Source organism: Macaca fascicularis, chromosome 1 (assembly GCF_037993035.2).
Source record: "Macaca fascicularis isolate 582-1 chromosome 1, T2T-MFA8v1.1".
In the NCBI taxonomy this organism is placed as follows: domain Eukaryota; kingdom Metazoa; phylum Chordata; class Mammalia; order Primates; family Cercopithecidae; genus Macaca; species Macaca fascicularis.
Genome location: NC_088375.1, coordinates 233,774,343 through 233,909,529, shown reverse-complemented (window position 1 = coordinate 233,909,529; position 135,187 = coordinate 233,774,343). Strand labels below are relative to the sequence as shown.

General features: G+C 57.8%; 6 protein-coding genes, 2 long non-coding RNA genes and 1 pseudogene across 54 annotated transcripts; 3 read left to right on the top strand and 6 right to left on the bottom strand.

Moving 5' to 3' along the window:
* Window positions 1–35,605: 35,605 nt before the first annotated feature.
* LOC141409120 (uncharacterized) lies at window positions 35,606–38,942 on the bottom strand. The gene is made up of 3 exons (XR_012427888.1): window positions 38,185–38,942; window positions 36,810–37,079; window positions 35,606–36,156 (listed from the first exon to the last, which is right to left on the bottom strand). It is a non-coding gene; the product is annotated as an uncharacterized lncRNA (long non-coding RNA).
* A 7,455-nt stretch (window positions 38,943–46,397) lies between these two features.
* On the bottom strand, window positions 46,398–48,427 carry LOC102124392 (uncharacterized). Of its 4 annotated transcripts, none has more exons than XR_012427882.1 (4): window positions 47,913–48,427; window positions 47,781–47,812; window positions 47,558–47,651; window positions 46,398–47,231 (listed from the first exon to the last, which is right to left on the bottom strand). It is a non-coding gene; the product is annotated as an uncharacterized lncRNA (long non-coding RNA). The 4 variants fall into 4 exon arrangements; XR_012427886.1 differs by having other exon boundaries at window positions 47,084–47,231; window positions 47,558–47,646; window positions 47,913–48,046; XR_012427887.1 differs by lacking the exon at window positions 47,781–47,812 and having other exon boundaries at window positions 48,130–48,350.
* A 4,877-nt stretch (window positions 48,428–53,304) lies between these two features.
* Window positions 53,305–72,850, top strand: SAMD11 (sterile alpha motif domain containing 11). 24 transcript variants are annotated; one of them, XM_045382482.2, is made up of 14 exons: window positions 53,305–54,341; window positions 55,396–55,487; window positions 59,570–59,751; window positions 60,427–60,477; window positions 64,218–64,342; window positions 67,413–67,502; window positions 67,639–67,776; window positions 69,454–69,616; window positions 70,422–70,537; window positions 70,682–70,760; window positions 70,831–71,342; window positions 71,551–71,675; window positions 71,973–72,083; window positions 72,187–72,850. In XM_045382482.2, the coding sequence occupies exons 1-14, from the start codon at window positions 53,825–53,827 to the stop codon at window positions 72,430–72,432; spliced, it is 2,547 nt and encodes an 848-aa protein (XP_045238417.1). In that variant the 5' UTR covers window positions 53,305–53,824; the 3' UTR covers window positions 72,433–72,850. The 24 variants fall into 24 exon arrangements, 19 of the variants coding, with proteins under 19 accessions (XP_045238417.1, XP_045238411.1, XP_073880207.1 ...); XM_045382476.2 differs by having other exon boundaries at window positions 67,636–67,776; XM_074024130.1 differs by lacking the exon at window positions 53,305–54,341 and adding an exon at window positions 54,808–54,951.
* NOC2L (NOC2 like nucleolar associated transcriptional repressor) lies at window positions 72,483–87,820 on the bottom strand. Of its 8 annotated transcripts, none has more exons than XM_074024201.1 (19): window positions 87,770–87,820; window positions 87,485–87,637; window positions 85,703–85,877; window positions 85,495–85,626; window positions 84,766–84,886; window positions 84,531–84,621; window positions 82,693–82,921; window positions 82,469–82,579; window positions 81,903–82,016; window positions 81,148–81,336; window positions 80,737–80,876; window positions 79,850–79,961; window positions 76,772–76,885; window positions 76,416–76,517; window positions 74,709–74,852; window positions 74,484–74,597; window positions 73,803–73,941; window positions 73,321–73,440; window positions 72,483–73,064 (listed from the first exon to the last, which is right to left on the bottom strand). In XM_074024201.1, exons 1-19 carry the CDS (start codon window positions 87,793–87,795, stop codon window positions 72,958–72,960), a joined length of 2,433 nt encoding a protein of 810 aa, XP_073880302.1. In that variant the 5' UTR covers window positions 87,796–87,820; the 3' UTR covers window positions 72,483–72,957. The 8 variants fall into 8 exon arrangements, with proteins under 8 accessions (XP_073880302.1, XP_073880304.1, XP_005545208.3 ...); XM_074024203.1 differs by having other exon boundaries at window positions 73,336–73,440; XM_005545151.4 differs by having other exon boundaries at window positions 82,693–82,771.
* A 1,266-nt stretch (window positions 87,821–89,086) lies between these two features.
* KLHL17 (kelch like family member 17) lies at window positions 89,087–94,001 on the top strand. Of its 6 annotated transcripts, none has more exons than XR_012427873.1 (12): window positions 89,087–89,313; window positions 89,803–90,062; window positions 90,139–90,260; window positions 90,359–90,580; window positions 90,878–90,994; window positions 91,225–91,438; window positions 91,553–91,774; window positions 91,930–92,097; window positions 92,515–92,603; window positions 92,702–92,775; window positions 92,944–93,125; window positions 93,263–94,001. XR_012427873.1 is itself a non-coding variant. In XM_045382549.3 (12 exons), exons 1-12 carry the CDS (start codon window positions 89,204–89,206, stop codon window positions 93,489–93,491), a joined length of 1,932 nt encoding a protein of 643 aa, XP_045238484.2. In that variant the 5' UTR covers window positions 89,087–89,203; the 3' UTR covers window positions 93,492–94,001. The 6 variants fall into 6 exon arrangements, 2 of the variants coding, with proteins under 2 accessions (XP_045238484.2, XP_045238480.2); XR_012427867.1 differs by having other exon boundaries at window positions 90,809–90,994; window positions 91,630–91,774; window positions 92,702–92,762; XR_012427870.1 differs by having other exon boundaries at window positions 90,809–90,994; window positions 92,702–92,762.
* A 749-nt stretch (window positions 94,002–94,750) lies between these two features.
* On the top strand, window positions 94,751–104,032 carry PLEKHN1 (pleckstrin homology domain containing N1). Of its 2 annotated transcripts, none has more exons than XR_012427877.1 (16): window positions 94,751–94,875; window positions 94,960–95,059; window positions 98,426–98,572; window positions 98,675–98,755; window positions 98,838–98,910; window positions 99,032–99,159; window positions 99,230–99,361; window positions 99,484–99,564; window positions 100,221–100,296; window positions 100,436–100,572; window positions 101,316–101,513; window positions 101,641–101,778; window positions 102,053–102,193; window positions 102,386–102,604; window positions 102,891–102,939; window positions 103,017–104,032. XR_012427877.1 is itself a non-coding variant. In XM_045382567.3 (16 exons), exons 1-16 carry the CDS (start codon window positions 94,793–94,795, stop codon window positions 103,148–103,150), a joined length of 1,869 nt encoding a protein of 622 aa, XP_045238502.2. In that variant the 5' UTR covers window positions 94,751–94,792; the 3' UTR covers window positions 103,151–104,032. The 2 variants fall into 2 exon arrangements, 1 of the variants encoding a protein (XP_045238502.2); XM_045382567.3 differs by having other exon boundaries at window positions 101,316–101,465.
* Window positions 103,719–110,445, bottom strand: PERM1 (PPARGC1 and ESRR induced regulator, muscle 1). 7 transcript variants are annotated; one of them, XR_012427863.1, is made up of 4 exons: window positions 110,287–110,445; window positions 107,368–109,487; window positions 105,013–105,138; window positions 103,719–104,784 (listed from the first exon to the last, which is right to left on the bottom strand). XR_012427863.1 is itself a non-coding variant. In XM_074024262.1 (4 exons), exons 2-4 carry the CDS (start codon window positions 109,342–109,344, stop codon window positions 104,699–104,701), a joined length of 2,163 nt encoding a protein of 720 aa, XP_073880363.1. In that variant the 5' UTR covers window positions 109,345–109,487; window positions 109,728–110,445; the 3' UTR covers window positions 103,719–104,698. The 7 variants fall into 7 exon arrangements, 4 of the variants coding, with proteins under 4 accessions (XP_073880363.1, XP_065387400.1, XP_005545203.3 ...); XR_012427862.1 differs by having other exon boundaries at window positions 110,372–110,445; XR_001487929.4 differs by having other exon boundaries at window positions 110,382–110,445.
* Window positions 110,446–118,667: 8,222 nt separating this feature from the next.
* Window positions 118,668–119,421, bottom strand: LOC135967662 (midkine pseudogene; annotated as a pseudogene).
* Window positions 119,422–129,406: 9,985 nt separating this feature from the next.
* HES4 (hes family bHLH transcription factor 4) lies at window positions 129,407–132,773 on the bottom strand. 2 transcript variants are annotated; one of them, XM_005545141.4, is made up of 4 exons: window positions 132,554–132,773; window positions 132,372–132,467; window positions 132,205–132,292; window positions 129,407–132,111 (listed from the first exon to the last, which is right to left on the bottom strand). In XM_005545141.4, exons 1-4 carry the CDS (start codon window positions 132,659–132,661, stop codon window positions 131,738–131,740), a joined length of 666 nt encoding a protein of 221 aa, XP_005545198.3. In that variant the 5' UTR covers window positions 132,662–132,773; the 3' UTR covers window positions 129,407–131,737. The 2 variants fall into 2 exon arrangements, with proteins under 2 accessions (XP_005545198.3, XP_045238364.2); XM_045382429.2 differs by lacking the exon at window positions 132,372–132,467.
* Window positions 132,774–135,187: the final 2,414 nt, after the last annotated feature.

Sequence of the window (135,187 nt, the reverse complement as noted above, 5' to 3'; positions counted from 1 at the left end):
AGAGAAAAAATAGAAAAATGTGCATTTATACTGCCTTTTATTCTTTTCATAATATAAAATATATTAGTTTTAGACTTTCATGTTTACCTTTACTGGTAGGGGTGTGTGTGTGTGTGTGTGTGTGTAAATTTGGATTATTGTGTGGGTAATCATTTTCAGCCTGAATAACTTCTTTTAATATGTCTTGTGAGATAGGTCTGGTAGCAATGAATTATCTCAGTTTTGTTAATCTAGGTATGTCTTCGTTTCACCCTCATTTTTGAACCATAGCCATGCTGAATACAGGATTTTTTCTTCAGACATTGTATATGTTACTCTCCTTCTTCCTGGCCTCTACTATTTCTGGTGAGAAATCAGCTGTTAGTCTCCTTGGGATTCCTCCTATTTATAACCGTTTTAGAGGATCCCTTTTAAGCTCAATGGCTCCTCTTTCTTTATCTCACTTTCTGCTTTCAGCATTTCCTGTGTGTCTTCAGCTTTCAGCGTCATTACTATGATGTGTCTGTGGATCTCTTTATATTTGTCTCATTTGAAGTTCCATGAGTTCCTGCATGTGAGTAAAAGTTTATTTGCTGTATGCTCTTGGGACCATTTGCAGAGACTGTGGATGGTTATTTTTGTTTTGTGTAGTTTTTGAAATTTTGACTAATTTTCAGAAGAGAACTTATTTCTCACTCACCTTCCTATGCAGGTCAGTGAGGGGTATGTGGACTCCACAGAGTGCCTCAGGGACCTAGGCTGTTGCTAGCTCTGACATCTTACAGCTGCTCTCTCTGGAGCACATTGCAGGCTGCACAGCTGTAAGTGGACCACATAAGAGTAAGTTTCTCCTGCGACTTGACCAGGAGCTAGGCAGACTCAGGGATAGGCCGATCAACTGAGCTCGGTTCACGTGCCATGAGGTGACCCCTCTTCCAGCTCCCAGGGTATCTCCTAGATCCCCAGAGAATTTGCTTTGTTCTGCCTCCTTGCTGGTTTGGACATTGTTATTTAACCTGGCTCAGTCCTGCCTTCCAAATAGTTTTCCTTGAAAGTTCCCATAATATTTCCCACAGTCAGAGGTCAAAGCAGTCAATAACTGAAATTACTACCAAACTTGAAATAGATGAAGATGAGTTAGTTTCCAGTGGAATTCTTGGGGCCTCAAACTTGGTGGTAGCGGGGTGCCAGTTGTGTGGAATTTGAAGCTAATCTGTAAGTTGGGAAAAATTTTGGATTTGGGAGCCAGTCAGTCTTCACCAGGATTTAGACAGGTAGAGGCCACCCTTCAGCCAGCTGGTGGGTGAGAACATTTGTGTCCAACAGAAACGCTTGCTGGAACATGACACGCTTTCGGTCATCACTTTGCCCACGCTGGGGGCTTATGTGTGGTGTGAACAAGACCGAATGTTCCACGTATCTTTCCCCTGATTTTACTACTATGGAGAACTGAATTTAAAAGGTGGCCGGTAACACTGTTTCTCCAAACACTGCCACTGAATACATTAAGGGAATTTCTCAGGGGAAGGAAACACATGATCTGCTTCTGGGAGCAGCATGTGGCTGATTTGTAGGCCCCTAATGATGGGTGGCCAGCTTGACTATTCCAGGGTTTTCTAATTTCTATGTTTCATCTAGTCCCGGTTACTGTGACTTGTGTTACCCCACTGATATGCTTTGGATGTTTTTTCCCCTCCAAATCTCCCGTTGAAACGTGACCTCCCACGTTGGAGGCGGGCCCATGGAAATCTCGCTTTGAAACGTGACCTCCCACGTTGGAGGCTGCCCACTGAAATCTGGGTTGAAACGTGACCTCCCACATTGGAGGCGGGCCCATGGAAATCTCGCTTTGAAACATGACCTCCCACGTTGAAGGCCGGCCCACGGAAATCTCGCGTTGAAATGTGACCTCCAGCATTGGAGGCGGGCCCACGGAAATCTCCCATTGAAATGTGGCCTCCGGTGTTGGAGGCGGGCCCATGGAAATCTCGCGTTGAAATGTGGCCTCCGGTGTTGGAGGCTGCCCACGGAAATCTCGCTTTGAAACGTGACCTCCCACGTTGGAGGCTGCCCACTGAAATCTGGGTTGAAACGTGACCTCCCACGTTGGAGGCTGCCCACGGAAATCTCGCTTTGAAACGTGACCTCCCACGTTGGAGGCTGCCCACGGAAATCTCGGTTGAAACGTGACCTCCCACGTTGGAGGCTGCCCACTGAAATCTCGGTTGAAACGTGACCTCCCACGTTGGAGGCGGGCCCACTGGGATGTATTTGGGTCGTGGGGACAGATGCCTCATGAATGCTGCCCTCCTCATGGTCAGGAGCAGGTTCTTACTCTGAGTTCACATGAGATCTGGTTATTTAAAGAGGCTGGCGTCTCCCTAGTCTCTCTCTTGCTCACTCTCACCAGGTGATGGCCAGCCCCATCTTAGCCTTCTGCCATGATTGTAAGTTTCCCAAGGCTTCCTTAGAAGCAGATGCTGGTACCTTGCTGCTTATATAACCTGCAGAACTGTGAGCCGAATAAACCTCTTTTCTTTCTAAATTACCCAGCCTCAAGTATTTATTTATAACAATACAAATGGAGTAAAACACAGACCAACTGAAAGCATGAGTACCTCTTTGAATCAGGCCACTTCACTGTGAACTACGGCTCTGTGTTGTTTTTGTTTTTGTTTTTGTTTTTGTTTTGAGATGGAGTCTCACTCTGTCACCCAGGCTGGAGTGCAGTGGTGTGATCTCGGCTCACTGCGAGCTCCACTGCCTCCCGGGTTCATGCCATTCTCCTGCCTCAGCCTCCCAAGAAGCTGGGACTACAGGCGCCCGTCACCACGCCCGGCTAATTTTTTTTGTATTTTTAGTAGAGACGGGGTTTCACCGTGTAGCCAGGATGGTCTCTATCTCCTGACCTCATGATCCGCCTGCCTCAGCCTCCCAAAGTGCAGGGATTACAGGCATGAGCCACCGCACCCGGCCTAAGGCTTTTATTTTAACACTCCAATCCCTAACCCAGAACCAGACCCTAACCCTAACTTGAATCAGGCCACTTTACCGTGAACTATGGCTCTTTATCATCATCATGCCCCAACAAAGACTATGACCAACAGGACCTGAATACTGTAGTATGGAGTGGCCATGGGAGGACGGAGCATCTAGGAGAGAGAGCTGAGTGTGGTTGGATACTCCCCAGGCTCTGTGAGGGAGCTGTGGATGGAAGGGAACCACCAAGGGTCTCAGTGAGGTTGGAGGGGCAGCACTGAGCTGAGGGCTTGAGGAGACCGAGGAGGAGCAACCCTGAGGACTTGGAAATGACTGGGAGGACCAGAGGCAGCGGTGGTGGAACACAGGCTGGCAGCCAGCAGGACAGGCCAGGGTCTCCTGGCAGCAGCAGGGCCCCGGGTGCTGCCACAGGAGGCACCCCGTGTGCAGCTCCACGAGTTCCCAGTACCATTGCCTCTCACCAAGCATGTTAAAAATTCCATGGAGTGTTGGACTGGTGCCATGGTTCACACCTGTAATCCCAGCACTTTGGGATGCCAAGGAGGGCAGATCACGAGGTCAAGAGATGGAGACCATCCTGGCCAACATGATGAAACCTCATCTCTACTGAAAATACAAAAATTAGCCGGGCGTGGTGGTGGGCGACTGTAGTCCCAGCTACTCAGGAGGCTGAGGCAGGAAAATCACTTGAACCTGGGAGACAGGTTTCAGTGAACCGAGATCGTGCCATTGCACTCTAGCCTGTTGACAGAGTGAGACTCCATCTCAAAAAAAAAAAAAAAAATTCCATGGGGTGTTTTAAGGACTCCCAGGTCAGACCCACCCAGGACCCTAAGTCAGGCCTCAGATGTGGGCCCAGGCAAGAGGTGCATGGCCTGGGGTCCCTGCAAGCATTGGCACCCGGGTCCCCAACAGGCCTAGGAGCACAGCTTTGGCCAGAAGAGATTGGCAGTTTCAGGCCTGGGACATTTCAGGTGGCATCTGCAACTGTGGCCACCCCAATGACACTGAACCAGGCTCGCTGTGCCCTTCACACAGACACCCAGTTACTGAGATAAGGGGCTTTGTGGTAAAGATTTATTCACGAAGATAAAATCCACTGTTTGCGTCCAATTATTTTTGTTATTGTTTTGCAAACCCAAGAGTCTGTATCAATATCTCATGGCTAGTTCTGAAGGAAAATCTACAGGATCTTTGTTTTGTATGAGTGTGTATGTGTGTATGTGTATGTACATGTATTTTGTTACATGTTTATGATCACAAGGCAGCAAATTTGGCTTAAAATAATTAGCCCAAATGTTTTTCAAGTTCACATGACTTATTGATCAAGCAATTTCATACTTATCTCTGCAACATACTATAAGGTGTCAGAATTTGGCATAAAAGTTATATAATTGGCTGGGCGCGGTGGCTCACACCTGTAATTCCAACACTTTGGGAGGCCGAGGTGGGTGGATCACGAAGTCAGGAGTTCGAGACCAGCCTGGACAATATGGTGAAACCCATCTCTACTAAAAATACAAAAATTAGCCGGGTGTGGTGGCTGGTACCTGTAGTCCCAGCTGCTCAGGAGGCTGAGGCAGGAGACTAACATGAACCCAGGAGGTGGAGGTTGCAGTGAGCCGAGTGGCGCCACCACACTCCAGCCTGGGTGGCTGAGCGAGACTCCATCTCAAAAAAAAAAAAGTTATAAAACTAAACCCAGCCACCAAACAGAATTATCTCTGCTTGTGTAATTTTTAAACCAGCAAGATGTTAATATTGTGGGTATAATGAAAACAGGTAAATCTTGAATTATTGGTAAAATAACCATATACTCTTAAGGTTCTTAAGTAATCACCTGAAATTCACAGGCTATAAAAATAGGATGGATGTGAGGTAGGCAGCTATGCCACCCTGGCAACACTACAGGACAAAATAAAAATTGGGTGGCTGCTGACTTGACCCGAAGGGGTAGAGTGTTAACCAAAAGTGGAATTCTAAGGCCCCCCCAACAACCATCTGAATGGACCCCTCCTCTTGGCCAAGGGCCTTCCAGAGGTAACCTGAAGCTCTAGTTCAGGGCATGATGAAAGAGGGGGTTGGAGATGCCTCATTATACCCCTCCAGCATTAACATCAACACAGACCTCAAGTGTAACAAGAAACATTTACAATCTGTTTTCTCTGAGGCCTGAGACCCAGTGGCTTCATCTGCATGATAAAACCTTGGTCTTCTGGATCCAGTGGCTTCACTGATTAATTTTACCAAACATCTAAGGAAGAATTACTATCAATCCTACTCAAACTATTCCAGAAAACAGAGAAGGCTGTTGTGTTTCCAAACTCATTCTGTGAGGCTACTATTACCCTGAAACTAAAACCAAAGAAACTACAGGTCAATATCACTGATAAACATTGATCCAGAAATCCCCAATACTAGCAAAAACCAAATTCAACAACACGCTAAAAAGACCATTCATCATGTCTAAGTGGGATTTATCCCAAGGATGGCAGCAAATGGTTCAACACATGTCAATCAATCAGTGTGACACATCACATCAACAGAATGAAGGACAAAAACCGTATGATAATTTCAATTGATGCTGAAAGCTTTTAATAAAATCCAACATCCCTATGATAAAAAGAAACCCTTAAAAAAACTAGACATAGAAGGAACATACCACAGCACAATAAAAACCATATGCAGCAGACCCACAGCCAGTATCATCCCGAACAGGGAAAAACTGAAAGCCTTCCTTCTGGAAGAGGAAGATCTGGAACAAGACAAGAATGTCCACTTCCAACACTGTTACTCAACATAGTACTGGAAGTCCTAGCTACAGCAATTCAGACAAGAGAAGAACAATAAAAAGAAAGAAGTAAAATTGGAAATTGGAATCCAAATTTGAAAGAAGTAAAATGATTATTTTTTTCTTGTTTGCAAATGATTTGATCTTATATTTGGAAAAACCTAAGGACTCCACCAAAAAACTATTAGAACTGATCAACAAATTCAGAGTCACAGGAGATCAAACTACAAAAATCAGTAGCATTTCTTAATGCCAAAAATGAACAATCTAAAAAAAAAAATCAAGGAAGTAATCCCATTTACAATAGCTACAAATGAAATAAAATATCTAGGAATAAACGTAACAAAAGAAGTGAAAGATCTCTACAATGAAAACTATAAAACACTGATGCAAAAAAATTGAAGAGGACACCAAAAAAATGGAAAGATAGTCCGTATTCCTTGATTGGAAGAGTAAATATTGTTAAAATACCCAGACTTCACAAAGCAATCTACAGATTCAATGCAATCCCTATTGAAATACTAATAACACTCTTCACAGAAATAGAAAAAAAAAATCCTAAAATTTATATGAAACCATAAAAGACCCAGAATACCAAAGCTGTCCTGAGCAAAAAGAACAAAACTGCAAGGATCACATTACCTGACTTTAAATTATACTACAGAGCAATTGTAAACAAAATAGCATGGTACTGCCATAAAACAGACACATAGACCAATGGAACAGAATAAGAACCCAGAAATAAATCCATACGTTTACAACTAACTCATTTTCAATGAAGGTGCCAAGAATATACATGGGGGAGAGGACAATCTCTTCAATAAATTGTGCTGGGAAAACTGGATATTCATTGGCAGAATAATTTTTTTTTTTTTTTTTTTTTTGAGACAGAGTCTCACTCTGTTGCCCAGGCTGGAGTGCAGTGGCGCCATCTGGGCTCACTGCAAGCTCCACCTCTCGGGTTCAAGCCATTCTCCTCCTCAGCCTCCCAAGTAGCTGGGACTACAGGCGCCCGCCAGCACACCCAGCTAATTTTGTGTGTGTGTGTGTGTGTGTTTTTTTAGTAAAGACAGAGTTTCACCATGTTAGCCAGGATGGTCTCCATCCCCTGCCCTCATGATCCGCCCACCTCGGCCTCCCAAAGTCATCGGCAGAATAATTAAACTAGAACCCTCTCTCGCCCTGTATACAAAAATCAAATCCAAATGGATTAAAGAAAGACTTAAATCAAAGACATGAGTCTACTGAAAGAAAACATTAGGAAACTCTCCAGGAAATTGGTCTGGGCATGGATTTCTTGAGTCATACTCCAAAACCTCAGGCAACCAAAGCAATAATGAACAAGTGGTATCACATCAAGTTCAAAAGCTTCTGCATAGTAAAGAAAACAAAACGTGAAAAGAAAATTCACAGAATGGAAGAAAATATTTGCAAACTATATCTGATAAGGGATTAGTAACCAGAATATATAAGGAGCTCAAACAACTCTATAAGAAAAAAACTAATAATCCAATTATTTAAATGGGCAAAAGATCTGAATAGACATTTCTCAAAAGAAGGCATACAGGTCAGGCGCAGTGGCTCACACCTGTAATTCCAGCACTTTGAGGAGCCAAGGCAGGTGGACCCCTTGAGCCCAGGAGTTCAAGACCAACCTGAACAACATAGCAAAGAATTTTAAAAACTCCCTGGGCATGGTGATGTATGCCTGCAGTCCCAGCTACTCAGGAGGCTGAGGTGGGAGGATTGCTTGAGCCCTGGCAGTCAAAACTACAGTAAGCCATGATCATGCCACTGCACTCCAACCTGGGTGACAGAGTGAGACCCTGTCTCAGAAAACAAGCAAAAACAAAAAAGAAGATATATAAATGTCAAACAGGTATATGAAAAGATGCTCAATATCATTGATCATCAGAGAAATTCAAACCAAAACTACAATGAGATACCATCTCACCCCATTAAAATGGCTTTTATCCGAAAGACAGGCAACAGCAAATGCTTGCAGAATGGGAGAAAAGGGAGCCCTCTTACTCTGTTGGTGGGAACATAAGTCGGTACATTCACTGTGGAGAACAATATGGAGGTCCCTCAAAAAATTAAAAATAGGGCTATCATATGATCCAGCAATCCCACTGCTGGGTATATACCCAAGGGAGGGAAAATTAGTATATCAAAGAGATATGTGCATTCCTATATTTATTTCAGCACTATTCATAATAGCCAAGATTTGGAAGCAACCTAAGTGTGCCCCAACAGATGAAGGGATAAAGAAAATGCGGGACATATACACAATGGAGTACTCTCCAGCCATGAAAAAGAATAAGACCCCGTCATTTGCAACAACATGGATGGAACTAGAGGACAGTATGTTAAGTACAATGAGCCAGGCACAGAAAGACAGACTTTGCATGTTCTCACTCATTTGTAGGAGCCGAAAATTAAAACAATTGAACTCATCAAGACAGAGAGTAGAAAGAGAGTTTCCAGAGGCTGGGAAGAGTAGTGGTGTTATGGGATCTTTGGGGTGTCATTTTTCTGGACAAAAACCTCTATGGCTGGTGGCACCTTGGCCTGGGTTTTGCTTGGGCCTACTGGGCTCATTCTGCCCACTCAGCCTGGCAGGCTGTGCTCAGCTCATGCTACCAGGTCGGATCCCATGCCTGCCAAGGGAGACTACGTGGAGTGGCAAGGGGGTTGTGAGCACGCATGGGGTGTGGCCACTGTGCAGTCAGACCTGCTGGCTGCTGCAGTGGGGCAGGTAGCTCCAGGTGGCAACACGAGCGCCAGCTCTCCACAAGGCTGTGGCTGGACCAGGGGCACTGCAAACAGCTTCTGCAGCTGGCATGCTGGGAACACAGTAGCACCCAGACGCTTGGAGATACCAGGAACCACAGGGCCCCAAAGAGGGAATCACAGCCCTGGCTGGGGGAGCTCCCAGGTCTGGGCTCCCCAAAGGACCGCAGCTCTTCTTGCCTTCTCTTTGCCCACAATGTGGCGAGCAAGGGGCATGTCTCAGCCCTGTTTGTGTTACAGCTCTTTCAGCCTCTTCCCCAGGATTTGTCGTAATTAATTCACGTGTCGCCTTACATGTGTTTCAGTTTCAGAAGATGTATGGGTCTAAACACAACATGATATGTTAGCTAGCTGCCATATGAATTTCTCCCGGTTCCACCACTCTGTAGCCTAAAGTTATTCTGTCATCCATGACTATCCTGGCTCAAGAGTCTAAACATATTTGTTTGGTAGCTATGGCTTCAGCAACTTCATTTGCTAAGTTACCTAGAGTGGTTGACAGATTTCTAATTATACGTTCATGAGAGGTTACTCCCCACCATTGCAAGAGACTTCTCCCAAACATAGGCCAAAATCCATCTCCTTGGTTTGCAGGTACAGTTTGTCTAATCCTGGAAAGTAATTTTGATGAACTAGTTCAGTTTCCAATAACAATGGAGTTAGAAAGAGGGAGAGCCACATAACCTACTAGACAATCACCTCTCATATGCCAGCTGTCAGCACATTCATAAGCCCATGGGTGGTTGATCCAGGGACCACACAGGGTCCCTGACAGATTCTGAAAGTTAAGGCTTTGGTTTACTGGTAACAGAGACAGGTTAAAGTACATGTCTTCAGTCTTGAGTAGAGTGTAATCAGTCTGATTTCTTTTTTAATGAGACAAACATCTGGTGAAGACCTTGACAAGAAGGAAGAGAAAACCCGAAATTCTATAATCATAATAATAGAATTGTAATTGCTAGTTTAAGCAGTCCTTCAAAAATACATCTCATTCCTGACAGGCTAAAACAAGTTTTTAAAATATATTATATCCAGGTTCACTAAGGGACACTTGAAGCCAGGAAATAATTCAGGATTCAGCCAGGATTCAGGCAAATAATAAAAACTGAAAAACAATGATCAGGGTTGGAATCTAATAGTATATGTCATCGTTTTCTTTTGGAACTAAATTTTCTCTCTCTAGTCCCTCATTTTTATCAAAGACAAATCATAGTAGGACCAATGTGTGTGCAAAATAAGTTTTAGTCTTATCATACCTGGCCTGATTATTTGCATAAAGTGCAGCAAGAATATTTATTGGCCATATAGGCTTCTTAAAATTGGCTTTGTTGGAACTTTTTAATAAGGAATCTTAGGCTTTTAAAAGCCTCGAGGCTAGCCACATCAAAGATTTGCCATCAGACTGTGTCTGTAATACTTTTTGTAAAAACCTACCTTTTTTTTATTATACTTTAAGTTCTGGGGTACATGTGCAGAACGTACAGGTTTGTTACATAGGTATACATGTGCCGTGGTGGTTTGCTGCACCCACCCATCAACCCGTCACCTATATTAGGTATTTCTCCTAACGCTATCCCTCCCCCCACCCCCACCTCCCAATAGGCCCTGGTGTGTGATGTTTCCCTCCCTGTGTCCATGTGTTCTCATTGTTCGACTCCCACTTATGAGTGAGAACATGCGGTCTTTGCTTTTCTGTTATTGCGTTAGTTTGCTGAGAATGATGGTTTCCAGCTTCATCCATGTCCCTGCAAAGGACATGAACTCATCTGTTTTTATGGCTGCATAGTATTTCATGGTGTCTATGTGCCACATTTTGTTTATCCAGTCTATCATTGATGGGCATGTGGGTTGGTTCCAAGTCTTTGCTGTTGTGAACAGTCCTGCAATAAACATACATGTGCATGTGTCTTTATAGTAGAATGATTTATAATCCTTTGGGTATATACCCAGTAATGGGATTGCTGGGCCAAGTGGTATTTCTAGTTCTAGATCCTTGAGGAATCTCCACACTGTCTTCCACAATGGTTGAACTAATTTACACTCCCACCAACAGTGTAAAAGCATTCCTGTTTCTCCACACCCTCTCCAGTATCTGTTGTTTCCTGACTTTTTAATGATCGCCATTCTAACTGGCATGAGATGGTATCTCATTGTGGTTTTGATTTGCATTTCTCTAATGACTAGTGATGATGAGCATTTTTTCATATGTTTGTTGGCTGCATAATTGTCTTCTTTTGAGAAGTGTCTGTTCACATCCTTTGCCCACTTTTTGATGGGGTTGTTGTTTTTTCTTGTAAATTTGTTTAAGTTCTTTGTAGATTCTGGATATTAGCCCTTTGTCAAATGGATAGATTGCAAAAATCTTCTCCCATTTTGTAGGTTGCCCGTTCACTCTGATAGTTTTTTTGCTGTCCAGAAGCTCTTTAGTTTAATTAGGTCCGATTTGTCAATTTTGGCTTTTGTTGCCAATGTTTTTGGTGTTTTAGTCATGAAGTCTTTGCCCCTGCCTATGTCCTAAATGGTATTGCCTCGGTTTTCCTCTAGGGTTTTTATGGCTTTAGGTCTTACGTTTAAGTCTTTAGTCCATCTTGAGTTAATTTTTGTATAACGTGTAAGGAAGGGATCCAGTTTCAGCTTTCTGCCTATGGCTAGCCAGTTTTCCCAACACCATTTATCAAATAGGGAATCCTTTCCCCATTGCTTGTTTTTGTCAGGTTTGTCAAAGATCAGATGGTTGTAGATGTGTGGTGTTATTTCTGAGGCTTCTGTTCTGTTCCTTTGATCTATATATCTGTTTTTGGTACCAGTACCATCCTGTTTTGGTTACTATAGCCTTGTAGTATAATTTGAAGTCAGGTAGCACGATGCTTCCAGCTTTGTTGTTCTTTTTGCTTAGGATTGTCTTGGCTATTCAGGCTCTTTTTTGATTCCATATGAAATTTAAAGTATTTTTTTTCCAATTCTGTGAAGAAAGTCAATGGTAGTTTGATGGGGATAGCAGTGAATCTATAAATTACTTTGGGCAGTATGGCCATTTTCGTAATATTGATTCTTCCTATCTACGAGCATGGAATGTTTTTCTGTTTGTTTGTGTCCTCTCTTATTTCCTTGAGCAGTAGTTTGTAGTTCTCCTTGAAGAGGTCCTTCACATCCTTTTAAGTTGTATTCCTAGGTATTTCATTCTTTTTGTAGCAATTGTGAATGGGAGTTCACTCATAGTTTGGCTCTCTGTTTGTCTGTTATTGGTGTATAGGAATGCTTGTGATTTTTGCACATTGATTTTGTATCCTGAAACTTCGCTGAAGTTGCTTATCAGCTTAAGGAGATTTTGGACTGAGACGATGGGGTTTTCTAAATATACAATCATGTCATCTGCAAACAGAGACAATTTGACTTCCTCTTTTCCTAATTGAATACCCTTTATTTCTTTCTCTTGCCTGATTGCCCTGGCCAGAACTTCCAATACTATGTTGAATAGGAATAGTGAGAGAGGGCATCCTTGTCTTGTGCTGATTTTCAAAGGGAATGCTTCCAGTTTTTGTGCATTCAGTATGTTATTGGCTGTGGGTTTTTCATAAATAGCACCTATTATTTTGAGATACGTTCCATCAATACCTAGTTCATTGAGGTTTTTAGCATGAAGGGCTGTTGAATTTTGTCGAAGGCCTTTTCTGCATCTATTGGGATAATCATGTAGTTTTTGTCATTGGTTCCGTTTATGTGATGGATTACATTTGTTGATTTGCATATGTTGAACCCACCTTGATCGTGGTGGAGAAGCTTTTTGATGTGCTGCTGGATTCAGTTTGCCAGTATTTTACTGAGGATATCTGCATCAATGTTTATCAGGGATATTGGCCCAAAATTCTCTTTTTTTGTTGTGTCCCTGCCAGGTTTTGGTATCAGGATGATGCTGGCCTCATAAAATGAATTAAGGAGGATTCCCTCTTTTTCTGTTGTTTGGAATAGTTTCAGAAGGAATGGTGCCAGCTCCTCTTTGTACCCCTGGTAGAATTCGGCTGTGAATCTGTCTGGTCCTGGACTTTTTTTGGTTGATAGGCTATTAATTACAGCCTCAATTTCAGAACTTGCTATTGGTCTATTCAGGAATTTGACTTCTTCCTGGTTTAGTCTTGGGAGGGTGTATGTGTCCAGGAATTTATCCATTTCTTCTAGATTTTCTAGTTTATTTGCATAGAGGTGTTTATAGTATTCTCTGATGGTAATTTGTATTTCTGTGGGATTGGTGGTGATATCCCCTTTATCATTTTTTTATTGCATCTATTTGATTTTTCTCTCTTTTCTTCTTTATTAGTCTGGCTAGCAGTCTATTTTGTCGATCTTTTCAAAAAGCCAGCTCCTGGATTCATTGATTTTTTTGAAGGGTTTTTTGTGTCTCTGTCTCCTTCAGTTCTGCTCTGATCTTATTTATGTCTTGTCTTCTGCTAGCTTTTGAATTTGTTTGCTCTTACTTCTCTAGTTATTTTAATCGTGATGTTAAGGTGTCAATTTTAGATCTTTCCTGCTTTCTCTTATGGGCATTTAGTGTTAGAAATTTCCATCTACACACTGCTTTAAATGTGTCCCAGAGATTCTGGTACGTTGTGTCTTTGTTCTCATTGGTTTCAAAGAACATCTTTATTTCTGCCTTCATTTCATTATTTACCCAGTAGTCGTTCAGGAGCAGGTTGCTCAGTTTCCATGTAGTTGTGTGATTTTGAGTGAGTTTCTTAATCCTGAGTCTTAATTTGATTGCATTGTGGTCTGAGAGACTGTTTGTTATGACTTCCATTCTTTTGCATTTGCTGAGGAGTGTTTTACTTCCAATTATGTGGTCAGTTTTAGAATAAGTGTAATGTGGTGCTGAGAAGAAGGTATATTCTGTTGATTTGGGGTGGAGAGTTCTGTAGATGTCTATTAGGTCTGCTTGGTGCAGAGCTGAGTTCAATTCCTGGATATCCTTGTTAACCTTCTGTCTCATTGATCTGTCTAATGTTGACAGTGGGGTGCTAAAGTCTCCCATTATTATTGTGTGGGAGTCTAAGTCTCTTTGTAGGTCTTTAAGAACTTGCTTTATGAATCTGGGTGCTCCTGTATTGGGTGCATATATATCTAGGATAGTTAGTTCTTCTTGTTGCATTGATCCCTTTACCATTATGTAATGTCCTTCATTGTCTCTTTTGATCTTTGTTGGCTTAAAGTCTGTTTTATCAGAGACTAGGATTGCAACCCTTGCTTTTTTTCTGCTTTCCACTTGCTTGGTAAATCTTCCTCCATCCCTTTATTTTGAGCCTATGCATGTCTTTGCACATGAGATGGGTCTCCTGAATACAGCACATCAATGGGTCTTTACTCTATCCAATTTGCCAGTCTGTGTCTTTTAAATGGGGGCATTTAGCCCATTTACATTTAAGGTTAATATTGTTATGTGTGAATTTGATCCTGTCATTATGATATTAGCTGGTTATTTTGCCCATTAGTTGATGCAGTTTCTTCATAGATAGTGTCTATGGCTTTTACAATTTGGTATGTTTTTGCAGTGGCTGGTACCAGTTGTTCCTTTCCATGTTTAGTGCTTCCTTCAGGAGCTCTTGTAAGGCAGGCCTGGTGGTGACAAAAATCTCTCGGCATTTGCTTGTCTATAAAGGATTTTATTTCTCCTTTGCTTATGAAGCTTAGTTTGGCTGGATATGAAATTCTGGGTTGAAAATTATTTTCTTTAGGAAAGTTGAATATTGGCCCCCACTCTCTTCCAGCTTGTAGGGTTTCTGCAGAGAGATCCGCCGTTAGTCTGATGGGCTTCCCTTTGTGGGTAACCCAACCTTTCTGTCCAGCTGCCCTTAACATTCTTTCCTTCATTTCAACCTTGGTGAATCTGACAATTATGTGTCTTGGGTTTGCTCTTCTCAAGGAATACCTTTGTGGTGTTCTCTGTATTTCCTGAATTTGCAAGTTGGCCCATCTTGCTAGGTCAGGGAAGTTCTCCTGGATAATATCCTGAAGAGTGTTTTCCAACTTGGTTCCATTCTCCCTGTCACTTTCAGGTAAACCAATCAAACATAGATTCAGTCTTTTCATAGTCCTCTATTTCTTGGAGGCTTTGTTCATTTCTTTTCACTCTTTTTTCTCTAATGTCGTCTTCTTGCTTTATTTCATTGAGTTGGTCTTCAATCTCTGATATCCTTTCTTCTGCTTGGTTGATTTGGCTATTGATACTTGTGTACGCTTCACGAAGTTCTCATGCTGTGTTTTTCAGCTCCACCAGGTCATTCATGCTCTTCTCTAAACTGGTTATTCTAGTTAGCAATTCATCTAACCTTTTTCCAGGTTCTTAGCTTGCTTGCATTGGGTTAGAACATGCTCCTTTAGCTCGGAGGAGTTTGTTATTACCCACCTTCTGAAGCCTACTTCTGTCAATTTGTCAAACTCATTCTCTGTCCAGTTTTGTTTCCTTGCTGGCAAGGAGTTGTGGTCCTTTGAAGGAGAAGAGGCATTCTGGCTTTTGGAGTTTTCAGCCTTTTTGCACTGGTTTCTCCCCATCTCTGTGGATTTATCTACCTTTGGTCTTTGAAGTTAGTGATGTTAATCATATTCCTTTCTGTTTGTTAGTTTTCTTTCTAACAGTCAGGCCCTTCTGCTGCAGGTCTGCTAGAGTTTGCTGGAGGTCCACTCCAGACCCTGTTTGCCTGGGTATCACCAGCAGAGGCTCAGTTGGAAATGCAGGAATCACCCGCCTTCTGCGTTGATCTCACTGGGAGCTGCAGGCCAGAGCTGTTCCTGTTCGGACATCGTACCAGCCTAGACCTCTCTTCTCAAGGTCCCCAGATATCTTGAGGTTCCTGAGCCTGTCAGAAAGTGACATTCTGTACTTCTTACCACAAGGACAGCAACTTTGTAAAAGACCCTTGTAGACAAGACACCAGGCCAGTCATTCTAAGGGGCTTTGTATTGGTGCTATAAAGTCAACCTCAGTTCCTTAAAGTTGAGGAAAGTATGGTTGTATCTGAAAATATGCCATTCGAGTTAAAGCCTTGGTAAAATAAACAGTGTCTCCAATTGAATCCTGTTACCAAAAACAAATTCGTATTGAACTTATGCAAATAATTATATAGCCATAATTTAAGAACGCTCACGAATGGCTTCTGAATTCTGGAGAAATCAGTTAGAGAGACAGATAAATGGCTCAAATTTTTGTTCACAAGATAGTTTATCTAATGTATTGTAAGTTAAAAATAGCTGAAAAGAAAAAATTTTCTTCGGAAAACAAAACATAAAGAGAATCAACAATGTTTCCAATGAAAGGGACATGAATAAAATCTTTTTCATCTTTTATAAGTTCATTCCCACGTAACTAAATCTTGTTCTGCTTGATTTCAAATAGCAATTCTCATTCAGCTTTTTGCATTCTGCTTGATCTCAATTAGAAATTCTCATTCAGCTTTTTAGAGTCCTGGAAGATTTTCTTAGTCCAGTGATCTCCAAAGTGATCAGAAACCATATTTAAGACTCGTCAGAGTCCTTTCCATTCAAAGTAACTTAGATGATAGCTGGCTGTAAAGGCTTTTTTTTTTCTTTTTTACCCAGACATGGTCTGACTCTGTCACTCAAGATGGAGTGCAGTGGCATAATCTTGGCTCACAGCAATCTCTCCCTCCCCAACTCAAGCCATCCTCCTACCCCAGCCTCCCAAGTAGCTGGGACCATAGGCATGCACCACCATGCCTGGCTAATTTTTGTATTTTTGTAGAGATAGGGTTTCACCATGTTGCCCAGACTGCTCTCAAACTTCTGAGTTCAAGCAATTCACCCACCTCGGCCTTGCAAAGTGCTAGGATTTTTACACGCATGAGGCACCGCGCCCAGCACCATGCCCGCCACCGCGCCCGCCACCGCACCCGGCCTGTAAAGGGTTTTAGAGAAGAAATTTAAACAATCACTGTGGATGACAAAAACTTAGAATAGCCTTTGTTAAAATCCAGTGAAAGTTCTCAACTGGCAAGAAAATTTAGTTATTTCTGTTTTATGCAGCATTTTAAGATAACAGCCAGAATCATGACTGACAGCAACACATCAGATCCATCAGACTTCCACAAATGTTATATAATCTTTAGAATATTTATATTAATATATCTATACACATACAACTTTAGAAAGGATTTAACATCATCAAAATTATGACTGATACCATATTAGATTTTTATAAATTTATATAATGTTTATAACATTTATATTAATAACATACAAATAAATGTAACCAAAAGAAGATTGAGGCCGGGCACGGTGGCTCAGGCCTGTCATCCCAGCACTTTGGGAGGCCAAGTTGGACAGATCACCTGAGGTCAGGAGTTCAACACCAGCCTGGCCAATGTGGCGAAACCTTGTCTCTACTAAAAATACAAAATTAGCCAGGTGTGGTGGCACATGTCTGCAGTCCCGGCTACTTGGGAGGCAGAGGCAGGAGAATCGCTTGAACCTTGGAGCAGAGGTTTCAGTGAACTGAGGTCACGCCACTGCACTCCAGCCTGGGTGACAGGGTAAGATTCCGTCTCAGGAAAAAAAAACAAGAGAGAGATTTAGTGTTACTTACTTTTTGGCAATGCTTCCCACACAATGTTATCAACTAAGTTTTAGCAAAGGTGTCAGAAAATTAAAAAAATTTGACCAAAACAGAATGACAGTTGGTTTTTTTTTTTTAATTTTATTATTTTTTTGAGACAGTCTCACCCTGTTACCCAGGCTGGAGTGCAGTGGTGCAATCATGGCTCACTGCAGCCTCAACCTCCCAGGCTCAGGTGATCCTCCACCTTAGCCTCCCAAGTAGCCAGGACTACGGGCATGTGCCACCACACCTAGCTAGTTTTTGTATTTTTAGTAGAGACGGGGTTTTGCCATTTTGCCCAGACTGGACTTGAACTCCTGGGCTCAAGTGATCCACCCACCTTGGCCTCCCAAAGTGCTGGGATTACAGGCGTGAGCCGCTGCACACAGCCCCACATCATTTTTAAATAACCGTCGTTCATTTAAATAGCATGACAACCAAAAGACATCCAAAGCAACATAGAAGGTTACATGGATGTGAAAACTGAAAACCCTCTTTTCCCAAGTAATAAAAAATAAATAAATAAATAAATAAAGGCAACACATGGATTATCTTGATAAAACCTAAAATCTTCATTACAGGCCAGTCATTTAAAGGGCAAAACCTTTTCTATTATTTAATTTAATATAACTAAAATTTCAAAAATAGGCTCGGCATGGTGGCTCACACCTGTAATCCCAACACTTTAGGAGTCCAAGGCAGGAGTATCATGAGACCAGCCTGAGCAAAGTGGTGAGATGCTGAATCTACAAAAAAATAAATAAAAATTAGCTGAGGATGGTGGAGCATGCCTGTAATTACAACTACTTGGGAGGCTGAGGTGGGAGGATCCCTTGAGCCCAGGAGGTCAAGGTTGCAGTGAGCTGTGACACGCCACTGCACTTCAGCCTGGGTGACAGACAGAGACACTGTCTCAAAACAATTTCAAAAATACATTACAATGTCTTGTATAGACCTTTATCCATTTACATTTACTTATTTTTAACAGTTTAGAGTATTCGTGAGAACTGAGATATTAGACAAAGCTAGCCATCATTTTTAGGTTATTTTCTTGTTAACCATTTTATAGCCTGTGAATATCAGATGTTCACGTGTGAGGACTTCAAAGTTAAATACACGGGTATTTTGCCAATAACTCAGAAAATTCCCTGATTTTTGTTCAACAAACTGTATTAAATTGGTCTCACGTATTTAAAAAATCACATAAACAAATATTCTTTTTTTCCTGTGTTTATAGCTTTATAACCTTCACGCCAAACCCTAACACCTTAAAATATCTAGCAAATGTAAATATAAAACACAGTCAAAAATGTGTGCTGACAATTCTGAATACATTTCTATTTTTATTTTATCAATACTTTTTAAATTATTTTTATTTATAAAAGCACTCTTTCATCGGGTACAGTGGCTCATGCCTGTAATCCCAGCACTCTGAGAGACTGAAGCAAGAGGATCACTTGAGCCGGGCGCAGTGGCTCAATCTTGTAATCCCAGCACTTTGGGAGGCCGAGACAGGCGGATCACGAGGTCAGGAGATCGAGACCACCCCGGCTAACACGGTGAAACCCCGTCTCTATTAAAAATACAAGAAAATTAGCCGGGCGAGGTGGCGGCGCCTGTAGTCCCAGCTACTCGGGAGGCTGAGGCAGGAGAATGGCGTAAACCCGGGAGGTGGAGCTTGCAGTGAGCCGAGATCACGCCACTGCACTCCAGCCTGGGGCACAGAGCAAGACTCCATCTCAAAAAAAAAAAAAAAAAAAAGAGGATCACTTGAGCTCAGGAGTTTGAGATCAGCCTGAGCAACATAGTGAGATGCCATCTCCACTAGGAATAAGATAAAAAATTACCAGGCATGTGGTGCATGCCTATTGTCCCAGCTACTGGAGAGGATGAGGCAGGAGGATTGCTTGAGCCTGGGAGGTTGAGGTAACAGTGAGCTCTGATCCCACTACTGCACTCCAGCCTGGGGAACAGAGTGAGACCTGAGGGTGAAACCTTGTCTCAAAAAGATTTAAAAAAATAAATAAAGAATTGTTTCATTTTTTTGTTTCTCTTCAGCCAAGTAACCTTGAATCGGTAACACCACAGACAGTAAGTTTCATCTCAACACCAGCAGACAAGTCAGCAGACTCAAAGTAGGCAGGGAAAAAGAATAGGCAAAAGAACTGAGACTTTTTCATTTTAGGGTTTTTAAAAATAGAAACTATTTGAGTTCTGAATTGTCTTTCACGTAATTTGGCCATCAGGTTTAAAGTGTGCACTAGAGGCCAGGTGTGGTGGCTCACGCCTGTAATCCCAACACTTTGGGAGGCTGAGGCAGGAGGATCACTTGAGGCCGGGAGTTCAAGACCGGCCTGGCCAACATGGAAAAACCCTGTCTCTACTAAAAACACAAAAATTAGCAGGGCGTGGTGGTGCACACCTGTAATCACAGCTACTCAGGAGACTGAGGCAAGAGAATCGCTCAAACGTGGGAGGCAGAGGTTGCAGCGAGCTGAGATTGTACCACTGCACTCCAGCCTGGGCAACAAAGCAAGACTCTGTCTCAAAAAAGTGTGTGTGTGTATGTGTGTGTGTGTGTGTGTGTGTGTGTGTGTCTAGAATGGTCCACAATATATAGCCAGCTCTAGTCCCAGAAAACCAGCAACCTTACGGTCAGAGCTTCTCATTTTGGCCTTTGCAACGTGAAATCTCCTTCCCTCCAGGGAGGTACTTGCTGGAGCGCTGCCTGGAATTGGTCTTCTGACGCCCTGTTGTTTCTATTCTGAATGGTTTATTTCTCATTATAAGGGTTCAGCAAAGCAGGCAGAGTGAAAAAGCAGAGACATGAAGACTTTTTAAAATCGTGGACTTCACTCCTACACTGAACCTCAGGTCCCCAGAAAGACAGGAGCACCATGGGACCGCAGCAAAGGCAGAAGGAGTGAGAGAGGGAGGTGGACAGAAGAGCAAACAGGAGTTGTTCTAAATTCTTCATGTGTGCCATTTTCTGTAGGTTTTTCTAGTTTATGGAGTCTCTTTGTTCCAACTGAGCACACAGATAAACTAGAGATCTCACAAGGCTTTCGTTGAGACCATCACAGCCTTTAACCTCTCTTGGGCCAAATATTTTAGACCAAAAATACAGATAGACACACAAAAGCCAGAACCAGACCAGATTGAGTATCTCCGTGACTGCAGCCTTTATTCACTTTATTCTTTAGGATTTGAACTCAAACCAGATGCAGGGTTCTAACCCAACCAGGATCCCCCTGGGGTGAGACTGAAACGCAGTCTAGACAAGGGTGGGGGTCTTTTTTTAATCTTTTCTTTTTTTTTTTTTTTTTTTGAGACGGAGTTTCGCTCTTGTTGCCCAGGCTGGAGAGCAATGGTGCAATATCGGTTCACTGCAGCCTCCGCCTCCCGAGTTCAAGCACGTATCCTGCCTCAGCCTCCCAAGTAGCTGGGATTACAGACATGCACCACCACGCCCGGCTAATTTTGTATTTTTAGTAGAGACGGGGTTTCTCCATGTTGGTCAGGCTGGTCTTGAGCTCCTGACCTCAGGTGATCCACCCGCCTCGGCCTCCCAAAGTGCTGGGATTACAGGCGTGAGCCAGTCTGTCTTTTAACTGGTACATTTAGACTGTTGATGTTCAAAGTGATTATTGATATAGTTGGATTAATCTGTACCACATTTGTTACTGTTTTCTATTTATTACCCTTGTTCTTTGTTTTTACTTTTGTCTTCCACACATTTTTTGCCTCTTGTAGTATTAACTGGGCATTTTATATTATTCTATTTTCTCTTCTTTCTTAGCGTATTTTTTTGCAGTTACACTTTTTTGTTCTTTTAGTGGTTGACCTCGAGTTTACAACTCATTCAAGTCCACTTTCCAGTAACACTATCCCATCTGATGGATAATGTGACTGCCCTATAACAAAACCATCCAAATTACTCCCTCTAACCCTCCCATGCCTTTTACCATAGTAGCTGTTCATTTCGCTTATATATAAGCAAATGCGTGTGTGCACACAAAAGAGAGTACAATGTTACTATTATTTTGTACGTAGTTCTGTTAGATCAATAAAGAATAAGAAAAATGGCAGCAGAGCAGTGGAGCCACCGCCAGGTACCTCTCATCCACACCACCCACTGCGCTGCACCATGGCAGCAGAGTGGAGACCACCCCCGGGAGGCGGGAGCCCCTTCCCCGAGCACGGGCAGACCTGTGTGGAGCACGGCCCCAGGATGCTTGAAGACGGAAAGAAAGTTGATTCCTCCCGGGACAGAAACAAGCCCTTTAAGTTCATGCTTGGCAAGCGGGAGGTGACCAGAGGCCGGGAGGAAGATGAGGGCGGGTCAGAGAGACCGGCTGACCCATCTCCAGGCTATGCCCAGCAGGCAGCCTCCTACCACTCCCATTCTCGCCGTCCATGAGGAGCTCCTACAGCCGGGGTGTCGGGAATGGCCTCCTCCCTCAGCTCCCAGTTCTTGGATCCACCCAGGAGAAACCTGGGGCCTCCAGACTGCGCAGGAATCCACAGGAGCCCTTCCTGGTCTCCACCGCACTGCGCAGACGTCTACCCCGCGGAACGTGTGCTGTCACTCAGCTCTGCTTCCAGCAGCCCCGCGTCCTCCTCCCGTTTCCCCTCATAGGAGCCTTGACCTAACCCTTACGCCGTAAACCCCAGGTCACTCCTGTTGTTTTGTTTTCATTTGGGGGTGAAGATTCAGCTTCTGTCTTTGGCTCTAGGTTTCCAATTAAGCATATGGTCAAGTATTAACAGCACAAGTGACGGGTTAACTTTACAACAGGCGGGTGGCTGCAAGAACTGCAAGAATCTTTATTTTATTTATTTATTTATTTATTTTTTTTTTTTTTTTTTTTTTTTTTTTGAAATGGAGTCTCGCTCTGTCCCCGGCTGCAGTGCAGTGGCGCGATCTCGGCTCACCGCAACCTCCACCTCCCGGGTTCAAGCGATTCTCCTGCCTCAGCCTCCCGAGTAGCTGGGACCACAGGCGCCGCCACCACGCCCGGCTGACTTTTGTATTTTTAGTAGAGACGCGGTTTCGCCGTGTTAGCCAGGATAAGAATTTTTTTAATGAAATTTTAATCTATTAGATATTAAACATTCTTGCTGCTGTGGTGCAAAGCCATAGCAGATTTGAGGTGCTGTTGAGGGCTGAATTATTCGTTAGGTTGAGCTATGTTCTTGGGTTAAATTAAAAGCCCAGCCCAAAACTGCAGTGAAGAGCCTTTGCCTCCGCCAGCCCCACGCTCCCCTTGGCCGTCTGCCTTTTGAAAGCAGGGCACTTTTGCTGTGATGGTGGACACTGCAGGGATCCGTCCTGACCAGCAAGGTCCTCTGAAGCTTTCATGGCCTAGATTTTTTTTTTTCCAATCCTGTGGTTTTTCTAATAAATTTTCAGGAATTTTGTAATCTCATAACTTTCCAAAGTTCACCACTTCCTAATCTAAACTGTAAAAACTTTCATTGAAAGTTTAAATGGAAGGTGCTGTTTGTGCGCTTACTCAATGAAAGCCCAGCCATCGTGACAAATGCTTGAATGACAACAAGCTCATTTAGGAAAATGAAGCTGCCCAGGCGCGGTGGCTCACGCCTGGAATCCCAGCGCTTTGGGAGGTGGAGGTGGGAGGATCCGAGTTCTAGACCAGCCTGGTCAACATGGCGAAACCTCTACAAACAACATTTTTTTTTTTTTTGAGACGGAGTCTCACTCTGTCGCCCGGGCTGGAGTGCAGTGACCGGATCTCGGCTCACTGCAAGCTCCACCTCCCGGGTTCCCGCCATTCTCCTGCCTCAGCCTCCCGAGTAGCTGGGACCACAGGCGCCGCCACCTCGCCCGGCTAGTACAAACAACATTTTAAAATTAGCCAGGCGTGTGTGCGCGGCTGTAGTCCCAGCTACTCAGGAGACTGAGGTGGGCCCGTCACTTCAGCCTGGGAGTGAGGCTGCAATGAGCGGAGATTGCGCCACTGCACTCCAGCCTGGGAGATAAAGCAAGACCCTGTCTCCAAAAAAAAAAAAAGAAAGAAAGAAAGAAAAATCAGACTTTGGCAACTTTAAAATTATATAAACTTGGCCGGGCGCGGTGGCTCACGCCTGTAATCCCAGCACTTTGGGAAGACGAGGCGGGCGGATCACGAGGTCAGGAGATCGAGACCATCCTGGCTAACACGGTGAAACCCCGTCTCCACCGAAAAATACAAAAAATTAGCCGGCTGTGGTGGCGGCGCCTGTAGTCCCAGCTACTGGGGAGGCTGAGGCAGGAGAATGGCGTGAACCCTGCAGGCAGAGCTTGCAGTGAGTCGAGATCGTGCCACTGCGCTCCAGCCTGGGCGAGAGAGGGAGACTCCGTCTCAAAAATAAAAAAATAAAAAAAATAAAAATGGTATGAACTCCAATCCAGCAACGGCACAGAGGGGTAGGAAGGATGGGTTCTTGTTTCCTCACATCACAAAGCTGAGGCCAACCTCGAAGCCCACGGTTAGAAACTCAAGGCCTTCAACCTCATGGTCCTGCTCCAACCTCCTCCCTGTGCTCCTAGAGGTGCCACAGAGCAGCCCCAGGCACTGGTGACCCTGAGGAGACGCGTTCTCAACTCTTCTCCGGCCCTGGGGTCTCATCCTCCAGGCGGGCCCCTTCCCCACTCTGCGGTGGTCTTCACCCCTATCCCCACTCTGTTCACCCACCTGGGGGTGGCCCTGCCCTCCACGGTGGGCCCTGCTGGGAGACCTGTAGGTGGGCTGGGAACCTCCGGCCCTCCACTTTCTCCCGTCACCTGACCTCCAGGGACCTGGCTTGTTCCCACAGAAACCTGGACCTGGACCCTCACCTGGGGGAGGTGTGGGGTGGGGGTGCAGCCCCCTGCCCAGACCTCAAATCATCTGCTCAGCACGGATTCCAGCCCTGAGGCCACAGAGAGCTGAATGCAGAGATGGACGCACAGGCAGGGGGGTGCCTAGCCCCTCTCCAGGGCCCAGGAGTGAGGCTGGGCACCCCTTGCCAATGCAACCATCTCCCCTGGAACCTCTCTTGCCAAACAGGGCCCCTCAGTCCTCCCGCTCAATGGATCCTGGCGGGGATGTGCAGGACCTGTGTGTACCACACAACCTCACACTCGCACCCCACCCCACACTCACAGTCCCACAAGCACAGCCCCCACCCTGCCGCCGCGCTGACACCCCCACATACACACCCTCTGCTGTCCTCACACCACCATGTGCACACCTCCCCCACCGAGCTCGCACCCCCACTGTGCTCACAGTCCCCACCATGCTCAGACCCCAAGGTACACCTCCCGCTTGGGCAAACCTGCCTCCCATTGCATTCGAAATCACCCCTCTGCTCACTGAGAGAGATGCACATCTGACAGCCTCCTCTGGGAGACGCTAATCAAAAACTCAAGGCGACCATTTGTCTCTTATCCACCTGTGACCGGGAAGCCCCTCCCTGCTTCAAGTCCTGCTGTTCTGGATGGAACCAACGTGCATCTTACATATATTGATTGATGTCTCATGTCTCCCTAAAATGTATAAAACCGAGCTGTGCCTGTAATCCCAGCACTTTCAGAGGCCATGGCAGGTGAATCACTTGAGGTCAGAAGTTCGAGACCAGCCTGGCCAACATGGTGAAACCCTGTCTCTACTGAAAATACAAAAATTGGCCAGACATGGTGGCGAGTGCCTGTGGTCCCGGCTACTTGGGAGGCTGAGACAGGAGAATCGCTTGAACCCGGGAGGTGGAGGTTGCAGTGAGCCGACATCGTGCCACTGCACTCCAGCCTGACAGTGAGACTCCATCTCAAAAAAACAGACAAACCAAAAACCGAGCCGTACCCTTACCACCTCGGGCACATGTTGTCAGCACCTCCTGAGCCGTGTCCTCATGGGTGTGCATCCTCAACGTTAGCAAAATCAGTTTTCTAAATTAACTGAGACCTGTCTCGGACATTCACGGCTCACAGCTGCATTCCCAGTGAAGAGAATAATGTAAACAAAGTGCCTTGAATCGGCTTTAGGTGAGCAGACTATAGGAGAGACAGCAAAGACTAGGCCCCTGCTTGGATAGCCGACGCCTGCTTGTCGCCCACCCCCTCAGCTGCCCTCACCCAAACCAAAAAAGCTTAGTCTAAAATAAAAGTTTACTAGTCTGCAAAATAGCTGGTTTTGTCTGTTCTTATCAGCCTGCCCAGCTACTTAGGTCATAAGTCAAGGACTTGAAGAGCCCCTGAGCTGACTGGGATTGCAATGCATTGAGGGCCGCAACAAAATGCAGCAAGACCACCCTCAAGAAAACCCCTAAAGCCCCTGCCCGACAACCAATAGGCGACGTCCGGGAGGACTGTGACCTCGTAGTACCAGCCTATGAGGAACCAGGGCATAGACCTGCACACTAGGGGATAAGTTGCTTGTTACAACGATGTTGGGTGTGCCTGTTCATCAAACATCCGATCCTGCAGGACCGTCACTAAAACACCCACTCGCTCTGTTCTCTGGCTCTCTGAGTCCATTGTTTGGGTTTGGAGGGGTGAGTTTGTTTCTCACACCACAAGGTCAGGCATTCTTAGTCACGGGATGAAATAGGAGGTTGGTTGGCACAAGATACAGGTCACAAAGACTCTGCTGATAAAATGGGATGAGGTAAAGAAGCCGGCCCAAACCCACCAAAACCAAGACAGCAGCCTCCTCGCTCAGCATGTGCTCATTGTAACACACTGGCATGAGAGAGACACGCCCACAGTGCCAGGGCAGTTTACGGTTGCATGGCAGCATCGGGAAGTTACCCTATAGGGTCTAAAAGAGGGAGGAGGCAGGGCGTGGTGGCTCACACCTGTAATCCCAGCACTTTGGGAAGCCAAAGCAGGCAGATCATTTGAGGTCAGGAGTTCGAGACCAGCCTGGCCAACATAGCGAAACCCCATCTCTACTAAAAATACAAAAAATTAGCCAGGCATGGTGGCGGCACCTGTAATCCCAACTACTCAGAAGGCTGAGGCAGGAGAATTGCTTGAACCCAGGAAGTGGAGGCTGCAGTGAGCCGAGATTGTGCCACTGCACTCTAGCCTGGGTGACAGAGTGAGACTTCGTCTCACAATAAATAAATAAATACATAAAATAATAAAATAAAAGTAAAAGGGGGAGGAACCCTCGGTTCCGGGAACTGCCTGCCCCTTTCCCCAAAAACTCATGGATAGTCCACCCCTTGTTAATATATGATCAAGAAAAAACCATAAGTGTGCTCGGTCAAGAAGCCCAGGCCACTGCTCTTGCCACTCACCCTATGGAGCAGCCGTGCTTTTATTCCTTTACTTTCCTGGTTAACTTGCTTTCACTTTATTCACTGGACTTGCCCCAAATTCTTTTTTTTTTTTCTTTTGGGACAGAGTCTCGCTCTGTCGCCCAGGCTGGAGTCAGTGGCACAATCTTGGCTCACTGCAAGCTCCGCCTCCTGGGTTCAAATGATTCTCCTCCCTCAGCCTCCCGAGCAGCTGGGACTACAAGTGCCCACCACCACGCCCGGCTAATTTTCATATTTTTAGTAGAAATGGGGTTTCACCATATTGGCCAGGCTGGTCTCAAACTCCTGACCTCAAGTGATCTGTCCATCTTGTAATCCCAAAGTGCTAGGATTACAGGTGTGAGCCACTGTGACTGGCCCCTCTCTCTGTTTATTATTGAGGTTGACAAATGTATTGTTAGTTCACAAATTTCCAATCCTTTCAGCAGTTCAACCCTGTCTGTGGTCAGTGACAAACTTGGACTAGGGAGTGAAAGTGAAAGACGCACTGGCCCAGTTGTAAGATGATCAAATCTAGTCTTTTCCTGTCTGGCAGTGGTTGCTTTTTTTTTTTTTATAGAAGCAGCGTCTTGTTCTGTCTCCCAGGCTGAGTGCAGTGACACAAAAAGAGCTCACTGCAGCCTCGAGTTCCCAGGCTCAAGAGATTCTCCTGCCTCAGCCTCCCAAGTAGCTGGGATGACAGACACGCACTACCAGGCCTGGCTAAGCTATTATTAGCTATTTATTGGAACCCCTAAATGCCAAAACATATATAGAAATTTAAATGTCAGAACACACATGTAAATTCTGCATTTAATTTTCTGAACATGGACATTTATTAAACAACGAAAAAGCCTTTTGGGGCTATTTGTGCAACATGTGGAAGTTGTCAGAATTGAAATTGTCATTCAATATGGACAATGATGAAAAGGCAGATTGAAACCAGCACATGCCACAGCTAAGCCTAAGACACGGATTGTTTTGTCAGCTGTGTCAAGAGAGTGGCAAAACCACAAATTTCCAGAACAGAAGTTAAAACATCCTTCCACGCTGTATGTCTTACCACTCGCACAGCTGCTAGAGCATGTGGATGGCAGACGTCCTTTCCGATTCTAAAACTGCAAGGAAGTGAAGTGTTTCGGTACCACGATGAAATCTGCTGTGATAAGAACGAGTGTAACGGCTCCATCTGCGATCATAGAGGCTGTGCTAGGTGTAAACATTTAGCATCATAGACGTTGTCCTAGGTCTAACTATTTCAGAATTTTACGGCACACTCATGGATGCAGGTCATCAAAATGCCAAAAACACTTCCTTTACTTGTGCCGTGTTCCTCTCAGGAAAAGACCTTTCCGAAGCAATTGTGAGTAGAGTCCCTTCTGGATGAGCACGTGATGACTCTTCCAGTGATGGCAAAGTAACCTCCCAAGACCAGCTCGGCCGGGGAGACCCTAACCCAGCAGCGCTAGAGGAATTAAAGACACACACACAGAAATATAGAGGTGTGAAGTGGGAAATCAGGGGTCTCCCAGCCTTCAGAGCTGAAAGCCCGGAACAGAGATTTACCCACATATTTATTAACAGCAAGCCAGTCATTGGCATTGTTTCTATAGATATTCGATCAACTAAAAGTACCCCTTATGGGAAACGAAGGGATGGGCTGAAATAAAGGGGTGGGTCTGGCTAGTTATCTGCAACAGGAACGTGCCCTTAAGGCGCAGATCACTCATGCTATTGTTTGTGGTTTTTCTGGTAAACCCACAACCTTCCAGCGTGGGCGTTATGGCCGCCATGAACATGTCACAGTGCTGCAGAGATTTTGTTTATGGCCAGTTTTGGAGCCACTTTATGGCCAGATTTTGGGGAGCCTGTTTCCGACAGTAACTGATGTTAAGTCATTCTTATTTCAACATTTAAACTCTTCCAACTGAATACATTAAAAAACAAAAGTCACACACCACGGTACCCCTTGTATGTACACAGCGGTCGGCAAGCACGTAGCAGGTGGAGGTCCTGAGGCACCGCTGGGGGCTGGTGAGCGGATGGGCGTCTTCCAGAACAAACCCTGCCGGCACTTGGCAACGTGAAGTGTTCATGACCCTGGGACACGGCCCACTCCAGGCCGCCTCTGGGACTGTGAGGGAACAGCTGCGGGGGCGCTCAGTTCCGCTTTGCTCGGGGGCGCTCGGTTCCGGTTTGCTCGGGGGCGCTCAGTTCCGCTTTGCTCCGGGGCGCTCAGTTCCGGTTTGCTCGGGGGCGCTCGGTTCCGGTTTGCTCGGGGGCGCCCGGTTCCGCTTTGCTCGGGGGCGCTCGGTTCCGGTTTGCTCGGGGGCGCTCGGTTCCGCTTTGCTCGGGGGCGCCCGGTTCCGCTTTGCTCGGGGGCGCTCGGTTCCGGTTTGCTCGGGGGCGCTCAGTTCCGCTTTGCTCGGGGGCGCTCGGTTCCGCTTTGCTCGGGGGCGCTCAGTTCCACTTTGCTTGAGATCCTGGGAGTTGGGGGCACCTTCTGGCCCACGATGAGGGAATAAGCAAACCAGAATGGGGGTGCCTGCACGGAATACTCCTAAATGCTCAGACACAACGTCCACAGATGGATCCAAATCAGTGCTGGGTGAGGGGCGCTCACCCCAGGTCTGCAGTCCAATAACGTGGGCCTGAGCAGTGGCACAGAGCCCCGTGGCAGATACGGGGACGAGCAGCCCACACATCAGTTCAGGTGTTCAACGGGTTTCGGGGACATCAGAGAGAGTGGGGGACGAAGGGGGAAATCGCTTGGAGATCCAGGACAAGCCTGGCATGGGGGATGAAGGAGGAAATCGCTTGGAGACCCAGGATGAGCCTGGCACACCAGGATGCTGATTCTGAAAGGGCAATTACGGAGATTCCATGTTTTAAAAATCTGGATTTCTGGCTTCTTCTGAAAAAAGTCAGAAGATGTTTAGCACAACAGTGTTGCATCGTCAGCTGCAGTCCTGCCCCGCTGTCCCCCAGGCCCCAGGCAGCCTGGCTCATCCCACGGCTCACAGAGGCCCACAACGTGGCCAGACAGGGCCACTGATGGCTCAGCACGTGCACCCCACCTGCAAGGGGACGGGTACCGGCCCAGGAAGTGGGACACTGGCTGAAACAGGGTGGGATGCAGGGATGGGGTGGGATGGCAGACCAAACAGGTGTGAGGAGTGAGGATAAAGGAGATGCTGGAGATAAAATCTAGGCAAGTGAGCAGGGGCTGGTCCCGCTGGCTGAGGCCAGGGATGCCGGCCCAAGGGCCCACTCAGACTCCTGCGCTGACCCTTCCACACCATCCCAGGCCCAAGGCCTCCCACACACAGCGTCGCACACACAAACAGCACCCTCCTCACAGCGACAGGTGACCCTGCCCCTCACAGGCCTCCCTGCCCCCACCTCACCCTGCATTTTAAAAAGAACTTGAGTCCATCCCAATATGTAAACGTGATTGGTTAAATATCCATCATGGGGGAGAACAGACAACTCTCCAGCGCGGAAGAGTTCTAAATAACCTATGTGGAGGCTCCACTGTCGAGGAGATCCAGCCTAACTCCCCACCTCTCTACCACTGCTCATGGCAGGGACTTCCTTCTCAGGAGTGCAGAGTGGAGATCAGTGGTGGATGAAGATGGACCAGGATCAACATCAGCAGTAATCCCTTGAACTCTGCACACTTGACTCTGGGTCTTTCTCCCCAAAAAACCCAGAACCTCAGTATGATCGTGAGGAAAATACACAAACCCTAATGGAGGAACATTCTCCAAAATACCTGACTAGCCCTCCTCAAAACTGCCAAGGCCATGGAAACAAGGAAAGTCTGAAAAACTCACAGTTTAGGAACCTAAAGAGACTTGACTACTAAATGGAATATATCTTGGGATCCTGGAAAAGAAAAGGATGTGACGTAAAAACTAAGAAAATCTGAATAAAACGTGGCCTTTAGTTAAGAATCCATCAATATTGGAGCATTCGTTGTAACAAGTAGTTGGAACAAGCGTCACGCTAATGTAAGACGTCCATACCAGCGTGACTGGGTGCCAGGCATTTGTAAACTCTGTTCCATCTTCTCAATTGTTTTATAAATCTAAAACCTCTCTTTTAAAAGAGTTTATTTAGTGGGTTGGGCACGGTGGCTCACACCTGCAATCCCAGCACTGATGAAGGCCAAGACTGGTGGATCACTTGAGCTCAGGAGTTGGAGACCAGCCTGGGTAACACGGTAAAGCACCATCTCTAACAAAAACACAAAAATTAGCCGGGTGTGGTGGCGCATGCCTGTAGTTGCAGCTACTTGGGAGGCTGAGGTGGGAGGATCTCTGGAGCTGGAAGGTCGAGGCAGTAGTGAGCCAAGATTGCACCACTGCACTCCAGCCTGGGCAATGAGAGTGAGACCCTGTGTTTACACACACACAGACACACAAAAGAGTTTGTGTAAAGTGAAAACAGAGAATACGAGAGAAGAGGGAAACCAGGGCTCAGTGGAGGTGGGCAGGGGTTGGTCCATGTACGCGCAGCCCACCTGGTTGGCAGCTGCCCGGGTGTCTCCTCAGGTGTCAGAACAGGAGTTTCTTCCTCAGCCTTCATTTCGCTCAGGTGGGCATGTGGCGATGGCAGACCCTTGGGCTGTGAGAAACTATGTTGCTGTTTTGTCCAAGTCTTCACAGACCAAAGACGGGGCTTCGCCCAGAGGAGGACTCGAGGAGCCAGGCTGGAGTTTGTGGAGAGAGTGTGTGTCACTCACAGAACAGATGACGCATTTGCAACATGCGTTCTCAACGTGGGAGCCACATTGAGAACTCCCTGACACTCAGGGTGACAACGGCCACCCCGCCTGCTCCTCCCTTTCCTAATGCCCACACAGCAGACACTTGAGGGCTGCTCTGGGGAGTGCTGACTACATGCTTACCTACCTCCACGAAGGCATGTGTGTTCATGCGTGTGTGCACAGACATGTATGCATGTGTGTACACAAGCATGTTCTGTTTTCACCTTTTCACAAAACTATGTCAAAAGCAAAACATTTTGGAATACATTTCCAGTTATGCAAAATGTTTAAAATATGAATTTCATTGGTTAATACAAACTAGGCATGAAATGCAGGCAACCCTGTTTACCAAGAAACGTCAGGGTGCAGTGTGCCTCTGGGGGAGGTGCCCATGAGCACCTCATCTTGAAGCCAGTCTTCATGCTAGACCCCGGGCCGAGGGAGTGAGGCGGCTGGAGGTGGGTGTGACACCAGGTGACTTAGCGGCCCCAGGACGGTGACTTCCCCTCCGGAGGTGCCATGGGACTGAATGGCTCAGGAGCATTCAGAGTGACCTCCAGGAGGGGCAACCCCTGGGTGTCTCCCAACACAGAGCCCAAAACCTGGAAGTGGACAGAGCACCCCCTGCTCATCTCCTGGGTCCTCATTTCAGGGGAAGGACGGCCACTCAGGCCGACACTGACCGATGCTCCAGCCCACACTGCCCTGCACTCCCTAGAAGGAGAACCTAGGTTGGGCTCCCAGACAGGAGAGGGAGTGGGTTTGTGGTGCTAATTAATAGTAATCATAGGCCGGGCGCGGTGGCTCACGCCTGTAATCCCAGCACTTTGGGAGGCTGAGGCAGGTGGATCACCTGAGGTCAGGAGTTCGAGACCAGCCTGACCAACATGGTGAAACCCCGTCTCTACTAAAAATACAAAAAATTAGCTGGGCGTGGTGGTGCCTGTAATCCGAGCTACTCAGGAGGCTGAGACAGAATCACATGAACCCGGGAGGCGCAGCCTGTGGTGAGCCCAGATGGCACCATTGCACTCCAACCTGGGCAACGAGAGTGAAACTCTGTCTCAAAAAATATATATATATAGAGAGAGAGAGAGAGAGAGAGAGAGTAATAATAATCCGCTCTCGGCCGGGCCCGGTGGCTCAAGCCTGTAATCCCAGCACTTTGGGAGGCCGAGACGGGCGGATCACGAGGTCAGGAGATCGAGACCATCCTGGCTAACACGGTGAAACCCCGTCTCTGCTAAAAAATACAAAAAACTAGCCGGGCGCGGTGGCGGGCGCCTGTAGTCCCAGCTACTCGGGAGGCTGAGGCAAGGGGAGGCTGAGGCAGAAGAATGGCGTGAACCCAGGAGGCGGAGCTTGCAGTGAGCTGAGATCCGGCCACTGCACTCCAGCCTGGGCGGCAGAGCCAGACTCTGTCTCAAAAAAAAAAAAAAATAATAATAATAATAATAATAATAATAATCCGCTCTCACCTGAGCTCTAGTAAGTCAGTCCAGGTTCAAGATCCCTCCTTTGGCCGGGCGCGGTGGCTCAAGCCTGTAATCCCAGCACTTTAGGAGGCCGAGGCGGGCGGATCACGAGGTCAGGAGATCGAGACCATCCTGGTTAACACGGTGAAACCCCATCTCTACTAAAAATACAAAAAATTAGCCGGGCGAGGTGGCGGGCGCCTGTAGTCCCAGCTACTCGGGAGGCTGAGGCAAGGGGAGGCTGAGGCAGAAGAATGGCGTGAACCCGGGAGGTGGAGCTTGCAGTGAGCCGAGATAATGCCACTGCACTCCAGCCTGGGCGACAGAGCGAGACTCCGTCTCAAAAAAATAAAATAAAATAAAATAAAAGATTCCTCCTTTGAAAGGTAAACTGGGTTTGGATAAAGAGCGTGTTCATGTGTGAGGGGGGAGGCCCGGGATGCAGGCCCAGCGTGTACCGGCGAGGGGTCCCCGGATGCAGGCTCAGCGTGATGGGGGAAGGGGGCCCGGGATGCAGGCCCGGGGTGAAGGGGGAAGGGGGCCCGGGATGCAGGCCTGGGGTGAGGGGGGAAGGGGGCCCTGGATGCAGGCCCGGCGTGAGGGGGGAGAGGAGTCCCAGGATGCAAGGCCGGGGTGACGGTGCGAGGGGCCCGGATACAGGCCCGGCGTGATGGGCTGCAGAGTTGCCCTCTGCTAGTCAGTGCCACCGCCATAACACAGCACCACCGGCTGCGCGGCGTCTGCAGCAAACGTTTATTTGCTAATTCTGGGGACTGGAGGTCCACGGTCACAGTGTCCACTGGCTGGCTTCTCCAGAGGCCTCTCCTTGGCTTGTGGACACCGTCTTCTCCCCAGATCCTCATCTCCTCTTATGAGGCTACCAGTCAGATTGTATCAGGGCCCGCCTCATGATCCCATTTAACCTTAATGGCCTCATTAAAGACCCCATCTCCAAACAGCCACATCCTGAGGTCCCCGGGGTTAGGGCTTCAGCACAGGAATTTGGGGCAGGGGGACACACACTTTGAGTCCGCACCACCTCCCCACTACTGCGTGGTGTGTGCTGCAGGTTAGCTTGTGTGACTGTGATCTTTTTCACCAACTGGTTCATTGAACGAGTGTTCAACAGGCCCTCTAAGGAAGTTATTAAGGTCAAATGAGGCCGTAGGAGTGGGGCCTGATCCGATAGAATTACTGTCCTTATGAAAGAGGCACCAAAGCACCCACTCTCTGTCTCGGTCGTGTGAGGACAGAGCGGGCAGCCGTCTGCAAGCCAGGTATGAGCCCTCGCCAGAAAAAGGCCAGCTCACACCTTGATCCCAGACTTCCAGCCTCTAGAACTGTGAGAATTTTAATTTCTCTTTAACCCACCCAGTTTGTGGTACCGTCATCTCTCAGTACCTCAGTACCTGTGGGGGACTGGTTCCAGGATCCCCACAGATACCAAAAGCCACGGAAGTTCAAGTCCCCCAGTGGGCCCTCTGCATCCATGGAGGCAGCCCCAGCCTTGGAGACCGACTGCGTTTCCTTAGGGCAGCCCTAGGCGCAGCAGTGCAAGGACAGCCACAGTTACCCCTGGCGCTGCACGGCCCTGAGGCTGGGCAAGGCTGTCCACCCCGCTGTCAGACCCCAGCAGCGAAGGGGTCTAGAAGGCAGTCCTGGGAACCCTACAGAGAGGCCCACCGGGACAAGGTCGGGGCAGTTCTGTTCCCATCAGGCCGAGCCCGGGTGTCTCTGGACCTCCAGGGTGGCTGCCGAGGGAGCTCCGGAAGGTCAGCGTAGGGGCCGTGGGCCCCTGTGGTTGTGCCCAGCCCAGCATCCCAGGGAGCTCCCTCCACGTGTTCATCCCACGAGGTTCCTGCTGCAGTCAGAGTGGAGGATGGGAGGCCTGGGGCGGAGGGTCGGGGGATTGAAGGGGCCAGTGCAGAGGACAACGCGAGCCCCAGGGGCCCGGGGTCCTGGTCGTCCTGGTCCTGCCGTTTTTTTTAGAAGTGAGTCCTGCACCCCAGCCGGTGTAGAGCCCAGGACGCAGCCGAGAGTGGAGGGTGGGAGGCGGCATCGAGGCAGATGGCAACCCCTTGGACGCAGGCTCAGGACGCCGGGGTCAGGGAGTGAGCGCCGGGGCCTCCTCAAAGCCGCGGGGTCCAAAGAGGCCACTGTCCCCGGCCCCGCCCCCCCTCCCCCCTCCGCAGTCCCGCGTGGCCGCCTCCTCCGCGCGTGGCCGCTTCCTCCGCGCGTGGCCGCTTCAGCAGCGCCCGGCGCAGGCCGCACTCCGCCACCAGGGGGCGCCATAGCCCCTCGCGCGCCGCCTCCCGCGACCCCGCGGCGGAAACGCGAACACAAAGACCGGCGCGGCCAGGACGGCGGCGCGGCCAGGACGGCCACGTGCCCGGAGCGCCGGGGTCTTTCCTGGACACCAAAGTCAAGAGCTCACGTTCCAGGAGGATCTGTCCGCGGAAATTTAGTTCCGAGCGTTGCCGGACTCCGCCGCGGGGAGGACGTGCAGGGGAGGCGGGTGAGGGGAGGGGCGGAGGGTCGGGGGTGCCGGGGGCTTCGGGAGGGCCGCGGGGGGGCTGTTGGGCGACGTTCGTGGCCGTGAGGGGCTGTTGGGGGGCGTTCGTGGGGGGGGCTGTTGGGGGGCGTTCGTGGGGGGGGCTGTTGGGGGGCGTTCGTGGGGGGGCTGTTGGGGGACGTTCGTGGGGGGGCTGTTGGGGGGCGTTCGTGGCGGGGGGGCTGTTGGGGGACGTTCGTTGGGGGGCTGTTGGGGGGCGTTCGTGGGGGGGGCTGTTGGGGGGCGTTCGTGGGGGGGGCTGTTGGGGGACGTTCGTGGGGGGCTGTTGGGGGACGTTCGTGGGGGGGCTGTTGGGGGGCGTTCGTGGCGGGGGGGCTGTTGGGGGACGTTCGTTGGGGGGCTGTTGGGGGGCGTTTGTTGGGGGAGGCTGTTGGGCCCCCTCCCCACCCCGCCGCGTCCCAGGGAACCCTGGGAGGGCACCCAGCGAGGGGGCCCCCCGGGCGTCCGCCGATTCCTCACTGCTGTCTCCGCCTGTCCCCGAAACCCCCGCACACGTTCACCGAGAAAACAGACATAAACCCAGCCAGGCACATCCACCAGAATGGCTGTGATTTCAGAAAAGCAGAAAGAAGTGCGCCGAGAAGGGGGAGGCCTTGGACCCCCTCGTGCATTGTCGGGCTGGGTGCAGCCGCGGTGCAAAAGCAGCTTCCTCAGAAAGGTGAGCACGGAATTCCCACAGGCCCAGAAATTCCCCTCCGGGGCGCAGTCCCCGGAGAGCCGAAGACGCCTCAGGCAAATGCGGGCGGCGAACGTTCCCAGCAAAGCGAGGCCCAGTGCGCAGCGCGAACATCATCCCCAGGCACTCGCTGCGACAGAGACGAGCCTGGGAAACGTGAAAAGGTCCAGAACAGGGAATCCACAGATACAGAAAAGACATCGTGGTTGCCAGAGCTGGAGAGAGAAGGCAACAGGGACCACTGCTTAATGTGTTTGGTTCCCTTTAGGGTGAGGATGTGTTCTGAGAGGAGGTGGAGGTCAGGGTTGCAGGACAGGGTGAAAGCACTAAATGCCACTAAATTGTTTGCTTTAACGTCATTAATTTTGTTATGTGAATTTCATCTCAAAAGAATAAATAAGTCAAGCTGGCTGCAGGGCCCACCCCACCCCGGTCTGGAGCAGGGTCTTCTGGGGTGTGGCCTATGGCTTCCCCTCCCTCCAGGCTCCTCCACCTCCGCCTTTCTCTCCACCTCTGCCCTCACCCAGGCTCCACCACGACCAGCTTCCTCCACCCCCCAGGAGACCATGAAGGCCCACGTCTGAAATCCTCACTGAGCCCATCTCCCATCTCCCTGAACCATGGGTAGGACCCCTCTGGCCCCCAGCCCTGCCCTTGACCCGGCCCACCAAGCCCCCACCCAGATCCACACCACCAGGCACTCTTGCCCTTGGCCTGCTGCCAGGCTGGCCCCACTCCTTCTGGGCCTCCTGGAGCTTCAACCCCTGCCTCCGCGGTAGACCTTGGCCTTTAGCATGCTCAGTCTCCTCAGGGGCAGCCCCGGGAGCAGCCCAGGGCCATCTTCTTGGGTCAAAGCCCCCCACCCTACCTGCCCTCTTGCCAGGACTAGCTGTGTCCTGCAGCAGCCCAGCATGTGCCGGTGAGCTGGCCTTTTCCCAGGCCCAGTGCCCAAGGAGGAGCTGATTTCACAGGCTCGGAGGCTCCGGGAAGAGTCTGGGGACTCAGGAATATCTGCCCAGGTGTCTCCACTGCGTCTGCCAGGGCCTCCAGCTTTCCTAACCAGGACCCTGGCCTCTGGCCTTGGTTGGGTATTTCACCTTCTTCCATGTTTAGTCCCTTGGGCTCTGCTGTTCTCCTGCTGGAGATGAGAACATCCTATGTGCAACCAGAGATGCCCTCTGGCTTTCACACCTGCCTGCTTCTCACCCTCAGCCCTTTCTCACTCAGCAAAACTGTGGGGGTCCCTAGTCAGCAGCTCCCTGGGCAGCTCTCTGAGCAAGGTGGTCTCTGGGGTCATGAAGGGGAGCTGGCTAGGACACGCCGGAAACTCAGCCACCTCTCCCCTTCAACTCAGCCGGCCCCCACCGGAAGTGCACAGAAGCCGGGAAGAGAGGCTGGAGCCCGACCTGAGGGCAGCACAGGAGGTGTCTCTGCAGCTGGTGTCCTGCCACCCCTGCAGGCTGCACACGTCCTGGGCACTCTCCTTAGCCACAGACAGAACAGCCAGTGCCAGAGTCTGCTTCACCTCCCCTGAAGCACACTCATTCACCCACACCCGATGCAGCCCGACGTGCAGGGAGCATGGGCTGGGTGCACCTCCACCGGTGAGAAGGCTGAGCCCCCGTGGTCCTGGGAGCCTGGCTCTGAGGCCTCTCATTTTCCCCTGCCTCCCTAAGACTTTTCTGTCTCTCCGGCCATTGAAAGGCTTCGTTCCTTAAAGTCCTGTTACACTCTCCTTTCCCAGAATGCAGCGAGCCAAGACTGTACCACTGCATGTCAGCCTGGGTGGCAGAGCAAGACCCTATCTTAAAAAAAAAATTGATTGGACGTGGTGGCTCACACCTGTAATCCCAGCACTTTGGGAGGCCAAGGTGGGTGGATCATTTGAGGTCAGGAGTTCAGGACCAGCCTGGCCAACATGGCAAAACCTCATCTCTCTACTAAAAATACAAAAATTAGCATGGCGTGCTAGTGCACGCCCATAATCCCAGCTACTGGAGAGGCTGAGGTAAGAGAATCGCTTGAACCCAAGAGATGGAGATTGCAGTGAGCCGAGATCACACCACTGCACTCCAGCCTGGGCAACAGAGGGAGACTCTGTCTCAAAAAGAAAGAAAAGAAAAGAAAATCTTCTTTCCATGATGCGAATGTCAGGCCCTGTGGCCTCTTGCACTGGCCAGAAGGGCTGGGGTCACTGGCCCACCCTCAAGGGACAAGGAGGAGAGGTGAGGCTGTGGGCGCACCTGATTTTACCTCCTGGAATCCATGTTCTCTGGGCTTAGGGAGCATCTGGAGTTGACTCTTCCTCCATGGGACCCTCCCTTTCTCAGGAAAACTTCCTCTCCAAGGGGATCCCGCAGGGCTAAGAAACACCCTCTTCACCTCCCTCCTGCCCGGTCCTTCTGACCAGGCAAGAGAGTGCAGACCCTCCCCGACCTGGGAGGAGGGCCCATCACCCGCTCCCTGCCCCCTGCTCGCCAATCCCCCCGGGACTTCCCAGGCCGCTCCTTCCACCTGAAGGATCTAGGCTCACAGGTCACCTGTCAGGATGGGGCCTTACCCAGCAGGCACTGACCCAGTGACAATCACCCTACCTTTCTTATGTATTCGTTAGTTGATTTGTTTGCAATCCGCCCCACGCCTATTAGAATGGAAGCTGCAGGCAGCAGGAACCAGTGTGGCCAAGCTGGAGGGCAGCACAACATGGACAGCAGGTTCATGGACAGAAGGCATGGAACAGGCCAGGCCCACAGGACAGCGGTCAGGAGGGCAGGCACCGAGAGGTGCAGACGGCCTGTCAGAACAGGGGTGCAGGCTGGTGGGGGCAGGAGCTGGAAGGGGAAGGTCACAGAGCCAGAAAGATAGGGTGTCCGCCACAGCCAATTCTTTGGAAGTTTTCCCGAAAATGGGAAGAGAGACAAGGTATGGTTCAAAGGAAAGCAGGGCCCGGGAGAGGCCTGTGTGCAGTGTGTCTGCAAAGGGAGGAGGCGGCAAAGATACTGGAGGGCAAGAGGGAGAGGAGGAAGGGACAGGCGAGGGGACAGAGGGAGGGGAGAGGAGACGGGGAAGGGGAGGAGGGACGGGGGAGGGAATGAGGGAAAGGGGGAGGGGAGGAGTGGGTGGAGGAGAGGAGAGAGGGGAGTAGGGGGAGGGGATGAAGGGGAGTGGGGAGGAGAGAGGGGAGTGGGGAGGAGAGAGGGGAGTAGGAGTTGGGGGGAATGAGGGAAAGGTGGGAGGGGAGAGGGGACAAGTGGGAGGGGAGGGGAAGGGAAGGGAATGAGGAGGCAGGTGGGAGGGGAGGAGAGGACAGGAGGGAGGGAATGAGGGGCCAGGGGAAGGGAGGGGATTTGGCCCTGCAGCAGGTGGGATTCTGTTCAGCCCATTTCCTGGGCCACAGGGATTCATGAAGGGCACTGAATCAGGTCCCCGGGTGCACTGATGCTCGTAAATGCGGCGGTCGTTTTTGGTGTCATCACTGCTATCTCCAAGGCCCGGAGGAAGGACCAAGGGTGGGCCTGGCACGGGTGGGGGTCGTGTGCGGGGGCGGCGTCCAGGGCAGCGGCGCGGCTGGGCTGGTCCTGGCGCTGGGACCCGCAGCTCCGCCTCTGCCTGGGCAGAGACCCGGAACCCCGCACCGCGCCAGCGCCGGGCCGCTGCGGAGAGGGAAGGGTTACGGCGGGGATGGGGGTGGGGGGTTGGTGGGGGGTTGGCGGGGGTGCGACTGGCTCGGGATTGGCTCGGCGCGCGCAGGACCCGGGGGCAGCTGCGGGCCCAGACTTCCCGGACGCCCTGGCGCCTCTGCTGCCCACGGCGGCCCCGGGGCCGCGCCCGCGGAGGGGGGGCCCCCATCTCCTGTCAGCCGCAGTGACTGCGGGTGCCTGACGGCGCCGCCAGCCCGGGTGGCCCCTCCCGGCCCCAGCGGGGTCTCCCGGGGCTGCTTCTGTGGTCCCGACCTGCCTGGTCCCTGGAGCTGGGGTGGGAGCCCTGCTTTGATCAATTGCTGGGGGTGGGGGGACTGGTCGACCTCACCCTGAGGGGCCTGGGACTCTTTGCGACACCTGGGGAGCTTGCCGTGGCATCTGGAGGGGTCCTGGTTGAGCAGCTAGGGGGGTGTCTGGTAACCAGCCAGGCCCCTCAGGCTCCCTCCCGGGCCGAGGAACCTGGCAGGCCCTGAACAGACAGCCAGGGATGGGCTCATCCGCTGGGCGCCCTGTGCCTGCCCTCAGCCTCCCCACTGAGGCCGGGGACTTTAGAGGTGGGCATGCCTGCCAGGCTGCCAGGCCCTCAGTCCTGTGGGCAGCTGGGCAGGCCACAGTGTGGTAGAGGCTCCAGAAAGCCCAGCCCTGCCACTGCACATGTGCCTGGTCAGCAGATAAAGTCTTCCTCCTTGTGGGCAGTGTAGCTGCACCTGCAGTGAGGCCAGCACTGTTGAAAAGATGTCAATTCACAGAGCTTGACTGTGACCCAAAGGTGAGGTTAGGACTCCGGGAAAGGATGGTGGCGGTGTTCAGCGGAAACTCTCCTTTTCTTCTATCTGGACACAGGAGCCGCACACCTGCTTGTCCCCATCCTCCTACAGCATAGGGCCCCTGGGACCTCAGCCCTGAGCAGGATTTGGGGGATGGCCACGTCTCCCTGCATGGGCTCTGCCTCATGGTCCTCACAAGGCCCGGGACATGGATGAGACCAGGCCTGTGACCTCTGCCTCCCTGCCCCACTCTGGCTGTGCCAGCCTCCCTGACAGGGGCTCCTCCCTCCACGTGCCCCTCCTGGGCCACCATCCTGTTAGAAACAGGCAGGAGTCTCCTTCCAGCCTCCCTCTGGGGTGGGCAGACAGCACGGCGATCACCTGCCCCCACTCGCTCATCTATCACCCTGAACTGTGTTCACGATGAAATTACTCATCCTAGGCCGGTGATAAATGGCACCAGTCTAGAGCCAGCACGCGGCATGGGGTGGGGCTCCCCGCTCAGGGTTCCCAGGCTTGGGCCAGAGAAACCTGGTGAGCTGTGCCTTTGTGCTCACGCACAGCCTGCTAAGGGCAAGTCAGTGGATTTGTATGTGTCTGATGTGTGCCCTCGGTAAAAGCACGCGTGTGCACGATTCTGTGTGCTTGTGCTCAGGGGGCCTGGGGGCTGAGGGAGACCATCTGGGACGTGGGGTCCGGATGTGGTGGCCCAGGTGGGCGCTAGGCAGGTGGCAGAGTGGAGGTGTGTCGCCAGGAGGAATGAGAAGAGCGGGGGAGCCACAGAGGGATGCAGGGAAGATGGGGTATCTGGGAGCTCAGCCTGGTGCAGAGGGAGGGAAGCAGGCAGCTCCTGGGGGCACATGTGGGGCAGACTCTCTAGATTAAATGCTGGATTTGTATAGTGTGTAGATTTTCAGTAATAAAAATCATCAAAAACAATCGTGTTTGCAATTTATTGGGCAACCACTATCTGCTGGTCAACATCTAGAATGTATCAATTGTACAAGCCAAGTATTTTATCCCCATTTTTCCAGAGGATGAAACCGAGAATAAGGAGCTTTACGTTGTCAGTGACCGAACACGTAGTACACCCATGGGCGTGCGTCCGCAGGACAAAGCAGCCTTTGGCAGCCCTGGACCTTAAGATGTCCAGAGATCAGCAGCTCTCAGCTCAGGCCCAGGCAGCTGGACAGCACCCAGCGCCTCCTCCAGGTGCTCCTGGATCCCTTGCTTGCTTTCACTTTCAGCCCGGGAATCTCTGTGAAGTCCTAGCTGATAACTAAGGGGTTAATGAATAGTCACAGTGATGAGCTCCGGAGGAGCCGTGGCCCAGAGCAGCTGTGGGCTCCTTTGATTAAACCACAGAGGTCCAGAGGATCAGGCCTCAAACCTCCTCCACCACCTGCCAGCTGGCACCTGTGCAGGAGGTGGAACCAGCACCCACCTCACAGTGGCTGCAGGGTCATCTGAGATGTTGACTGTAAAGTGCTGAGCCATTGGGACACTTTTTCCAAGACCTCCTGAGTGCCGGCTGGCCCCTGGAGCAGAGACGAGACCCCTGTGGGGCCTACAGTCCAGTTATGAAGACAGGGTTCCTGTGTCAGCCAGCACGCCCAGTTCTGGAAATGCCAGGATGTGGGTTCAAAAGCTCAAGGACAATGGACTCATTCTGACTGGAGGGATCCAGGGAGGCTTCATGGAGGAAGTGGCATTTGAAATTGGCACCAAGGATGAAAAGAATTAGACAGAGGGGACTGGTGTCTACGTGAAGGAAGGCCAAAGCGCAAAGGCTGCTCTGGGGTGAGGGCAGTCGCCCCTTCCTGAACGGCGCGGCTCGGGAGGCTTTGGCAGAAGGTGGGTCTGCACACCCCAGGCGCAAGCTTCCTTTTCTCCACTCCACACCAGGAAGAAGGGCTGTGTGAACTGCTCACCACTGTCTTCCTGGGTCTGCAGCTCTGCGCCTGGCACAGAGATAGGCTCAGTGACGGTTGAAGGAATCGGAGAAATAATGAAATGTGTGTTCATCCTGCAGACGGTGGAGACTCAGCTTAATGGTTAATGTCAGCAAATGACAGATCCAACACCCCTGCTTGGGGCAGTGTGGAGGCGACAGAGGAACTGCAGGAGCCTAAAGGAGATGGCGCAGGCCTGGCTCAGGAGAGCTGCCCTTTCAGACAGCGAAGGGTGCAGGAGGCGATGCCCCAGGCAGAGGCTTGCCGGTGTCTGGCACCAAACTTCCCAAAGCAGCTGCCTCTGTGGAATGTGCCTGGCAGGGAGGGGGCCACGCTGTGAGTGACTCTACACTCTGGCTCCCCGGGGTGGCCGGAGGCAGTGTCTCCCGCCCGTGTGGGCCTCCAACTTGGGGTCCCCAGAGCTCTGCCCTGCTGCTGGCTGCACTGAGAGAGGTGGCCTTTGGAACGGGCCCTGTCCCCGGGGAGCCTCTGGTAAAGAGATTCACCTGCCCCCTCAAAACACGCCCATTGGAGCCTCTGGGTGCAGGCTGCCCCTCAAACAGAGAAAACCACCCCTTGTTTAAGACCCAAACCCAAGGAGACGGCCCCTCACGCCCCCTTCTATCTCCTTCTGTCCAGGGCCCCCTGCCTGCTCTGGTCCACCCCGTCCTGATCTCCTCTGCCTGCTCATCTGTGGGCTGTGAGCCAAGGCCTGGGCCTGCCTGTGGGTCAGGGATCCTGGGGCCTGCTTGAGACCATGTACCATATGCTCCTTCAACCAGAAGGCGCTGGAGACCACCCCCCACCCTGAGCCCGCCCTGGAGACACCCCCACCCCGAGCCCGCCCTTAGACCACCCCCCACCCCGAGCCCGCCCTTAGACCACCCCCCACCCCGAGCCCGCCCCGGAGACACCCCCACCCCGAGCCCGCCCTTAGACCACCCCCCACCCTGACAGTGGCAGTGCCGGGCAGTGTCAGGCTGAGACCGGGCCACTTGCTCCAACGTCCACTCCAAGCAAGCCAAAGCCAGGTGCTGCCAGCCTGCCACACATTGCCAGACGGGTCTCCTGGTGTGGCACACGTGTTATGACCGCGGCTGCTGCCCCCAGCCCAGAGTGCACTTCCGGGTAACAAATCCAGCATCCTGAGGCTTCACTGCTCTCCTGAGGGTTTTCCAAGGTTAAATTTCCTTCACAATGACAGCCTCCTGTCACCTGGGCCGTGGTGACGAAGCCTTCGGAGAGGAAAGGACCCATCCAGGGCATTCACAGTGGGAGTGCCGTCCACCCTCCACCCCTGTCCTGGCCCCTGCAGTGGGGCCACCACCCTGGGTAACAGGGGATGCCTGAGGTCCTGGAGGAAGAAACAGGTGACCCACCTTCAGTGCACAGGGAGCAGCAGGCCCCTGATGGCAGCCCCCGCACTCCCCCCCGGCTGAAGTTCAGGCTGTCTCATCCCTTGCCAGGAGCTCAGGGCTGAGCTAGGTTGGCAGGGGATGGGTTGAGGGTCTGTTGTCCAGCAAGTTGCCCAGGCCCCACCCAGGCCCCTTAGAAAACACCTGTGAGAGCCCCGCAGGGCACTGTTGTGAGCACACCAGTGGGGACAGACGTCCAGGCAGGAGGGAGCAGCCAGACCCCCCCACCAGGGTCACCAGGTGAGCAAGGCTGGGGAACAATGGAGGCAGAGCCCTGCGAATGCCCTGCTCACCGCCCCGCTCACTGCCCCGAGTGTCCAGGCTGTGGTGCAGGCATGGCGACCCAGGTGTGTTCAGGCTTCTCCTTCAGGGGAGGAGACCAAGCTGGGAGTCTGGGGAGGCTGAGGTGTGAGGTGAGAGCAGGTGAGAGTGAGCCCCAGTGAGCATTTTCACATGAAAGGAAACTAGAGGGCCGGGTGCAGTGGCTCACGCCTGTAATCCCGGCACTGTGGGAGGCCGAGGCAGGAGAATCACCTGAGGTCGGGAGTTCAAGACCAGCCTGACCAACATGGAGAAACCCCATCTCTACTAAAAAAAATACAAAATTAGCCTGGCGTGGTGGTGCATGCCTGTAATTCCAGCTACTCGGGAGGCTGAGGCAGGAGAATCACTTGAACCCGGGAGGCAGAGGTTATGGTGAGCCAAGATCGCGCCATTGCACCACAGCCTGGGCAACAAGAGCAAAACTCTGCCTAAAAAAAAAAAAAGAAGAAGAACAAGAAAAAAAGAAACGACAAAAGGCGAAGAAAGAACCACCCGAGATCACCAGAAGGAACCATGGCTGGAGCCCACCAGGACCGTGGAAGGTCCACCAGCGGCGGGGGCACCTCAGCCCCTGGGCAGAGCAGCAAGCAGGGCCGTGCCCTGGTAAAGGAGGGCACAGTCAGCCCCAGACTAAATGCTGCCTTGGTCCTCCTAGCAGGGCTTAAAAGCAAGACCCCAAAGGACCAAACAGCTTCCAAGTAACTTCCTGGAGTCCTGAGCAAAGTGAGTATTTCCAAAAATAGTCAGCACCCAACAAAATTCACAATCCCTGTTCAAAAATCACCCATTCGGAAATCACCAGGTGTGCAAGGAAGCAGGAAAATGCAGCCGAGAATAGAAGGAGGACCAAACAATGGAGCCGACTCGGAAGTGACAGACGACCGGCAAGTCCGCAGGCCACTGAGGCACCTGCCACCGAGGCACCTGCCCCACTGCGCCCAGTGTTCCCGAAGCCGGAGGGCAGTTGGGACACAGGTGGGGACCTTCTGAGCAAAAACACATGCAGCCGAGCTGGGGTCACCCGTGGGAAGAGGGCAAAACACTTGCACGTGGGTAGAGCAGTCTCTGCAAGGGGCTTTGTGGGCTCCAGGACCAGATGCCGTGAGGACCTCACCAGCGGCGGGGCGGCTGTCTCTGCCCCACCTCACATGCTCAGTGCATGTTCATTTCATCTTGTTTCATTCTCATTGCCATTTTACAGGTTGAGGTTCAGAGAAGTCAGAAGGCTTCCCAAGGCTGCACAGCCAGAAATGGGCACAGCGTCCTGGGGTGAGGCCTCACGCCCTCTGCGTCACCTACCCTCCAGGTCCCACCATCCTCACGAATTCAAGGCAAGGTTCTGGGACCCCAGCCCTCCAGAAAGGGGAAGTTGAGCCCAGGAGGCACATCAGAGAGTTCGGGCCCATGAGTTTACCCTGCACTCACGCCCGGACTCGTCCTGCATCCTCTGTCGGGATGTCTGGATTCCAGAGTCCCCACCCCAATTTTCCAACCTTGCCTCAGCCTTGGCTTCTCCCTTTTGGGGTGGGACAGGGAACCCCCACAGCAGGCGTGTGAGGGCATGTGAGGGCGGGAGAGGGCGGGAGAGGGCGGGAGAGGGCGGGAGAGGGCGGGAGGTGCCCTACACCTGCCCGCCAGACCAGGGCCCCAGGGCTGGACACAGGGAGACAGCGCGAGCGCTGGTCCTGCCCCCACTCCCTCATCTGGGCAGGTGCTCCCAGGTACAGGTGCCAAGTCCCACCCAGAGGGGCCCTGCCACACCGGGAGGACTGACAAACCCAGACACAACTGACTCTTCCCCTCGTCAGGGTCTGGGCAAGGGGCCCTGTGGGCTGCTGCTGTGAGTGTCCGTGCGGTGGCCAGGTGTGTGAGGTTGCTTTCCAACCAGGAGTGATTTGGCTTTGGTTACCCGGAGGGTCTGAGGACAAGCACTAAAGCCCCACCTTTTTCCGGCTTCCAGCAAGTTGCTGCTTCCGCAGCAGCCTCCAGGCCTGACCAGGCTCGGGGGCTCCCACACCTGGGGGCCAGGGTGGGGGTGACAAAGGGCCCCAGGCGACGGCTGAGAGCCTGCCCTGGCGGGCAGCAGAACAGCCACCAGCTCCCACCAGGCCCTGGCAGCATGAGTGATGGCAGGCCCAGCGATAAGAAACTAATAATTTATGCTTCCAGCTCCCGGGGCCGGCGCCGAGGGAAGGCTGGGCCACAGCCTCCCCCGCACTGAGCGGCCACAGTCCTTTATTGCACAAATTATTAACGACCAGAGAATGAATGACTCTGTAATCAGATCAGGCTGCCAGCACTTTTCATTGCATTTATTTGTATAAATTCTGAAGTCAGGGTCTGCCCTAAGCTCAGCCTCGTGCTGGCTGGGCGCCCAGGCCCCCACCCAGACAGAGCACTGGTCCCTCGCCCTGCCCACGGGTTCCAGAGGACAGAGGGCTCAGGAAGGGGTGCAGTGAACTGCTCTGAGCCGGAAGCCGAGTTCATGGGCACCAAAGCAGCCCTGGGCCAGGGTCAGAGCTCTGTCCTTGAACCTGCCTCAGGGCAGGCTCCCAACTGTCCTCAGAATCAGGGGCGCCCAGGGTTTGGCAGCTGAAGGGAGGTGGGTCTGAGACCAGGAGAAGGCTCTCCAGCCCTGAGGGAACCCTCATCACCCCTCTGCTCTCCTCCATCCAGGAGCCATCCCAGGGTTGCCCCAGGCCAGCTGGCTCTCCTGCCTCCATCCCGTGGCCTTCCCTGGAGCCCCAGGCTGGTCTCCCACCTGCCCCCTCCTTTTCTGGTCTTGCCTGGGCCGGGCCCAGGGGCTCTGGCTGTGGGTTTTCTGTGCAGCGCCTCAAGTGAGCCTGGCGCTGGTCCTCTCCTGAGCCCCCGTTTAATCTCATTGACCTCTCGTTACGCTACAGCGCATAAATTCAGATTTGGAGATCTTATGTTCCATCATAAATTGGGCTGGCAGACTTCCGATCAACAAGATAAAGCTGTCTTCTGCGAGGTGGGTGTTTTATTAGTCCCAGTCCCAGTGCCGCAGGTGGGGGCTGGGGAGTGCACGAGGGAGGGGCCTCTGCTGGGGAGCCTTCCTGCCTGGGCGAGGGGCTGAGTCCCTCCTGCCGCCCAGGCTGGGCCCCAGGTACCTGGTGAAGAAAGGGACCCGGGCATTGCCGCCTTCCCCTGCACCTTGGGCTCAAGCCTGGCCGCTGCCCTTGGGCTCTTCATAAGATCTCAGCCAATCCCTGCCGCCCAGCCTCGCCCACCCGCTTCTGGGGCCACCCCCGGGGTCATGCAGGGCTGTGCAGCATGGGGGTCCTGTTCTCATTCAGCCACCTGCAGGGTCACCCCAGTGTGATCCCTCAGCAGCCACACAGAAGACAGATGGTCCATAGGAGACTCAGAAACAGAGAAGCCTCACGCCAGGTCCACAGAGGCACCCACGCCCGCCAAAAGGGTGCCACGCACTCACCCTGCCCTCTGGGGAACACACTGGGAGTCCAGGACATCACCTTGGATGGGGTGAGGCTCCATCTGTGACCTCAGAAAGTCAGTCTGGAGCTGGACTTGACATGGGAAACAGTAAAACACCTGAGCTTGCCGCCCTGAAAATCCCTGATGTGACACAGAAATCAGTGTGGACAGAGCGCCTGCTGCCCCCAGTGACCCTGCCAGTGGGCTCTCAACCCACCTACCCCTTCTGCAGCAGCCGGTCACAGCTGTGGTCCTGCTGGGGCACATGGGGATGAGATCCTAAAATACACAGCAACTGCACAGTGGAACCCTGCATATCCCATTTGGGTACAAGGAAACCCAGCGCAGCTCACGTGTGGGTATCCTCCGCTCTGTTAGCGTCCTGGCCCTCATACAGCACCCAGGCCTCGGGGCAAGGCCGTGTGCACACACCGTGGGATCTGAGTGTGCACTGGGGCCTGTGCCTGGGCTGCTGCTCCCCAGCCATTGGTGTCAGGATCTCCAGGACCCCCATGAGTGGTCAGTGGAGCAGAGATGGCACAGATGCCAGCGACCTGGGTCACTCTCTACCTGGGATGTGGGACCCCAGAGGCCACACCGTGGGTTTGCATCTGCCTCTTCACGCAGGAGCAGCTGCCACCCCTGCCTGCCCCATGAGGCTCTGTCCCAGGGGACCTCTGTGGCATCCCGTGCTGCAGGCAGGGCCTTCGGACGGATGCTACGCCACCGTCCGTGCCTCTGAGGCTGGCCTCCCTTTGCACTGGGCAACGTCTGCTGAAGATAAGGACGTTCTTCACTGGGCCAGGCCTGGAGTTCTCCCAGGTTGTGAGCTCTTCTCCCTCTGATGAAGAGGATACCTGTGGTCCAACTCCTACAAAGCACCGGGGACAAGAAGGCAGGCAGAGTCCCACCTGGGCAGGTGGTAGGAGTGGAGGGAGCAGGCAGGCAGCAGGGCTGCCCAGGGCTAGGAGGCTGAGCTGCCCTGGGCGAGCCCCAGAGCCCACCCAGGGCTATACCCACTCTGGCTGCGAGCAGGACCCACCCTCCCCTGGACACAGTGGAGGACCCCGTGTATGTGGTCTTCACAGCCTGAGCACCTGTCTCATGCCAGGCGTGTGAGATTGTTGGTGAATTAACAAAAGCCCTGCTCTCAGGGGGCTCCCATCCCAGCACATACACAGTCACATCTGGGGTCCAGCCTGGACCCCCCATGCAGTTGGAGAGGGTCTCAGAGCTGGGTCTGAGAACAGCAACTTCCAGCCACCACACCCCACCCCTCCCCAGCTGCCCTGGGCTCCGGCTTCTTGCACCTGAGGCTGTCTGTGCAGGGCTCCCAGCTGGTGCCCCTCTCCTCTGAAGCTCAGGGGTCAGTGCAGCCTGGCATCCTCATGGGGCCTGTTATGCGGGTTCTGGTCTCTCTGTGACCACAGACCCGCCAAGCCCACCAGCTAGTCAATGTGGAGCCAGCACAGCAGGAGCCCGACCTGCTAGGGCCCTCAGAACGAGGATCGTGGCCCCTGAGGCCTTCACACAGGATCTGTGCTGAGAGAAAGCTGATGTGGACGGCGGCACCACGGCCACGGCAGAGGCACCATCCCTCCACCCTTACTCACGTAGGGATCCGCTCTTCTCTCACACTGGGCCCTGCTGGCACATTCCAGATGTGGGGGACAGGCTGGAGCCCAAGGCCTGCGTGCTGGGCCCTGGCTCTGCACCCGGCTCCCAGTGTCTCCCTGGCCCAATGTCAGAGAGGGTGACACAGCAGTGCTTCGGGGGCTCCTGCCATAAGGGCTGAGGGCTGAGGACCACCTAGGCCCACGTGCACCCAGCAGGCGGCCGCTGCATCCTCTGATCCCCTCCACAACCCAGGCCAGGTCCAGGCTGCAGGCCGGCAGCGTTGGCAGGGAGAGGACAGGGAGGAATTGGCCGAGTGCATTCACTGGGACAGACCCTCCCGCTTCCTTGAGGCTCTGGAGAATTCTATTGCTTCCCTTTGCCTAGCCTCAAGGTGCTGGGGCTTCTGCATCATTTATAGAGGAATTGGCTGGGATGTGCTGGGCCTAGCACTGTCTCCGGTGTGTGTGTCAGCACTCTGGTGACATGGCAGGTGAGGACCACGGCACCACCCCTGCGATCTGGCAGTCAGAGCCCACCTGTGTGTGTTTGCAGGAGTATCCCTGACCACACACCATGGGAGGGCAGGGAAGGGTCCCTCGGGTCCCACCCCTTTGTTCTTTCAGTGGTAAAGGTTCAGGTCGGTGGACAGACTGGACTTGGAAACACCTTCTTATGTCCTCGAAACGACGTGGCGCGCAGCCAGCTCACGGCACCCAAAGGCGCGGGCAGGTTCCAGCGCAGCAGCTCCTCCTGTCTGACCAGGAGCAGGTGCGTTCCTGAGGTCCTGGCTGCTTCTGCAGGAGCATCTGAGGGAGCGCAGCTGATTTACCACAACCCCTGACCTCCTGGGTTAGCCTTTCCGTCCAACAGCACCAGGACTGAGCCCTGGCACTGGGCAGGCCGCCTTGGCTGGGGATCTTGTGTGCCTGGGTCTGTGCGGTGCAGGTGCCCGCAGGCCCTGGGTCTGTGTTGCGCACCGGCCTTGGAGGGCAGTGCACATCCTGTCTGCACCGTTGTCCCTGTGGCCATGGGAGGGTCTGTCTGTGCTGTGTGTGTCGTGCGCGTGAGTCTGGAGCTGCTGCGCCACACACAGGCATGCAGGGTGTGGGCACACCTGTGCTTCTGAGCACGCGTGCCCTTGCTGGAGGCCAGGCAGACACACAGCTGTGCATCCTTGGCCCGAGGTCAGCTGTGCCACACCTGCGGGCTGCAGGATCTTTTCTGCGTATCTCCCTCCATCACCAGAAGTAAACTCAGGACTGAGGCTGACGGGCTGGCCTGAGCGCTGCTCACCTGCACCTCCTGGCTGCACCTGTGGCCCTGGACTCGGCTTCCCCATCTCTCTCCTCCCCACCCCACCTCTGGGTCCTCTCTGGTTGGGGCTGTACCACATCTGGGCTCAATCAATGGTTGACTGATGAGGGGATGGATGAGAGGCAATCTAACAGAAATGCTGGGGAGCCTGGGCAGGCACTCCCGGATGGAGGAGGCGGCGTGCGGGCTGGGGCAGCGGCCCCTGGCGCCCCCACACTCCCCCAGGACGTCTGGGGTCACCGTCTGCTCCGCAGCCCCAGGGTTATTTATGACCTCCTCCCTCTGGCGGGAGGCAGCGGCTCCAGCCTCAGCCCAGCGGCGGAGGGGCCCCAGCAGGGGGACCCGGAGCAGCGACAGAGGCACCAAGGCCCAGGCAGGCGGGGCTCGGTGGGCAGGAGGAGGGGCAGTGGAGTCCACACCGCCACGTCCCTGCCTTGCTCAGGATGATTCTAGCAACAAAACTCCGTTCTTCTGGCCTCTGCCGCCGGCCTGAGGAGTGCAGGGGAGAGTGGGACCCAGGTGTCCCAGACCAAGACAGGTGTGTGAGTGGACACGGGACACAGGTGTGCGAGTGGAGGACACGGGACAGGTGTGAGCAAGAGGACACATCACACAGATGTGCAAGCAGACACAGGACACGCAACACAGGTGCACAAGTGAAGAAGGGACAGGTGTGAGCCAGCGGACATAGGTGAGTGAGTGGACGCATCACACGAGTGCATGAGCAGACACGGGACACAGGTGCATGAGTGAACTCGGGACAGGTGTGAACCAGTGGACACGAGACACAGCTGTGAGCAAGTGGATACAGCATATGTGTGAGTGGGCGCGGACAGTACATGTGTGAGCGAGTGGACACAACACAGATGTGAGAGTGGACACGAGATACAGGTGTGGGAGTGGACACAGTGTGCTAGTGGACACGGGTGGGAGTGGACACAGAACAGGTGTGAGCATGGACACGGACACGGGTGTGGGCATGGGACACAGGTGTGTGTGAGTGGACACAGGATGTGAGTGTGTGAGTGGACAGGACCAAGGAAGGGGCACAGCCCCACGGAGAAGGATGATGCTGGGGGTGAAGAGGCCTGGTCATGTGGGAAAGTGGCCTCCGAACAGGTACCTGTTTCCCAGGAAGACAAGGAGGTGGTGGGGAGGCCTCCTCACCCAGCCCCTGGAGGGGCCTCCAGAACATCAGGGAGTGGACGGTGAGGATGGGGGGCGCCTCCAGCTTTGGACCCAGTCAGGGTCTTTTCGGGGAGACACCCTGGTCCTCCAGAGACAGGTGGAGCCAGACTGTGGGCTGCAGGTTAGGCTGCAGGGCCCGGGTGGGCTCCCACACCCAGCCAGAAACCCAGGGCCAGCCCCAGGCCCCTCCTTAACCGCACTGCGGGCCTGAGCATGGTGAGACACTGGTGAACAGGGGAGGGCTCTTGGAAGGGAAAGCAGGCCCCTCTGCTGGCCCAGGTCAGAGGAGAGCCTGGCCCAAGGGCCTCAGACCCAGAGAGGCACTGCCATGCGGACCTGCGCCCCCCCAGCCTCCCTCCCCAAATCGCTGTGTGAGCATCAGGGAGTCAGGTGCAGGCGAAGCTAGAAGGAGGGTGAGGTGCAGGTGAATCTAGTAGCCCGCACAGGGGCAGTAGGGTCAGGGCTGCGGACAGTGGGCACTCACGGTCAGTCCACATGGCCTCCAGCTGGCCCCAGGAGTGGACTTTCCACATGGCAGCGGACCTGAGAGAAGACACAGACTTCAGGGGAGGAAGACACAGGAACTCGCTGGCAGCCACGTCTGGGGTCAGGGATGCAGAGAGGTTGACAGCACCAAGGGTGGCCATGTAAGGAAGGGTCACTCACAGCCACACCCACACTCCCACCTGGCCCCTCAGACCCCAAAAGACCAAGGAGCCCCCACAGAAAGGGGCCAGGATGGGAGGGGAGGCTTCTGGGCATGCTCCTTGCCTGAGCAGAGCACCACTGGCCCAGATCTCGCTCGGCGGGTGGGCTGCGGGGCCAGCAGAAGCCTCTGGTGAGATAAGGTGAGGGAGCCCAGCGTGGTCACCCGGGGTCAGGTTTACGCTCAGGGGGGCTGATGTGGGAGGAGGTGGTGGTGTGGGAGGGCGTGCACCCTGCCAGCCCCCTGTCCCCCACCCCCGCCCTGACTAACGCCTTCCTGCTGGGGGCTGTGGGGTGACAGGAAGCTCTTGCCCCACCCCATGGCCCTGGCGCCGTCCTGGCGTGAGACACTGCGCATTTGAAACAGCTGTGTGACTTCAGGAGCGTTACTGGACCTTTCTGTCTCAGCGTCCTCACCTGCAAAAGACTAAAAAGGAACTCGGTGGCTCAGGCGAACTCACTCCTGTCAAGTGCATAGGAAGGGGCAGGAACGCGCGGGGAGGTGCTGCCCTGTCACTCACAGAACACTTTGCCCAGGCCGCACACTACGAATCCACAGCCTCGTTCCCCGCAGGTGCAGAGACCACCACGCCCTCCAGGACACCAACGCCCACCATCAGATTCGCTGTGCAAAGCCCCAGAGCCGCGGGCGCAGGCTCACACCGCGGCGAGCAGCCCCCGGCTCCCTCCCTCCGAGAGGAGCCCGGTCCGCGACCGGCCCAGCCCATCCCAGTCCCGCGCGGAGTCCCGGATTCCAGCCGCTCCCAGTGACTCGGTACTCGGGATAGCGCCGGGGGCCGCAGCCCTGTCCCGCTGCCGCCGCCGGATGCCCCGAGTCGGCCGTCACGCACCCCCCGCGGGAGCCCGCGCCGCCCGCCGCGCCGGGGCCGTTTAAATGGGCCAAGTTGTGGCGGCGGCGGCGGCGGCGGAGTCTCCCAAGTCCCCGCCGGGCGGGCGCGCGCCAGTGGACGCGGGTGCACGGCTGACGCGGCCCGGGCGGCGGGGCGGGGGCTTGGGACCCCCGGGCGGGGCGGGGACTCCGCGGCTCCTCGCTGCCGGGCTCGGCCTGGAGGGTGGGTCGGCGAGCCGGGCGCGGGTCTTCCCCGGGCGCGGGCGCAGGTGGCCGGGGCGCGGGACTCCGGACGCCCCGCGGAGCCCCAAGGCCCGGGAGCTGCGGCGCTCGGCGAGTTGATCCGGGATCGGTAGCGGCTCCGGCAGCTCCATGTCTCGGGCCGCCGAGGCCCCGCCGGCCGTCTGGGCAGCAGTCCGGGGAGGCCTGGCGGGCGGCGCGGAGGCGGCGGCTGCAGGCGCCGGGGCGCAGTAGCGGACGGGGTGGGCGCGCGGCCAGGCGCCTCCCCGGCCCCCGCGACCCAACTCCGCCCGGGTCGGAGTAAGTTGCTGCCGCCGGCGGAGAGCGGGGCTGCGAAGCCACCGGGGCGCCATGCCGGCGGTCAAGAAGGAGTTCCCGGGCCGCGAGGACCTGGCCCTGGCTCTGGCCACGTTCCACCCGACCCTGGCCGCGCTGCCGCTGCCGCCGCTGCCGGGCTACCTGGCGCCACTGCCCGCGGCGGCGGCCCTCCCCCCGGCCGCCTCTTTGCCCGCCTCGGCCGCCGGCTACGAGGCTCTGCTGGCCCCGCCGCTCCGCCCCCCGCGCGCCTACCTCAGCCTGCACGACGCCGCCCCGCACTTGCACCTGCCCAGGGACCCGCTGGCCCTCGAGCGCTTCTCGGCCACCGCGGCCGCGGCCCCGGATTTCCAGCCGCTGCTGGACAACGGCGAGCCGTGCATCGAGGTGGAGTGCGGCGCCAACCGCGCGCTGCTCTACGTGCGCAAACTCTGCCAGGGCAGCAAGGGCCCGTCCATCCGCCACCGCGGCGAGTGGCTCACGCCCAACGAGTTCCAGTTCGTCAGCGGCCGCGAGACGGCCAAGGACTGGAAGCGCAGCATCCGCCACAAAGGTGCCGCCGCCCCTCCCTTCGCTGCCTGGACCCGCGGGCCCCGACCCCACCCCAACCCGACTCTGACACCCGTGGGGGCGCAGGCCGCCGCCGTCCCTCCCTTCGCTCCCCGGGGACCTGCGGGCCCCGACCCCACCCCCTACCCGACTCTGACACCCGGGGGCCTCCGGCTCGGCCGAGGGGGCGCTGCAGCTCCAGGGCTGTGCGGGGACACACCCGCCGCGCGCGGAGGCCTCGGTGGACCCGGGCAGAGCGCCCCCCCGCTGCACCTCCCTCCAGCTTGGGCCACAGCGCTTGGGGCTCGCGGGCCGCAAGGCTCCTGGGCCTGAAGGCCCAAAACAAGTTTACGGGAACTCGAGAGAGCCGGCAGGAGGCGGGTTGGGAGGGCGCGGAGCCCCGGGCTGGGGGGCGTGGAGGGGCGCACGTGCGGCGGGGTGCGAGCGCGCGGCGCGGGAGGCTGCGGGGCGGGGCGGGGGCGCGCGCGGAGCCCGAGCGGCGGTGCCAGGACGCGCGGCCTGTTTTGGCGCCTGCGGGCGCCTGGCCCCAAGGGTGCGACGCGGGGGCGCCTGAGCCGGGACGCGGGGGCGCCTGAGCCGGGACACGGGGCGAGGTGAGCGCCAGGCGCCGCGAGGAGTTAAAAAGTTCGGGACCTGAGTGGTGCGTGGCTCCGCGGTGGCCGCCGCCTCCTACCGCGCAGGCCGAGGGTCCCGACGGCGCCGCTCACCGCTCCGGGACGCAGCCTTTCTGGGCCCGGCCTGCGGCTCCCTCGGGACCGGGGAAAGGGTGGAGCGCGGGAGGAGGGGCGCCGGGTGGGGACGCCCAGGCCCTTCGTCGGGGGAGGGCGCTGCTCCCGGGCTGGAGTTGCAGAGCCCAGCAGATCCCTGCCGCGTTCGCGAGGGTGGGGCGGGAAGCGGGCTGGGAAGTCGGGCCGAGGTGGGTGTGGGGGGTCGGGGGTATTTCGCCCAGAAGACGGGAAGGGGGGACTGGCCCTGCCGCCGACTGCGCCCAGAAGCGTGCCGCGCCCTCACAGGGTCTGCCTCGCCTCTGCTCGCAGGGAAGAGTCTGAAGACGCTTATGTCCAAGGGGATCCTGCAGGTGCATCCTCCGATCTGCGACTGCCCGGGCTGCCGAATATCCTCCCCCGTGGTGAGATGCGGGGCTCGGTTGGGGCTGGGAGTTACTCCCCCTGCGGAGCTTGTCCCTGCGGTTTTCAGGATCGAGAGTCCTCACTTCACCCCTGTGGGTGTGCTGGAGGGAGCCTTCGCAGGGCGGAGGGAAGGGGCTTTACTTCGTGTTCTCCCAGCCCTTGTACCTGGACAGGGGGAGGAGTCGTTGGGCACCCGAGCCCCCTCCCAGTGTGGAGACAGGGGGTTCGTGCCTGTCCTAGAGCCTCCCCTTGGGTGCCTTGGAGCTGCTTCTCCTCGAGTCCTGGGTCAGGGTCTTCTCTCTGGGAGGAGTAATTCAACGTGGGCCTGGCACTGTGCCCTGTCACATTTTGGGGGTCACTGTGTTCTCTGGCCCAGCTGGTGAGATGTGATTCTGGGTATGACAGCATTTTGGGGAGCTACAGGCTTGGGTGTGAGTGACTTGTCTCTGGGGTGCTGAAGGCCAGGGTGCAAGGGCCGGGATGTCAAAGTGTGTCTTAGGGACACAGAGGCTAGCCAGGGACTGTCTTTCCAGTGTGGACCTTTGGTGTCCAGAGAACTGGAGCCGGAGGCTAGTTCAAGGCCCCAACCCAGGGTAGACAGCTATGGACACCCTCACTGAGGGAGCAGGCAGGAGAGACTGGGATGCTGGGAGCTCCCTTCTGCTCAGGGAGGCACCTGCACCCCCCACCCAGCCTCCAGCCTCCAGCCTCCAGCCCCCTAGTTGGGCAGCAAGGGTTGGAGGATTGATGTGAAAACGAAGATTGCCTGTTGGGAAGGACCAATTTGGAGCCAACTAGGGCCATGGCTGCTGGGGGTAGGGGCTGCAATTCCTGGTGCACGCGGGAGCCCCTTCTTCCAGGAAGGGGTAGGAGAGGCACAGGTGCAAAGTGGGCCTGAGTGGCCGCCTCTGCTTGCCTGCTTCGGGCCTGAGAGGATGGGGGAGGGGATACCCCAGGGGCCTGTGAGCTTCGAGTGCTTGGTAGCCGCGAGTGCTTGGTAGCCTGGGCGCTGGGAGGCTGCAGACAACCTGTGAAGACAGCTGGTCCCTCAGACATACAGCATTTGGGCAGGGGAAGGGGACACAGCTGCACTTCACCCACGTGCCCACCTGACACACAGTCCGACACGGATCTGCACGCACAGGCAGGCAGCTCACAGAGTTCCCAGGCAAGTGTGCAGACAGCTGGCAGCCCCCTGCCTGCTGTCACAGACCTACCCAGGGCAAGAGGCCCAGTTCCCTCCTTTCAAGCAGCTGGTGCTGGAGAGGGCTCCTCTGGGCAGCCCACTGGCTAGCCTTGGGTCTCTGGATGGGAGCGGCCCCCTTGAGGCTTCCCACAGGAGCGGGGAGCAGGCAGCCTGAGCCCAGCATCAGTGTCTTCTGACACTGCTTCAGTGGGCGTGCATCTCTTCCCAACCCAGGGCCACAGCCAGGAGATGCCCCCCCACCTGGGGCTCCCAGGTTCCTGCCCTGCATGAGGGATGGCTCAGATCCAGGCCTGCCTCTGCCAGTCCCTCCCAGGCCTGTCCCACACCCTTCCCCTAGGAAGCAGCTCCAGGGGCCCCTTCTTTCCAACCCCCACGTTTCTCACTCAGAGGCTGTCTCCCCCAAGCCGCATGCCAGGTCCACGGGTATGTGTACCTCATGGTCACGGAAACTCCAGGGCAGAATATGAGTATGTATGTGCCTTGGGGACCCTGCACAGGGGCCCTGCAGGCCAAGCACCTCCCAAGAGGAGGTGCTGTCAGAGGCTGAGTTTTCAGATCTGTGTGCTGTGGAACTGGGGTGGGCTGGCCGAGGTCTGTAGTGTGGAGGAGGTATGTTCTGTCCTTGGGCAGGGCGGGTGCCAGGGAAGCTGTCCTGCTCCTCAGCACCCCCATCAGCCACCCCAGACCTGCCCTCCAGGTGCCTTGGGGTGTGGCTGGGGTGCCAGTGTGTCCCCACGCCCGACTCTGTGCATCACGGGGCTGAGGCTGGCATACAGCCTGGGCTCCATTCCCAGCCAGCCGGCCCTGGCCTCCTTCCAAAGGGCAGTGTTCTGGTCCTTGCTTCCCTCTCTTCCCATTCCACAGACAAGAAGCAGAGAGAAAAGCATTGTGTCTTCTTCTCAAAAGAAAGGAGGTGGGAGGCCGGGCGCGGTGGCTCACGCCTGTAATCCCAGCACTTCGGGAGGCAGAGGCGGGCGGATCATGAGGTCAGGAGATCGAGACCATCCTGGCTAACACGGTGAAACCCCGTCTCTACTAAAAATACAAAAAACTAGCCGGGCGAGGTGGTGATGCCTGTAGTCCCAGCTACTCAGGAGACTGAGGCAGGAGAATGGCGGGAACCCGGGGGGCGGAGCTTGCAGTGAGCCAAGATCGCACCACTGCACTCCAGCCTGGGCGACAGAGCGAGACTCCGTCTCAAAAAGAAAAAAAGAAGAATGGAGGTGGGAGAGGAGAGGCTGTCAGAGCCCCTAAGCCCTGGTGCTTGGGCTACAGAAAGGCAGAGCTGAGACTTTCCAGCACAGCACACTCCGGACAGGCTGTGGCTGCTGAAGTGAGCCCCGAGCTCCAGCTGACACGCGGAGGCCTGGGCAGACAGGCACTGCACCTACGGCCTTGGCCGCACGCTGTGGTCATTGGTGTTGGGGGCAGCCCGGGGCCAGGGCAGGGTCTCAGCAGGGGCCTTGGACCCCATGCCCCACCCCCTGCCCAGCAGTGCTGGGTTTTCCCACTGAGCTGTTGTGGAGAGAAAGGAGGGGACTCAGCGCAGGCCCAGTGGCCGGTGAGGGGGACAGGGGCTTCCGCCTGGGTTGGGGGATGCTCCAGCTTCCAGACCCTTGAGGAGGGGGCACTGTCCAAACTGAGCTGGTGCTGGGGCTGTGTGTTTGAAGGTGATGGTGGTTCTAGGTCTGAGGAGGACACCCTCCTGACACCTTCATCCCCAAGCTCCAGGCTGCGTTTTGGCATTGGGAGGGAGGAAGTCCAAGGAGGCCCCGGTGACTGAACGGAGGAGAGGGAGTCCGTTAGATGCTCTCAAGGGCTCTGCCACCTCCTGAAGCCAGCAGCCTGTTACTACATTTTAAAAAGCCTCCCGCCCACTGGAAAATCATCAATAACTTTCCTTTTTCCCCTGGGGGTGGCAGGACCTAAAAACACTGGAGGAGTCTGGAAGTGCCTGGGGCTGGGCCAGAGCGAGCGTGCTGTGCAGGGTGGTATAGGCGTGTCCGCCGCGTGTGTGCGTGAGCTTGGGGCTCAGCTGTGCTCTGCAGGGACCACACCGGGCACGTCTGTGCTCCCACCCGAGGCACCCACCGCTCCACACGCTCGTTCCATGGGTGCAAGGGAGATGGGAAGAAGAAGCCATGTGAAAGATGCCAGGCAGGGCTGGTGGAACAGAGGACCTGGGCTGGTCAGGGCTCCTCGTCTGGTGACCTGTGAGCCCCAGGCCTGCAGTCTGTGAGGGTTCAGCTCAGACAGTTGCCAGTTGCCTTGCGCCCGGCTGCAGCTGCCCCTGAGCTGGGCTGTGCATGGCGCTGATGAAACAGAAAAGGGCATTCGCTTGTCAACATTGGCGTCGGTGGCAGGGTGTGGTGGGGCAGAAGGTTCACAAAATATGGGTGGGACTGGCAGCCAGATACACGGAGGCAACATGTGCACTTGAGTGCACGCCCACTAGAACCAGCCCCAGGCCACAAACAGATCCCAGGAGACACGCGGGGGCCCTAAGAAGGGAGCTGGGAGTGAGGGGCACACAAGCCCGGGACGGGGGCCCCGACTCGCCCTGGAGTTGGCCAGGACCCTCCAGCATTCTCAAGGGCTGTGGTGGGGTGGACAGAGGAGGGCTGAGCCAGTGGGCGTCGTCTGTAGGGGGATGCCCAACTGAGGCCTCATCTCTCAGCTCTCCTCTGGGTCTCTGGCCAGCTGTGGCTCCTGCTGGCCCCAGGCCCATCCTGGAGGTGGGTGGAGGGAGGATGGCTGCTCCGAGGGCACCTCCGCTGTGCCTGGGGCTGGGCCTGGGGTGAGAGGCCAGGGCAGACCCCCGGGGGACGCAACAGCCTGGTCCAGCCTCACCTTCCTGTCCTCCTGCCCCACCAGAACCGGGGGCGGCTGGCAGACAAGAGGACAGTCGCCCTGCCTGCTGCCCGGAGCCTGAAGAAGGAGCGGACTCCCAGCTTCTCTGCCAGCGATGGTGACAGCGACGGGAGTGGTCCCACCTGTGGGCGGCGGCCAGGCTTGAAGCAGGAGGATGGCCCGCACATCCGTATCATGAAGAGAAGGTACTTGGACCAGGGCCGGACAGGAAGGCACAAGGCTCAGATGGGGTTGGAGCTTCCAGCCTTCAGCTGCTCAGATGAGAGCGTCCACACTGGCCTCCCACACTTCCCTCGGATGCTAGTCTTTTTGGGGTCCTGTGTGGGTCACTGGCAGGAGCTGTTTCTTCATCTGCCCCGTCTGGTGTCCCCTCCCACCTCTGCTCTGCGGCGCTCACTTGCAGGAGGCAGATTGGTAGCAGTTGGGACCCAGAGGTCTACACCTGCCTGGGCCGATGCTCCAGCTACCCCTGCTGACCGGGTCCCAGTCTGGCCAGAGCAGCTCCAGCAACAAGGAGCTCCATTCAGGCTCATGACTGACTGTGCGGAAGCAGCCTCGGCCCCTACCTGCTGTAGAACGCCAGGGCTCCTCTGAGTGCAACAAGACGGAGGGAGAAGGGGCCTCGGTTCTGTCTCCTGACGTCTGTGTCTGCTGAGGCAGGAACTGGTCCATGGGCCTCTCCTGGCAGGAGACCCCAGCACGTTGAGCCAGCAGCAGATGGTGCTGGGCACAGCAGCCGCCTTCGTTCACTGCCCAGGGCTGTGGCCCAGCAGGGCACTGACCCGTGACAGGTCTGCTGTCCTGAGGCTGGGGTCAGGGGCCTCCCGAGCAACATGGACCTTCTGCTTCCCTTCCTGCAGAGTCCACACCCACTGGGACCTGAACATCTCTTTCCGAGAGACGTCCTGCAGGTAGGAGCCGTGCTGTGCGTGTAAGAGGGGGCCGTGACTCCCCTCCCTCCCTCCCTCCCACCCCTGCCTGTGGCCTGCTGGCTGCTGTCCCCCGTCTCAGACAGCGTGAGATGATGCTGGCTGAGCGTCTGCCAGGTTTGACGTGTGCTGCAAGGTTGTCCCCCAGCCCGGGAGGCAGACAGTGTCGCACCCAGTTGAGACTGAGGGACCCCAGGCCCAGTCAGAGGTAGATGTCGGCAGCAGCACAGGTGTGAGTTCTGGGTAGCCCGGCCCTAGAGTTGGCATGCACTTCCTCCCATGTGAGACTGGCCATTTGAGCCCAAAAATGAGGCTGTCACCTCCCCCTTCCCACCCTGCTACAGACCCACCAGGAGGTGAGAATGGTGTGTGAGTGGGGCCTTGAAGATGTGTAGGAGCTCACTAAGGCGAGGGGATGTCTGCAGAGAGTGGAGGAACAGGGAAGGGCGTGAGGAGGGAGGAGGAGTGAACCTGGCAGCTGTGGCTCAGTTGGATGCTGAAGGCTCGTGGATGCTGGGCCTGTGGGCGCTGTCCTCTAGGCAGGGAGCCCCTGGAAGTTCTTGTGCGGGGCAATGACCAGGTGTGCGTTTGGAGAAGGTCCCTCCGGAGGCCCTCCTGGCAGACGGGGGATTGGATTCAGGCTGTGGAAGCAGGACAGTAGCGGGTGCGATTCCAGGATGTGGGAAGGAGATGAAAATGAAGAGCCCCAGGGAAGAGGTCAAGGCAGTTGGGGGACCCGAGTTCCTGGCTTCAGGGGGAAGCGGGTGGTCAGTCTGTGAACAGAGCCCAGCTGTGGATTCTGTCAGTGGGGTCAGGTCTTACCCTGCGGCTTCCAGGGCAGCAAGGCAGGAAGGGGGTGTCCGCCGCAAAGCCAGCTTCCCGGGGCCAGAGCCGTGAGGACCCAGGGGACCTGCAGGTCCTGGCTCCACGCCAGATGTGTTATTTATGTCTCTGAGGATGTCTGAATCTCAGAGCCGAATTACAATAAAAACATCTTTAAACTTATTTCCACCTCATTTTGGGGTTGCCAGCTCAACTGATCATTTTTATGAACTGTCATGAACATTGATGACATTTTATGAGCCTTTTACTTGGGACACTACAGATAAATTTGTCAGTGAGGCCTGCAGGGAAACCAGCCGCGGTTCCCCCCGCTCCAGTAACGGCTCCTCCTGCCTGCAGCCCCTCCTCTGTCCACCTGGCCTCGGGAATGCAGTGACCCTCAGCAGCACTGACGGCTGGCAGCCTGGGGTGCCCTAGGAAGACGCCAGGTCTTCCATCCTGCATGGGCCCTAGAAGGGGCTAGAATGAGTTTCTGAATCTCCCAAGGGCGAGATTTCGGTCAGAGGGGAGGGCGTGCTGGTCCCCGAAGGAGAAAGCGCAGCATGTCTGAGTGGACTAAAGCCCCCGTCTGTGGACCTGACCCTGGTGTCTGGTCAGAGTGGGTGGTGGTCCCTGAACCCAGCGGCCACACTGGCCCCAGGCCGTGTCTGTGTTTCTTTCGGCCTGTCCCTGGGTCCGTCTGCCTCTGCGGGCTCCCACAGAACCTGTGCGGGCTCCCACAGGTGCCTCTGAGGCCAGGCCACCTCCATCTGTGTGTTCATTTGCTCCCATCCATTGGTCTCCACCCATCTGTCTGTCTGTCCTTCCATCCCTGTCCCTCTGTCTGGCTGGCTCTGCAGTGACCACCTGCCTTTTGGAGCCCGAAGAGCCCCAGGCCATCCTCCTCTGCCTCAGGAACCAGGGCTGGCAGATGCTCCTCAAGCCATTGTTTGCAGGCGGGGGCTTGGCCACTCTCTCCTGGGCCCCTGAGCTGGTGGAAAAATGGGCAAGGGCTGGACTGTGTGGTCATCACTGAGGGGCGGTGGCGGGAGGCCCCTGCCTGGGGAACTGGGGTCACACCTGCCAGGCTCTGGCCTCCCCCTCACTCTCTCCTTCCTGCACCTCCTGCCCTGGCCCTGACTGCGTCTCCCAGCTTCCCCACCTCCTGACCTGCGGCCGGGCCCCACCACAGAGACCCTCAGGGACTTTGTCCCTTGTGCGAAGGAGGGTGCAGAGGGCATTCTGTGGTTCAGGACCATGATGTGCCCCGGGCCAGGTTCCTGCGTCTCCGCTCTGGCACGTCCAGGGCGTGTTTCTTTACATAAAACTGGCATAATTGGTTCACTGAGTGGCCAAGTGACCAGAACAGGTTATCAGGGGCTGGGCCAGGCCAGGCTGTGTCAGAGCCTCGGGAGTAAACTCCAAGGTAGAGACCAGGAGTGGGGAAGGCGGGTGGCACCCGGTTCCCCACCAGGTGCCCCTGCCCAGCCACAGCCCCTCCACCCAGCTGTCAGGCCCTCCCTCACTTTCCTTCTGGGCGCCAGGCTCAGGGCTCACAGCCAGCCCCCACCCTCTGGAGTCTCTGGGAAGCTAGTTCTCCTCCTGCAGGCGTCCCGGGGACACCAGAGGGGGGACCCCTGGGGAGAACTCCACGGCAGCTGTGGCTGCTGCCAGGCCAGCCCTCGGCCCCCACCCCATGCTGAGGCCAGCAGTCCTCTCCTGGCACCCCCGCATCGATTAGGATCATGGAAGGGATGAGACTCGCTGCCGATTAATCCCATAAAGTACTTACTCCCACCCAGCTGCCCTCCTGTGTGCCTGGGGGGGGCTTGCGTTCCCACTGGGGGCCGGTGGGGGTGGGGAGAGAGCCGGCATCTGGGTCTCCTGGAAGGCTTGAGAGCCCAGCCTGGGAGTCTTTGGTGCTCGGCTTAGGGGCAGCCCTGGATTAGCCCAGCTCCAGCCAGCCCAGGTCAGGGGGGCTGGGGGCTATTTAACGAGGTTTAGGGTTGGCTCCCAGGTCACTGCGCCGGGAGGCTGCTCCGTTACAGGTGGGCAGGGGCTGCGCTGCAGGAATGCTGCTTGGGGAGCGGCGCCTGGACCCTGAGCCCCTTCTCTGCTGACCTGGGGAGAGGCTCAGGGAACCGGGAAGGGGTGGAGAGCCGTGCTCCACACAGATCCTCCCATTGCTCTCTGGAACTCTGTGGATGTGGGATTCGGCTGAATTAGCAAGAAGAGGAGAAACGAGGGAACAAAAGAGTTAAATGCATGTTGATTCCAAGCCCACACCTGCTTGGGGGACAGTGGGAGGTCGGAGCACACAGCCCTGGTGCCTGGTGCAAGCTGCATGTGTCTGCTGGTGCTCTGTGTGCGTGCATCAGCCACAGGACTGTGCTCTGGGCCTCCGTTTCCTCGTGTGCAGAAACCGGGGGTCAGGGAATGGTCGCAAGTTTTCACCGAAATTCATGACCAAGGGGCTGGCAGCTCGCATGTGGCTTGTCCTCTCCTGGGGCCTGTCCTGCGACTGCCCCTGTGCAGACCAGCCTCTTCCCGTGCGGGGTCCCTCTGCCCGGTGGGCCCCTCGACCCCCTTTGAGGCAGGGAGTGAGGTAACAGTGCGATTCCCTCCGGAGGGCGTGAAGGCAGAGCCGCTGGTGCTCCACACAGACGCTCCCTGGGGCAGCAGTGGGGTCCCAGTGCCAGGTTCTGTGTCGCTTTGGCTTGCTCCGTGGGTGTGCACACGGTGGCATCACAGGCCACGTGCCGAGGTGTGGGCACAGCCACGCGGCACTCAGAGGTCGTCCCCACGATCACACGCAGAGCTAGGCACTCCCTGTGCCCAGGCTGGGCTCCAGCCTCTCGCAGCTGCCCACGGGGTCAGCCTTTCCCGCTCTCGTTCTGCAGCCAGGACGGCAACCTTCCCACCCTCATATCCAGCATCCACCGCAGCCGCCACCTCGTGATGCCCGAGCATCAGAGCCGCTGTGAATTCCAGAGGGGCAGCCTGGAGATCGGCCTGGGACCTGCAGGTGAGGAGCACGGGGGCCTGAGGGCGGGGTCGGGGCTGTGGGGCCAGAGGACAGTGGCGTCTCCACTCAGCACCAGCAGCCTTGGCAGGCAGCCAGAGAGGCAGGAGGAGCGGCCTGTCCCCCGGGGCTGCATGTGATGGTAATTGTGTTAATCCCAGCCAGCGGGGCAGACAGGAGGCAGAGGCGGTGGCTCCGCTGTGGCTGCCTCCGCTGTGGCTGCCGCTGGGGTGGGCTTGGAGTGGTGGGGCCCTGCCACCCCCTCCTCACAGAGCAGACGTAGGCGTGGCCTCAGAGGTTCAGAAATGCACACCCTGGAGGAATGCACTCACTCCCACAGAACCGTGCAGTGCACGCCTGACGTCCCGCCTCCTAGGGCTCCGGGAGGAAAGGGGGTCCCCGGTCCCGCCTCCTAGGGCTCCGGGAGGAAAGGGGGTCCCCGGTCCCGCCTCCTAGGGCTCGGGGAGGAAAGGGGGTCCCTGGTCCCGCCTCCTAGGGCTCGGGGAGGAAAGGGGGTCCCCGGTCCCGCCTCCTAGGGCTCGGGGAGGAAAGGGGGTCCCCGGTCCCGCCTCCTAGGGCTCCGGGAGGAAAGGGGGTCCGGGAGGGAAGGGGTTCTGGGAGGGAAGGGATCCGGTGCCTGAGGGAGGTGCTGCTGCCTGGTCACAGTTGTGGGGGGATAAGGGGAACCCGGCACAGGACCTCAGAGGGAGGGGGCAGTTTGGGGACCCAGGCCCCCCTCAGAGGGCACTGCTGTAGAGAGGGGCACAGCAGAGCCTCAGCCCCAGGGCAGGCCGTGAAAGGAGGGGGTCACCCCTGAGGCCCTGTGGACCCCGGGCAGGGGTGTTCCCAGCAGGGCCTGCATCTCTTGGGAAGGTGGGGTGGGGGAGGCCGCCCCCATCTGTGTCCCCCATCCACGTTCTGTGCGCCTGGGAATGCCTTTGTGGGACTGGGTGGGGGCAGCTTCTGATGCCGCGTGGAGGACAGCTGAGAGGCGGTTGATAAAATCTAATTGCCCCATCGATTGGCAGAGCTGAGGGAGCCCCACAGTGATTGAGATATTCTGAGCCAGCAGGCCCTCCCTCTGTGCCCTCACACAGGGAGACCTCCTCAGGTACACGCGTGCGCGTGTGCAGGCATGTGTGTGTCTGCGGTCCTGTGGGGTGCACGTGATGGGGGCTGCCCGGCAGGTCTCACCCACGGAGTCAGGGCGTGTTCATGCACTTCCAGGCTCCTAGGCTCTACAGGGCCCGTGTGTCCTGTGACCCGTGTCCAGGTCTCCCACGCACACTCCGTGTCAGGGCCTGGCCCGCTCCCTGGAGCTTCCTCTTGGAGGGGGCGTTCACCTCTTCTCCCTTCCTGTGACCCCAGGAACCACACATCTATGCTGTTCCCAGCCCGGGCCCTCCCGCTGAGCTGCACCTCCCTGGGCCCTGGACTGCGAGGGACTCAGAGCAGGTCTTGCATCTGCCTCTGTGAGACCGCTGGGGTCCACGAGTGAGGAGCGAGCGTGGCCTCATCGGCCTTCCTGCGGTCTCCTGGCAGGCCCCCTTCCCCCTGACTCCCCCACCCAGTCACCTCCCCCAGGCTATGAGGAGGCCTTAGCCCCCCACATGAACGGAAAGGGGAGTTTCCACGTGTAAAATGGAAAACTAATGGTCAGGAGGTGAGAGGCCTTGCTAACCCTGAGGGCATGTGCGTGGTGGGCCAGGCAGCAGGTGCGGAAAAGGGCCAGGCTCCTCCAGCCTTGGCCCACCCCTCGCAGCCCACGGAGCTCTGGCATGTCCCTGGATCCGTGCGTGGCCAGGTGCCCCCCGCCGCCCACGGGGCCCAGCCGCCCAATCTGTCACTGAGGCGGGGACCCTGGACCAGGCCATGGGACTGACCCTGTCTCTGGGGCCGGGCCTGACAGCGGCCGGGCCAGGATCAATAAGTTATTAGCACCGCTCTGTCAGCTGTAATGTGGGATTGATCGGTGTGGCCGCCGCACTTCCCCAGCCTGATAAAAATGACAGATTAAGGGAATAAGAAAAAAGAATTAGGCCTGGAGCTGACGGCAGGGCTTGTGGGGGGACGGGCTTGGGAGCCCCACTGCCTAGGCCTCACGGAGGTCCTGGGTCACAGGGGGGTGGCCCCTCACCCCACCCACCTAGAGGCCTCATGAGGATGAGGAGGGGCCAGAGTCGGAGGCACTGGCTGGCCCGAGAGACCCCCAGGGCGTGGAGTCAGGGGCTTGGGAGGAGCTTGGGGTAGGTCGGAGATGGGTACATGGATGGTATGGTCTGGAATGGGTGTGGTCAGCAGAACCCAAGGGAGGACCTCAGGAGAGTGGGCTGGGCCTGGCCTGGGCCTCCCCTCTGCCACCTGCTGGGCTGGCCTCCTGGCTGAGGAGGTGGGTGAGGCTACTGGGAGGTGCACCCCAAGAGCCCAGACCCTGGCTGGGCAGGTGGACAGGACGTGACAGCCACACTAGGGTGCTAGCTCAGGCAGGACTGGGCCAGAGAGGAGGACTTGGGCCTTCTAGGGGGAGGGATGGGTATGACCAAGTAGGAGGCCTGGGAGTGGAAGGGCCTCAAGGTGGCCTGGGGGGCCCACAGGCCAGTGACTCACAGAGCAGGAAGAGGTCAGGTGTGAGGTCCTTCCCGGCTTGTCCTACCCCACGCTGGCATGTGACCCTGCACAGCCTGCCCTCACCCCTGTCCAGGAGGGGAAGGTGCTGCCCAGTCCAATCAAAAGCTTTTTATTCTCCTCCAGGGGGATGATGGGGGGCTCATTAACTGCACAAGAAGCTGGGCTGGCGGGTGGGGCAGCCGGGTGCCTGCTGTGGATCTCTTCTGCACACATGCACCAGCACCAAGGCCAGTGTCAGGGCTCTCCTGGGCCCCTGCCCCACCACAGCCAGGCGTGATGTCCTCTGCGCTGAAGGCTGGGGCTCCCAGGGCTGGGCAGGCCTGTACTCACCAGGACCAAGGGCCCCCTGAGAGATGGTGGGTGCTGTCCAGGCTGAGCTGGAGCAGGGGCTGGGTCCCCCTTCCACTCCTTGAGATGCAGGTGGGCACTCACTACCCTCCCGCAGGTGACCTGTTGGGCAAGAGGCTGGGCCGCTCCCCCCATATCAGCAGCGACTGCTCTTCGGAGAAGAGGGCACGAAGCGAATCCCCCCAAGGTAAGAGCGTGTCTCTTACAGGTCACCAGGGGAGGGGGCAGTCCCCGAGGGTCCCTGGACCTCAAGCAGGGGCTCTAGAGGGGGTGTTCCCCGGCAGTGCCTGGAGAAGCCTCTCACCCCGGGTCCTCCCCAGTAGAAGCACTGCTGCTGCCGCCAGAGCTGGGGCCCAACATGGCCCCGGAGGACCACTACCGTCGGCTCGTGTCGGCGCTGAGCGAGGCCAGCACCTTTGAGGACCCTCAGCGCCTCTACCACCTGGGCCTCCCCAGCCACGGTGAGGACCCACCCTGGCATGATCCCCCCCAGGAATGAGCCCTCATCACCTCCCCACCTACGTGTGCTCGGCCATTCCTGTTGCTGAGGCTCTGCTGACACCAAGGCCAGGCTGGATGCAGGTCCCTGGAGGGACCCTCTGCCACACGTCCTGCCCCATGCCCCCCGGGGCGGGCCACACCTCCATGTCCTCCAGGCCCCCAGGCTCATGGGTGACTCACATTTTGTATATGGAGAAATGGAGTCTGGGGTGGACCAGGTGAGGGTGGACGGTGGGCATTTCAGCAGCACCGCGGAGGAGAGCTCCTGGACCCTGTGGCCTGTGAGTTGTCTCTCCAGCTGGGGACGCTGACCTGCCAGATGCCGGCCCGGGAGCCTGGGGAGGGGCAGTGAGCAGCACGGCCGGGCTGGGTGCAGCGGGCATTTTGCCACCAGGACTCCCCAAGTGCTGAAGAGACTCCAGCTGGAGGGGCTGCCCCTTCCCTCGGGTCGGCTCTGACCCTGTCCACCCCACCTCATGACGTTCTCCAGGGTCACTCCGGGATGCAGTCGGACCTCCCGCCCGCTGCACTCAGCCTCCCAGGCCCCAGCCGCCCGCCTGGCAGGGGAGCTTGGCTTTTCGGGCTAGAGGTGGGTGGGGGCGCCGGGAAAGGAGGCAGGATTCCTCACACCAGGCACCGTCCCCCAGGGCAGCTCAGGCACCAAGAGCCTGAATAATTCACCAAATGTTAATAATTTAAAAATCCTCCTTTTTAATTGCTTTCCCTGCTCTGCCTGGGGCCGCTCTGCTGGCCGCGCGGGGGAGGGGGCGCCGGCCGCCGGGGAGCGCGCTGTCAATCAGGCCGCGCCGCCGCCCCCGCCCCCGCCCCGCCGCGGAGCCGGCTGTAAATAACCCCGGCCGCGAGCGCGGGGGCGCTGGGCCCCGCTGGGATCGATGCGGGCGGCCGCGCCGGCTGGGCTCTGCGGGCTGGCACCCGGCCCGGGGCGGGACCCACCTCCGCTTTCGGGTAATTAATTTATAAACAGGCGGCGGTGGAGCTGGCGGAGCCTGCACAGTGGGGGCTGCGGGGACTCGGGAGGCCCGGGCCTGGGCGGGAGGGAGAGGCCGAGAGACCTGGGAGGCGGCGCCTTAGACGCGGGCGCTGCGTGCGCATCGGGGCGAGTGTGGCCACGCGGGACAGTGACCCTGCGCAGCCGGCGACCCCTGTGCTAGTGTGGCGTGCGTGCACGGGCCCTGCCTTGCCGTTGTGACAAGCTCTGGCCGGCCGTGTCTACTATGGGGACCTCAGATTTTCTTGCCTCCCACCGAGGAGGGGGGTGCCGTGGGCGGTCAGCCCTGGCTGGCTCTCCTGGACTCTCTCGCTGCCCCGCAGGCGCTGTGTCCTCGGGACCTCTGCACAGCCCCCTCCCCGCAAGGCTCACCGCCTCGGGCCAGCGGCCTCCAGGCTCCCGGCTGCCCTTCGGGCAAAAGCCTTTCCCGACACTTCCCCGCCCAGCATCTTGTCTGCCGCCCCGGCCCTGTGGCCGCCCATCCTCCTGCCCCGTGCCCGAAACCAGCCCCGGGCCGAACGCGGCCGAGTGCTGCGGTTACTTCCCCGCCTCCGTGTTCTACGCTAGGACGCGGGCTGGGGAAGGGGGGCGAATAGCCAGGGGGTCACTGCTGTTGTCCCCCACCCAGATCTCCTGAGGGTCCGGCAGGAGGTGGCAGCTTCGGCTCTGAGGGGCCCCAGTGGCCTGGAAGCCCACCTGCCCTCCTCCGCGGCAGGTCAGCGTCGGAAGCAGGGCCTGGCTCAGCACCGGGAGGGCGCCGCCCCAGCTGTCGCCACGTCCTTCTCGGAGAGGTACTGGGGTGGCTGCCGTTCTCTGCTTGTTTCTGGGGTACGACCCGCACCCCACGCTCTCAGCCACCAGCACGCGCCCCGAGTGTGCCAAGCAGTGTGTTCAGGTCTAGGTTCGGGTCCGGGCAGAGCGTTTCGGGGGTGACACCGCTCTGGGCTGCAGTGTTGAGGGCGCCACTGGGGTGGGTGAGAGAGGCTGAGGCCGGTCCGGGGGTTCCCTGGAGAAGCCAGAGAAGGGGAGAGCTCCAAGGCTGGAACCCCGGAGTCAGTCGGGAGGGGTTGGCCAGAGGACTCAGAGCTGGAGACGGAGGGGATCCTGGCTGGCGCTCAAATTCAGACGCCGGCGCCGGATCTGTTCCCGGCACAGACAAGGCCTCCGGCACAGACCCGGGTTTCTGGGGTCCAGGAGACAGGGCGGGGCGGGGGCGGGGACGGGGGTCCTGGAGAAGGGAGGGGCCGCCTGAAGACCGAGTCCCCGCCCGGCCGCTGAGCCCGGCGTCTGCAGCTGCCTCCACCGCCGCCCGGATTGCGGCTAATGACGCCCCCGCTTCCCCCGCCGCTCGGGTCCGCAGGGGAGGGGAGCAGGCGGGGCCGGCGCCCCGCGCAGTAATTACCGCTGCAGCCGCCGCCGCCGAGATTAATTGGCGCCGCCGGCGGGGGCGGGGATGGCGCGCGACCTGGGGCCGTAACGAGCTACGCATCGACCGCCCGCGGGGCCGGCAATTAGCGGAGGCGGCGGGGGAGGGGCGCCGGGGCCTTTACGGGAATGGGGCGGGGGGGGCGCCGCTCATTGCGCTGCCGTCCACAGGGAGCTGCCGCAGCCGCCCCCCTTGCTGTCGCCCCAGAATGCCCCTCACATCGCCCTGGGCCCCCATCTCAGGCCCCCCTTCCTGGGGGTGCCCTCGGCTCTGTGCCAGACCCCAGGTGAGGAGGCGGGTGCGCGTCCCTTGGGATCCGCGTGGAGTTCCGCGGACCCGTCCCTGCCCCTGTCGGACCGAGACGGACGGGGTCGGGGGCTGCGAAGGGCGGACTCGGACCCCCGACCCCGCGTTGTCCCCTCCCCACCAGGCTACGGCTTCCTGCCCCCAGCCCAGGCGGAGATGTTCGCCCGGCAGCAGGAGCTCCTGCGGAAGCAAAACCTGGCCCGGTAGGTGCGGGGAGGCGGGCGGGCCCGCGCAGCCCGGGAGGTGGCTGACCCGCGTCTGCCCCCGGCCCAGGCTGGAGCTGCCCGCCGACCTCCTGCGGCAGAAGGAGCTGGAGGGCGTGCGCCCACAGCTGCTGGCGCCCGAGGCCGCCCTGCGCCCCAACGACGGCGCCGAGGAGCTGCAGCGGCGCGGGGCCCTGCTGGTGCTGAACCACGGCGCGGCGCCATTGCTGGCCCTGCCCCCCCAGGGGCCCCCGGGCTCCGGACCCCCCACCCCGTCCCGGGACTCTGCCCGGCGAGCCCCCCGGAAAGGGGGTCCCGGCTCTGCCTCGGCCCGGCCCAGCGAGTCCAAAGAGATGACGGGGGCTAGGCTCTGGGCACAAGATGGCTCGGAGGACGAGCCGCCCAAAGACTCGGACGGAGAGGACCCCGAGGCGGCAGCTGCTGGGTGCCGGGGGCCCACTCCGGGCCAAGCTCCAGCTGGAGGGGCCGGCGCCGAGGGGAAGGGGCTTTTCTCAGGGTCCACACTGCCCCCTCCGCTGCCCCTGGGCTTCCCCTATGCCGTCAGCCCCTACTTTCACACAGGTGGGCACCCCCACACTCTAGATCCTTCCAGAAGCCACAGGACTGCCAGGCCGCCTGTGGAAGGGTCTTGGGGGAGGAGGGGCCGTGGGGAGGAAAATCCCACTTAGGTTCCCATCCCACACCTGAGCAATGGGGGCACACGAAGGTCAGGAGACGGGCGGGTATTGGAAAGCCAGCCAGAGCTCTAGTAACGTGCCCCACAACTTAGGCGCCGTAGGGGGACTCTCCGTGGATGGGGAGGAGGCCCCAGCCCCCGAGGACGTCAGCAAATGGACCGTGGATGATGTCTGCAACTTCGTGGGGGGCCTGTCTGGCTGCGGAGAGTACACTCGGGTAAGGGGGGGCCATTCCCCGGGGCAGGACTGGAGCTGACACTCACTACTTCCCTGGAAAGCATGGTGGGGTAGGGCTATTCCCCGACGTCCTCTCCCTCCCTATAAGCAGCGCGTGGCAGGGACAGGACTATGAACCCCACCTTTTTTTGCCAGGTGTCTTCTGCCTGACACCGACTCAAACCCAACAGATCATTTTTTTAAAAAATTTCTGTGAGCTGCACAAACAGTTCTCCTTGGCTTTCCTGGGCTGGAGGATGAAGCAGGCACCCGGGTCCTGACCCACCCTCTCTTCCAGGTCTTCAGGGAGCAGGGGATCGACGGGGAGACCCTGCCACTGCTGACGGAGGAGCACCTGCTGAGCACCATGGGGCTGAAGCTGGGGCCCGCCCTTAAGATCCGGGCCCAGGTGAGCTGTGTGCGGGGGAGTGAGGTCAGGATCTCCAGACCACAGCTGGGCAGAAAGCTCTGGGTGGGTGTGCGCCAGCCCCCACCAGGCCCTCTCTCTGCAGGTGGCCAGGCGCCTGGGCCGAGTCTTCTACATGGCCAGCTTCCCTGTGGCTCTGCCACTGCAGCCACCAATCCTGCGGGCCCCGGAGCGAGAACTCGGCACAGGAGAGCAGCCCTTGTCCCCGAAGACGGCCACGTCCCCCTATGGAGGGGGCCACACCCTTGCTGGTCGAGCTTCACCCAAGCAGGAGAATGGGACTTTGGCTCTGCTTCCAGGGGCCCCTGACCCTTCCCAGCCTCTGTGTTGAGGTGGCCGGGGGTACGGGGTGGGGCCACACAAATCTGCAGGAGCCACCACTCACTACAATGGCCCTGCCTCCCACAGCTTTATTTCTTTTGGTTTTGGATGCAAAACAAAAAATTTTGAAGGAAAATGTGACTTCAAAGGAAAGGAGGAAATTTCCAAAGACTTGGGGGAGTGAATGTAGAGCCTGGTGCAGCCGAGGTCTGCAGATGGAGGGCAGAGGTGGTGGAAGGGGCCAGGGGTCTGCAGGCCTCCCCCTGGAACTAGGACTGGTCTAGTCTCCTGACATCAGGGTCATCGTCTCCCCAGCGGAGCTGGCTTCAGCCCAGAGCTGTGGGGCTTCGGCAGCCACGCCAGCCCAGCACAGCTCTCAGTCCGTTTGGTCTTCCATGCTGAAAAATAAATAAAGCCTGTCCCCTGTCTACTGCCTCCCCCAGCTGCACAGACGCCAGCCTCTGGGCCTGACTGCCAGAGAGGTGGGAACACGCCACCAGCACAGCAGCCCCTGCAGGCCCCCAGATGGGCTGCCTTAGTCCTCTTCAGAGAGCTGCAGAGCCTCCAGCTCATCCTCCGGCCCCTGGGCCAGCTGCTGCAGCTCCCCAGGGGCCAGCCCCGCCTCTGCGTCTGGGTCTCCATCTGTGGAGAGATGGAGGCCACATACATTCTGCTTTATCAGGAAGAAGCCAGCCTTGGAGGTTACTCATCACTAATTAATCACGGCACTAATTAATTTAGCCCTGCCGCTGTTGCTGGCTGCCAGAGCCAGAGAGAATAGACCATTTGGCCTCCCCAGGGAGGGGAAAGCCTGGCCCCGAGCCCCCGGCCCACCTCCCCGCCCCGGTTATGCTCTGCCCTCCCCGCCAGATGGGATCACAGGGCCACACCCCCTCACCACAAGACCATTCACCCTCCGAGTCGTCCTCATCCTCTTCCACTCCATGCCGAGTGCCCAGGGGCCCCAGCGTCTCGTCCTCTTCTACCCCATGCTGAGTGCTCAGGGGCCCCAGTATCCCTGAGGAACAAGGAGCAGAGCCCATGTGACTCCCACCCACAGGGTCCAGCAAAGTCACAGTGGGGGCAGGAGGGTGGCCAGGCTCACAACCCTGCCTGGATGCCCGCCCTTCCCTCCGCTGACTTCAAGCACGTGGAGAGGAACTAGGAGGTCACAGGCCTGGGGACAGCGTTACCAATCCCAGTAGGCCTTTACTTCGAGGGTCACTAGCACCAGAAGCCTGGGAACACTGAGGTTGGCCCCAGCTGGGCCAGGGACTGGTGAGCCCCGCAGGGTGGGTACAGATGGCCCTCGTGGCTCTGGGAAGTCCAGCAGAGCCCTCCAGGCCAACCCTTCCCCTGGAAGCACCACACAGGCCCCACCTCTCTCCGAGTAGCCCTCAGTGTCGTCGTCCTCTTCAGAGCTGTTCAGGTCAAAGAGGTCTTTAAATTCCTTCCTGTCCTCATCCTTCCTGTCCACCACCTTCCTTCGTTTGATCTCAGGGAAGTTCAGGTCTTCCATCTGGAAGGCCAAAGAGCCAGGGGCTCAGGTGGGAGAGGGCAGGGGCTGACGGCCACAGCTGGGCCAGGCATCGCCAGACCCACCACCAAGACCGTGTGGCCAATTTCTAGTCCCCTCTCTGTTCCCCAGTCAGCACAAAGCCATCCTCCAGGTTACCCACCCCATGTCCAAGGTCAAAGGCAGAGCCCTTCCTGCTTCTCCCCACCTGCCGGCCGGGGTGGCAACGTCAGTCCAGCCACTCCACCTGCCCAGAGCCCCCAGCCCATCAGGCCTGAGGGGGTGTGGCCTCCCCAACCCAGTGCAGCCCCGGGCTTCCCCTCTCTGGAAACACCTGGCTCTGGTCAGTTCTGCAACACCTACCCCCTCTCCAAGTTGAATCATCTGGGCACTGCCCTGGCAGTGCAGCCCAGCACCATGGCCCCGGCCGTCTGGCACTGTTTCCAAACCCTCACCCTGGCCGCAAAGTCTCACGTCACAGTCCATGAGCTAGATCTGAAAACCCAGCAAGTCACACCACACCCCAGGCCCCTCCCAAGCCGCACCCGCTCTTTTCCACTGATCTCCAGCTGGATCTCCCGGTCACGCAGCTTGCGCCAGTGGCTGTAGTACCAGGTCAGGGGGGTCCCCTCTTCCCGGGTCAGCTTCTCCCAGGCTTCCTGGGGGGTTGGGGCAGTTCAGGGTCATGCCTTACCCTGGGCAAACCCCCACATCCCAGCTACACTCCTGGCAGGTGCCCTCAGGTGGCACTACCCCCCGATTCCACTAACCACTGCCTGCTGGTCAGACACGCCAAAGGAAACCCTCTGGCGGCGGCTGCAGATGTGCTCCGAGTTCTCCTGAACCTTCCCAAGCAGCTGCTGCACCTGCCGGCAGTAGTTGGCCACCTTGCACTCCCGGAGGAAGGTCTTCAGCTGTGGAAGGGAGGGGTCAGCCACCGAAGCCCAGGGCTGCTCCATGTGCACAGCTGGCCCAGGTCCCCTGCAGAACCACGCGTGGCGGCCACGGGGATACCCCAGGAGGGAACTCAATCTCAGGGCTCAAGTGCATAGGTGTTGCGGCTGGGGTGGCAGAGGCAGAGTCACCCCACCCTCTGGGCCAATGCTGCCCGCCGCCACCTCGGGAAATAAAGTTTTATGCCGGGCGCGGTGGCTCACGCCTGTAATCCCAGCACTTTGGGAGGCTGAGGCGGGTGGATCACCTGAGGTCAGGAGTTCAAGACCAGCCTGACCAACATGGCAAAACCCCGTCTCTACTAAAATACCAAAAATAGCCGGGTGTGGTGGTGGGTGCCGGTACACCCAGCTACTCCGGAGGCTGAGGCTGGTGAATTGCTTGAGCCCAGGAGGTGGAGGTTGCAGTGAGCCGAGATCGCACCATTACACTCCAGCCTGGGCAACACAGCGAGACTCCACCTCAAAAAATAATAATAATAAAATAGTTTCACTGGTGTGTCCATTGCATGGCTCCTGCAGCTGCCTGTGCAGCTGAACATCTGTGGGAAGCAATGTTCACCGTTTGGCCCCTTACTGGAAACATTTTCTGACCCCTATTCCAGACCCAACCCTGGGCCCTGGAGTCCAGAAGCAGAGATGCCCCAATGCCGGGCATCGCCACGCAAGAGGACACGGGAGGAACACAGACTGAGGCCCCTGCTCTGAGTGCCCCCGGAAAGAGGGTCCCGGCTCTGTGCCTGTGACACGTGACACGTGTGTGTGGCCATGTGTGACTGAGTACACACACACACACACCCCTGTATCTTGATGAGCCTCTGACCAGTTGTGGCTCAGGTGGGCAGACCCCTCCTCCCCACAAACCTGTAATTGGCACATCTGATTCTAGCCACCAGGGCCAGACATCGGGGCCTCCACCCCTCCCTTTGGGCACAGGCCTCCGAGGCTGGAAACATCAGGGCTGAGAGCAAACAGGCCTCCCGTGGACCCCGAAGGACCTTCTGAGGACAAGGACAAGCCCCTCCTCCGCCCTCCTCCGGCCTACGGTGAGGCTGACTTGGGGCATCTGGCGAGGCAGGCCGGGCCTTCCAGCCACTGAGAAGCCACTCCACCCACTCCCCACACCCGGGATGGCCCGGGGAAGTGTGCGGTCAGGGCACCAGCCTGAGCCAGGGTCGGCACACTCAGTCCCAACCCCGAAATGAAGATCAGCCTTGTGGCGCCCCCCTGGGAGGAGGCTGTTGTACTCCCAGGGTCCTTAGCCCGCTGCCCAAGCCTGCCCGCAAACCTGAATGGCTTAGAACCCCTTGTCAGAGTCCCATGGCCCCCAAGGACACCACAGGCTCCCCATCAGCCCTCCACGGGGGCCCGGGGTGGGGGCTGCCAGCGTGGAGCCTCTACACCAGTCGGGCTCTGCCCCGCCCCGGGTACCCGGGACAAGGACACCTCTACCGGCCCGGGGCAGCCGGGCCCATTATAAGACAGGATGAGTCGGCCACAAGCAGGTGTGGGCAGGACACACACCTGCAGGACCACGGGCAGCGCCAGCTCCGGGAAGCCGATGCAGTGTGCTTGACTGTGCAGGTACTCCAGGGTGAGGTCGTACAGCTGCTCCACCAGGCCGTCCTGAGGAGCAGGGGAGAGGACTGAGCGCGTTAGGGAGAAGCAGGGGCTGGCACTCAGTCTCCTCCACTCAGGCTATCAGGTCAGCCTCATCTCCAGAGCAGGGACTGCAAGACAGGGCCCTGGGCCCCCAGCCCTGATAGACCATGAAGGTCCATACTTGAACTCGGAGGATGCCAGCCCCCTCCCATTCACCTCAGCACCCCCAACCCCACCCTGGGAACTGCCCAGGCCCCTCCCCAGGAGGCCAGCCTCACCCGGTAGGCCTTCTCCTGAAGGTTGACATTGGACAGCTTGAGGATCACAGAGAAGTTGATGGGCTTGGAGCTCATGCGCCCCGGCTTCTTGTTGAAGTCGACCTGCTGGAACATCTGGCCCGAGGGCCGTGTCAGGCTATCTTGGCCCTGTGCCTGGTCACCCTGGCTGCACCCTGGTCCCCCGATCCCCTCGGCCCCACACCTGGTCCCCCTTGTCCCCTCGGCCCCGCGCCTGGCTGCACCCTGGTCCCCCTTGTCCCCTCAGTCCTGCGCCTGGCTGGACCTAGTCCCCCTGGTCCTCAGGCTTCAGCACGAGGAGACCCAAGCTAAGACCAGAGATGGGCAGCTAGGCATGGTCCCAGCCCCGTGGCCTCCACGGCCTGCTGTGTCCGAGTGGGGTTCTGGTCAGCAGGGCAGGATCAGGAACACGGGTCCTTTCCCAGAATCCTGGAAAGCACTAAGGACCCGGGTCTGGAGACCTAGAGGTCCCTGCCACACAGAGTACAGGACGGCCCCCATTCCCGACAACGTGGCACTGAGGCCCGTCCTGGCCCTCAGCACGGCAGCGCCACACAGGGCTCTGTCCTGAGCAACCAGAGGATGCAGCAGCAACAGCGAGGAGTGCCCAACACAGGAAGGGACGGAGAGGCCTGGGGGCCCCTCCCACATCCTCCACAGAAGCCACAGGCTGTGCACCTCCATAGAACATGCCAGGAGGAGGAGTCTAGCCCGGCCTCTTAGTCTTGTGACCCCTCCCCAACCACCAGGAGACCCCTCACACAGGGGCCCTCAGGCTGTGAACCATGGAGTTTCAGGGTACATGCTGAGGCACCCAGAGGACAGAAGGTTATGGGGGGCCCAAGGGTGGAGGCCCCAAAAGAGACCCCACTCAGCAGGGGTGGCTGCCAGACAGCTGAGCTCAGGTCCAGATGGAAAAACGCCCTGGTACTGATGAGCCTCTGGGAGGGCACTGCCCTTCTCTAGCCTGGGCCGAAGTATGGGCGGGCGACTGGCTTCCTGCCCAGACACCGGGGAAGGGCAGGCACAGCCTACAACTGAGGGCTTTGCTTTAGCCTTCAGGGTTTGCTTTTTCCGGAGAGGAGAAGCCTGCATCCCTGCATGAGAGGGGCCTGCGGGGCGCGGCTGCAGTGAACCAGAGCAGTGCAGAGGTGAAGAAACAGACACTGCAAGAGAGCAAGAAAGCCGCCGCCGGGGAGACTGAGCAGAGCGGACGGACACAAAACATGCCTGGAGCTGGGCAGCAGAGCTGGAGGCCTGCACACACAGGGGCCAGGCCAACGGCTGGGCAGTCAGAGACCACCGCTGGCTGCCGTAGAAGTGAACGTGGCTTCCTAAAGATGTCCAGCATCCCTGCCTCGGTGGAAGGGGAATCAGGACATGCCTGGGGCTTCCATACCTTCTGGACCTGGCAACCTGGAGACCCAGCCCCCGAAACAGCTGTGACATGACTCTGGGCCTTCATGAGGCTGAGAACTAATTAGATAAACAAAGTGGACATCGTGAAGTCCTAAATTTATGGTGGGCTTGGGCCTAACCCACCCACTGAATGTCGAAACTTCAGACTCCAACTTTTCCCTACCTGAGTGACACGTGTACATGCAAAGATGCATGCACACAAGTATATACAGACGCATGTGCATGCACACAGGTGCACACATGCACAGGTACACGCATAGATATGCACAAGTGCACATATGCACAGGTACACACACGCAGATGCACAGGCATGCACCCAGGTGCACACACACACAGGTACACGCAGATATGCACAAGTGCACACATGCACAGGTACACACACGCAGACGCATGTGCAAGCATACAGGTGCACACACAGATACACGCACAGATACGCACAGGGGCACACATGAATAGGCGCACACACCCAGACACACATGCATGCAACCAGGAGCACACACACAGGTACACGCAGATAGCAGATATGCATAGGTGCACACACGCACAGTATACATATGCAAATGCATGCACACAGGTACACACATAGGTACACACACGTAGACGCACATGCATGCACCCACAGATGGTGCACACACATACGCATGCATGCACAAAGGTGCACACACAGGTCCACACACGCAGATGCATGTGCATGCATACAGGTACACAAAGGCATACACACGCAGCATGCATGCACACAGATGCACGCGTACAAAGGTACGCGCACAGATACACGCAGACATGCATGCACACAGGTATACATACGCACATACCTGCAAGCACACAGGCATTCATGGATACACGTGCACACACACACATGCACATATGGAAACATGCACACATGGACCGATATGCGCACACACAGATTTGCACACGCATGTGCACACAGATGGTGCACTCACACGCATGCACGCACAGACATAAACGCACTCACCCACAGATGTACACACCCCCCCATACAAATACACACACATGCACACAACTGTCGGGGCAGAGCCTTGCAGAGTGTACAGTTCAGCAATCAGACTGGGGTTTTGGCCCCGCTCTCCTGCCAACTCGTCTTGGGCAAGCACCTATAGGGTCAGGGCCTGGCATCCTCAAGCGCAGCCCTAGCAGCAGCTGTTTTCATCTCCAGAGGCCCCACGTCCCCCAACACTGCCCCCGGCTCGCGGAGGAGCACCGTCCTCACAACACCGGTGACAAGGACCAACACTGCCCCCGGCTCGCAGAGGAGCACCGTCCTCAGGACACCGGTGACAAGGACCAAAACTGACCCCGGCTCGCGGAGGAGCACCGTCCTCACGACACCGGTGACAAGGACCAACACTGCCCCCGGCTCGCGGAGGAGCACCGTCCTCAGGACACCGGTGACAAGGACCAACACTGCCCCCGGCTCGCGGAGGAGCACCGTCCTCAGGACCCCGTGACAAGGACCAACACTGCCCCCGGCTCGCGGAGGAGCACCGTCCTCAGGACCCCGTGACAAGGAGGCGGCCAGGGCTCCGGGAGGTCGCGGGACAGCTCAGCACAGACGCCCTGAGCGGCAGATGCTCCCCACAGGAGCAGGCAGAGGGGCCGCACACCCACCACAGCCCCACTCACCTCCAGGATGAAAGGCAGCACTGGGATGAAGGCCCCCGAGCTCCCTGAGAGCAGCGTCAGGGCACGGATGCAGTGCATTCGCAGTGGGTAGAAGCGAGCAGTGGGGATGAGCCTGGGGGTGGGAAGGCCAAGTGAGCAGAGGCCCCATCTCTGGCAACCCCTGCCCCTCCCCCTGCCGTCTTGGACCCCCTCCCCCCTCATTGGCATCAGATCCCTCAAGCAGGGCAAGGCAAGTCTGAACCCCAGGGGACCTGCACCCCTTGCTCACCCCTTGCAGGCACCTTACCCAGCTTTCAGCTTCACTTCATGTTAACACGGTGCCAGGGGTCTCATCTGTTCCTGCCTCCTCTCCTCTCCATTCCCGCTTTCCTGCTTCTTCCCTTCGACCTCCCACCTCCCTTCCCAGCTTTGAGTTTCTAAGGCTCAGCCAGACAGATGCCGCCTCCTGGCCAGAGGCCACAAAAGCGTCCGGCCAAAGTGCCGCTCCCACCTTTTCCTGCTGCAGCCCCTACCCTGCCCGGACCCTCCTGAGTGCTCACACCCAAAATGCAGCTCACTGCATCAGATGTGCTCCACCCATAAACCCCACGTAATGAACCAAATTCACTGTAAACTGCACACAAGCCCCGAGAACACACGCCGGGTGGCACCCGAGGCAGCTAAACCGCTGCTGGAGGAGCTCATGTCACAGGTGCCCACCAGCCCAGCTCTCCAGAATCCAGGGCATCTCCCTGTAGCAGGTACAGGGACCCCAGCCCTTCCTCAGGGACGGCCAGGACACAGACTCAGGCCCCAGGGCCCTGAACGCCAGAGGTACTGCCCACACAGTCCCAGCAAATTTGCTTCTCCTGAGCCTCCTGGACAGCCCTGCCCACCCCACAACTCACTTGATACAGCCAATGATGACCTGGGCAAGGGGGTAGACCAAGGGCTGGAGAGCTTCGCTGGGGCCCAGAGTGCTCAGGACCCGGCACCACAGGTAGAGGCAGTGCACGTACTGCCAGTTGTACACAGACTGGTACGTTTCCTGATCAGAGAGAACCACGTCAGCCACTGGCCAGGCTGACCGGCCGGGCTGATGCACATTCCTCCTGGGCTGGCACAGGAATCATTTCCTCACCTCGCACGCGGGGTCTCAACCCATCCACCTTCCCCGACCTGCGAGGACCGACTGCACCGAGGTGCTCGGCTGTCTCCAACAGATGGGCTTCAGGGAGGCCCCAGGCCCTGCCTTGGGTCAAGCACCTGGGCTGCCCCACCCCATGCCCAGCATGAGCCTGAAAGGGCCCACCACACACCTTCTTACGGGTGGTCATGGCGTTGCGCAGGTGTATGGCGAGCTGGCGGACGTAGAGGAAGGCGTGCTGGTAGGCCACACCCGGCTCCAGGGCCAGCAGCTCTGTCAGGGTCCGCTGCATGAAACTGATGAAGGGGAGGGCCCCAGGCGAGGTGAACTTGCAGTTCCTCACATACGTGATGTACATTTGCTGCGGAGGGACCCGGTCAGAGCCACCTGGGATCAGGGCCATGCACCTCCACCGCCCACTCCAGGCCCCCTGTGAACCCCTGGGCCTTTCCCTCCGAGCTGGGCCTCAAGGAAGAGCCGTAGCCCCTCGCACAGCCCCCACCCCCATGTGCCCACCAGCCTCAGGCCTGGGAGGAGGTGGGGCACAAGTTCCTGCTGCACACTGGACCTGTCTGGGGGCTGAGGGTCCCCACATGCAGGCCACCCACGGCTGGGGGACGGGCAGGACTGTACCCTGACCATGACCTCAGATGCCAACACCCAGTGTCCTCCTTCAGCCAGGGAGGCCCTCACCTGGGGAAGTTGTGTGAAGCAGGGTCCAGGTGGGGCCCTGAGAAGGCTGAGGGCTCTCTTCCCTGCCCACCACCCCCAGATGCTCTGTAAGACATTCGTGGTCCAAGAGCCCAGGTCTGCTCAGAGCCGCAGTGCAGGGCCCAGTGAGGGGCACCACCAAGGCAGCCTCCCGCGCCTCAGGCTGAGATTTCCAAAGCAGACGCTGAGGGACACAGATGCAGGGCCCCCAACTACCTTGAGGACGGGGCCGAGGAAAGTGGCCTTCTTGTGCCGGCAGATTCTGCTGAGGACCAGGAACGCCAGCACCCGCAGGGACTCCTCCCCAGTGCTCCATACGACCACCATTCTCTGCAGAAGGTCAGACATCACTGCTGGCCCCCCAGCCTCCTCAGCTGGGATGCCCCAGGGCCAGCACAGCCCTCCCCAGCCAGGCAAAAGCTCCCGTGGCCACCAGCTCTTCCCAAAGCACGAGGGAGCTGTGAGTTAGGAGCTCAGTTACAGAAGTAAACACAGAACAGGCGCGTTGCTCCTCGTGAGAAGAGGACCACAAAAGCATAGGTCAGACACGCCGCCGTATGTGAAATCACACGGGAAAAGAACAGCTCACGTGGCCAGGCAGGTGGGGGCTGCCTGAGATGGAAACTCCGGGGGGGGGGCAGGTGCTTCTGTGGCCTCGCTAGCCAAGTGGAGCCAGTGGAGCGTGGGCACTACCTGTGCCCTGGTCAGGAGTGGGATGTGGTGGGGGCAGCCGCGTGGCCCCCCAACCCCATGACAGACAGGGAGGGGACTAGGCCGCCCACCTTGAGCAGCATGCGGCACTGCTTGGGGAAGGTCAGGAAGCAGGGCACCAGCACGCTGATGTGCTGCAGCACGGCCGCCAACACCGTCGTCTCCGCCAGACAGGACACCAGCTAGGGGCAGGAGGAGACAGTGAAGCCCCAAACCCACACGTTCTGGGATACAAAAAAGGGCTGGACCACCAGATACAGCCAGGCCCCTGTGCCCTTCCCCACCAGAACAGCACCTGTATGACCGAGCCCAGGTACGCCTTGATGTCCACACGGAGCTTCCCCCAGAGCGGGCTGCTGGACGGCTGCAGCATCCTGCAGAGAAACCACCCCTCCCTGTCTGGGAAGCCCCACGGCTTGGACGCAAGGCTGCTCAGCGTCTTGGCGCGTGTCCTGGCCGGCGCAGCCTCCACAACCCTGCGAGACTCCCATCTCTCCTCTCGAGAAAGCTCAGGGACCTTACAGCTGGACGGACACAGGGGCTTAGCAGGACCCTCTCAAGGGCACTAGCCCCTCCTTCAGTGGCCCTGAACTCCTGTCTGCCCTGGCCCAGGGTTGGCCACCTCCCTAAGAGTCCCCAGAAGTCCCAGCCTCCAGCTCCATCTCTCAGACATAAACCTTTTCTAAGTCCCCTTGATCATATCCCCACGAGACCACATGAGGCCCCTAAGCCCAGCAGCTGGTACTCGGTGCCTCTGGGGTCTGCCAGGCACCACCAACTGCCGCAGGCGGGTTTCCTTTCACCCACATTTGCTGCACAAAGAAAAGGAAATCAGAGGACAGGTGTGGAGGCTCGTGCCAGTAGTCACTGCAGTTTACGAAGCCAAGGCAGGGGTATCAAACTCCAAGCCCAGAAGTTTGAGACCGGCCTGAACAACATAGTGAGACCCTGTCTCTATAAATATATACAAAACATCATCCACGCCTGCAGGCTAAGGTGGGAGAACCCAGGAGGTAGGTGTCACAGTGAGCTGTGGTCAGACCACTGCATTCCAGCCTGGGCAACATAGCAAGACTCTGTCTCATAAGCGGAAAAAAAAAAAAAACCATTTACCAGAACCCATGCAGTAGGCGCTCACTAAAATCTGCTGAAGCACGGGAAGGACAAAGGGCAGGGCCCCAGAAAGGGCCCCCCGTCCTCAACCCTCCTCACACCTGTGTTGACACTGGCTGCTGGGCACCTGCTGCTGCTCCCCCACGGCCTGACTCCCTCTGGCACAGTTGCTGCCTTGACAGGGGTCCCTGACCTAGTGGCTCAGGCTGCTTGCTGTCCCCCAATCACTGCCTGTCCTCCACCCCCATCTGCCAGCTTCCCTGTCCCCTTCCGACAGCACTGCCTCCATGTGGACACAGCTCTGCTCGATCCGCCCAGCCCCGACCACCACCACCAGCAACAGTGCCCGTCTCCTGAGCCGCTGTCTCCTGCCCCCGAGGTGCTGATGGCGACACCTCTCCCTTGGGTCTCCTTTCTTCCTCTGGAAGGTGTCTTGGGGCAGTTTCAACTCTAGGCCTCCACTGCCTCAAGGTCACATGGCTGCACGGCCCCTGGAACCCCAATGTGACCCACGCTCTACCAAATGCTTGGCTGTACATCTCTCTCCGAAAACCTTCCACGGCCTGCTCTGCCCAGCCTTCCTCTAAGGGGGACGTTGAGGCCCTCAGGTTCTCAGCATTGATGAGGCTCCTGTCTACAGATACACGCAGCTGCAGGAAACAGGCCAGTCACAGTGCAGAGGTCAAGGAGCATGGACAGAACCTCCAAGGCCGTACGAAGGGGAAGAGAGCAAGCACCCTAACCTCCTAACCTGGGAAATTCTAAGCACAAAGGCAGCCGCACATCCACACCTCCTGAGACTCTGAGCAGAGAACTTTCCTTTCCAGGAAGGAAAGAAGGTGGGGCCACTCCAACTGGCCCCAAGTGCCCAGCCTCTCCCAAGGGTCCCTCATGCCTCGTTGCCTTCTCAGGGTCCCCGAGAAGAGCCTGGCTCTGTCACCACATCTCTGTCCTGGCCACAAGGCCTCTGGCTTCTCCTGTGTGTAGTCCCAATCCCCCTTTCACTCCCTCCCCTCTTACCTGCTGCTGTCCTTTGCCACCTTTCCAAACAGCAGCTTCTGGAGACAGCCAATAAGGTCTCTGATGCAGAAGGTGACCAGAGCATTAAACACTGCAATGAAAAGGCCCGGATGTACTCATGGAATAGAGAACACAACAGACAGCCTGGATGCCAGGGTCCCCTCAAGCTCACCAGCCTGGATGCCAGGGTCCCCTCAAGCTCACTAGCCTGGATGCCAGGGTCCCCCCAGCTCACCAGCACTGTCCGTGACCTGGAATTTGTTGGCCTCAGCACTTTCCCGGTCCCCTTGGGTGGTGGCCACAGCTGCTCGGAACGCCTGTACCACTTCATGGAACAGCTTTGGAGTGAGGCGTTGCTAAGGAGCAAGAGTACCAGGGGCGTCAGGGGAGCCAAGACTGCACTGGGCAGAGTGGAAACGGCGGCCCCAGAGAAAGGCACCCTCACCCTCAGACACAGGGCAGAGGTGGGGGGGGCCCACAGAGCTCCATACGGATAACAAAAATGGAAACAAAGTCTAGAATTCTCTGGGAAGGGGAGGGAGTCTGGCTCAGGAGCCCCAGGGAACGGGCTGGGGGTTCCAGATCCTGGACTATGGCCACCTCCAGGTGGTATCTGGAGCTCTCCCTATCCTTGTCCCTAGAAAAACCACTGAGAGAGGCTCAGAAGGACCCCAGCTCCCCCAGCCAACAAAGGCACAGACAGTCCATCCCACCCACAGTGGGGCAGATTTTGGGGAGCCAGGCACCGACAGAGCCCCTGGAATCTACCCAAAGGTGAACACACAGTCCTGGGGCAATCAAGCAAGCAGGAGGATCAAGGCATAGTGACCTGCGCTGAAGAGGACTCCAGTGTCCCCTGCGTGGAGAAGAGCTCCTCCCACCAGCACAGCCTCAGGCACCCCAAGTGAGGCAAGGCCAGATTCCTGCCTAGGGCACCGGCTGCCCACCCCTCGCTGCTGCTCACCTTTGCTGCCTGCTTCCATCTCTCAACCATGGCGAGGGTCACAGGAACACAATTCTTCTTCCCCTTCAGCCCTCTGGGGACTCTGTCCCCATCTTCCCCCTCCTCTGCTCCATCCTCCTCCTCACTGGCTTCCTGCACAGAAAGGCTGAGCTGAAGGAGGGTGTAAAGGCCACAAGTGCCCTCCTTCTGGTTCGGCCCATGCCCTCACCTCCAGCACATCCGGCAGGGAGTGGAACGGCTCCTCCTCCTCCTCAGAGCTGTCTGAGTCGCTGAAGTTTAGCAGGCTCTGGTCATTCTCCTGCAGGAACTTGTAGAACTCGGGGTCTCTGTCCTTCAGCCGAGACAGCTGGTCCTTGTGCTCAGAGGCACGGCCTTTACGCCGGCTGAGAAGGCACAAGTCAGCAACCCCAGTAGAAAGTGGAAGTAGAGGGGGTGGGGAGTGGCCTACAGGGTTAGTCTGCTCCATTCACGAGAGTCACCAACAAGCAAGGCAGGAGGATTGCCAGGAGGTATGTTTTTGGCAGACCCATCTCTCCTGCCCAACAGCCTCTACAACATACGCTCAAACCCAATACACAGGACCCCCAGCCACGGTCTTCCCTAGACTTGTTGCACCTGTGCCATGCTCTACTCTGGCTGTTGGTAGCTTCATCCTTCCAGGGACTCAGACTAAAGGCAAACCTCTGTCTCAAACCTCTGTCTCTAATACCCAGCACGCAACTTGTCATCAGATCTCATTAGCAACACCTTCAAAACCATTCACACCTCCTCTCAAACCACCAGAGTTCAACTCTCAGTTAACATAAAAGTCTCTCCGTTTCCACCCTTGCCACCTACAAGGCACTCCACCGCTCAAACCCAGAAATAACTTCCCGTTTTACAAGGTAACCTTAGGACAGTCTATGGCCCCTGGCTCTTCACCCTTCCGGGCTCATCTGCCCCTACTCACCAGCTCACTCCTGCCACAGCCACCACGTTTACCTCTGCATCCTCCCCAAATGCTCTCACTGCACGGCCTTTACTGTTTCTGCTACCTGAAATCCAAGACACGCTCCCCCTACTGCCTGCGTGGCCTCCTCGCTTGAGGTCTTTATTCAGACATCATCTTCTCAGTCACCTCCGCTTTTCTTTTCTTTTTATTTTTTCTGAGATGGAATCTCACTGTCGCCCAGGCTGGAGTGCAGTGGTGCAATCTCCACTCACCGCAACCTCCGCCTCCGAGGTTCAAGCGATTCTCCTGCCTCAGCCTCCCAAGTAGCTAACACTACAGGTGCATGTCACCATGCCCAACTAATTTTTGTATTTTTGGGTTTCTTTCTTTTTTCTTTTTGAGATGGAGTCTCACTCTGTTGCCCAGGCTGGAATGCAATGGTGCCATCTCGGCTTACTGCAACCTCCACCTCCTGAATTCAAGCGATTCTCCTGCCTCAGCCTGCCGAGTAATTGGGATTACAGGCACCCACCACGCCCGGCTAATGTTTGTATTCTTAGTAGAGACAAGATTTCTCCATGTCGGTCAGGCTGGTCTCGAATTCCTGACCTCAGGTGATCTGCCCGCCTGGGCCTCCCAAAGTGCTGGCATTACAGGTGTGAGCCACAGAGCCCGGCCTCCGCTCCTTCTAACAGAGCAACTCGGCTCCCCTGGCAATTCTCTCTCCAGCCTGTCTCTGCTTTCCCTCCCCAGCACTTATCTGTTCCACTGAACTGCAGGCGGTGATTTTACCCAAGACCGTGCGAGCTCTCCCAGATCGCGAAGAGACGTTTGCAGAACCCCCAACATACGCTCGTAGGACGTACATAGGACAGGGTTTGCCACGGAGCAGGAGCTCAGCAAACAACGGATGAAACAGTAAGCTAAGCTGAAGGCGCTGGGGGTAGAGGTCGGAGGTCCTTAGGCCTTGACCCTGAGACCCCAGGCGAGGTCAGCAAACTTGCGGCGGGGTGGGCCAGGACGAGCAAGGAGGTTCTGCTCACCCCCGTCCCCACTCACCTGGCCGAGGGACTCCCGCCCGGCTCATCCGGACTCCGGGCAGCCTCGCGTGTCTCCCGCGTGTCCGCTTCTGGGGAGTTTTCGGACTCGGATTCGGACTCGGAGTCAAAGCCCGAAGCTAGGAACTCGTCCACCGTCAGCTCCGCCAGGCGCCTGCGGGTCACGCAGGAGTCACAGCTGCCCGCAGGAGCAGCTCGCCCCAGCCCCGCTGAGAGGAGCAAGAAAAGCCCCTTGGATACAAACACCCACCGAGAGGCAGAGGCGGCCCTCGGACCCGCTGCTTACCTCTTGCGGCTCCGGGGAGCTGCCATGACACCAGTCCACAGCGTGCGCCCTACTTCCGGCCCCAGAATGCCGCGCTGCGGCGCACTTCCGCCGCCCAGGCCCCGCCCCGTTCCCCGCCCCGCCGTGCCACGCCCAGCCGAGTGGTTCTACGGTTCTCCGACCGCTGCGCCTGCTGTCTCCGGGCGGGAGGGCGCGTTCGCGTGCACGGTGCGGGCAGCCCAGGTGGAGCCCCGATGCGCCTCCCGCTCGGCGCCCGGCTCAGCAGGACGCGGCGACGCCGGTGTCCGCCCCGGGAAAGAGAGACCAGGTGCCCCGTCGCGCCCGCAGCCCACCCGGCGCTCCGAGGGCACGCGCCTGCGAGGACGCCAGACTGCGACGGCGGCGCCCCTATGCAAAGAGCTCCCACGAATCAACAATAAAAAGTCGAGGGTCCAGTAGGAAACGCGAGGGGCGGTGGGAACCGCTGTCGCCAACTCGACAAAAGACGGGCGACCCGAGGGCCAGGCTGGCTTTGCCCGATCCGCGGAGATCGGGCCAGCGCCACGAACACCGTGCAGGGCGCTCCCCGTCCACGGCCCTCTGGACGCCGACGGTGGCTCTTCTGCGGCCCTTCCCGGGGACGCCGCACGGGGTGAAGGCGGTGGGGAGACCGGCGCCTTCCTCCCTGCTACCAGCCTGACACCGGGGCCCGCGGGCCCGGACAGCCAGACCCCACGACAGGGGCGCCCTGGGGCGCAGGCGCGGCTCCGCCAGCCCTGGCGCTGAAAGGGCGAGTGAGGGACGCGGGCGGAGTGGCCTCGGGGTCCCATTTGGCCTCTTGGTGCTGCGGGGCCGCGGGGCTCCCCGGAGGAGAGCAAGTTAGGGGGTCAAGGGGGCGGGGATGGCTTCCTGGGGGAGGAGGAGGGCGAGGCTTGTGGGGGCTTCCCAGAGGAGAGTGAGGCCTGGGAGGCTTCTCGGAGGAGGAGGAGGGGGAGGCCTGGGGGGCTTCCCGGAGAAGGAGGAGGGCAAGGCCTGGGGGGGGCTTCCCGAGGGAGGAGAATGGTGGGGACTGGGGAGCTTCCCGGAGGAGCAGGAGGGCGAGGCCTGGGGGGCTTCCCGGAGGAGGAGGATGGCGGGCCCTGGGGGACTTCCCGGAGGAGGAGGATGGCGGGGCCTGGGGGGCTTCTTGGAGGAGGATGAGGGTGGGGCCTTTAGGGGGCTTCTCGGAGGAGGCGGCGAACCCGGGGCGCGGCGCTGGAAGGATCCGCGTCCAACATCTAGTCCCCGAAGCCTCTCGGCAGGCGAGGCGGGCGGCGCCGAGAAACAGCGGCTGCGGGCGGGAGCGGCGGGACTGAGCGACGCGAGCGGGCCGCCACCGCCGAGCAGCCCTCCGGCAGTCTCTGCGTCGGTTCGCCCGCGCGTCCTCCGCGAATCGGCGGCGGGTCCGGCAGCCGAATGCAGCCCCGCAGCGAGCGCCCGGCCGGCAGGACGCAGAGCCCGGAGCACGGCAGCCCGGGGCCTGGGCCCGAGGCGCCGCCGCCGCCGCCACCGCCGCAGCCGCCGGCGTGAGTGGGCGGGGGTCGGGGCGCGGGGGGCGGCCTCGGGACCTGCCCGGCCCCCGCCCTCGCGTCCGTTCGCAGAAGGGGCGGGGGCCGCTCCCGAGGGCCCGGGGAGGTCGGGACCTGGGTGCGGAGCGGGGTCGGCCCGGAGTAGCGTCCCCACCGGCGCCCCGCGCTCCCAGGTCGCCGCTCCCGCTGCGGGCCCGAGAGGGCGGCTGGGAACGCGGAGGAGCTGAGCTCGTGGGGGCGCCGGGGAGCGGGGCCAGGCGCGGGGCTCTGACGACGCCCGGGGGAGCAGGGGCGCAGCGCAGGCCTGGACACGGCGCGCGCGGGGCGGGGGTCCTTGGCGGAGATCAGGCGAGGGCTGCCGGCGCCCCCGTCGCACCAGGGGCTGGGTCCCCGCGGGCTGCCCGGGCACGGCCCAGAGTCTCCAGGGCAACCAGGGCGGGCGGGCAGCGCCAGCCGGGCGAAGCCTGACCCGCCCGCCCCCTGCAGCCCCGAGGCAGAGCGCACGCGGCCCCGGCAGGCTCGGCCCGCAGCCCCCATGGAGGGAGCCGTGCAGCTGCTGAGCCGCGAGGGCCACAGCGTGGCCCACAACTCCAAGCGGCACTACCACGACGCCTTCGTGGCCATGAGCCGCATGCGCCAGCGCGGCCTCCTGTGCGACATCGTCCTGCACGTGGCCGCCAAGGAGATCCGTGCACACAAAGTGGTGTTGGCCTCCTGCAGCCCGTACTTCCACGCCATGTTCACAAGCAAGTACCCGCCTGCGCGGCGCTGGGGACTCCGTGGGTCCCTGGGGTCAGCCCCTCTGACACGCTGTCCCCACAGATGAGATGAGCGAGAGCCGCCAGACCCACGTGACGCTGCACGACATCGACCCTCAGGCCTTGGACCAGCTGGTGCAGTTTGCGTACACGGCTGAGATCGTGGTGGGCGAGGGCAACGTGCAGGTGAGGCTGCCTCCCCTGGGGCCCGGTGAAGTCCTCTCAGCCAGATCCCGCTGCCCTCCACCTTGTGCCTCCCTCACCCGCATCTCGGTGCCCCGTAGACTCTGCTCCCAGCCGCCAGCCTCCTGCAGCTGAATGGCGTCCGAGACGCCTGCTGCAAGTTCCTGCTGAGTCAGCTCGACCCCTCCAACTGCCTGGGCATCCGGAGCTTTGCCGATGCGCACTCCTGCAGCGACCTGCTCAAGGCCGCCCACAGGTACGTGCTGCAGCACTTCGTGGACGTGGCCAAGACCGAAGAGTTTATGCTGCTGCCCCTGAAACAGGTAACAGCTGGTGGGCCCAGCCGGCGCCCTCCACCCCACCCGTTTTTGCTTTTGACTCCCGACCCCATTTTGTCCTGATGCAGCCCTGCTCACAATCCTTAGTGCCTGCTGTGCATCCCCAAGACCCTCCTGGATGGAGGCCCCCCAGGAGCCTGGTCTGTGGCTCCTGACTCTGCTCAGCCCCTCCCAGTATGAACACTCAGCCCCCACCCCCAACCCTCCTCCTAGGCATCTTCGGGGCTCCCTGGGCCCACAGGACCCTCCCCAGATCTCAGGTCTGAGGACCTCCACCCCCAGGTGCTGGAACTGGTCTCTAGTGACAGCCTAAACGTGCCTTCGGAGGAGGAGGTCTACCGAGCAGTCCTGAGCTGGGTGAAACATGACGTGGACACCCGCAGGCAGCATGTCCCACGGGTGAGGCCCGGCCCCGGGGGCTCCCATAGCATCCAGGAGGGCATGCAGGTGGCTGAGGGCCTGGTGCGCCCTGATCTTTCCTGAGTTCAGGGATTCCGTGGGGATGGTACCCACCCTGTCTGAAGAAAAACCCGTCACACAGGTGGTACAGGCGTCTGGGGGGTTGTCTCAGCCCTGGGGCCCAGTGTGCCCGAGGGTCCCGCCTGAGCGTAGTGTTCCCTGCGCCTCAGCTCATGAAGTGTGTGCGGCTGCCTCTACTGAGCCGCGACTTCCTGCTGGGCCACGTGGATGCCGAGAGCCTGGTGAGGCACCACCCTGACTGCAAGGATCTTCTCATCGAGGCCCTGAAATTCCACCTGCTGCCCGAGCAGAGGGGTGTCCTGGGCACCAGCCGCACGCGGCCCCGGCGCTGTGAGGGGGCCGGGCCTGTGCTTTTTGCTGTGGGTATGGCTCCCCGCCCCTTTCCTTCCTGCCCTGTGCCTTCTGCCCCCCACCAGCACAAACCCACCCCACCTGTGCCGGTCAGGTCCTGACCTGCCCCTCCGCCCCTCCATCCAGGGGCCTCTCCAGGAGCCCGGGGTGTGGCCCAGCAGTGGGATCCACTCACGAGTCCCGTCTCCACCTGCCCTCCCCAGGCGGTGGGAGCCTGTTTGCCATCCACGGAGACTGTGAGGCCTATGACACGCGCACCGACCGCTGGCACGTGGTGGCCTCCATGTCCACGCGCCGGGCCCGGGTGGGAGTGGCTGCGGTGGGGAACCGGCTGTATGCTGTGGGCGGGTAAGCCCGGAGGCTGGACTTGGGTCAGGTCTGGTGTGTGCCCCATGGGGACCGGCTGTATGCCGTGGGTGGGTAAGCCTGGAGGCTGGACTGGGGTCGGGTCTGGCGCATGCCCGCCAGGCCAGTCTTGACCTGCAGTGGGTTAATTCTGCTAGCTATGACGGGACCTCAGACCTGGCTACCGTGGAGTCCTACGATCCCGTGACTAACACGTGGCAGCCGGAGGTGTCCATGGGCACGAGGCGAAGCTGCCTGGGTGTGGCTGCCTTGCACGGACTCCTGTACTCGGCTGGCGGCTATGACGGGGCCTCCTGCCTGAACAGGTAGTAATTGGGGTTGGGGCCCCAGTGGCTTTGTAGGGTCCACCTCGCAAGAGGCGAGTTTGTGTCACCATCATGGAGGTCGTATCTGACGGGGTGTTAAAGGGAGTGATCTGCGAGGCCGCTTCACCCCAGGCCACGGCCACATTGGGCCTGAACTGGCTTTGCTGCCCCAGTCCCCTTTCCTCTCTGGGATCCCTACCTCCGGTCCAGAGGCTGGGCCCAGGTGGGTGTACGCCCAGGCTTTTCCAGGCAGCCAGGGGCCTGTGCCCACCAGCGGGTCCTGGCTGGTAGGACTTTGCGGTCTGAGTCTCTGTGACTCCTAGGGTAAGATTTCGGCCGTTCTGCTGGGGAGGGCAGGTCCTGGGGCCGGGACGCCTTTCTGTCTCTATTGAGCTGTGGCGGTCCTGGTGCCCACAGTGCCGAACGCTACGACCCCCTGACCGGAACGTGGACATCCGTCGCTGCCATGAGCACCCGGAGGCGCTATGTGCGAGTGGCCACGCTTGGTGGGTGATGGGGCCTGCCTGGGGGGGGTCCCCACCTTCCCCCACCCTGGAGACCCCACTGCCAGCAGGAGTGCCACGGGCATGTTGACTTTCCGCAGATGGGAACCTGTATGCCGTGGGCGGCTACGACAGCTCCTCACACCTGGCCACTGTGGAGAAGTATGAGCCCCAGGTGCATAGTGCACCCCTCCTGGCCACCCCCTCCTGTGCGCTGCGGGGCCCTCCCCTCTCTGGTCACCCACATCCCACCCATTCCTGACACCCCACGCTGGAGTTGGGGCTGCGGCAGGGGAGGGATGCCTGTGGCGGGTCTGCCTCCAGCCCACACCCTTGCCCCCAGGTGAACGCTTGGTCGTCCGTGGCGTCCATGCTAAGCCGACGCAGCTCAGCAGGTGTGGCCGTGCTGGAGGGTGCCCTGTACGTGGCAGGGGGCAACGACGGGACCAGCTGCCTCAACTCGGTAGAGAGATACAGTCCCAAGGCCGGAGCCTGGGAGAGCGTGGCGCCAATGAACATCCGCAGGTCCGCAGTGGGGCTGCGCTGTGGGGAGGGGTTTCCCCACTTCAGGGGGCATGTCCCGCCCCCACTGCTTCTCGTGGCGCGGCCCCTCCCCCCGCACCCCTTCCTGCAGCCAGGGGCTCACCCCGCCTGCCCCCCAGGAGCACGCACGACCTGGTGGCCATGGATGGATGGCTGTACGCCGTGGGGGGTAACGATGGTAGCTCCAGCCTCAATTCCATCGAGAAGTACAACCCGAGGACCAACAAGTGGGTGGCCGCGTCCTGCATGTTCACACGGCGTAGCAGTGTGGGTGTGGCGGTGCTGGAGCTGCTCAACTTCCCGCCGCCGTCCTCGCCCACGCTGTCCGTGTCCTCCACCAGCCTCTGACCCCCCCACCCCCAGAGGCCTGCAGCCTCCCACATGCCTTAAGGGGGCCGTGGCCCCCACCAGGGACATCTTGCATCTTCTGTTCACGTCTCTGCGTCCATTCCTTCGTGTCTATATTTAGTTGTTTATTTATTTAGTTATTTATCTTATTTATTGAGGGGTGAGCAGTGCTGCGGCCGCCCGTCCTCCCCTCCACTGCCTGCATGGCGGGCAGCCGGGAGTGACCAGGTCGGGGCCTCGCTGCCCCAGGGCCATTGCCTGCTCAGACCCTGCAGGCCGCGGAGCCAGAGGCCCTGGGGCTTTCCAAGCAGCTGCAGACCCCAGCTCGAATTTTGTACACGGCGGGGTCCCGGGAAGGGTGGGGAGCAGGTGTCCTTCCTGTCATCGTCTGCTTTGTGCCGTCTTCCCTGGATCTTGTAGTGGGTGCACACGTGTGCACTCGGGCCCCACACAGCAATACAATCCCAACTTGAACAATAAACACATTTCTGGGGCTTCCCAGGCTGAGCATCTCTCTGGCTTGTGGGGCAGCTGCGCAACTTTGGGTCCTATCTGGGGGTCCAGGGTAAGGGGCGTGGGCGGGTGGCCTGAGATGCTGCACCGGTGTCTGGGGGCTACAAGGCAGAGCTGTGCATCCAGGGAGGGTGGGGGCCATGGAGTCCCTCCCACTGTAGGTGGGGTTTGCCTGGGCTGGGTCCTGAGGCTGAGGTCCCCGCCACGTCTTGGGCTCTGGGGGTGCGGCGGGGGAGGACAGCACTGCCCCTGCGTATGCTGACTGTCCTGGCCGCCTAGGTGGCACGTGGCCTTCCAGAGTCCCCTTAAGCCTTGAGGACCCTGATGGGTCTGGTGAGGGAGCCCAGGCAGGAGGGGAGGCTGGGGTGGCTCTGGGCACTGTCTCCTATGCTGGAATTCCTGCCTCAGCCCTCCCTGCAGTCACCGGTGACTCAGGCCGGCCAGGGTTTAGATGGAAACAGGATGTGTGTGCACATTGTTGGGGGGGTGCTGGAAGGTGGCCCCGATTTCACAAAGCCTGAGCACAGGCAAGTGGGGTGCCCCTTGCACACTGGAGGCCTTGTCTGGGCCAGAGGGGAGATCGCCCCAAGGCTGGCCCCTCGGTGTGGAGGGCCCAGGGCAGAGACCTGGACGGCTCAGGTAGGGGCCAGGCCTCTTCCAGAATGGCTCCACCCCCGCCCAGCCCCGGGTGACGGGCGGGACGTCCCAGAGCCCCGCCTGCCTGTGGGAGGCGGGGGCAGGAGGCTGTGGACAGGGACCCAGACTTGCCGACCTGCACGACTCTGGCCATGGGGAACAGCCACTGTGTCCCTCAGGCCCCCAGGAGGCTCCGGGCCTCCTTCTCCAGAAAGCCCTCATTGAAGGGAAACAGGTGAGCGGGGTGTGGGTGTGGCCACCTGGGCACGGGGCTCCCCCACCCGCTCCGGGGCCACGAGCTCCCTTGCCTTGTCCCCAGAGAGGACGGCGCACGGATGCCGGCTGGCCTGCTGGGCCCCGAGGCTGCTGGAAGCGGGGACGCCGCCGCCAACAAGCTCTTCCACTACATCCCGGGCACGGTGAGCGCGGCGCACGCGGTAGCTGGGGTCTGGGAGCGTGGCTCTGCCCACGCGTGTGTGCCGCGTGTCCTTGCAGTTCAGGGTCTTCCCCTCGGCCCGGGGGGATTCAGACCCCCTTAGGTGAGGAGCGGACGCTGACTGCCCCGCCCTGGGGAGCTCATCCGGCCGAAAGTCTGAGCGGAGAGCGAAACCGCGACGCAGGACTGAGTCAGTCGGGAGCGAGCTGGGCGGGGCGGGCCGCGGGCGGGGCCTCCCGGGACCTCCTCCCGCAGGGGACCGGCGCACGCGTCTCTGTCGCTGCAGTGGGGCTGGGGTCGTGCTGGTCGTGTCACTTGACAGTAAGGGGCTTCAGGTGCGCAGTGAGCCAGCCGGCCACCTACCCGCGGCCTGTTTCTGACGGGGTGTCCCGCAGGAAGCTGCTGCTGGGTACCGCCGCCCTGTCCACAGCAACCCCTCTGTGCACGCAGGGCCTCCTCCCAGCCTGCCAAGGCCACGCAGCAAGGAGGCATCTCCCGAGCACACACTAGGCCACCTCTCCGTCGTGGAAGGAGCAGAAGAACCCCCATGCCCATCCCCCCGCCCAGGCCCCCGTAGGACTAAGGGTCTTCACAGGGTAGATGCCCAGCCCCTTTCAGATGTGCCTGGTGCTGGGTTGAGGGAACAGGAGGAGGAACCCCCACGGCACCCCTGTCAGGCAGGCTGGATGCTATGTGCAGGCCCTAGGAGCGTCTGGGGGAGAGGACCCCTGCCCTGCACTCCTAGGTCCAGCAGCTGGTGTGGCCGTGCAGACCCCGTTGCCAACATGCCCCCGCCAGGCAGGAGGCTCGTGCCATACCCTTTCCTGACCTGCAGAGTTTCAGGGTTCCCTGCAGACAACAGGTGCTGGTTTTGGAAACCACACTGCCTCAGAGGAGTGGGCAGGCAGAGGGGGCCAGGCTGGCCTAGGGGTGGGGTCCCTTTGGCTGCATCTCAGACGCTACTCTCTCTGTCCAGGCCCAGGACATGCAGTGGGACCCTGGTAGGGTCCTATGAGGTGTGGTGGGTGGCCCTAGTGGTCCTCCCTTGCCAGGACATGGTAGCCAGAGAGGGAACCCGCTGAGCCTCAGGAAATGGGGCTGGGGGAGGAGCTCGGGGCCAGTCCTGGAGCCAGTGCTCCTCTGCCCTGTGCCTGGGCTCTGCACCCAGTGCTGTGAGCTGGCTCTGCCGGCTCCAGGCTGAGTCCTCCCTGGGGCCCCGAGGCTGAGCTGGGCTGCAGGGCTAGCTGTGTGGCCCTTCCTGGTCTGTGGCCTATTTTTCATAGGTGCCTACCCGGCATCAGTTCCCACGATGGGTGTGGGTACAGGAGGCCCCACCCAGAGGCGGGAGGCCGGGAAAGCCTATGCGTCTGTCTGTTCACATTCCTGGGCCTGCTCAGGGGCAGCTAAGCTTGGCCAGGGCACAGCAGCACTGCAGGTAGCCCTTGCCAGCTCCTAGAGGGAACAGGACACCTTCCCACTTGCCCCTGAGCCTGTGGATCACAGAGCTCTCCAGCCCCAGGTTCACACCCGTCCCCTTTCTGATCTCTAGCCTGGTGATCAAAGCCTGCATTTGTAGAGGACTGTGCCAGGATTGGCTAAGTGTGGCATGGATGTGGATTCCTCTCCCCTCTCAGCACATGCAGTGATACCCACAGCACATCCCAGGCCCTGCCTTAGGCTCTGGGGACACAACTGAACGGAATAGACAACCCCTGTTCTCACGGTGCTCCCACTCCCAGACGATGGGGCAAATAAATAGAAGATCCAGTGAGAAGGGTGGGGTTGGTGCTAAGGAGAAAAACAGCGGGGATGGGTGCAGAGGATCAGGGAAGGCTGGAATTTTAGAGGGGCTTTCAGAAAAGGACCTCTTGGAGCAGGTGATGTCTGAGCAAAGCTGCAAAGCGGGTAAGGAAGGGGGTGGGGACTGAGCGGTCCCCGAAGCGGGAAGAGCACATGCAGTGGCCGGAGAGCGGGGGTCTGACCCCTCGGGGCACTGCCAGGACCCGGCTGTCACCTAAGCAAGCGGCCAGCACACACTCAGGGGATCGACCCCGGAAATCTCCTCACATCTTTCAGTCTGGGGGCTGGAAATGGGCGGCGCTGAGAACGTTGACACTGAGGAAATTGACAAACGTTACAAATCAGGGCATTGGTGTGTTTCTGTGTCTGTTTTTTGTAGAACCAGGTGTTAAACGTTTACCAGCCAATACTGGAGACGTGGGAGGGTTTTGAGTGTTACCCAGACACCCCCAAATTCTTCTAACAAGTCTTCAGAGGTTGAATAACCAAAGACATGTTACACAGCTTAGGAAATAATGAAGATAGGATTTAATCCACTGAGTTCAAATCTCACCATCTCTACCACTAGACCAGGCAGCTCTGTGTGGGGAAGTGTGTCTGTGTGTGTGTGTATGCACGCACATGAGTGTGTGCACAAGTGTGTATGTGTATGTGTGCATGTGTATGCACATGTGTATATGTGCGTGTGTGTGCACGTATTTGTGCACTGTGTATGTGTGCATGCATGTGTGTATGCATGTGTGTATATGCATGTGCACACGTGTGTGCACACGTGTATGTGTATACGTGTGTTGGTGTATTGGTATGTGGATGTGTATGCATGTATGCACGTGTGTGCATGTGTGTGCAAGTGTACGTGTGCATGTGTGTATGTATGCATATGTGTGCATGTGTGTACACATGTGTATCGGTGTGTATGTGTGCGCATGTGTACATGTGTTTGTGTGCAGTGCATGTGTGTGTACATGTGTATATGTGTGCGCACATGTGTATATGTGCATGTGACACGTGTATGTGTATACATGTGTGTTTTGGTGTATGTCTGTGTGTGGACATGTATGCATCTGTGTGTATGTGTGCAAGTGCATATGTGTGCACGTGTGTATCCATGCATATGCGTGAATGTGTGTGTACATGTGTGTGTACATGTGTGTATGCATCTGTATGTGTCTGTATTGTGTGGCATGTGTGTGTCTATGTGTACGTGTACGCATATGTGCGTGTATGCACGTGTATGTGTGTGTGTGCATATATGGATACATGCATGTTGCCTGTATGTGCACGTATCGGGGGTGTGTGCATGTACGTGTATGCAAACGTGCATGTGTATATATATGTATGCACGTGTGTGTGTAAGTTCTGCCATGACTGTTTTCCTGTGGAGAGGCTGAGTGTGCAGGTTCTATGCCTGGGGGAGGCTGTTCTTCACATATATGTTGGGTGGCTGTGCACAGGCAGACCATGCCTATAGTCCTGTAGCTGTGTGGATGCCAGCGGAGGGGGTGGGGGGCCCAGGCAAGGCCCCTCCCCTGAGCGCCGCTCCTCCTAGGACATCCTGGACCTGCAGAACCAACGAGAAAACCTGGAGCAGCCGTTCCTGAGTGTGTTCAAGAAGGCGCGGCGGAGGGTGCCTGTGAGGAACCTGGGAAAAGTCGTACATTACGCCAAGGTCCAGCTGCGGTTCCAGCACAGCCAGGTGGGGGCCGGGCCGGGCCGGGGGGAGCATGCTGCGGGTGCAGCATCCCCACCAGCCTGGGGCTCCCCAGACCCTGCACTGACGACCCTGCTGCCCGCGCAGGACGTCAGCGACTGCTACCTGGAGCTGTTCCCCGCCCACCTGTACTTCCAGGCCCACGGCTCGGAAGGACTCACCTTTCAGGTGAGGCAGTGGGCGGCGGGGGTGGGGCCATGGCCACCCTTCCCTCCGTGGATCCCTGAAGCTCCTACCCTGTGCCTGGCAGGGGCTGTTACCACTGACGGAGCTGAGCGTCTGCCTGCTGGAGGGGTCCCGAGAGCACGCCTTCCAGATCACAGGTGTTTGGGATGCTCCCCGGGCCCCCAGAGGCACTCGTGACCCAGGACTTGGAGAGGGGCCTGCCCTGTGGGCTGTGGGGCATGTGTGTGTATGTGTGTGCCCTCTCTGCCCCACCCACAGGCCCGCTGCCCGCACCCCTCCTGGTGCTCTGCCCCAGCCGGGCCGAGCTGGACCGCTGGCTTTACCACCTGGAGAAGCAGACGGCCCTCCTTGGGGGGCTGCAACACTGCCACTCGGCACCGCCACAGGTCAGTGCCAGGGACCCCACGCCCCTCCCCACCCAGATCCTCGCAGCCTGCTCTGACCTCCTCCTCACAGGGGTCCTGTGGAGACGAGCTCCCCTGGACTCTGCAACGCCGCCTAAGCCGGCTGCGGACGGCGTCAGGGCACGAACCAGGCGGCAGCGCTGTCTGTGCCTCGAGGGTCAAGCTGCAGCACCTGCCCGCACAGGTGGGTGGGAGGTGCATGGGGCTGTAGGGGGACAGGAGGGGTGCCGGGTGCTGGGCAGGGCAGGGACTGGCCCTGGGTGCACAGCAGCTCAGCCCCCGCATCGTTTGACGCCCCCCACTCAGGAGCAGTGGGACCGGCTCTTGGTCCTGTACCCGACGTCCCTGGCCATTTTCTCTGAGGAGCTGGACGGGCTTTGCTTCAAGGTGGGCCCCTCCCCACTGTGGGCCCGCCCCAGGGAGGCACCTGTTTGGGGGTGGAAGGGGGCGGCCGTGCAGGAGGAACCTGTATTTCGGGGCCTGTTGAGACAGAGCGCGAGGCCCGCAGTCCTGGTCAGTCTGGTCTCCCCGTGACGTGGAGGAGCCCCTGCCCGCCCTGAGCTTCTCACCCTGAGGTTCTTGACCGTCACCCTGGGGCAGGCAGCACGGGGCTGAGAGCCCCTCCCGGGGACTCCCTCGTGTGTGCCTGCCCGTGAGGGGTGTGTGTGCACACGTGTGTGTGCCTGTGTCCCCCAGGGTGGGCACCGGGAAGGGGGTGTGCACTCATGGTAAACTTCAATCACTGAGGAACAAACACAGGGCCCTCCCTGTGGTTCCCCTGGCCCAACTTCCTCTCTGGGGACCCCAGGAGGCCAGTCCTGTAGCTTTGTGTGTCTGCCCCTAGCCAGCGAAGGTCCCCCCGCCAGGGCTAGCAGTGGCCCCAGGACATATGGGACCCACTGGCCTCCCTCAGGGCGGTGGCCTCGGTGCCCAGCTCTCCAAGTACCCAGCCAAGCTCTGGAGGGCACGAGGGTGGGACGAAGCCAGGCGGGGCCCCGGGGCTGCCCCCACAAAGGCCTGGCCCTCAGTCTCCGCCCCCACAGGGGGAGCTCCCACTCCGTGCGGTCCACATCAACCTGGAGGAGAAGGAGAAGCAGATCCACTCCTTCCTGATCGAAGGTGGGGCCCTGACCCCAGTTCTGCCTCCTGCCTGGCCAGGCCATGGTGGGGCGGGAGCCTGGGGGACACCCGGCTCTTTAGTCGGGGTGCTGAGGGGTACACCCCACCCTGCCAGCCCCTCACAGCATCTGTGTGCCAGGCCCCCTCATCAACACCATCCGCGTGGTGTGCGCCAGCTATGAGGACTACAGCCACTGGCTGCTGTGCCTTCGTGCCGTCACCCACAGGGCGGGGGCCCCGCCGCTGCCTGGCGCCGAGAGCTTCCCAGGGCTGCAGGTGAGGCATCAGCAGGCCCCACAGCCCAGGTGCTGGGCAGTGGTAAAAATGGGGCAGCAGACCGGGCATGGTGGCTCACGCCTGTAATCCCAGCACTTTAGGAGGCTGAGGCAGGTGGATCATTTGAGGTCAGGAGTTCGAGATCAGCCTGGCCAACTTGGAGAAACCCATCTCTATTAAAAATACAAAAAAAATTGGACTGGCGCAGTGGCTCAAGCCTGTAATCCCAGCACTTTGGGAGGCCGAGGCGGGCGGATCACGAGGTCAGGAGATCAAGACCATCCTGGCTAACATGGTGAAACCCCGTCTCTACTAAAAAATACAAAAAACTAGCTGGGCGAGGTGGCAGGCGCCTGTAGTCCCAGCTACTCAGAGGCTGAGGCGGCAGAGTGGCGTGAACCCGGGAGGCGGAGCTTGCAGTGAGCCGAGATCTCGCCACTGCACTCCCGCCTGGGTGACACAGAGAGACTCCGTCTCAAAACAAACAAACAAACAAAAAATTAGCCAGGCGTGGTGATGCACCCCTGTAATCCCAGCTACTCAGGAGGCTGAGGCATGAGAATCGCTTGACCCGGGAGGCAGAGGTTGCAGTGAGCTGAGATTGTGCCACTGCACTTCGGCCTGGGAGACAGAACAAGACTCCGTCCCAAAAAGAAAAAAGCGGGGGCAGCAGGGTAGGTCCAGGCAGGGGCAGGTGGGGAGGGGGTCCAGCCCTCATTCACCCCCACTCGCTGCCCACCCAGGTTACGGGCAGCGGCCGAGGCTCACTGTCCTCAGGCGGACGGACCAGCTGGGACTCGGGGTGCCTGGTGCCCCCCTCCACACGCACCAGCCACTCCTTGCCTGAGTCCTCAGTGCCATCCACTGTGGGCTGCTCCTCCCAGCACGCACCGGTGAGTGCTTACAGGGTGGCAGACGAAAGTGGGACATAAGACTGTCGGGTAAGTGTGTGTTGGGGACCCTGGTTCGTCAGGGGAACTCAGACTGGAGGGAGCCCCTTGCAGCCTCAGAGAGTTACACAGGAGAGGGGCCAAGGGGCTCTCTGTGGAAGGTGTGTGGTCCCCACAGGACCAGGCCAACTCTGACCGCACCAGCATTGGCCGACGGAGGACTGAGCTGAGACGTAACAGCAGCCGGTCACCCAGGAGCAAGGCCCGGGCAGAGGGCCGCGGCCCTGCCACCCCACTGCACCTGGACCTGACCCAGGTGGGCCCAGCACACCCACCCAGCCCTGGCCTGGTTCCCACCATTCCGCACCACTGGCCTGTCTCTGGGCCTGGTTGTCCTGGCGTCACCCAGGGGTGTCTTGCACTGGCCTCTGTCTCTGGGCCTGGTTGTCCTGGCGTCACCCGGGGTGTCTTGCACTGGCCTGTCTCTGGGCCTGGTTGTCCTGGCGTCACCGGGGGTGTCTTGCACAGAGCAGGGGTGGCCTAGGCTGCTTCTGGCCGAGAAGCCCATCTCTCCCACCTCTGCCCTGCAGCTGAACAGGCTGAGCCTGGAGAGCAGCCCAGACGCCCCTGACCACGCTTCGGAAACTTCACACTCACCCCTCTATGCTGACCCCTACACGCCCCCCGCCACCTCCCACCGCAGGGTCACCGATGTCCGGGGCCTGGAGGAGGTCAGGCCCCTGCTGGGCGACAGAAAGGGCGGGAGGTGCCTGCAGCCTGAGGTTGGGGAGGTCTAGACCGTGCCTCTCGGCCTGGGGTCTGGGGCTGCCCCGAGCCTGAGGTCTGTTCAGGCTCTGATGGGAGGTTGAGGTTCTGGGGGTCCCTGGATGCCACTGAGGCCCCAGCCCAGGCTCTCCTGGCAGTTCCTCAGTGCTATGCAGAGCTCACCTGGACCTGTGCCCTTGAGCCCACTCCCCTTGGTACCTGTGTCTGTGCCTGCCTCTGACCCCGGCTCCAGCTCCTCCGGCCCCTCGGGCCCCCACTTGCTCTCCAAGAAGGGAGTCATGCAGTCCAGAGCCTCTCAGAGACACCGGGGCTCAGCCAAGGACGGGGGGCCGCAGCCCCCAGACTCCCCTCAGCTTGTGAGTAGCAGTCCTCACGCCAGTGTGCCCTGCGCTCCGGGGTGCTGGGGGCGCTGGTGTGGGGCCTCCTGGGACTCTGAGGGAGCAGGGAGGGAAACAGGAGGACGGGGGCAGATGGAGACAGGGAGGCCAGCAGGGAGGTGGGGAGACGGGACTTGGGGGGGAGAGCAGGGGGACGTGGGTGATGCCAACCCGGGGGGTGGGGATCTGCACATCGACTGGCCGTCTCCAAGCTCCCTGCCTGGGGCTGTACCTGGCTCTCAGACTGGCGGTTTGGGCTTCCCAGGTCTCCTCTGCCAGGGAAGGTTTGCCTGAACCCCGGCTGCCTCTGACAGGTGAGTGAGGATCCTGCCTCCTGGGGTGAGTGCCTGTTGCCTCCCACAGGCTGACACATCTCTGCCTTCCCTCATAGATGGCTGGTCCTCCAGGAGGAGCCAGGGCCCCGGCTACGACCACCTCTGGGACGAGACTTTGTCTTCCTCCCACCGGAAGTGCCCCCAGCTTGGAGGGCCTGAGGCCAGTGCGGGTCTGGTGCAGTGGATCTGATGGCCACGGTGAGGCCGGCTCTCAGGACCACCCTCACCAAGCTCCAGGGTACCCGCCCCTCTAACCCACTTCAAATTACAAGTCAGGGTCTGAACCCAGTGTGATGGGGGGTCTCCGGGGCCCTGAGTTCAGAGCCTGTCCTCGGCTCCTGCTCCTCAGTGCCAGCAGCTGGGGCAGGGAGGGAATGCCCTGGCTGGCGAGGTGGGTCACAGGTCAGGGAGGTCCTGGCCATCCACAGGGTCGGCCCTCAGCTCAGCTCGCCAGGAGTCAGGGGGGAGACTCACTGGGAGTGGGAGGGCGGCATGGGCGTGAAGGTCGGAGGAAAGAGAAAGGTCAGCAGGGTCAGAGTATGTGAGGTCAGAGGGCATGAGGGTCACAGGTCAGCAAGGTGTGAGGAGCACTGGCCAGGGTGTCCCAAGGAGGAGGGCGGGTGGGTCCTTGCATGGCCTGGGCATGCGCCATAGGGCAGCACGGGAGATGCTGACACCACCGGACGAGAAAGAACAAAAAGAGAAAAGAGAGAGAGAAGACAAGAGAAGGAAAGAGAGAGAACGAGGAAAAGAAGAAAGAAAAAGAAAAGAAAGAATTTTATTGGTGCCGCGTACACGTGTTCTCCGCTCAGCAGCCAGGATCTCCCACAGTCTTGAGGACCCTGCACACACTGCCTTGGCAGGACCCCCACCCGGGGACCCCCACCTGGCACCCAGCCAGGCAGCCCCCTTCCTCTGCCACCTTCGGCCCCTCACCGACCTTCCCAACTCATCTCTGACTCCCCTTGGCCGTGGGCCCCCAGCTGCCCCACAGGAGCCGCCAGGACAACCCCAGGAGCCCAGCCCTCCGTCTGATGCCGCCAAATTCTCCCTCTGCACCTGCACCCAGGGCTTCCCAGGGAGGGGCTCGCAGCTCTGCCACAGACCCCCACCCTGCAGGGGCCGCCGGGCTGCCTTCACTGTCTCAGGCCAGAGCTCAGAGAGGCCTTGGCCACAGTCCCTTGAGGATCAAGAGTGATGGGCCTTGGAGCCCTTGGCAGCCCGGCCCACCTGTGAGGAGGCTGCCCTGTGTCCTCGCCCCTCCATTTGCCCAGAGCTCCAACCAGAGCCTCTCGCTGCTCAGACCCCTCCAGGGTCCAAGTCCTGTCCTGCCACTCAGCCCCCACTGCATCCCGGAAGAAATGCAGGGTGCGGTTAAATGTGATTTCAGATAAACAACAAATAACTTCTTAGTAAAATGACCTCCCCACTATTGCATGTCTGAAATTAACCAAATGCCCTGTGTTCTCATCTGTGAATCTGGCCACCCTCCTATCCAGCCACCTGCCTCCCTCCACCCACCCAGACTTTAGCACCTTCCCTCCCAGGCGTGGGGAGTGGCCGTGGCCACTGGCTGGATCCTCAGGTGAGTCCGAGGGAGCAGCACCAGGACACGCCCCCCTCCTGGACACCGTAGAAGACAGGGGTCAGAGGGCTCGGGCAAGGGTGGCACCTCGTCCCGTCCTGGGTGCCTGTGGTCATCTCCTCATCCCGCATCTCCCTGGCCCGGGCCTGGCTCCTAGGAGCTGGGGCTGTGGCGCTCTTGCCCCACCTGCCGGCGGAAGTAGCGGATGGCAGAGATGGTGCCGATGTTGGCCAGCAAGACTGCAAGAGAAGCACAGGGTCTCCTGAGGGCCAGCTTGGCTGTGACCACCGTCTGCCCGCAAGACCCAGCCCTCAAAGGGCGGGCTAGGCCGATGCGGCCAGGGCTGCGGCTCAGCCTAGGAGGAGCAGGTCAGGGGAGAGCCCTGGGGCCCCCATGCACCCCTCGTCCTGCCAGTGCCCCTCGGTCTGGCTTCTAGCCACAGCTCCCTCTGCCCCCAGCACCCGAACCTGTTTTCCAAGCGTCTGGGGTGTGCAGATCTGACGTCCTCACAGCCCAGGTGGCAAGGGCTACAAACACCAGGCACATGTCATTCTGGCTGAAGGCAAATGACGGGACAGGCCCCCGGAGCTCCGCTAGGAGAGAAGCTCACCGTCAGCCCCATGGCTGCACTTAGAGACGGCCCCGCACATGCCCACCCGGAACTCCCTGCACCGCCCCAACCCCGGGAACTGCCTCCCCCCCAATCCTGGGAACCACCTCCCCCCCAATCCTGGGAACCGCCTCCCCCCAATCCTGGGAACCGCCTCCCCCTACAACCCCGGGAACCGCCTCCCCCCACCCTAACCCTGGGAACCGCCTCCCCCCACCCCAACCCCAGGAACCACCTCCCCCCCAATCCCGGGAACCGCCTCCCCCCCAACCCCGGGAACCGCCTCCCCTCACAACCCCGGGAACCGCCTCCCCCCACCCCAACCCTGGGAACCACTTCCCCCCCCAGTCCCGGGAACCACCTCCCCCCAAATCCCGGGAACCGCCTCCCCCCACCCCAACCCCGGGAACCACCTCCCCCCCAATCCCGGGAACCGCCTCCCCCCAACCCCGGGAACCGCCTCCCCCCACCCCAACCCTGGGAACCACTTCCCCCCCAATCCCGGGAACCACCTCCCCCTCAATCCCGGAACCGCCTCCCCCCCAATCCTGGGAACCACCTCCCCCCCAATCCTGGGAACCGCCCCCCCAATCCTGGGAACCACCTCCCCCCCCAATCCCGGGAACCACCTCCCCCCCAATCCCGGGAACCACCTCCCCCCCAATCCCGGGAACCGCCTCCCCCCCAACCCCGGGAACCGCCTCCCCTCACAACCCTGGGAACCGCCTCCCCCCACCCCAACCCTGGGAACCACTTCCCCCCCCAGTCCCGGGAACCACCTCCCCCCAAATCCCGGGAACCGCCTCCCCCCACCCCAACCCCGGGAACCACCTCCCCCCCAATCCCGGGAACCGCCTCCCCCCAACCCCGGGAACCGCCTCCCCCCACCCCAACCCTGGGAACCACTTCCCCCCCAATCCCGGGAACCACCTCCCCCCCAATCCCGGAACCGCCTCCCCCCCAATCCTGGGAACCACCTCCCCCCCAATCCTGGGAACCGCCCCCCCAATCCTGGGAACCACCTCCCCCCCCAATCCCGGGAACCACCTCCCCCCCCAATCCCAGGAACCACCTCCCCCCCAATCCCGGGAACCGCCTCCCCCCCAATCCCGGGAACCACCTCCCCCCCCAATCCCGGGAACCGCCTCCCCCCCCAACCCCAGGAACCGCCTCCCCCCCAACCCCGGGAACCGCCTGCCCCCAATCCCGGGAACCACTTCCCCCCCATCCCGGGAACCACCTCCCCCCCAATCCCGGGAACCACTTCCCCCCCCAATCCCGGGAACCACTTCCCCCCCCAATCCCGGGAACCGCCTTCCCCCAACCCCAGAAACCCCCTGCTCCCTCCAACCCAGGGAACCATCTGCCTTGCACATGCCCACCCCAGGGACCACCTCCCCAACCCCAACCCCGGGAACCACCTGCCCCCCAATCCCGGGAACCACCTCCCCCCCAACCCCGGGAACCGCCTCCCCCCCAATCCCGGGAACCACCTCCCCCCCAATCCCGGGAACCGCCTGTCCCCAATCCCGGGAACCGCCTCCCCCCCCAACCCCGGGAACCGCCTCCCCCCAACCCCGGGAACCGCCTCCCCCCAATCCCGGGAACCACCTCCCCCCCCAACCCCAGGACCCGCCTCCCCCCAACCCCGGGAACCGCCTGCCCCGCACACGCCCGCCCTGGGAACCGCCTGTCCCAGACACGTCCACCCTGGGACATGTCTGTCGTAAGAGACATTTGTCCTGGACACGTCTTCCCGGGAACTGCCTGCCCCGGGGGCCGCCTGCCCCGGAAACCGCCTGCCCTGGACGTGTCTGTCGGAGTCACATCTGCCCCGTGCTTCCTCTGCCTGAGACTTGGGTGACCTGGTTGAGTTGGGCCTGTCTGGGGGGACTGCCTGTGGAGCCCCCGTTTTCTGGTCTGTGAAGCATCTCCCAGAGGAGATGAGTGTGAGATGTCGCCTCGCAGATGCCTGACCCTGAAGGCAGCGAGGCCGGGGCGGGAACAACACAGGGCAACAGCCAGTGCAGAGCCAGCCCCCTGAACAGCCCGGGCGCCTGGCCTGGGCCACCCCGTCTGGACTGTGTCCTGGGGTGACTGGGGGCTGGTCCCCCACGCTCCCCTGCCAGGGGATGACCTGAGCCCTGCCTGCCCCTCCCCAGTGGTCCCCTCCTTGGCCAAGCTCCCTGGACAGTGTTTGCCTGGGACCTACCTGGACGGGGATCCGAGAGCACGTACCTGCCCGCCTAAGAGCCAGGTGGAGCCGCTCTACTGTGGCTGGCTTGAGGGGGGTCCCCGGCCCCGCACCCTGGAAGGCCGACCTGGGAGGCTCCGGGGCCTGCAGCTGGGGCAGGACAGCCGGCCCTAGCACGCCCTCAAGCCTGTCGTCCCCGAAGAAGTGTTCATAGACCTCAGGGATGGAGATGGGCACAGGGTCTCCAGGTACGGGGGCTGGTACAGGATCAGCTCTTGGGAGTGGCGCCGGGGACCCCCGCTGCCTCGGCCTCTGGGCTCCAGCGTCTTGGAAGAAGAATTCGCACATGTCCGGCCACTGGATGTCTGCCAGATCCTGACCGGCTGCTGCCACCTCAGCATCCTCGTCCTCCTCGATGGTGTCACAGAAGAAGAACTCGTAGGCCTCCGGGAGGGTCACGGCAAAGCTGCGCCCGGGCCGGGCCCTCATCACGGCAGAGGGAGGGGGGCGAGGCAGGTGCTTGAGGATCCGAGGCTGGTGGGGCCGGGGACTGACAGCCACAGCATCCCAGGCTCCAGGCCCCCCGTGGCCCCCAGTTGCTGTCCGGGGGGCTGAGGGCCTGGCTGTGGCCGATGGGGCCAGGCCTGAGGCCTCTCCTGGGCCTGGCTTGTTGGGGCCGGGCCCAGCCACAGAGAAGCGCACTTTCTTCTTCTTGGGGACTTGGGTGAGACCCAGTGCGGGCTCCCCAGAGCGGTATCCAGGGGCCCCGGCTGAGGGCGCAGACACAACCGCTTCCGTCTCCACATCAGGCCCAGCTCTGCGGGTGGGAGACCAGGCGGGGCCAGCGGTGTCAGCTGTGGGAACAGGGGTAGACACAAGCCCGCTGGACTCGGTCACCCTCGGCACAGCCTCTGAGACAGGTGGAGATGAAGCCACCTGTAGCTTAGCCACTGGGCCTGCTGTCGGCAAGGCCATGTCCAGGCCATGCTCGGAGGCAGGTGTGGACACAGCCGTGTCCGTGTCAGGTTGCAGCTTGGAGACGGGTGTAGACAGGGCCACACTGGACTGAGGCTCAGAAGTCAGTGTGGACACAGCCGTGTCAGGTTGCGGCTCGGAGGCAGGTGTGGACACAGCCAGGTCTGACTTAGCCCATGAGACACCTGGGTGGGCTTCCTGGACAGGTGTGGACCCCGTGTGCAGCTCAGCTCGGGGAGGGGCTCTGATCTGGTCTGTGCCTTGCTCAGTCACAGGGACGGGTGTAGATAGGCCCAAATCTGGCCCTGGCTCAGGAGCTCCTGTAGGGCCTGGCCCCAGCTCCTCCTGCCTGGCTTTGGCCGTCAGCTTTGCCGTCTCAGGACTGGCCGCGGGGAGCAGCGGGGAGCCCGTCCGGGCAGAGGTAGAGGCCCCTGCGTGCCCACCCCCCTTGGCACCCACAGCTCGCCTCTTCTTCCGGCTGGGGCTCCGTGGTGGGCCTCCAGGGCTATCGGGGGGCCTCTGGGAGCCAGTGCTGTGGCCAGGGGACTCGGGACTCCGAGGGGGCTCACCAGGGGGCCGTGGGGCAGGGCCCTGCAGAAGCCTCTGCATCTGGTCTCCAGAAGACGCCGGACCAGGGCGGGATGAGCACTGGCCGGGAGGGCTGGCGCCGGGGCCGAGGGACGGTGGAGCCTCTGCCCGTGTGGACGTGCTGGGTGTCTGCTGACCGGTCCCCAGGGCCAAGACAGGCTCACACAGAGACCTGCTGACCAGCTGCTGTGTGGCCACGTCCTCCCCCTCGCAGCCCCGCCAACTCCGCCCTCCTGCAGCTGGCTGCCCAGTTGGGAGAGGCGGGGGCCTGGGGGGACTGCTGCCACTGCTGTCCCCTTGGTCAATGTCACTGGACAAGGGCTCGTCCCCAGAGGCCAGGCCAGCCTGCAGGAGGCCACACTCATCGGCAGTGGCTGAGAACTCAGCCCAGTCCTGGTCACTCAGCTGGACGCTGTACTGGAAATTTTCCATGTGGGCTCAGCAGAGGCACTGGAGGGTAGCAGAATGGGTCCAGTGGGGTCTTCGTGGGTTCAGGCCCCAGGCACTACACTGCACATGCGGCTCCTGCCGCACGAGACCCGGGGGTTCCACCGCCTCGGGGCTCCATCTGGGCCCTGAAAGGAAGAGAACATCTCGAGGGGAGGGTCGCGCTTCCTTCAAACGTAGTGGTGATGATTTCCAAGTTGGAAGATCCCCAGCTCCCATGACCCTAATTCCCAACGCACCCCAAATGATAGCTGTGTGATGATTACATCACATAGTGTGTTACGTTTCTAGAATCTAGGATGATTTTCTACCAGTGAAGTTATAAAACCAGCCGCCTTCAGGGTTGAACGCTCAGTTTCCCATCACACCTTAGCTGGGGCGGCCTCACTTCCTCCACCTTCTGCCAGAGCTGTCTTTACACGGCAAAGCACCTTTCAGGGTCCACCCAATGGGACCAGTGCGCTCGGGAGGCGGGCGGCCCTGGCCCATCCTAGGGCGCCCCAGCTGGCAGCCGGCCACAGGAGAGGTTTGCAGGGCCCAGCAGGTGCCCAGCCCTCGGTGATGACCTTCCGATCGCATTGGCTGGGCCAGGCTATTCTCTGAGCTCCAGGTGGTGCTCACCAGAGCTGGCCCCGGTCAGCAGGGAGAGCCTGGGCAGGAGGTGCAGGGTGCAATGGGTCTCTTGACCCAGCAACCACCTCGGGCCGTCCTCGAGGTCTGCAGCACAACCCAGGCCTGCCTGGCTGCTCAGGGTGCCTTCCTTTGCCCCATTTCAGAGAAGCAAGGAGAGCCTAGCCAGCTGTCGGGTCTACCCCTACTGACCTCGGCCTCAGGTCAGCCCCTCTGGACCCAGGGGGTAGGAAGTCCCTTTGGCAGGGACAGAGTCCTGAGATGGAGGCCAGGGATGGTGGCTTCCCGCCCACTGACCTTCGCCCTCCTCTCTGGTCTCTGGAGAAACCTCTGTGGGGGTTGTTACCATTGGGACCCCTTGGGTCAGGAGCAAGCAGCTGACCTTGTCCTACCTGGGTCCCGGCGGCCAAGCTGGGGGTCTGAGCTGCCCATCCCAGGGCGGCATGGTGCTAGGCTGGCTGCACAGGCTCCACCCCCGTGCCAAAAATACCGCGTCCCTGTGGTCACACGTGACTTGTGCCAGCCATCAGGGTCCAGGCCACAAATAGATGGCATTTGAGGGCCCTCCAGCTACAGTACGTGAGAACGACTTCCTGGCACGGGGCCGGGCCGAGGTGAGGTCAGACACAGGCCGGAGGACGCTGACCTGCAGGCAGCTCCGTTCCCGTGCTTCCGCCACCCACAGTGAAACCTCAGACCTGCCCTCCCTGCCACCCCTGGAATGTTCCTGGCCTGCTTTTGAGATGGCCTCTGTGTCCTGGCCAGGGCTTGTGCCTCCCTGTCCTGACCTCCGGGGCTCATGTGAAGGCTCATGTGTAGCCACACAGCCAGGGAGCGTCAGGGTCAGGTGTCCCCACGCCCAGCTCTGCTCAGCTGCACCCTCCAGGCTGTCCTGACCTTGGGGTTCACGGTGCCCATTCCCAGGCCGGTTCCGAGCCAGGGGACAAGAAGACAGGGCAAGAGATCCGACAATAAACATCCAATCTAACAGGCAGATGAGCTCAGCTCCGACGGCAGCTCTCCCGAGAAGGAAGTAGGGAGAGGGGTGGCTGGGGGGGCCAGGGATCTCTCTAAGGAGGGGTTTGGACCCGGAAGTTCTTGGGAGTCCAGGGCACAGGACTAGGAGACTGGGGCCTGCACTGTGAGGGGTGGCAGCGAGAGCTGGGCGTGCGGAAAGTGCCGCCTGGTGCCACACGATGCTTTTCCAGACAGTAGCTACCACAAGGCCGCAGGACACGGCGTCCCGCCACCCAGGGCCAGCCTGACCTGAGCTTTCACAAGTGGAATCGCACCCTGCATCCCTTTCTGCGTCTGCGTCCTCGGGTCCACGCTGCGCTCGGGAGACAGCTGCCGTGCGGACGAGGCCGTCCTGCGTGAATGCCGCACGCGGCTGTGCCGTTTCCCGTGGGTGGTGATGTGGGTAATTTCCAGTTTGCAGCTACCACACACGGTGTGGCCGTGAATGTCTGGAAACGCTCCTTTCAGCAAACCTCTCGCATTTCCAGGACGCGTGGGGTCAGCGTCAGAAGGTGCCGCCCCGTTCGCCAGGCGAGGCTGGAGTTGTGCAGGAGCTGCACGTCTGCTTCTGGGTGGCACCTCTCGGCTCTGGCCGCCTCCCTGTGCCTCCTCCTTTGGACGAGCTCTTCATTGAACTCTTGTACTGGGGGATCTTCTCCCTCTCTGCCTCCATGTTCCACCCTCTGAACGGTACCTTGTTTGCTTGTTTGAGACGGAGTTTCACTCTTGTTGCCCAGGCTGATGTGAAATGGCAAAATCTCAGCTCACTGCAACCTCCGCCTCCCAGGTTGAAGAGATTCTCCTGCCTCAGCCTCCTGAGTAGCTGGGATTAACAGACAGGCGCCACCACACCTGGCTAATTTTGTGTTTCTAGTAGAGACGGGGTTTCTCCATGTTTCCCAGGCTGCTCTCAAACTCCTGACCTCAGGTGATCCGCCCACCTCGGCCTCCCAAAGTGCTGGGATTACAGGTGTGGGCCACCACGTCTGGCCTATTCCCTCTTTTTTTTTTTTTTTTTTTTTTGTTGTTGACACAGAGTCTCACTCTGTCGCCCAGGCTGGAGCACAGTGGTGCGATCTCGGCTCACTGCAACCTCCGCCTCCCAGGTTCACGCCATTCTCCTGTCTCAGCCTCCGGAGTAGCTGGGACTGTAGGCGCCCGCCACCATGCCTGGCTAATTTTTTTTGTATTTTTAGTAGAGACAGGGTTCACTGTGTTAGCCAGGCTGGTCTCAATCTCCTGACCTCGTGATCCACCCATCTCCGCCTCCCACAGTGCTGGGATTACAGGCATGAGCCACCACGCCTGGTCTATTCCTTCATTTAAGAAAAAAACTTCATTGTGTTGCCTTTCACGCTCGGCTCTGCCACACACCTGGCGTTGACTTTTGCGGACGGTGGGAGGTGGGGGGCACGGGGCTCCTCTCTGTCTTCACGTGGACGCCCAGCTGATCCAGCACCACATCCTGGGTGGGCATCCAGGCCCACGTGGACCATCACGAGATGAGAAGGCTTTGGGGCTTGGGACAGGAAAGGCAGGGAGGCCCAGGGCAAGGCAGGGAGCTGTGGGAGGAGGTCTAGGGCTGCGGAGGGAAGGGCCCTACCCTGAGGCCTTTTCACACCAGCTATCAGTGGAGTTGGCCTGAGGCTTCAGCGGGAAGCCCTTCTCTGCGCTCCAGCCCAGTCGTGAACCTTCCTGGTGGGAGCGGCAGGGGGATGGCGGCTGTAGGATGAGGAATAGCCAGGGCCCCCCTGCACTTCAGGCAGCAGCACCCCTCAGGCCGGGGAGGAAGAAGAACCCAGGTCTATGGTGGAGGCAGAGAGGAGCCCCCGGGGCCTGCCGGGCAGAGTCCCCTGGGAGGACGGGGCATGCTGTGCCCCCAGCGGCCACCAGAGGGCACCAGGCCCCCACTGCGCAGGGACGGGGTTGGCTCTGCGGCTCCTGCCCTGGTCAGGGGGTCCCGGGCCCTGCCCCTCGTCTGGGCGGGCAGGGGGCGAGAAGGGCGCCTCTTGGGGGGTTACTAGGCTCCCCTTCCTGAAGCCACGTAGCCCTGGTGGAAGCCCTGGACCCTGCGGCAGTCAGGGAGCAAGACCGAGTTTCACTGTGTCGCCCAGGCTGGAGTGCAGCGGCGCCATCCCAGCTCCCTGCAGCCTCGACCTCCCAGGCTCGAGCGATCCTCCCGCCTCAGCCTTCCGAGTAGCTGGGACCACAGGCCCCATCGCCAAGCCCGGCCTCCTTTTCAGTTTTTATAGCTTTATTGAAGTATAATTAACACGTAATACACTCCAAGTATTTATTTATTTACTGTTTGAGATGGAGTCCCACGCTGTCGCTCAGGCTGGAGTGTAGTGGCTCCATCTCGGCTCACTGCAGCCTCTGCCTCCCAGGTTCCAGTGATTCCCCTGCCTCAGCCTCTCAAGTAGCTGGGACTACAGGCGCCCGCCACCATGTCAGAATTTTTGTGTTTTTAGTAGAGATGGGGTTTTGCCATGTTAGCCAGGCCGGTCTCAAACTCCTGACCTCAAGTGACCTGCCCGTCTTGGCCTCCCAATGTGCTGGATGACAGGCGTGAGCCACCACGCCCGGCCCACTTCAACTATTTAAAGTGTGCAGTTTGCTAGGTTTGGACACGTATACCCCTGGGAGCCCCCACAAACATCTCCGACACTCCCAAATGTTCCTTCGGCCCCTTGGTGATTCTTTCCCTCCCCACGCTCAGGCAACCACGAATCTGCTGTTCCGGCAGAGTAAGTCGCGCTGGCTAGAATCATCCACGGGGCCCTCCTTGTACAGGACAGAAGAGTAGGACACGCCTGTCCTCGGTGACAGCGTTTCTTAGACGCTCACCCACACTGTGGTGTATGCTCATTGTTACTTTTTATAAAAAGTGTTCCGTTGTTGGATACACTGCAATTTCTGTATCCATTCCTCTGGTTTTTTGTTTTGTTTTGTTTTGTTTTGAGACGGAGTCTCGCTCTGTCGCCCAGGCTGGAGTGCAGTGGCCGGATCTCAGCTCACTGCAAGCTCCGCCTCCCGGGTTCACGCCATTCTCCTGCCTCAGCCTCCCGAGTAGCTGGGACTACAGGCGCCGCCACCTCGCCCGGCTAGTTTTTTGTATTTTTTAGTAGAGACGGGGTTTCACCGTGTTAGGCAGGATGGTTTCGATCTCCTGACCTCGTGATCCACCCGTCTCAGCCTCCCAAAGTGCTGGGATTACAGGCTTGAGCCACCGCGCCCGGCTCCATTCCTCTGTTGAAGGACATTTGGGTTATTTCTAGTTTGGGGCTCTCACAGGTAAAACTGCCATGAACATTTGTGTACAAGTGTTCACAGTGTGAAAGGAAAATGAATCTTGGGATCCCCCAAATCACTGAGCCAAACGGAAAAGTCAAGCTGGCAACTGCTTAGGGCCAACCAGCCTTCTGTTCTAGTCTTTAAAAAGACAGCTAAGATTTAAAAAAATAAAAAAACTGCCTAACTCCCTCAGGATGTGTTCACAGGGAAATTCCCTGCAGACACAGGAGGGACAGAATTCCAAGCCATTCCCCTGCTCTGCTCACTGAGATCAATGAACATCACAGGGAAATTCCCTGCAGACACAGGAGGGACAGAATTCCAAGCCATTCCTCTGCTCTGCTCACTGAGATCAAGGAACATCCGACGGCTTTCTTTGGAAAGGCTAATCAGACACAAAAGAATGCGACCCTTTGTTTTACCACCTGTGACCTGGAAGCCGTCTCCCCTCTTCAAATTGTCTCGACTCTTGGGACTGAACCAATATACATCTTACACATATTACTCACATATTATTGAAGTCTCGTGTCTTCCTGAAATGTACCCCAGCCACCTCGGGCACGTGTCGTCAGGACCTCCTGAGGCTGTGTCATGGGCACGTCCTTAACCTTGGCAAAATCAACTTTCTTTTTTTTTTTTTTGAGACAGATTCTCCCTCTGTCGCCCAGGTTGGAGTGCAGTGGTGCGATCTCGGCTCATTGCAAGCTCCACCTCCCGGGTTCACGCCATTCTCCTGCCTCAGCCTCCCGAGTAGCTGGGACTACAGACGCCCGCCACCGCGCCCAGCTAATTTATTCTGTATTTTTAGTAGAGACGGGGTTTCACCGTGTTAGCCAGGATGGTCTCCATCTCCTGACCTCGTGATCCACCCACTTTGGCCTCCCAAAGTGCTGGAATTACAGGCGTGAGCCACCGCGCCTGGCCGGCAAAACCAACTTTCCGAATGGAGTCAGACCTGTCTCAGATACGTGGGGGTGGCAGTGTAGACACAGCTTTCCTTTCTCTTGAGTACATACTCAGAATTGGAGTGGCTGGGTCATGTGATAGGTATATATTTAACTTTTTGAGAAACTGCCAAACCATCTTCCAGTGTGGTTGTAGAATTATTTATTCCCACTAAGAGGTTCCAGGCTCCGTGTCCTCGCCCGCTCTCAGCGCTGAAAGCTTTGTAATTCAGTCATTCCAGAAGGTGCTCATTCTGGTTTTAATTTGCATTTCCCTAACAGTGAATAACACCGGGCATCTTCTCACGTGTGCATTTGTTATCCATATATCTTCTTTGGTAAAAAGATTGATCAGATATTTTGTCCATTTTATTTTATTTGAGACAAAGTCTCGCTCTGTTGCCCAGGCTGGAGTAAAGTGATGAGATCTTGGCTCATTGCAACTTCCACCCCCCGGGTTCAAGCGATTCTCCCACCTCAGCCTCCTGAGTAGCTGGGATTACAGGTGCCTGACACCACACCTGGCTAAATTTTGTATTTTTAGTAGGGACGGGGTTTCACCATATTAACCAGGTTGGTCTCAAACTCCTGACCTCAAGTGATCTGCCTGCCTTGGCCTCCCAAAGTGCTGGGATTACAGGTGTGAGCCACTGTGGCTAGCCTATTTTGTCCATTTTAAAAGTTAGGTTGTGGCCTGGTGCTGTGGCTCACACCTGTAATTCTAGCACTTTGGGAGGCTGAGGCAGGTGGATTGCTTGAGGCCAGGAGTTTGAGACCTGCCAGGGCAACATGGCAAAACCCTGTCTCTACAAAAAATTAAATTAGAAATAAAAATCAGGTTGTTTTTTCTTATTTTTGAGTTTGCAGAATTCTTTTTTTTTTTTTTTTGAGAGTTTCACTCTTGTTGCCCAAGCTGGGGTGCAGTGGCACAATCTCAGCTCACTGCAACCTCTGCCTCCCAGGTTCAAGCAGTTCTCCTGCCTCAGCCCCCTGAGTAGCTGGGATTACAGGCACGTGCCGTCACGCCCTCCCACTAAGTTTTTTGTGTTTTTAGTAGAAATGGGGTTTCGCCATATTAGCCAGGCTGGTCTCAAACTCCTGACCTGAGGTGATCCACCCATCTCGGTCTCCCAAAGTGCTGGGAGTAGAGGTATGAGCCACTGCACCCGGCCCAGAGTTCTTTATATATTCTGCATGTAAGTCTTTTATCAGATATGTGATTTATTTTCTTCCAGCCTATGGTTTGTCTTTTCTTTTCTTTTTTTTTTGAGATGGCATCTTGCTCTGTCGCCCAGGCTGGAGTGCAGTGGCGCGATCTCAGCTCACTGCAACCTCCGCCTCCCGGGTTCAAGTGATTCTCCTGCCTCAGCCTTCTGAGTAGCTAAGACTATAGGCACCCACCACCACAGCCGGATAATTTTTGTATTTTTAGTAGAGACAGGGTTTCGCCCTGTTGGCCAGGCTGGTCTTAAATTCCTGACCTCAGGTGATCCACCCACCTCAGCCTCCCAAAGTGCTGGGATTATAGGCAAGAGCCACTGTGCCCAGCCTTTTCATTTTTTTAGCATTGTCTTTTGAAAAACAGTTCATGCTTAACAACGAGGATACACAAAATTTTTTTTTAAAAAGAAAAAGAGGGCCGGACGTGGTGGCTCAAGCCTGTAATCCCAGCACTTTGGGAGGCCAAGACGGGTGGATCACGAGGTCAGGAGATCGAGACCATCCTGGCTAACCCGGTGAAACCCCGTCTCTACAAAAAATACAAAAAACTAGCCGGGCGAGGTGGCGGGCGCCTGTAGTCCCAGCTACTCGGGGAGGCTGAGGCAGGAGAATGGTGTAAACTCGGGAGGCGGAGCTTGCAGTGAGCTGAGATCCGGCCACTGCACTCCAGCCCGGGCGACAGAGCAAGACTCCGTCTCAAAAAAAGAAAAAGAAAAAAGAAAAAAAGAAGTTATTTTAATAAAGTCTAATTTGCCCATTTTTCTTGATATATTATTCTTTTAGTGTTGTATCTAAGAAATCTTTGCCTAAAGGTCACAAAGATTTTTAAAGTTTTCTCCAAAAAGTTTTATGGTTAGATTTTGCATTTAGGGCTATGATCTATTTTTAGTTAATTTGTATATATGATGTGAGGTAGGAATCTGTTAATTTATTTGCATATGGATATCCAGTTGTTTTTGAACCACTGTTGAAAAGACTCTCCTGGCCGGGTGTAGTGACTCACGCCTGTAATCCCAGTACTTTGGGAGGCTGGGGTGGGTGGATCACAAGGTCCGGAGTTGGAGACCAGCCAGACCAACATGGTAAAACCCTGTCTCTACTAAAAATACAAAAATTAGCCGGGCGTGGTGGTGTGCACCTGTAATCTCAGCTACTCAGGAGGCTGAGGCAGGAGAAAATGCTTGAATCCAGGAGGCAGAGGTTGCAGTGAGCTGAGATGGCACCATTGCGCTCCAGCCTGGGTGACAGAGGAAGACTCCATCTCAAAAGAAAAAAGAAAAGAAAAGAAAAGACTTTCCTTTCTCTACTGAATTGTCTTTGTACCTTTGTCAAAAGCAGCTGACCATCCATCCATGGGCTGGCCCTTTTCTAGAGTTCAGGGTTGATTGTTTCTGGAGTTCTGGGTTGATTGTATCTGGAGTTCTGAGTTGACTGTTTCTGGAGTTCAGGGTTGATTGTTTCTGGAGTTCAGGGTTGATTGTATCTGGAGTTCGGGGTTGATTGTTTCTGGAGTTCAAGGTTGTTTCTGGAGTTTGGGATTCATTGTTTCTGGAGTTCAGGGTTGATTTTTTTCTGGAGTTCAGGATTGACTGTTTCTGGAGTTCTGGGCTGATTGTTTCTGGAGTTCTGGGCTGACTGTTTCTGGAGTTCAGGGTTGATTTTTTTCTGGAGTTCTGGGTTGACTGTTTCTGGAGTTCTGGGTTGATTGTTTCTGGAGTTCTGGGTTGATTGTTTCTGGAGTTCTGGGCTGACTGTTTCTGGAGTTCTGGGCCGATTGTTTCTGGAGTTTGGGGTTCATTGTTTCTGGAGTTCACGGTTGATTTTTATGTATATATATATATATATATATATATATATTTTTTTTTTTTTTTTTTTTTTTTTGAGACGGAGTCTGGCTCTGTCGCCCGGGCTAGAGTGCAGTGGCCGGATCTCAGCTCACTGCAAGCTCCGCCTCCCGGGTTTACGCCATTCTCCTGCCTCAGCCTCCCGAGTAGCTAGGACTACAGGCGCCCGCCGCCTCGCCCGGCTAGTTTTTTTTTTTTTTTTTTTGTATTTTTTAGTAGAGACGGGGTTTCACCGTGTTAGCCAGGATGGTCTCGATCTCCTGACCTCGTGATCCGCCCGTCTCGGCCTCCCAAAGTGCTGGGATTACAGGCTTGAGCCACCGCGCCCGGCCTGATTTTTTTATATTAAAAAAGAAAGTTTTTGTTGGGGCAAAAAAAGTCAGTTTATCTGATGTGTTTCTTAGTAATGGAATTTTGGGGAAGAACAAAAGCGGGCTCTGGGACTCACATTGCTTTGGGGGAGGCTAAGGCTTCCCAGAATCCCTTGTCCCTCCCCACTTTGGGCACTTAGGGGTGGGGCTGGGAAGTGAGAGGGACAAGGCAGGGAATGATTGATTAAAGCTAATGAGCAGACAGAAGGCACTGGTGGGTCATATCTCAGGCCTGGAAGAGGGAGGGCATGGGCCAGGCCCCATGTAACACCAGGGGCTCCTTGGCATCCAGGCTTGGCCTCTAGTCCTTTCCCTTCCCTTTCTTGGCTTTGGCCTTGGCTTTGGTCTTGGGGGTGCAGGGCTTCATGACGCGGATGGTCTCCTGGCACTGGGCATTGTAGCGCGCCTTCTTCAGTGTGCCTTGGCGGACTTTGGTGCCTGTGTCCCCATCACACGCACCCCAATTCTCAAACTTGTACTTGCAGTCGGCTCCAAACTCCTTCCAGTTGCAGGGCACCCTGCACCGGGTGCGCTGGGTCTAGCCCCGCAGGTGCCCTCGTGGAAACCCACACTGCAATCCTTGCTGCTGGGGGTGCAGGGCCCCCAGGCACACTCACTCCCCAGGCTGCCCTTCTTCACCTTGTCTTTCTTTTTGGCCACTGCGGAGGTGAGCGCCAGCAGGGCGAGGAGGGTGAGAAGGAGGAAGCCTCGGTGCTGCATCTCGCTTGCTGCCCGTGCTGCTTCACTCCCTCCCACGCCAGGCCCATCCCGCTCTGCCGGGGTTGATTGTTTCTGGAATTCTGGGTTGATTGTTTCTGGAGTTTGTGGTTGATTGTTTCTGGAGTTCAGGGTTGATTGGTCTGGAGTTCTGGGTTGATTGTTTCTGGAGTTCTGGGTCGATTGTTTCTGGAGTTTGGGGTTGATTGTTTCTGGAGTTCTGGGTTGATCGTTTCTAGAGTTTGTGGTTGATTGTTTCTGGAGTTCTGGGTTGATTGTTTCTGGAGTTCAGGGTTGATTGTTTCTGGAGTTCTCGGTTGTTTCTGGAGTTCTGGGTTGATTGTTTTCTGGAGTTCTGGGTTGATTGTTTCTAGAGTTTGTGGTTGATTGTTTCTGGAGTTCTAGGTTGCTTGTTTCTGGAGTTCTAGGTTGTTTCTGGAGTTCAGGGTTGATTGTTTCTGGAGTTCAGGGTTGATTGTTTCTGGAGTTCTAGGTTGCTTGTTTCTGGAGTTCAGGGTTGATTGTTTCTGGAGTTCAGGGTTGATTGTTTCTGGAGTTCAGGGTTGATGCTTTCTGGAGTTCAGGGTTGATTGTTTCTGGAGTTCTAGGTTGATGGTTTCTGGAGTTCAGGGTTGATTGTTTCTGGAGTTCTGGGTCGATTGTTTCTGGAGTTCAGGGTTGATTGGTCTGGAGTTCTGGATTGATTGTTTTCTGGAGTTCTGGGTTAATTGTTTCTGGAGTTCAGGGTTGATGGTTTCTGGAGTTCAGGGTTGATTGTTTCTGGAGTTCTGGGTTGATTGTTTCTGGAGTTCAGGGTTGATTGGTCTGGAGTTCTGGGTTGATTGTTTTCTGGAGTTGGGGGTCGATTGTTTCTGGAGTTCAGGGTTGATTGTTTCTGGAGTTCAGGGTTGATTGTTTCTGGAGTTCGGGGTTGATTATTTCTGGAGTTCAGGGTTGATTGGTCTGGAGTTCTGGGTTGATTGTTTTCTGGAGTTCTGGGTTGATTGTTTTCTGGAGTTCTGGGTTGATTGTTTTCTGGAGTTCAGGGTTGATTGCTTCTGGAGTTTGTGGTTGATTGTTTCTGGAGTTCTGGGTTGATTGTTTCTGGAGTTCAGGGTTGATTGTTTCTGGAGTTCTGGGTCGATTGTTTCTGGAGTTCTGGGTTGATGGTTTCTGGAGTTCTGGGTTGATTGTTTTCTGGAGTTCAGGGTTGATTGTTTCTGGAGTTATGGGTTGATTGTTTCTGGAGTTTGTGGTTGATTGTTTCTGGAGTTCAGGGTTGATTGTTTCTGGAGTTCAGGGTTGATTATTTCTGGAGTTCAGGGTTGATTGTTTCTGGAGTTCAGGGTTGATTGTTTTCTGGAGTTCTGGGTTGATTGTTTTCTGGAGTTCAGGGTTGATTGTTTCTGGAGTTCAGGGTTGATTGTTTCTGGAGTTTGTGGTTGATTGTTTCTGGAGTTCAGGGTTGATTGTTTCTGGAGTTCTGGGTCGATTGTTTCTGGAGTTCTGGGTTGATGGTTTCTGGAGTTCACGGTTGATTGTTTCTGGAGTTCTGGGTTGATGGTTTCTGGAGTTCAGGGTTGATGGTTTCTGGAGTTCAGGGTTGATTGTTTCTGGAGTTCTGGGTTGATGGTTTCTGGAGTTCAGGGTTGATTGTTTCTGGAGTTCTGGGTTGATGGTTTCTGGAGTTCAGGGTTGATTGGTCTGGAGTTCAGGGTTGATTGTTTCTGGAGTTCTGGGTTGATGGTTTCTGGAGTTCAGGGTTGATTGGTCTGGAGCTCAGGGTTGATTGGTCTGGAGTTCAGGGTTGATGGTTTCTGGAGTTCAGGGTTGATTGGTCTGGAGTTCAGGGTTGATTGGTCTGGAGTTTTGGGTTGATTGTTTTCTGGAGTTGGGGGTCGATTGTTTCTGGAGTTCAGGGTTGATTGTTTCTGGAGTTCGGGGTTGATTATTTCTGGAGTTCGGGGTTGATTATTTCTGGAGTTCAGGGTTGATTGTTCTGGAGTTCTGGGTTGATTGTTTTCTGGAGTTCTGGATTGATTGTTTTCTGGAGTTCTGGGTTGATTGTTTCCTGGAGTTTTGGGTTGATTGTTTCTGGAGTTCAGGTTGATTGTTTCTGGAGTTCTGGGTTGATTGTTTCTGGAGTTTGTGGTTGATTGTTTCTGGAGTTCAGGGTTGATTGTTGCTGGAGTTCTGGGTTGGTTGTTTCTGGAGTTCAGGTTGATTGTTTCTGGAGTTCTGGGTTGATTGTTTCTGGAGTTTGTGGTTGATTGTTTCTGGAGTTCTAGGTTGATTGTTTCTGGAGTTCAGGGTTGATTGTTTCTGGAGTTCTGGGTTGGTTGTTTCTGGAGTTCTGGGTTGATGGTTTCTGGAGTTCAGGGTTGATTGTTTCTGGAGTTCTGGGTTGATGGTTTCTGGAGTTCAGGGTTGATTGGTCTGGAGTTCTGGGTTGATTGTTTTCTGGAGTTCTGGGTTGATTGTTTCTGGAGTTCTGGGTTGATGGTTTCTGGAGTTCAGGGTTGATTGGTCTGGAGTTCTGGGTTGATTGTTTTCTGGAGTTCTGGGTTGATTGTTTCTGGAGTTCTGGGTTGATGGTTTCTGGAGTTCAGGGTTGATTGGTCTGGAGTTCTGGGTTGATTGTTTTCTGGAGTTCTGGGTTGATCGTTTCTGGAGTTCTGGGTTGACTGTTTCTGGAGTTCGGGGTCGATTGTTTCTGGAGTTCAGGGTTGATTATTTCTGGAGTTCAGGGTTGATTGGTCTGGAGTTCTGGATTGATTGTTTTCTGGAGTTCTGGGTTAATTGTTTCTGGAGTTCTGGGTTGATTGTTTCTGGAGTTCAGGGTTGATTGTTTCTGGAGTTCAGGGTTGATTGGTCTGGAGTTCTGGGTTGATTGTTTTCTGGAGTTCTGGGTTGATTGTTTCTGGAGTTCAGGGTTGATTGTTTCTGGAGTTCGGGGTTGATTGTTTCTGGAGTTGGGGGTCGATTGTTTCTGGAGTTTGGGGTTGATTGTTTCTGGAGTTTGGGGTTGATTGTTTCTGGAGTTCTGGGTTGACTGTTTCTGGAGTTCAGAGTTGATTGTTTCTGGAGTTCAGGGTTGATTGTTTCTGGAGTTCGGGCTTGATTGTTTTCTGGAGTTTGGGGTTGATTGTTTCTGGAGTTCGGGGTTGATTGTGTTTGGAACTCTGGGTAATTTCCTTGTCAATATATATTTTGCCAATGTTTCCTCCCATATGTGATGTCTTTTCACTTTTTGATAATGCCATTTGAAACATAAGTTTTAAATTTTGATGATGTCTAATTTATCTATATTTTTCTTTGGTCACTTATACTTCTGGTATCTGTTTTAGTCTATTTTGTGCTGCCCTAATAGGATATCTAAGACTGGGTAATTTATGATGAACAGAAATTTATTTCTCACAGTTCTGGAGGCTGGGAAATCCAGATGAAGGTGTTGGCGTCTGATGAGGTCCTTCCTGCTGTGTCATTCCTGGCAAAGGGCAAAGAAGACAGAGAGGGAGAAGAGGAGGGGCTGGACCCCCCTTCCCTGAGGAACCCACTCCCACGATAACCATTCATCTCTTCGTGAGGGCAGAGCCTCCATAACCTAAACCCCTCTTAAAGGCCTCACCTCCCAACACTTCCACATGGGGGATCAAGCTCCCAGCACGAGCTTCTGGGGAGACCAAACCACTGCAGTGTCCCATGAGCTTCTGGGGACACCAAACCACTGCAGTGTCCCACCTAAGAATGTTTTTGCCCAAGGTCTTTCCAAACCCAAGATCATGACAATTTACTGCTATATTTTCTTCTAAAAGATTTATAGTTTTAACTCTTAACTTATGTCTGTCATCCATTCTGTTTTATTTTGTTTTATTTTATTTTTTTTTTTTTTTAAGATTGAGTCTTGTCTCCCAGGCTGTCTCCCAGGCTGGAGTGAAGTGGTGTGAACTTGGCTCACTGCAACTTCTGCCTCCTGGGTTCAAGCGATTCTCCTGCCTCACCCTTCCGAGTAGCTGGGATTACAGCTGCCTGCCACCGCACCCGGCTAACTTTTTGTATTTTTAGTAGAGATAGGCTTCACCATGTTGACCAGACTGTTCTCAAACTCCTGACCTCAAGTGATCTGCCCGCCTCAGCCTCCCAAAGTGCTGGGATTACAGGCATGAGCCACTGCACCCGGCCCTTTTTTTTTTTTTTTTTTTTTTACATGAAGTTTCACTCTTGTCACCCAGGCTGGAGTGCAATGGCACAATCTCAGCTCACTGCAACCTCTGCCTCCCAGATTCAAGCGATTCTCCTGCCTCAGCCTCCTGAGTAGCTGGGACTACAGGCGCCTGCCACCATGCTGGCTAATTTTTGTATGTGTAGTAGAGACAGGGATTCACCATGTTGGCCAGGCTGGTCTCGAACTCCGGACCTCAGGCAATCCGGCGTGAACCACCATGCCTGGCCTGTCATTCATTTTGAGTTCATTGTGTGTGTGATGTGGATGAGGCGAGCAGCTTCCCTCACATGCATGCAGATGTTCGGGAGTCTCAGCACCGTTTGTTAAAGATGATTCTTTCCTCCATCGAATTGTCTTGGCACTCGTGTTGAAAATCAGTTGACTGTAGGCCGGGTGCGGTGGCTCAAGCCTGTAATCCCAACACTTTGGGAGGCCGAGGCAGGAGGATCACTTGAGGTCAGGAGTTCGAGACCATCCTGGCAAACATGGTGGAACCCTGTCTCTACTAAAAATACAAAAATTAGCCGGGCGTGGTGGTGGCCGCCTGTGGTCCCAGCTACTCGGGAGGCTGAGGCAGGAGAATGGCGTGAACCCAGGAGGTGGAGCTTGCAGTGAGCCGAGATCACGCCCCTGCACTCCAGCCTGGGCAACAGAGCGAGACTCCGTCTCAAAAAAATAAATAAATAAATAAATAAAGTTTCATTTTTATATTGTTCGTTGCCCATGAAGAAATACAATTGATTTTTGAAATACTCATCTTGTGCCCTGCAAGAATTCTGTACCTTGCTGTACTTGTTTATTCATTCTAATAATTTTTTTAGTGGCTTCCTTAGGATTTTCTACATATGAGATCATGTCATCTGAAAAGTTTTACATCTTCCTTTTTCTTTATTTTTTTTTTTTGAGACAAGATCTCACTCTGTCACCCAGGATGGAAGGCAGTGGTGCAATCTCTGCTCACTGCAACCTCTGCCTCCTGGGCCCAAGCAACCGTCCCACCTCAGCCTGCAGAGTAGCTGGGACTGCAGGTGCACACCACTATGCCCGGCTAATTTTTGCATTTTTTTCCTTTTTTTCCTTTGGTAGAGACAGGGTCTCACTATGTTGCTCAGGCTTGTCTTGAACTCTTGGGCTCAAGCGATTCTCCCACCTCGGCCTCCCAAAGTGCTGAGATCACAGGTGTGAGCCACTGTGACTGGCCCTGGATGCCTTTCATTTCATTTTCTGTTTTCTTGTCCTCTATGTGTGTGTGTATATATATATATACATATATGTGTGTATATATATATGTGTGTGTGTATACATATATATACATATATATATACACACACACACACATATATATATATATATATATATATATATTTTTTTTAGATGGAGTTTCATTCTTATTGCCCAGGCTGGAGTGCAATGGCACGACCTCAGCTCACTACAGCCTCCACCTTCTGGGTTCAAGTGATTCTTCTGCCTCAGGCTCCCGAGTAGCTGGGATTACAGGCATACGCCACCACACCTGGCTAATTCTGTATTTTTAGTAGAGCTGGGGCTTCTCCATGTTGGCCAGGCTGGTCTCAAACTCCTGACCTCAGGTGATCTGCCCACCCCGGCCTCCCAAAGTGCTGGGATTACAGGCATGAGCCACTGCACCCGGCCTCTTTTATTTCATTTTCTTTCCTAATTGCTCTGGCAAGAACTTCCTAGAATGTCGAAAGTAAGAGGCAGGAGTGGGCACTGTTGCTTTCTCACGGCATTTTATTGACGTGATTACGACGCTCTGGGAGTCTCCATCCAGGTTCTTGTGCTGAGAGGCTCCTTGGACTGCTGGGTTTATGGTTCTCATCAAGCTCGGAATAACTCCAGCCATTATTTCTTTTTTTTTTTTTTTTTTTTTTTTTGAGATGGAGTCTTGCTCTGTCACCCAGGCTGGAGTGCAGTGGCCGGATCTCAGCTCACTGCAAGCTCCACCTCCCGGGTTCACGCTATTCTCCTGCCTCAGCCTCCCGAGTAGCTGGGACTACAGGCGCCCGCCACCTCGCCCGGCTAGTTTTTTGTATTTTTTTAGTAGAGACGGGGTTTCACCGTGTTAGCCAGGATGGTCTCGATCTCCTGACCTCGTGATCCGCCCGTCTCGGCCTCCCAAAGTGCTGGGATTACAGGCTTGAGCCACCGCACCTGGCCTCCAGCCATTATTTCTTCAGCTATTTTACCTTCTTCCCCTCTTCTAGGACCAACTCCAATTACACGTATGTGAGGCCACTCAGCGTTGTCTCACAGCTCACCATTCTATTTCTCTGTTTTGTAAAATGTTTTATTTTAAATAGTTTTTATTGTTACAGTTTCAAGTTGACTATTGTTTTCCTTTCCAGTGTCTAACCTGTTGGGACTTCCACCCAGTGAACTTCTCAAATCACACGTCACAATTTTCATCTCTAGAAGTTCCCCGTTGGGATTTTCCTACCTTCAAAGTCCCTAACACATTCGATATTTCCTCTAGCTTCTGCTTTTCTAGTTGGTTTCTGTCTTTGTTTAGAGATGAGATCTCACTTTGTGGCCCAGGCTGGCCTTGGCATCTTGAGTAGCTGGGACTACAGGCACGCAACCACACCTGGAATAGCTTCTTGATTATCTAGAGTAAGTTGTAGCAGGGGCTTTCATATCCTGGTCTATGAATTCTATCATCTATAACATTGCTGGGATCCTCCTGTCCATGTGTGAAGGGTCGTGTGTCCGTCATCTGGGAGGGTCCCTGTGTCCATCATCTGGGGAGGTTCCCCGTGTCCATCATCTGGGAGGGTCCCCGTGTCCACCATCTGGGGAGGGTCTCCGTGTCCACCATCTGGGAGGGTCCCCGTGTCCATCATCTGGGGAGGGTCCTGTGTCCATCATCTGGGGAGGGTCCCTGTGTGCATCATCTGGGAGGGTCCCCGTGTCCATAATCTGGGAGGGTCCTGTGTCCATCATCTGGGAGGGTCCCTGTGTCCATCTGGGGAGGGTCCCCTTTGTCTATCTATCATCTGGGAAGCGTCCTTGCCTGAGTGCCAGGAAGGGGGACACTCTCACTGTAACATCAGCTGCGACCCTTCGTGCTTTCATCGCTGCCCCCACATGGAGAAGGCATTTGCCCCAAGGATTTTGTGAAGCAGTGAAAGCCTTCTGCCTGCAGCCTGCTTGGTATCAGCAAGCCCCTGGCTTAGTCAGGAAAAATCCAGCCGAAATCCCGCATGGTAGATTCATCGGCCGCTTCCTGGAGTGCTGCTGTCACCCCTTCCCCAACAAACCAGCTTCCTGGGGACATGCTGACGGAGCTTCTCTTTTCCTAAAGCCAAACTGGAGAAACAGAAGGCGCATGGGCACACAACATGTGTCCTGGCCCCCAGGCGTCTCTGCCGACAGCTCGCGCTGCCTCCCCGTGCATGTGAAGGAGGAAGTCTGGCCACAGCCAGCAGAGCATCCCTGACCCAGGCTGGGAGGGACAAGACCAAGGGTGCCACTGGGCCTGGGGCTTAAGAGGCCGTGGTTGGGGGCATTGGCAGCTAGAGGGAACCATGCTGGAGCGCAGCCAGCCCTGCCATCTGGTGTGTTTGGCACAAGCCACAGTCAGTGATACGGTCTGGATCTGTGTCCCCACCCAAATCTCATGCTGAACTGTAATCCCCAGTGTTGGAGGCGGGGCCTGGGGGGAGGTATGGACCATGGGGCGGGTTTCTCGTGAATGGTTTAGCACCACCCGCTGTGGTACAATCCTTGGGTTAGTACATGAGCTCACAGGAGATCTGGTGTTTAAAAGTGGATGGCACCCACCCCCCATCCCCTCTCGCTCCTGCTCTGGCCATGTGACCTGCCTGCTCCCGCTTCTCTTTCTGCCAGGATTGGAAATCTCCTGGGGCCTCCCCCAAGGCTGAGCAGGGCTGGACACGGCAGCTCACGCCTGTAATCCCAACACTTTGGGAGGCCGAGGTGAGTGGATTGCTTGAGGTCAGGAGTTCAAGACCAGCCTAAAAAACATGGTGAAACCCCATCTCGACTTAAAATATAAAAATTAGCCTGGTGTGGTGGTGCATGCCTGTAATCCCAGCTACTTGGGAGGCTGAGGCAAGAGAATTGCTTGAACCCAGGAGGCAGAGGTTGTGGTGAGCTGAAATCATGCCACTGCACTCCAGCCTGTGTAACAGAGCAAGACCGTCTCAAAAAAAAAAAAAAAAAGCTGAGCAGGTGCCAGCACCATGCTACCTGCGCAGTCTGTAGAAGCACAAGCCAATTAAGCCTCTTTTCTGTCCCCCAGGTCTTTTCTGTCCCACCACGCCCAGCTAATTTTTGTATTTTTAGTAGAGACGGGGTCTCACCATGGTGGCCAGGCTGGTCTTGAATTCCTGACCTCAGGTGATCCGCCCGCCTCAGCCTCCCAAAGTGTTGGGATTCCAGGCGTGAGCCACTGTGCTCGGCCTACAGTCAACTGATTTTTCAACACGGGTGCCAAGACAATTCAATGGGGGAAAGAACCATCTTTAACAATCACACCACTGCACTCCAGCCTGGGCAACAGAGTGAGACTCCATCTCAAAAAAAAAAAAAGCAACAGAAAAATAGAAGAATGGTGAGCTGTGGGACAAGTTCAACTGGTATACATGTACCTGGAGTCAGTCCCAGAAGAGGAGAGCTGCCCCAGCTCCGCCTGTCCCTACCCCCAAGGTCCCCCATACCCGTTGCCCTGTCCAGGTCAGAGCGAGCCCAATGGCTCAGATGCCACCGCCTTCCTCTGCCCACCAGTTTCCTCTCTCCACGCTCTATGCTGAGCTTATAGGCTGACTGTGAATCCGTTCTCACACTGCCATAAAGAAACGCCTGAGAGTGGGCCGGGCGCGGTGGCTCAAGCTTGTAATCCCAGCACTTTGGGAGGCCAAGACAGGCAGATCACTTGAGGTCAGGAGTTCGAGACCAGCCTAGTCAACAAGGTGAAACCCCATCTCTACTAAAAATACAAAATTAGCCAGGTGTGATGGTGGGTGCCTGTAATCCCAGCTATTAGGGAAGCTGAGGCACAAGAATGGCTTGAACCCAGGAGGCAGAGGTTGCAGTGAGCCGAGATCGCGCCACTGTACTCCAGCCTGGGTGACAGAGACTCTGTCTAAACAAAACAAAACAAAACCCAACCTAACAAAAAAACCTTACTGCAAAGCTACCGTCATCAAGAAGACAGTGTGATTGATAATAGAACAAGGATAGATGTATTGATCGGTGGAAGAGAACTGAGGGTTCAGAAATAGGTCTTCACATTTACAGTCAACTGATTCTCTTTCTGAGACAGGGTCTCACTCTCAGCCCATCACCTTGGCAGGACCCCACTGACCCTGCAGACCACTGGACCCTCAGGACACTGAGGTGTGAATGCCAGGAGGGGCCGGTGGGACATCAGGGAGGCTGCCACCCCAGGCCCCTTGCCCTGGCTGCGTCCGAGGTGGGTACAGCCCCGGGGTTCCAGGGGGCAGTGGGGCAGCAGCCAGGCATGGTGAGGAGACAGTCCTGGAGCCAGGGGAGCCAGAGGAGGCTGGGACCCAGGTGAACACAGGGACCCGGGAGGGCGAGTTCAGCCTCACCTCTCACAAGCCCGGGCTCCAGGCAGCCCCAGTCCCACCCCCATCCCTAACTTCCCAGTGCCTGGAGTTCACGGGCCTGGCCTAGACTTCTGTCAACACAGGGACTGAGGTTCTCCAGATTTCAAAAGCCTGTTATCTGCAGTTGTGTTGCCCAGTTCCCCCCACAACAGACAAGCCCAGACACCACAGAGGCAAAGGAATTCAGCAAACATTTATTGACCCTCGGTCTTCATCAAGGAGGCAGTGGGAGATGAACTGGAAGTGACCAGGGGCCACCAGCCACACCCGCTCCACCGAGAAGATGACTTTCATCTATTATTCAGCAAAAAACCAAAAGCCAAGATAAAAATCGCTGGGGAGGGTCAGGGGCGGGGAACTGGGCCAGATCCCAGCTGCCCAGCGGCCACCACCTGAGGCGGGGAGGGGCAGGAAACGTCTGGACAGTGGGGAAGGCAGAAAGGACTTCTGTGTGAGGGGGCATCCCCCGTCTGGGGCCACAGGACGCAGGTTGTGGCGGGCGTCCTGGCTGGGTGTAGGCAGAGGCTGGCTCCCAGAGGCCATGGCGGGGGGCTCTGAGAAGGGGGCAGCCTGAGGGGTAGCCCAGGACAGCCCCTATGTTGCCCGTCCAGTCCGGCCCCTCAGGCTGTGTTTCCTGAGACCTCCTTAGTCTAACCCAAACCTCCCAGCTCTGTCACTCAAATGGACGGATTAGGGCCCTGTGGGTCCATTTCCGTGTTTTGGGTACTGAGGACAGAGCTTCCGGACATACGGCCCTTGCCCTCTGGAGCCCCGTCCAGCTGGGCCCGGATGATACACCACCAAGCCTGCGGCAGATGGGACAGGTTAGGAGGAAAGTCAGGGGAGAAGCCGGGGCCGGGTGGTGCGGAGCACAGAGGGACCCAGAGTGCAAAGGGCCTGCCCACTGATTCCCCCAGAGCCGGAGTGGTCCCTGGGCAGCTACGAAGGGCCCTTTAGCCACAGTGGAGAGGGCATTCGAGGCCAGGGCCTGGTGGAGAGATGTCCTGCCCTCTTAGGACCCACAGCCTGGGTGACTTTGCAGGGTGCCCCAACTGCCCCTGAGCTCCTCCCCACACTCCCAGCTTCGCTGCCCCAGGCCCTCCCTCCCCTTCTGCACTGATGCCTTCTCTGAGCAGCTCCCCTCCCCTGGCCACGCTGAGCTTCCACCTGCCCCCAAGAAGACGGTCCCTTCCCCTTGCTGAGGAGGCCTCCCTCACAGGGTCTGAAGCTCCCGAGGAGAAGGGCTACTTTGAGGCTCCCCTGGGACTAGGACCCCCGGGGTAGGACTGCTGGTGGGACCAAGGGTGCGGCCCCCAGCCCAACGCTGCCTCCGCCCAGGGTCACTGGCCTGGCCCTCAGAGCTCAGGGAGAGGGCAGGGCAGCCAGGAGCCAGGGGTGGCCGGACTGCGAGGCTCCTGCAAGCTGCGCACGGCTGTGTCCTGGAGGGCCCGGGGGTTCCTGATGGAGGCACAGACTGGAGCCTTGGAGGGCCAGCGCTGATGGGACGGCTCACTCGCCTCCCGTGGGCCCCGGTGAACTCGGCCCCAGTTGGGAAATGGCCCTCTCTGCCTCGGCTGCGTGCCTGGAACTGCGCCGAGCCCCCCCGAACACAGGACCCGGGATGGCGACCGCCTTGGTGGTTCAGGGTATGTCCGGCGCTGCCTGGTTAACTCGGTGGTCGACAGAGGCACGTGCTCAGGGCTATGAGGGAGGAGCCCCCAGTCCTCACCCACTGGGGAGGCGGAACCTCCCTTACCGGGGCTGGGCCCAAGCCCTCGTGAGCGACGTCCTCGGCCCCCGCACTCAGTGTCCGCAGCCCAGCTCGGACCCGCGCGCGCTCCGGTCGGGCCCTCCCCGCACAGACACCCGGGGAAGGGGTCCGCGGTGGGCACAGGCAGCTGTGCACCTAACAGGAGAACCCAGCGCGGGTCTTCAGGCCCAAGGGCGGCCGCCCTCACCCCAGCGCGGCCCCGGACCGCAGCCTCCGCCTTCCGCGGTCCGGGGACTGGGAGGCGGGAAAGGGGCCTCTAGAAAGTAACTTGCCTGGCGATGCTGCGCGACCGCCTTCCAGCACTGGGAAGGTTCTGGGCACTCAGGGACATTCAGCTTCCCATCCGGGCCTCCGGGGGGAACCCTCACAACCGCCACGGCAGAGCGAGGCAAACCCCACGCGAGGGCAGAGGGCGCGTGCGCGGGCGGGGCTGCAGGGGTGCGGAGGGGAGGGAGGCTGCGGAGGGAAGGGAAGGGCGCGGAGCCGAGGGGTCCGCCCCACGGGTCCGCCCGACACCCCCAGCGACCTGGCCCGCGGCCCTGGGAGGAGGGCGGGACCCCGGCGCGGCGTGGCTGCGGGTCGCTCCCAAAGTCGACTCTTCACCAAGACAGAAAAGGAAAACTAGTGACGTGGTCTCTGGAATAATAAATAAGTATTCTCTGCTACAGTCTCGGCAAAGGCCGCGGCCCTAGAACGGGGCGCCGCCTCCGATGCAGTCCCAGGGCCGCAGCCTCAGCGCAGCCATGGCCTCCAGGGTCCGCCCTGGCCCTGCAGCCCTGCCCTGGGGGCGACCGGCAGCGCCCCGGTCAGGCCTGGTAGCAGCGGCGGCGCGAGCAGGGGGAAGGGGCCGCCGAGCGACGGCAGCAGCGGGCGGCCCGCGTAGACCTCGGGCGCAGGGGCCTCTGCGGGGGCAGCCGGGGGCAGCGAGGCGGGGCGGCGGGAGGGCCCCAGCTGGCGCAGGCAGGCTGCCAGGTGGCCCAGCAGGCGGGAGCGCACGTCGGCCGGGACGCCCTCGCAGTCGGCCAGGAAGCGGTTCACCTCCGCCAGACACTCGTGGAAGCCGGCGCGGTACTTGCCCAGGACCGCGGGGTCGGCGTTGAGCGCGGCTACGGGAGCGACACGGGAGGAGCGGTCGGTGCCGGGCCCCGGGGATCCCGCGCCCTCCCGTCGCCTCCAAGCCGCGGCCGCCCGCGCCTCACCCGTCACCTGCACGCGACGCAGGCTCCGCAGGTGTCTCACGGTCATCTCCAGGATGTCCGCCTTCTCCAGCTTCGAGTGGCGGGAGCTCTGGGGGCGGGGACGGGCGGGAGGTCCAGGCTCAGCTGCGCCCCAGACTCCGGGTCTCAGGCCTTCGCCCCCGACTTACCTCTTTTCTGAGGGCGTCCAGGATGAGGGTTTTGAGCTGAGCGAGACTCTCGTTAATGCGCGCTCGGCGCCGCTTCTCCATGACCGGCTTGGAGGACTGCGGGTCGGGCACCGGCTGAGTCCCGCGTTCCTCCGTCCCTCCCGCCCCCCGGTCGCCCCCCTCACGCCCGGCCGGGACCCCACCTTGCGGTGCTCGGCCGCGCTCCGGGGCTTGTCTGGGGTCCGGCTGGCGCTGGCCGGCGCTCCTGCCATCGGCGAGGCGCTCGGCTTCCCCGGCGTGTCTGCGGCCATGGTGCGCCCCGCGCCTCCCCGTGCCGGCTGGAGCGCGCCGCCGGGGACCGCGGGCGAGCGGCGAGCGCGCGGCGATCCGAGACCCTCGGGCGGGTCCCGTCCCCAGGCCCGCGCGCGCTTCAGGCCGCTCCCCTATTTAAGGCCTCGCCGCCGCGGGGTGTGTGAACCCGGCTCCGCATTCTTTCCCACACTCGCGCCGGCCAATCGGCGGCCGCGCTCCTCCCCCGCCCGCTGTCAGTCACGCCTCGGCTCCCGGCGCGGCCTCCGCGGGCGATAAAGGCTTGCGGGGCCGCCCCGCCCGCGCCCCGCTCCGACACCGCGGGGGCCACGGCCGGGTGAGCGCGCGACCCCGCTGCAGCCAGGGCCGAGCAGCGCGCCGGGAGGGGCCGCTGGGGGCGAACGGGGACCGGGACCCCCGGGGCTGGGCGGAGTCTCGGGGCTCGCTCTCCCGCCCAGGGGGCCGGGAGCCGGGGCGGGACGGAGCTGGGGCTGGCGGCGCGGGAAGCCGGGAAGGAAATATCCCCAGTGGCGCAGGGTCCGGCGGCGCCGAGGGGTGGGCGCGCCTCGGTCTCGAGCCTCCTCGCTTCCTCCGCCCGCCCTCCCTCTGGTCCCGGTTTGGGCTCTGCTCGGTCTCCGAGTTTGACCCGACACCGGCTCTGCCCCCGGGGGTCCCACCCTCAGGTGTGCGGCCGGGGGCACGGAGGGCTAGAGAAAGCCTTGGGAACCACAGAGCCGGGTCGGCAGGCCGGAGGCCGGCGGCAGCGGACGGTGAAGGGGCGCACGGGTCACCCCGCGGGGCCGGGCCGGTGATGGCGCGGGCCGGGCAGGACCACGAGGAGCGGGACGTGCGCGTGACGCGAGCGAGCTGGTGACGTCACCGGGCCCCGGGGCGGTGACGCAAGCCTGCTGGGATGATGTCATGGGGCCCTTGTCGCCACCTGCTTCCGGGTGTCCCTCTGGCGAACTCGGCAGCAGCAAAGTGGGGTTCACGGAAAATGAGGGGTCACTGTTAATGTGTGTAACGGCAAAGGGGCAGGTTCCGTAAAACAGGGTTGTGGCTATCTTCGTGTTTGCTGTTTTTATTTCCAACGCCCCTGCGGGGTACGCTGGTCCTTTCGGCACTCGGGGTCCCCAGGGGCCTCGCGCGTCCGTGCAGCTGAGGCTTCCTGAGCCCCCTGGAGAGCCGGGCTTGGGCCCGGGTGTGGGGACCCTCCCGGGCTTTTAATCCGGGCAGGAGGCCGATGGCCGACTCCGCAGTCACGCCGTTGTAGGAGAACCGAATCGGGTGGGTGGCCTGGGGGGAGAAAAGCCCTTTCCACCGGGTAGTCCCAAAGGCTTCGGCGGGGTGGGGGGTCCTCAGGGGCAAAGCCTCAAGGGAGGGCGTGGCATTCCCAGGGTGCGAAGGGGCGCAGGGTCGAGGGAAGCGGGGAGGGACAGCTGGACCAGCGGGAACCGGGAGCTTCTGGCCGGGAAGGGGTCGGGGAACCTTTTAGGGAGCTTTGCTGAGCCAGGGAGTCGGCTGATTGGCAGGTTCATCCCTGCCGGGGCACCTGGACCCGGGGTCTCTGTCCGGAAGCCTCCCCTCCCCTCGGACCCCACGTCTAATCTGGCCCCAAGCAAGTCCTGCGGCCCACGCGGGGAGGTCCCGTCTTCTCGGCGCTGACCCTGGCCCTCCGCGGTCCCCCCGCGGCGCCCCCCACACCTCGCCGCCGGCACAGGGGCGCGCGCCTCCGGGGGGCTGTGAGGCCGGAGCGGGGGTGGCGCCCTCTCCGCGGAGACGCTGTCCACGCCCCTCGCCGACCGGGGAAAGCCGCGGGCCTGGGCGGGCGTCTCGGGGGTGGCCCCGCGAGCACTTAAGCCCCGGCAGCACGCAGTGGAACCCGGCTCTCCCGCCCCGACCCCTCTGCGCGCGCCTTGGCGCTGGGGAGGCTCGGACCGGCCCCGCAGCCCTGGAAATGGTGTGGATGATGGCTCCGCCCCGCGCCCACCCTCGTCCTCCCTCCGCGTCCCCTCCCAGGCGGGAGCACTGGGCCAGGGCGGGAAAGCCCGCGAGCGCCCCCAGTGGCCGCAGTCGCCGCCGCCTCCTGCTGGGGGTCATGCCAGGGGAGCTGCCCGCCTGAATCTCCCCAGCCTCTGGGCCTGGGCTTGGGAAGGGATTCTGGGGGGCTCTGGGCCTCCCCCAGTCCCCAAACAGGCAGGGAGTTCAGGATGGAAGGAGGGGCCTGAGAATCGTTCCTTTCTTTGTGTGTGTGTCTGTGTGTGTGTGTGTGTAGAGACTGGTATCTCCCTGTATTGCCCAGGCTGGTCTCGAACTCCTGGACTGAGACGATGCTCCTGCCTCAGCCTGCAAACGTGCTGGAACTACAGGCGTGAGCCTCCTCCCTGCCAAGCGTGGCTGGGGCTGATCTTCCCCTCACTGGTTGTTGGATGGGCTCACTTCCCTTCCTTATACCTGTTTCCTCATCTGTAAAAGGAGGCTTTTTGTTGTGTTTTTTTTTTTTTTTTGAGATGGAGTTTGCCTCTTGT

What these genes read in the sequence shown, in the direction of transcription:
- NOC2L (XM_074024201.1), bottom strand. Translation starts at nt 87,795, where the DNA reads ATGGCAGCTCCCCGGAGCCGCAAGAG. An exon ending in TCCTCGGCCCCGTCCTCAAG is followed by an intron (nt 81,337 to 81,902) that starts GTAGTTGGGGGC and finishes GTCCCTCCGCAG; the next exon opens with CAAATGTACATCACGTATGT. An exon ending in GGAGGGTGAATGGTCTTGTG is followed by an intron (nt 73,065 to 73,320) that starts GTGAGGGGGTGT and finishes ATCTCTCCACAG; the next exon opens with ATGGAGACCCAGACGCAGAG.
- PERM1 (XM_074024262.1), bottom strand. Translation starts at nt 109,344, where the DNA reads ATGGAAAATTTCCAGTACAGCGTCCAGCTGAGTGACCAGGACTGGGCT. An exon ending in CCTGGCTCTTAGGCGGGCAG is followed by an intron (nt 105,139 to 107,393) that starts GTACGTGCTCTC and finishes CTTCTCTCCTAG; the next exon opens with CGGAGCTCCGGGGGCCTGTC. An exon ending in CCCAGACGCTTGGAAAACAG is followed by an intron (nt 104,785 to 105,012) that starts GTTCGGGTGCTG and finishes CTTCTCTTGCAG; the next exon opens with TCTTGCTGGCCAACATCGGC.
- PLEKHN1 (XM_045382567.3), top strand. Translation starts at nt 94,793, where the DNA reads ATGGGGAACAGCCACTGTGTCCCTCAGGCCCCCAGGAGGCTCCGGGCC. An exon ending in TGCGGTTCCAGCACAGCCAG is followed by an intron (nt 98,573 to 98,674) that starts GTGGGGGCCGGG and finishes CTGCCCGCGCAG; the next exon opens with GACGTCAGCGACTGCTACCT. An exon ending in GCTCCTCCCAGCACGCACCG is followed by an intron (nt 101,466 to 101,640) that starts GTGAGTGCTTAC and finishes TGGTCCCCACAG; the next exon opens with GACCAGGCCAACTCTGACCG.
- SAMD11 (XM_045382476.2), top strand. Translation starts at nt 53,825, where the DNA reads ATGCCGGCGGTCAAGAAGGAGTTCCCGGGCCGCGAGGACCTGGCCCTG. An exon ending in TTCCGAGAGACGTCCTGCAG is followed by an intron (nt 60,478 to 64,217) that starts GTAGGAGCCGTG and finishes CTCGTTCTGCAG; the next exon opens with CCAGGACGGCAACCTTCCCA. An exon ending in GCTGCGGAGAGTACACTCGG is followed by an intron (nt 71,676 to 71,972) that starts GTAAGGGGGGGC and finishes CCTCTCTTCCAG; the next exon opens with GTCTTCAGGGAGCAGGGGAT.
- KLHL17 (XM_045382545.3), top strand. Translation starts at nt 89,204, where the DNA reads ATGCAGCCCCGCAGCGAGCGCCCGGCCGGCAGGACGCAGAGCCCGGAG. An exon ending in CCACCGCCGCAGCCGCCGGC is followed by an intron (nt 89,314 to 89,802) that starts GTGAGTGGGCGG and finishes CGCCCCCTGCAG; the next exon opens with CCCCGAGGCAGAGCGCACGC. An exon ending in GCGCCAATGAACATCCGCAG is followed by an intron (nt 93,126 to 93,262) that starts GTCCGCAGTGGG and finishes CCTGCCCCCCAG; the next exon opens with GAGCACGCACGACCTGGTGG.
- HES4 (XM_005545141.4), bottom strand. Translation starts at nt 132,661, where the DNA reads ATGGCCGCAGACACGCCGGGGAAGCCGAGCGCCTCGCCGATGGCAGGA. An exon ending in TGGACGCCCTCAGAAAAGAG is followed by an intron (nt 132,293 to 132,371) that starts GTAAGTCGGGGG and finishes CCCCGCCCCCAG; the next exon opens with AGCTCCCGCCACTCGAAGCT. An exon ending in GCGTCGCGTGCAGGTGACGG is followed by an intron (nt 132,112 to 132,204) that starts GTGAGGCGCGGG and finishes TCGCTCCCGTAG; the next exon opens with CCGCGCTCAACGCCGACCCC.